The 144179-nt window shown below is 41.5% G+C and overlaps 1 protein-coding gene across 1 annotated transcript; it reads left to right on the forward strand.

Moving 5' to 3' along the window:
• The first annotated feature begins 24843 nt into the window (after positions 1–24843).
• LOC120027908 (V-set and transmembrane domain-containing protein 2A-like) lies at positions 24844–91056 on the forward strand. The gene is made up of 6 exons (XM_038973002.1): positions 24844–24919; positions 27684–27847; positions 44312–44317; positions 48858–48908; positions 49214–49544; positions 91010–91056. The coding sequence occupies exons 1-6, from the start codon at positions 24844–24846 to the stop codon at positions 91054–91056; spliced, it is 675 nt and encodes a 224-aa protein (XP_038828930.1).
• Positions 91057–144179: the final 53123 nt, after the last annotated feature.

Consider the following 144179-nt stretch of genomic DNA (forward strand, 5'->3'; position numbering starts at 1 on the left):
CATGGGTGTTGAGCTGTGTGCCAGTCGTTCACACCTCTCACAAATACAAGTAGTGATGAAGTAAATCTCTCCTCCACTTTGAGCCAGGAGAGATTGACTTGCATATTATTAATGTTAGTTCTCTGTGTACATCCAAGGGCCAGCCGTGTTGCCTTGTTCTGAGCCAATTGCAATTTTCCTAAGTCCCTTTTTGTGACACCTGACCACACGACTGAACATTAGTCTAGTTGCGACAAAACTAGTTGGACCTGCCTTGTTGATTGTGCTATTAAGAATGGACAGCAGTGCTTTATTATAGACAGACTTCTCCCCATTTTAGCTACTGTTGAATCAACATATTTTGACCATGACAGTTTACAATCCAGGGTTACTCCAAGAAGTTTAGTCCCCTCAACTTGCTCAATTTACACATTATTATTATAAGATTTAGCAGGGTTTAGTGAATGATTTCTGGTCCAAAATTCAATGCTTTTATTGCATGCCACCCATTCTGAAATTAACTGCAAGTCTTTGTTAAGTGTATCAGTCATTTCAGTCACTGTAGTAGCTGACGTGTATAGTGTTGAGTCATCCGCATACATACACACACTGGCTTTACTCAAAGCCAGTAGCATGTCGTTAGTAAAGATTGAAAAAAGTAAGGGGCGTAGACAGGTGCCCTGGGGAATTCCTGATTCTACCTGGATTATGTTGGAGTCTTCCATTAAAGAACACACTCTGTGTTCTGTTAGACAAGTAACTCTTTATCCACAATGTAGCAGGAGGTGTAAAGCCATAATACATATGTTTTTCCAGCGTCAGACTATGATCGATAATGTCAAAGGTCGCACTGAAGTCTAACAAAACAGACCCCACAATATTTTTATCATCAATTTCTCTCAGCCAATCATCAGTCATTTGTGTAAGTGCTGTGCATGTTGAATGTCCTTCCCTATAAGGATACAGAAAGTCTGTAAAATAGTATTGTATCTGGTCAAACACATTTTTTCCCAAAAGTTTACTAGGGGTTGGTAACACATACTGATCGGCTATAACTTATGCTTTCCTCCAGGCCTGAGGGAACACACTTTCTAGTAGGCTTAAATGGAAAATATGGCAAATAGGAGTGGCAATATCGTTCGCTATCATCCTCAGTAATTTTCCATCCAAGTTGTCAGACCCTGGGTGGCTTGTCATTGTTGATAGACAACAATACTTTTTTTCACCTCTTCCACACTTACTTTAAGGAATAAAAAAATGACAATGCTTATCTTTCATACTTTGGTCAGATATACTTGGATATGTAGTTTCAGCATTTGATGCTGGCATAACATGCCTAAATTTGCTAATCTTGCCAATGAAAAAAGTAATTAAAGTAGTTGGCAATATCAGTGGATCTTGGGGGTTATGAGAGTTTTTTCCCCCAAAATTACATTTTAGGTGCTCCACAGCTTTTTACTATCTTTCTTTTTGTCATTTAACTTGGTTTCATAGTGTAGTTTCTTCTTCTTTTTTATTCAGTTCAGTCACATGATTTATCAATTTGCAGTACCGTTTGCCAATTGGTTGTACAGCCAGACCTATTTGCCATCTCTTTTGTCCCATCCCTTTCAACCATACAATTCCTCATCAATCCACAGGGATCGAACAGTTTTTACAGTTATTTTCTTAATGGGTGCATGCTTATTAGTAACTGGGATAAGCAAATTCATAAATGTGTCAAGTGCAGCGTCTGGTTGCTCCTCATTACACACCACAGATTAACAAATATTCTTTACATCAACAACATAGGAATCACTACAAATTGTATTGTATTACCTCTTGTACTCTATATTAGGTACAGCCTTTGGAACTTTGGTTTTCCTAGATATGGCTACTATATTGTGATCACTACATCCAATGGATATTGATACTGCTTTCAAACAAATTTCTGAAGCATTATTAAAGATATAAACACCCTCATAGATATCATCCTAACCAACTTGTCCTCTAAATACACCTCTGCTGTTTTCAACCAAGATCTCAGCGATTACTACCTTATTGCCTGCATCCGTAATGGGTCAGCGGTCAAACGACCTCCACTCATCACTGTCAAACGCTCCTTGAAACACTTCAGCGAGCAGGCCTTTCTAATCGACCTGGCCGGGGTATCCTGGAATGACATTGACCGCATCCCGTCAGTAGATGATGCCTGGTTATTTTTAAAACATGCCTTCCTCACCATCTTAAATAAGCATGCCCCATTCAAGAAATGTAGAACCAGGAACAGATATAGTCCTTGGTTCTCTCCAGACCTGACTGCCCTTAACCAACACAAAAACATCCTATGGCGTTCTGCATTAGCATCGAACAGCCCCTGTGATATGCAACTTTTCAGGGAAGCAAGAAACCAATATACACAGGCAGTTAGAAAAGCCAAGGCTAGCTTTTGCAAGCAGAAATTTGCTTCCTGCAACACAAACTCAAAAAAGTTCTGGGACACTGTAAAGTCCATGGAGAATGAGAACACCTCCTCCCAGCTGCCCACTGCGCTGAGGACAGGGAACACTGTCACCACCGATAAATCCACTATAATTGAGAATCTCAATAAGCATTTTTCTACGGCTGACCATGCTTTCCACCTGGCTACCCCTACCCCGGTCAACAGCACTGCACCCCCCACAGCAATTCGCCCAAGCCTTCCCCATTTCTCCTTCTCCCAAATCCAGTCAGCTGATGTTCTGAAAGAGCTGCAAAATCTGGACCCCTACAAATCAGCCGGGCTAGACAATCTGGACCCTTTCTTTCTAAAATTATCTACCGAAATTGTTGCAACCCCTATTACTACCTGTTCAACCTGTCTTTCGTATCGTCTGAGATTCCCAAAGATTGAAAAGCAGCTGCGGTCATCCCCCTCTTCAAAGGGGGGGACACTCTTGACCCAAACTGCTATATATATCTATCCTACCCTGCCTTTCTAAGGTCTTCGAAAGCCAAGTCAACAAACAGATTACCGACCATTTTGAATCCCAACATACCTTCTCCGCTATGCAATCTGGTTTCAGAGCTGGTCATGGGTGCACCTCAGCCACTCTCAAGGTCCTAAACGATACCCTAACCGCCATCGATAAGAAACAATACTGTGCAGCCGTATTCATTGACCTGGCCAAGGCTTTCGACTCTGTCAATCACCACATCCTCATCGGCAGACTCGATAGCCTTGGTTTCTCAAATGACTACCTCGCCTGGTTCACCAACTACTTCTCTGATAGAGTTCAGCGTGTCAAATCGGAGGGCCTGTTGTCCGGGCCGCTTGCAGTCTCTATGGGGGTGCCACAGGGTTCAATTCTTGGACCGACTCTCTTCTCTGTATACATCAATGATATCCCTCTTGCTGCTGGTAGGTCTCTGATCCACCTCTACGCAGACGACACCATTCTGTATACTTGTGGCCCTTCTTTGGACACTGTTAACAACCCTCCAGACGAGCTTCAATGCCATACAACTCTCCTTCCGTGGCCTCCAACTGCTCTTAAATACAAGTAAAACTAAATGCATGCTCTTCAACCGATCGCTGCCTGCACCTGCCCGCTCGTCCAACATCACTACTCTGGACGGTTCTGACTTGTGTGTGGACAACTACAATATGTGGACAACTACAAATACCTAGGTGTCTGGTTAGACTGTAAACTCTCCTTCCAGACTTACATCAAACATCTCCAATCCAAAGTTAAATCTAGAATTGGCTTCCTATTTCGCAACAAAGCATCCTTCACTCATGCTGCCAAACATACCCTTGTAAAACTGACCGTCCTACTGATCCTCGACTTCGGCGATGTCATTTACAAAATATCCTCCAATACCCTACTCAATAAATTGAATGCAGTCTATCACAGTGCCATCCGTTTTGTCACCAAAGCCCCATATACTACCCACCACTGCGACCTGTACGCTCTTGTTGGCTGGCCCTCGCTTCATACTCGTCGCCAAACCCACTGACTCCAGGTCATCTACAAGACCTGCTAGGTAAAGTCCCCCCTTATCTCAGCTCGCTGGTCAACATAGCAGCACCCACCTGTAGCACGCGCTCCAGCAGGTATATCTCTCTGGTCACCCCAAAACCAATTCTTCCTTTGGCCGCCTCTCCTTCCAGTTCTCTGCTGCCAATGACTGGAATGAACTACAAAAATCTCTGAAACTGGAAACACTTATCTCCCTCACTAGCTTTAAGCACCAGCTGTCAGAGCAGCTCACAGATTACTGCACCTGTACATAGCCCATCTATAATTTAGCCCAAACAACTACCTCTCCCCTTATTGTATTTATTTATTTATTTATTATGCTCCTTTGCACCCCATTATTTATTTTTCTACTTTGCACATTCTTCCAGTGCAAATCTACCATTCCAGTGTTTTACTTGCTATATTGTATTTACTTCGCCACCATGGCCTTTTTTTGCCTTTACCTCCCTTATCTCACCTCATTTGCTCACATTGTATATAGACTTATTTTTCTACTGTATTATTGACTGTATGTTTGTTTTACTCCATGTGTAACTCTGTGTTGTTGTATGTGTCGAACTGCTTTGCTTTATCTTGGCCAGGTCGCAATTGTAAATGAGAACTTGTTCTCAACTTGCCTACCTGGTTAAATAAAGGTGAAATAAAATAAAAATATATAAATAAATATGATCAATACATATTGATGATTTCATTACCGTGCTGTTTGTAACTACCCTGGTAGGTTTATTGATAACCTAAACCAGGTTGCAGGCACTAGTTACAGTTTGAAGCTTTCTCTTGAGTGGACAGCCTGATGAAAGCCAGTCAATATTTACATCTCCCAGAATATATACTTCTCTGTTGATATCAAAAACATGATCAAGCATTTCACACATATTATCCAGATACTGACTGTTAGCGCTTGGTGGTCTATAGCAGCTTCCCACCAGAATGGGCTTTAGGTGAGGCAGATGAACCTGTAGCCATATTACTTCAACAGTATTTGACATGAGATCCTCTCTAAGCTTTACAGGAATGTGGTTCTGAATATAAACAGCCACACCTCCACTTTTTGCATTTCTATCTTTTCTGTAGATTTTATAACCATGTATTGCTACCACTGTATCGTCAAATGTATTATCTAAGTGAGTTTCAGAAGTCGTTAGAATTTGAATGTCATCTGTTACTAGCAAATTATTGATTTCATGAACCTTGTTTCTTAAGCTACTTATGATAAAGTGGGCTAGTTTTACCACTTTTCTGGGATGCTTGATTATTTTTCTTGCCTTACTGGGAAGCTTAGCAGAGGTAAACATGTCTATTAGTGCAGGGTGAGCTGCACACAGTGGACTTCCCACTGTGGACTTCCCACACCACCTCAGTACTAACAGTATAACTCTGGTTCCTAGGCATATGATTACTGCATACAGTAGCTGTAGGATCAACAGAGGCATTTCGGGCAGTAAGATGGACAGTCAAAAGTACCAGCAAAAGTTTGAACACAGCTACTCATTCAAGGGTTTTTCCTTAGTTGTACTATTTTCTACATTGTCGAATAATAGTGAAGACATCAAAACTATGAAATAACACAGGTGTAATCATCTAGTAACCAAAAAAGTGTTAAACAAATCTAAATATATTTTTGATTCTTCAAATTAGCCTCCCTTTGCCTTAATGACAGCTTTGCACACTCTTGGCATTCTCTCAACCAACTTCATGAGCCTGTCACCTGGAATGCATTTCAATTAAAATGTGTGTCTTGTTAAATGTTCATTTGTGGAATTGCTTTCCTTCTTAATTAATGAGTTTGAACCAATCAGTTCTGTTGTCACAAGGTAGGGGTGGTATACAGAAGATAGCTCTATTTGGTAAAAGACCAAGTCCTGATTATGGCAAGAACAGCTCAGATAAGCAAAGAGAAACGACAGTCCATCATTACTTTAAGACATGAAGGTCAGTGCAGTCGACCACAACTCTTTTTTGAATACTACATGATTCCATATGTGTTATTTCATAGTTTTGATGTCTTCCCTATTATTCTACAATGTGGAAAAACGTTAAAAAAAAAGAAAAACTCCATAATGAGTAGGTGTGTCCAAACTTTTGACTGGTGCTGCACATTAGGTTATTTACAATATAATCAGTTCAATATCAAATTATTAGTGTGTATGTAAACGTACTGCGTTAGCAAGCTAACTTTGTTAATAACCCAAAACAACTACTGCTTTTCTGGTTTATTAGAATATCTAACCATAAGTAGATATGTGTTGTTGGATCAATTAGACCATACAGTAGAAACTGTATGTGTTGTTGGATCAATTAGACCATACAGTAGATGTGTGTTGTTGGATCAATTAGACCATACAGTAGATATGTGTTGTTGGATCAATTAGACCATACAGTAGATATGTGTTGTTGGATCAATTAGACCATACAGTAGATATGTGTTGTTGGATCAATTAGACCATACAGTAGATATGTGTTGTTGGATCAATTAGACCATACAGTAGATATGTGTTGTTGGATCAATTCCCATTCCAATTGTATCTTTCAAAAAAAAAATAACATTCTTACTTGCTGTACCCCTCTGGTCTAGCCTTTTGACTTGAAGACCAGGTTCTAGCCAGTGGATATAAAACTATATATTATTAAACACATCTGCTATGTGGTCCAGGAGGAAACATTTCCTCTTGGCCTGCACTTGTATTGATATATTTTATCAGTGATATATCAATGACATTCTCCAGAGTGAAACACAAATGTTCCATTACATAACTGTAACTCAGCTCTGTCGGTGGTGTCAGCCCTTTGTGTGTGTGTGTGTGTGTGTGTGTGTGTGTGTGTGTGTGTGTGTGTGTGTGTGTGTGTGTGTGTGTGTGTGTGTGTGTGTGTGTGTGTGTGTGTGTGTGTGTGTGTGTGTGTGTGTGCCTGTGTGTGTGTGTGTACCTGTGTGTGTGTGCCTGCGTGTGTGTGATGTGTCAATACAAGCCAATTCCAAGTATACAAAGGGGTGCAGAGATGTACGTTAATGGGGATACTTTACCAAATATGGTTTAGAATGAAGACGTCGCAAGGAAGCCTTCTTCCTGAGCAAGGCAGTTAACCCACTGTTCCCTGCGCGATGAAGACGCGGATGTCGATTAAGGCAGCACCCTGCACCTCTCTGATTCAGAGGGGTTGGGATAAATGCGGAAGACTAGTGGTTAGAGGGTTGGGCCGGTAAGCGAAAGGTTGCTGGATCGAATCCCCGAGGTGACAAGGTAAAAATCTGTCGTTCTGTCCCTGAACAATGCTGTTAACTCACTGTTCCCCGGTAGGCCATCATTGTAAATAAGAACTTGTTCTTAACTGATTTGCCCAGTTAAATAAAGGTTCAATAAATAAAAAAATTATAATAATAATTCAGTTGAAGGCATTCAGTTGTACAACTGACTAGGTATCCCCCTTTCCCTTTCCATATACAAATCTATTATCACAGTTCCAGTCTGTGGAAAGGGTGGTTGCTAAGCTCCCTCCAATCCCTCCTGCCTAGCAACCAGCCAGACGACTGCTTCAGACCTCAAACAAAGTTGTTTTTCTTTTCTAAGCTCCTCAGATGTCGATTTGGGCTCAGAACGCTCATAAAATCACCCAAAATATACTCCAATTACCGTGTGAGGGGAAAATCTGCAACATTCTGCCAAATCCTGTGCCTCTCCCATAGACACCAATGCAATAGCAGCTGGATCTGGTCTACTTTGTTCTTCCCCTCCCTCTCAACCCTGCCTGCCCTGCCCAAACCAGAAAAAAAAACAAGCCTATGAGATGTCTAACTTTCTATACCGTGTCTGATTTTACCTTGACACGTCCGGGTTTATCCTTTTAACTCAGCAAAAAGCACATTGAATTGTGGTAATGAATTGCATCGTGCTGAGAGCAACATATAATTCAGTTGTAATTGGTCAAGAGAGCATTTTAATTGATGCCTTTGGTCCATGTGCTCTAAATGACGTTTCACAGTCCGTCCAAACGTAAATTGTGTCTACTAAAAATAAACGCCCTTCACGTCTAATAAAAAACAGCCTCAAATTCTGACACTCTTTATGATTCTATTAAATGTAAAAATGCTTGATGGCTATACCTTTTTCAGAGGCTAAAGCCATTAATTATTCAAGGTTCACCTTGCGGTACTAAAGCAATGTGGTCGCATAATAGAACTGCAACTGTTACCGCAGTAAAATTGGGAAATTATTATTTGGGCCAATTGAAATAGGACTGAATTATACCTGTCTGTAAATTAGATGTAAATACTGGACCACGGGAAGAGTAGAAAAATTATGTTTTATTTCCCACGAGTGTAGCCACATTGTAGCAATAATGAATTGTAGAGTCGGACCTGTGTTACTGGGCTTGGTTTGTTGATGTCTGCCAAATAACAAACCAAAGTAATAGATGATTTCATACCGTTCAAATCAAATCAAATCAAAATTCATTTGTCACATGCGCCGAATACAACAAGTGTAGACCTTACCGTGAAATGCTTACTTGGTTAAGGGCTTGTAAGTAAGCATTTCACGGGTCAAGTCTACACTTGTATTCGGCCCATGTGACAAATAAAGTTTGATTTGATTTGAATGGTAGATTGATGGTAGATTGGTTTGGTGCGTGAAATTTGAAAGTGTAAGTAGGCTTTTGTGAGACAGATTCCAGGTATAACTAGCTAATTATATAAACTACACAGACTAATTGACAATGGAAGATGGTTTACTTTTAGACCAAGTTACAATATAAGGATTCAAAACTAAATTACGTAAATTATACTATTGTCAATGTGTGTTGTTTCTGGCCCCAAAATAATAGATTGTAAGTTATTGACAATTTGTTACTAAGTTACTGTTAATTGGGCAGTGCAGTACTCTCCCATTGCAGATCTGAATAAATGTTCATCTTTTCCTACTGATGTGGACTTTAAAGTATACTCCTATGCTTATTTAAACAATTCCTTTAAGAGCAAAGCCAAGTTTTTGAAATGCCCACTTTCGTCCCCCATGTGCATATTATTGTGTTACCTTGCCAGGCATTTTGCTTTAAGATGTGCCAGCATTCAAACACCAAGTAAAGCCTCAATCGGCAATGTTGAAGCTGTGACAAATGCTTGGGCTTTACGCCTGTCTCACCAGGGGTAATTATCAGCACCCGATAAACAATCATGTCCAAATAGGCTGCAGATCTGGAGCCCGCGACATTGATTATCGATCTGTAAACATATTAGGATTATTCACGGATATTAAATAAAGGTTAAATAAATAAAAAATAATATATATAATCTATAATAGCTATGAAAAACTTGAACTATTAATCTCGGCTTACACTGCATCATAATACTGACAGAACCTGTGTCATTACAGTAATGATTGCTGATTGACTCTTATGATGCAAATCTTTTTTCATATGGTGTCCATATTAGCACAGTCACTACAGTTACAATACAAGACACTTTAAGAGAGAAGAACTTGCTGTTCAACAGCATCACTGTAGTCCGTATGTACAGTATTGGGATTCAGTAGCATGGCGGTCGATTCAGTTGTGTAAGCTGATGGATAGCGTGCGATAATCCCACCTATTGTGGACCCTCTAATTAGTTTCCCCATCTCTACAGAGATAACACTGTTTGCAAATAAAACACTATGTGCTTCCATAGCAGCTCTGTCCTTACAGCAAACTGGGTTTATGGCGCTAATGAAATGGCCATTCTCAGGATCACAAGGTCAGTGGCCCTTCTCGTTCACGCAAAGAATCACGGGTCATGGCCTCTCTCCATAGCCGCCTCCCCAGTCACAAAACAAGCAATACTAAATTAGCTTAATTTAAGCTGAGACATATGATGTAATTATGTCTTATCAGGCATTCTATTTTCCAAAAAGTAATATTAATTAAATTTTAAGCACACATCCAGTGCCTAGGGTTTTCATAATTGCATTTATCTGGGTGCAAATCTATTTTCTCCTCCAGACACAACATAGTGGGCTAATCCCCACCGTAAAACAGGTAATTACCATTAATTAGCCATTTGTGCAATAATTTCAATTTATACATTATTTACTGCGTCACCCGAGCCACACGTGAGGAAAACAACACATTAATGCTTCCCTTAACTTTACGGCAGCCATTTATTCATCACAACATATTTTAATGTAACCTGGGGATGCTCTGTCATAGAATAAACCAAAGAAATGTATTTACAGGTTTTTGCATTATGAAGCATTTACATGACACTACAACATTATATGGCGGCCATGTTAGCACCTCATTAACATTACATGGGGAATGTAAAAAAAATGCTATGCAATTGAATGTCTGGAATAGATGCTGTAAAGAGGTCAATGGAACTTGACCAAAACAATGGAATTGCCATGGAAACGCATGGGGGAAAAGAGCCACGGGGGAAAGATCCCGAGTCTCGTTAATGCCCCCCCCCCCCCCCCCCCCCCCCCAGCAAAATGAGCCTATATTTAGATGTGCATTTCACACTATGTTGAGGTAAAAAGTACAGTTAAAAAGGAATTTGACTACCACCACCGATGTACTGTATTGTATGTTGCTAGCTATGCTAACCAGCTTATACGAATGGGCGTTGGCATTTAGCAGGGACAACTTTACATGTTGTGAAGAGAAAACAACCAAATATATAATATATCTCCAAATCAGACTTTAGTAACCATATTGTGGGCCTGTTACAATACACCAATCACGTCGTATTTGACAAACATCCACTTTGTTAGATCAGATTTGTTGAATGTGCACCGTCTGCGTCCCATAGACTCCTTTAGCGCGTATTTTAGATCAATTTTCAGAATTCTAAAAGTTGTCCCAACTCTATAATTGAATTGTTCCCGGAATATACAATTACACCTCTTCATGGATGATACAAAAGATCCAACGATCCTGTTTAAACTCTCCTGTGTTGTGAATGACGTGCATGCATTGTGTTTCACAGGTTCCATTGTTACCACTGTGGTGGTGGTAGTTAAACCTTCACATTGTACACAACGCAGAGAGACAAAGATCAACAGGGTCTGGTAAAAAAAAAAAAAGGGGAGAGAAGTTTGTTTCTCTCTAATCATGTCTTAAATAGCAAACTACAGTGGAACACTATCTGTAGTCTTAAACAGTGGCTGAACTCATCGCGTTTTTCTGCTGCTCATTATGAAAAACAAGATTTGAGTCCTGGGTGTGTTATGGCAATTATTGTTGTTTGTCCCTCTTGAGGCACGGTAGCAACAACATAGCCACTTCCTCAAAATAATCCATATTAATATAAGATAAATCAAGCAATTTGTAATTCATTTTTAGATTTTTACCAAGGTTTTTGTTGCGCAATTTTATGTTTGGTGCAGTATTTCTTTAGTTAAAAAATTTGCATGAAAACCAAGTCAGTGCACTGTAGACAGTATCAAGTCAGCTGCTGCTGGCTGTGCTCAGAACTGATTTATGAGAACATGTCTACACATTCATAATCAGCAAGCTGTCAAACTATCATAAATAAAGCACAAGCTGCTACACAATGTTTATCAGTGCCCAAAATCACTAGCTAGCAAGCTAAGTTCCATCTCTGTGTTTTGTCAATGGATCTAGCTAGTACTAGTGCTTCTACTAGTGCTTCTACACCTGCATTGCTTGCTGTTTGGGGTTTTAGGCTGGGTTTCTGTACAGCACTTTGAGATATCAGCTGATGTAAGAAGGGTTATATAAATACATTTGATTTGATTTGATTAGTACTAGTAGCTAGCAGGCACATTGAGCGGGCAGACCACATTAGAAAAATCTTCTTATTAAGTCACTGGTGCTTCATTGCTGTTTAGTTTGGACAACTGTCAAACTATTTATTACCTGAGTGTGCATCTGTCTGGCAGTGTTTCATAGAGAATCATTTCACTAAACAGGTCACAGCAGGAATGGGTTTTGAATTTTTGAATATTGACAAGTGGCAGTTGGGATGCAAGTGCGTATCATCTCAATATTAATTTTTGCCCAAAAACAGTGTTCATACTCTAGTGATCACTATCAAATAGAAACACATCAACAAGTCCCATAAAGGGCTTAGGTGCCAAGTGTTCTTTCCACATTGGTGACGTATTATTGTCTTATTTTTAACAAGTCTGAGTTGGAGGCGATGCATAATGTGCAGGTCTGTCCCCCTGTCTGGAGGTTCTGCTGCTTTGATTGGATAGAGCACAATCAGTGCAGCTATTTCTCCCTGCATGACAGTTATGTTAGTGGACAAGTGGGCATTATTGTAATCCAAATCCAACCCTCAGTGTAAATCGTGACGACCTCAGTTACATAAATCATAAAGATTCATTCCAATAAATGCCAATCTGCTTTTGCCCAGGTGATGGCGCCATGCCATCCACCGGATGCCAGTAGCAAGTTGGCACCTCTTCCTCTCTTGACTCATTGTAATTTCACAGGGTTCCGTAATGAAGAGTTTCTATCCAAATAAAATGATGTATTTCCTCCTGCCGTTTCTCTTGACACAAACCCCTAGACATACAACCATCTCAGCTCTGCAGATTTTGCTGTGAAGAGACAGAATCATTAGATCATTTATTCTGGTATTTCTGGTAACAGGTTCAGGAGTGGCTGAAAAATCACAACATTCACCTAAAACTAACCCTACAAATAGCACTGTTGGGAGCTTTGGAAAGCCATAGTCAATCAGTTAACAGTATAATAATACTCTTCGTAAAAAATGGCATCTTTAATTTACAATCTGTGGGTACTATGAGATTAGAACAGTTCGGAATTTATGCGAGACGTCACAGCACAGTCGAAAGATATATATGGCAAATTGAAATCTAGAGAGGGTTGATCTACGGAGATAGCTGGGATTGGCTGAGAGTAGCTGAGGGGTGGGGTTTAAACCTCATGATCTGTAATAGTTAGGACCAAAAAACACCATATATCACGTATACCGTACATGTCTGAGGAAATCAAACTATACAGAAGTATCATGTGTGTCAAACGCATGAAATATGTGTCCAAACTGCTGCAAGAAACAACAATGTAACACAAAGTCGATGTTGTCCTTCGAAGAGGCTGGATGGGCCAGTAAAAAGAAAGAAATAAACACCTAGACATTGATTTACAGAGATAAACAGATCTCCCATCTTTAATGAAAGTTGTCCCTTAGGGAAAAAGGAAAATAAGATCAAGTCTACCAACATGCTATTTCAGTATGACACACCACGTCTGACCAGCCCATTTACTGGTGAATAGAGGTGGTCTTTGTGTGCAGACACAGTGCTCAGGGCACACTCTGTTATCCTTGATCATGATGGTGACACAGCAAACCCTTTGTCATAGACTCCCACAAACATGATCAGTGTTGATGGTGCTCAATTACCAACATTACCAGTATCTATGGTGCTCAATCACCAACATTACCAGTATCTATGGTGCTCAATCACCAACATTACCAGTATCTATGGTGCTCAATCACCGACATTATCAATGTTGATGGTGCTCAGTCACCAACATTACCAGTATCTATGGTGCTCAGTCACCAACATTACCAGTATCTATGGTGCTCAATCACCAACATTACCAGTATCTATGGTGCTCAATCACCGACATTACCAGTATCTATGGTGCTCAATCACCAACATTACCAGTATCTATGGTGCTCAATCACCAACATTATCAATGTTGATGGTGCTCAGTCACCAACATTACCAGTATCTATGGTGCTCAATCACCAACATTACCAGTATCTATGGTGCTCAATCACCGACATTACCAGTATCTATGGTGCTCAGTCACCAACATTACCAGTATCTATGGTGCTCAATCACCAACATTATCAATGTTGATGGTGCTCAGTCACCAACATTACCAGTATCTATGGTGCTCAGTCACCAACATTACCAGTATATATGGTGTCCAGTCACCACTATTACCAGTATCTATGGTGCTCAGTCACCAACATTACCAGTATCTATGGTGCTCAGTCACCAACATTACTAGTGTCTATGGTGCTCAGTCACCAACATTACCAGTATCTATGGTGTCCAGTCACCAATATTACCAGTATCTATGGTGCTCAGTCACCAACATTACCAGTATCTATGGTGCTCAGTCACCAACATTACTAGTGTCTATGGTGCTCAGTCACCAACATTACCAGTATCTATGGTGCTCAGTAACCAACATTACCAGTCTCTATGGTGTTCAGTCACCAACATTACCAGTCTCTATGGTGCTCAATCACCAACATTACCAGTATCTATGGTGCTCAGTCACCAACATTACCAGTATCTATGGTGCTCAGTCACCAACATTACCAGTATCTATGGTGTCCAGTCACCAATATTACCAGTTTCTATGGTGCTCAGTCACCAACATTACCAGTATCTATGGTGCTCAGTCACCAACATTACTAGTGTCTATGGTGCTCAGTCACCAACATTACCAGTATCTATGGTGTCCAGTCACCAATATTACCAGTATCTATGGTGCTCAGTCACCAACATTACCAGTATCTATGGTGCTTAGTCAACAACATTACCAGTCTCTATGGTGCTTAGTCACCAACATTACCAGTATCTATGGTGCTCAGTCACAAACATTACCAGTATCTATGGTGCTCAATCACCAACACTACCAGTATCTATGGTGCTCAGTCACCAACATTACTAGTGTCTATGGTGCTCAGTCACCAACATTACCAGTATATATGGTGCTCAGTCACCAACATTACCAGTATCTATGTTGCTCAGTCAACAACATTACCCGTATCTATGGTGCTCAGTCACCAACATTACTAGTCTCTATGGTGCTCAGTCACCAACATTACCAGTATCTATGGTGCTCAGTCACCAACATTACCAGTGTCTATGGTGCTCAATCACCAACATTACCAGTATCTATGGTGCTCAGTCACCAACAGTCCCAGTATCTATGGTGCTCAGTCACCAACATTACCAGTATCTATGGTGCTCAGTCACCAACCTTACCAGTATCTAAGGTGCTCAGTCACCAACATTACCAGTATCTATGGTGCGCAGTCACCAACATTACCAGTCTCTATGGTGCTCAGTCACCAACATTACCAGTATCTATGGTGTTCAGTCACCAACATTACCAGTATCTATGGTGCTCAATCACCAACATTATCAGTATTTATGGTGCTCAGTCACAAACATTACCAGTATCTATGGTGTTCAGTCACCAACATTACCAGTATCTATGGTGCTCAGTCACCAACATTACCAGTATTTATGATGCTCAGTCACCAACATTACCAGCCTCTTTGGTGCTCAGTCACCAACATTACCAGTATCTATGGTGCTCAGTCACCAACATTACCAGTATCTATGGTGCTCAGTCACCAACATTACCAGTATCTAAGGTGCTCAGTCACCAACATTACCAGTATCTATGGTGCGCAGTCACCAACATTACCAGTATCTATGGTGCTCAGTCACCAACATTACCAGTATCTATGGTGTTCAGTCACCAACATTACCAGTATCTATGGTGTTCAGTCACCAACATTACCAGTATCTATGGTGCTCAGTCACCAACATTACCAGTATTTATGATGCTCAGTCACCAACATTACCAGCCTCTTTGGTGCTCAGTCACCAACATTACCAGTATCTATGGTGCTCAGTCACCAACATTACCAGTATCTATGGTGCTCAGTCACCAACATTACCAGCCTCTTTGGTGCTCAGTCACCAACATTACCAGTATCTATGGTGCGAAGTCACCAACATTACCAGTCTCTATGGTGCTCAGTCACCAACATTACCAGTGTCTATGGTGCTCAATCACCAACATTACCAGTATCTATGGTGTTCAGTCACCAACATTACCAGTATCTATGGTGCTCAATCACCAACATTATCAGTATTTATGGTGCTCAGTCACCAACATTACCAGTATTTATGGTGTTCAGTCACCAACATTACCAGTATCTATGGTGCTCAGTCACCAACATGACCAGTATTTATGATGCTCAGTCACCAACATTACCAGCCTCTTTGGTGCTCAGTCACCAACATTACCAGTATCTATGGTGCTCAGTCACCAACATTACCAGTATCTATGGTGCTCAGTCACCAACATTACCAGTATCTAAGGTGCTCAGTCAACAACATTACCAGTATCTATGGTGCGCAGTCACCAACATTACCAGTCTCTATGGTGCTCAGTCACCAACATTACCAGTATCTATGGTGGTCAGTCACCAACATTACCAGTATCTATGGTGTTCAGTCACCAACATTACCAGTATCTATGGTGCTCAGTCACCAACATTACCAGTATTTATGATGCTCAGTCACCAACATTACCAGCCTCTTTGGTGCTCAGTCACCAACATTACCAGTATCTATGGTGCTCAGTCACCAACATTACCAGTATCTATGGTGCTCAGTCACCAACATTACCAGTCTCTATGGTGCTCAGTCACCAACATTACCAGTATCTATGGTGTTCAGTCACCAACATTACCAGTATCTATGGTGCTCAATCACCAACATTATCAGTATTTATGGTGCTCAGTCACAAACATTACCAGTATCTATGGTGTTCAGTCACCAACATTACCAGTATCTATGGTGCTCAGTCACCAACATTACCAGTATTTATGATGCTCAGTCACCAACTTTACCAGCCTCTATGGTGCTCAGTCACCAACATTACCAGTCTCTATGGTGCTCAATCACCAACATTATTAGTATTTATGGTGTTCAGTCACCAACATTACCAGTATCTATGGTGCTCAGTCACCAACATTACCAGTATTTATGATGCTCAGTCACCAACATTACCAGCCTCTATGGTGCTCAGTCACCAACATTACCAGTATCTATGGTGCTCAGTCACCAACATTACCAGTATCTATGGTGCTCAATCGCCAACATTACCAGTATCTATGGTGCTCAGTCACCAACATTACCAGTGTATATGGTGCTCAATCACCAACATTACCAGTATCTATGGTGTTCAGTCACCAACATTAGCAGTATCTATGGTGCTCAGTCACCAACATTACCAGTATCTATGGTGTTCAGTCACTCACTGAGTCTGACTATGTACAGACTCAGTGAGCATAGCCTTGCTATTGAGAAAAGCAGCTTTAGGCATACCTGGCTCTCAAGAGAAGACAGGCTATGTGCACACTGCCCACAAAATGAGGTGGAAACTGAGCTGCACTTCTTAACCTCCTGCCCAATGTATGACCATATTAGACACATATTTCCCTCAGATTACACAGATCCACAAAGAATTCGAAAACAAACCCAATTTTAATAAACTCCCATATCTACTGGGTAAAATTCCACAGTGAGCCATCACAGCAGCAAGATTTGTGACCTGTTGCCACAAGGAAAGGGCAACCAGTGAAGAACAAACACCATTGTAAATACAACCCATATTTATGCTTATTTATTTTCCCTTGTGTACTTTAACCATTTGTACATTGTTACAAAACTGTATATATGCATAATATAGGAGTAGGGAGAAAGTATTATTGTCGTTGAGCGTGCATTTATGAACGTGGCTGGATGTGAATGTCATTAATTATTGCAAACATCATCGCCCTGGAAAAGTGTTTAATTTTCAGATGCACTCTGCTTCACTCAAAGTGGCCCGTGCAGCATGCTCCGGTTGAGAAAATGGATACTGGCAAGAAACCAACGGTGGACAAGTCCCTTTAAGTAACGTTCGCTGCCCCGCACTGACTATTGCTTAGATAGTGCTGATCATCAACAACAGCAACAGTATGGTACATAACTGGATTTAGCCTGTTTTTATGTAACTTCGATTCTATATTGTTAAGGCATAACAGCCGGAGTAAAGCTTGAACCACTGACCTTGTGGTTACAAGGAAAGCACTTCTCTGGCGGGTTCCCTCTCAATCACTACAATCACTACATGGTGGCAGCAATATGATAATCTCTCAGGCATCAGGGCCTGAGATACAGGCAGTTAGATTTGGGTATGTCATTTTAGGCAAAAATTGAAAAAAAGGGTGCTATCCCTAGAAGTTTATAATGGCATAGGAATTAGCCTTTTGTGATTGACCTGTACTTGTCACGAATCCCGCTTCCTGAGTCTGGGTTTGCCTGTGTGTCTGTCCTGGAGTGTGTTTCAGGTGTCCTGGAACGCATCCTGTCTGGTTGCCGGGCGAATTAGCTCATTGGGAGATTGATTTCACCCGCACCTGTTTCCCGTCAGTAATCTGCACACCTGTCCTGATCATCATCTCTACCCTTCAAAAGCTCTGACCTGACTTCCATTCCCTGCCGGATCGTTAGCCATGAACAGTATGTTGTGCCTGAGTACCAGACTCCAGTTGGATAGAATTTGTTTTGTTGTTTTCATTTACGTATTGCTTGCCTTGAACTTACCTCCGTTTGTTTTGTCTTCAGTTACTCACCTGGATCATTCACTCCATTCCCGCCTGGTTGACAGAGGATTCTGCTACTACATTGGATTCACCTATTTCCTCTCATCTACTCACCACCGCTGCCCGCTACGCCATCTGGATATATCTACCTTTTCACATTTCACTGTAAATAAATACTCACCTTCTTCCTACGCTCCTTGTCCTGGTCTGCTTCTGGGTTCGATCTTGAAAGATCGTGACAGAACGATCCGGCCAGTAATGAACCCAGCGGACCTGGACTCCGTTTGCCATGCCATTACCCTGCAGGAGAAGAAATTGGGACAACACAATACGGCGCTACAGGAGATAGCGAGTTCGATCCAGAATTTATCTGCTAGCTTGACACAAGTCCAGGATCAGCTCAGTTTGCAGGTGATTCATTCACCACCGGTTTCACCCATCTCACCTGCCGTGTCTGAAGCGGTTCCATTTCGTGAACCCAAGGTACCGACGCCTGATAAATATGAAGGGGATTTGGGAAAATGCCGTTCGTTTCTTATGCAGTGTGGGTTAGTGTTTGATCTACAGCCCCATTCTTACGCCACTGACAAGGCTAGGATAGCCTTTGTTATTGAACTGTTGCGTGGAAGAGCTCTGGAATGGGCTTCAGCCGTTTGGGAACGACAGGGAACCTGCACGGCTTCATATCAGGAGTTCACGGGAGAGATGAGGAAGCTTTTTGATCATCCAGTCCGAGGTAAGGACGCAGCTAAACGTTTGTTCTCTCTTCGCCAAGGAGATCGCAGTGTGGCAGATTTTATGATTGAGTTCAGGACATTGGCTGTGGAGAGTGGTTGGAATGAGGAGTCACTACAAGCGGTTTTTTACAAGGGGTTGTCAGATGAACTTAAGGATGAGCTGATTTCTTATCCAGAGCCTAGTGACTTAGACAGCTTGGTCGCTTTATCTATTCGGGTTGATAATAGAGTCCGAGAGAGAAGGAGGGAGAAGCAGTGGGGTCTATCCAATCAATCTGTAACTCGGTTACCATTCGGTTCAGGAGGTGAACCAGGACGTATTGATCGTTATTCTCCACACGGGATTAGTGGAGGAGTCTTGCCACCAGATTCTGAACCAATGCAAGTGGGGCGACACGGGCTAACTAAGGAGGAGCGCCAACGTAGACGTGAGACCAATAGCTCTTTCTACTGTGGTAGATCGGGACATTACAACTCCGCTTGTCCACAGCGCCCGTTAAACTGCCCGGCTCGCTAAATTTGGGAGGAATTTTAGCGAGCCAGTTTCAATCTCTCAAGGATCTTGTCAGACCCCGTTTTCCTGCGACCCTTATGAATAAGGATCAGAGTTTTGACCTGAACGCTTTTATCGATTCAGGTGCCGATGGCAACTTTATGGATGCCGACTTGGTGGAACAGCTGGGGCTTTCCAAGGAGCAATTGCCGGAAGCCATTGAAGCAACCACTCTGAACGGCAGTAGTCTGGCACGGATCACTATGAGGACTGAACCGGTTAAGATGTTGGTGTCGGGAAATCATTCAGAGTTTATCTCTTTCTTCATTTTGTCCTCGCCCCATGTTCCTCTGGTTCTTGGTTACCCCTGGCTGAAGGAACACAATCCCTCGTTTGATTGGGTGACAGGGAAGGTAACTAGTTGGAGCATTGAGTGTCATGCTAACTGCCTTAGGACTGCCTGTTCTCCTGCTGTTTCCAGTCAGGTCAGTGACTCTGCTCCTCCTGATTTGTCCCTGGTTCCAGAAACATATCACGAGTTGGGTGAGGTATTCAGTAAACAGAAGGCTCTGTCTCTTCCTCCCCACCGACCTTATGATTGTGCGATTAATCTGTTTCCTGGATCTGCCTTTCCCAAGGGACGGTTATACAGTATCTCTCGACCGGAACGTGAGGCCTTGGAGACCTACATCAAGGAGTCTCTAGCTACAGGTCTCATTCGGCCATCGTCATCACCTTTGGGAGCAGGATTTTTTTTTGTGAGCAAGAAGGATGGTTCTCTTCGACCGTGTATTGATTATCGGGGTTTGAATGAGATTACGGTTAAGAACAAGTATCCCCTGCCCTTGATGAGCTCGGCTTTCGATTCCTTACAGGGTGCTACGGTTTTTACGAAGCTTGGTTTACGTAATGCTTATCATTTGGTTCGGATCAAGGAGGGGGACGAGTGGTTGACTGGGTTCAATACTCCGATGGGACATTTTGAGTACCAGGTGATGCCGTTTGGACTGACCAACGCTCCGGCGGTGTTCCAAAGTATGGTGAATGACGTTTTGAGAGATATGATTGGTATTTTTGTGTTCGTTTACCTGGATGATATCCTCATCTTCTCAAAGGAGCTTTCTAGCCACGTTCTGCATGTCAAGCAGGTCCTGCAGCGGTTATTGGAGAACCGTCTGTTCGTGAAGGCGGAGAAGTGTGATTTTCACGCCCATACAACGTCCTTCCTCGGGTACATCATATCCAGGGGAGAGATCAAGATGGACCAAGAGAAGGTTCGGGCGGTTCGGGATTGGGTCCAGCCCGGTACAAGATTGCAGCTCCAGAGATTCCTGGGGTTTGCGAATTTTTATCGGAGGTTTATCCGTGACTACAGCCGGGTGGCTGCACCTTTAACTGCCCTGACGTCTTGCACCAGAAAGTTCTGTTGGACTCCTGAGGCAGACCGAGCATTTCTGGACTTGAAGAGCCGATTCACCAACGCCCCGATTCTCTCTCAACCTGACACTTCCCGTCAGTTCGTTGTGGAAGTGGATGCTTCTGATGTGGGTGTGGGCGCCATCCTGTCCCAGCGTAGCTCCACTGACGGTAAACTCCATCCCTGCGCTTTCTACTCTGGTCGTCTTTCTCCAGCTGAAAGAAACTACGATGTGGGTAACCGGGAGCTTCTCGCTGTGAAGCTTGCCTTGGAGGAGTGGCGGCACTGGTTGGAGGGAGCGGAGCAACCGTTTGTGGTCTGGACTGACCACAAGAATCTGGCTTACGTACAATCGGCTAAACGTCTCAACGCCCGTCAGGCTAGGTGGGCCTTGTTTTTTGGACGTTTCAATTTTTCCCTGACGTTCCGACCTGGGTCTAAGAACGGGAAGGCGGACGCCCTGTCCCGGATGTTCTCTAAGACGGAGGAGAGTGGGGTCAAGACTGAGACGATTCTTCCCCAGAATGTTGTCGTGGGAGCCGTTACATGGAGGATAGAGGAGGATGTGATGGCGGCCCTTCGGACGCAGCCCGGCCCCGGTAACGGTCCACCCGGTCGGTTGTTCGTACCCGAGTCGGTCCGTTCTGCTGTCCTTCAGTGGTCCCACGCCAGCAAGATAGCTTGTCACCCTGGCGTTGCTCGGACTATGGCACTACTGCGCAGACGTTTTTGGTGGCCTGCCATGGGAGAAGATACCCGGAGGTTTGTTGCCGCATGTCCTGTTTGTGCCCAGAACAAGAGTACCAATCGGCCCAGCTCTGGGCTTCTTCACCCCCTACCTATTCCTCGGCGACCTTGGTCGCATCTGGCCCTGGATTTTGTCACGGGATTGCCCCCTTCTGTTGGGAACACGGTCATTCTGACCATTGTGGACAGATTCAGCAAGTTTGCTCATTTTGTTCCTCTCTCCAAGCTTCCATCGGCTACGGAGACGTCCGAGATCCTGGTCAGGGAGGTTTTCAGGGTTCACGGATTGCCCAGTGACATTGTGTCTGACCGTGGTCCTCAGTTTACCTCTGCTGTCTGGAAATCCTTCTGTTTGGCCATTGGAGCTACAGTCAGTCTCACTTCTGGATTTCACCCACAATCTAATGGTCAAGCGGAGAGAGCCAACCAGAAGATGGAGTCCACGCTGCGTTGTCTTGTCTCCTCTGATCCCACCTCTTGGTCATCTCAATTACCCTGGGTTGAGTATGCCCATAATACCCTTCCTTCATCTGCCACTGGGATGTCCCCCTTCCAATGCCTTTACGGATACCAACCTCCTTTGTTTCCTTCTCAGGAGAGGGATCTCTCGGTTCCCTCTGTCCAGACCCATATTCGTCGTTGCCACCGGACCTGGCATCGGGCCAGGAAGGCTCTCCTTAGAGTTTCTGACCGGTATCAGATACAGGCGAACCGTCGCCGTATTCCTGCCCCAGCTTATACGGTTGGAGATAAGGTTTGGTTGGCTACACGGGATCTTCCTCTACGGACGGAGTCAAGGAAGTTGTCACCTAAGTTCATTGGTCCGTTTGTAGTGGAGAGAATCATAAATCCTGTGGTGGTTCGACTCAAGTTGCCTGCAACACTTAGTGCATCCCACTTTTCATGTCTCCTGTCTCAAGCCGGTTTACCTCAGTCCTCTGTTGCCTCCTCGTCCTCCTCCTCCTCGGATGATCGGAGGTGGTCCTGTCTACACGGTGCGCCGCATCATGGACTCCAGACGGCGGGGTCGAGGGTACCAGTTTCTAGTGGACTGGGAAGGATATGGTCCAGAGGAGAGGAGTTGGATTCCTCGGCGACAGATTCTGGATGACGACCTGATTCGTGACTTCTACCGCCTCCATCCTGGCGCTCCAGGTAGTCCGCCCGGTGGCGTTCGTCGGAGGGGGGGTACTGTCACGAATCCCGCTTCCTGAGTCTGGGTTTGCCTGTGTGTCTGTCCTGGAGTGTGTTTCAGGTGTCCTGGAACGCATCCTGTCTGGTTGCCGGGCGAATTAGCTCATTGGGAGATTGATTTCACCCGCACCTGTTTCCCGTCAGTAATCTGCACACCTGTCCTGATCATCATCTCTACCCTTCAAAAGCTCTGACCTGACTTCCATTCCCTGCCGGATCGTTAGCCATGAACAGTATGTTGTGCCTGAGTACCAGACTCCAGTTGGATAGAATTTGTTGTTGTTTTCATTTACGTATTGCTTGCCTTGAACTTACCTCCGTTTGTTTTGTCTTCAGTTACTCACCTGGATCATTCACTCCATTCCCGCCTGGTTGACAGAGGATTCTGCTACTACATTGGATTCACCTATTTCCTCTCATCTACTCACCACCGCTGCCCGCTACGCCATCTGGATATATCTACCTTTTCACATTTCACTGTAAATAAATACTCACCTTCTTCCTACGCTCCTTGTCCTGGTCTGCTTCTGGGTTCGATCTTGAAAGATCGTGACAGTACTTGCAGGGTCTCTGGTTCAAACCCTGTCTCAGCTGTCTCCCCCCTCAATGGCTACAATATTGTTTTATAGCCTCTGTACCAGTGGGTCTGATCTGTGCCTGTTTCAGAGGTCTGACTGCATAGCTATTAATAAACATGAGCAGGGCCTGCTCCAAACGTAAGCGACATAAACGATCGCTTAGGGCCCCCAGCCACTTATAAAAAAGAGTCTGGGTCGAGTTAGAATAGGTGCAAGTCCAACATATGTTGTGCATCAGCAGTTTTTTTTCTTATTATGTCAGTCATTGACAGTCACTCAATTAGCTCACGTCACCTAACATTTTTTTTTAGATTGGTGAGTTAGTCTAGCCAGCTATCTAAACTTGTAGTAATCATGGCTGAATACTGACCGAGCACACAGGGCAAGTGCCTACCCATTGATGTTGTTAGTCACTCTCACTCAGAAATCATTAACATGATATGTCATGGCAACATTTGTAGATTTTCAGGAAATTAGCTTTAAAACTGCAAAAAAAAATGTATCTGCACCTCATGGTAAAATGGGTAGAATTCCAGGAAATTAGCTGTATAATGTACTTTTATTTCTCTGCCTTCATCAGAGGGGGCCACTAAAAATGTTTTGCCTGCAGGGGGGGGGGCCCAACCAAATCTCGCTTAGGGCCCTCAAAAGGCTAGAGCCGACCCTCAATGAGATGGACACACCTACATTCCATATGTAAATTCTTCATGCCACATACCACTTGAGAATCACATACCATTTTGATGTGGTTTTGAGTGACAACCCACCCAGTCTCTTAAATGATTTGGCATGTTTTGGTTGTGGAGAAAAGTGAGGAGCTATTTTGCTCTCCTCACACAAATCTCTCACACAAATCTTGTCATGAATGCTAAAATTATTACTAGCTTTCAAAATCGTTTGTAGGCTACTCCCGCTGCTATGCTTGATAATGACTTTACTATATTACATATTTTTAAGTCTAGACTAGTGGAATTTGAAATAATGTGGAAAACGGGCTTTGAAAAAGTGTAGAGGTGTGTACACCAAGCACACAATAGGGGAACTGCACACTGACGTTGCATGAACAGCCACGTACTGTACCGAGAGCAGAGAACAGAGGCTATTATTTTTACAACACCTTGTGCAGAGCGCGCAGTCACCAGTCTCGCTCTCTCTCTCTGCAAAGCTGACAACTTCAGGAGCCTTGCTATTGTTCCAGCATGTTACATATTCGCCATTCTGTGTCCAAGCATATCGGCCTGGCAACAGTTTAATTTGCTGAGCAGTTTTGGAAGATCGTTTTTTTTCTCTCGGCTGATGTGACATTATCCATCTGTAATGATGTGGACCTCTCAGGACTTTATTGGATTCGTTGTATTGTCTAGTTTATGTATACAATTTGGATTCTGCTTTGAAGGTAAGCTGAGACATATCGCCCTTCAACACTTCCATCAATTCTAATCTCTCTGGGCTTCGTCTGGGTTAAAAACAATATACATCGCATTTGAATTCATGTTAAAAGTGCGTATAACTTCAAGACGCAGATATTAAATAATGAATATATTACGATAGACGTAACAAATGCAACATACTTCTGGGCTGTAAAATAAATGCAGAAAAAGTACCTAGTTTTGATCCAATGTTGTCCAAATGAACAAAACGCAACTGTTGATTGCTTAAAATGACACCTGGATATAATTTAGTAGTTTATAATATTATTATAATTAGTAGAACGTAGATGTTGGACTATCAGGCACAGATTAATATCGTTGTAAGAATAACTTTGAAGAGACACTGAGCGCGACATGCATTTAAAGTAACGGATATGCAGAAACAGTGTTGGAATGGCGTAGAGCGGGCGGTAGTTATTTTTCAGCACCATGGACGGTTACCCTGTTGACATATCAGTGAGAGTTTGCATCTATCCTTCGTGGTTTCTCTCTACCTTTGGATGCCTTGGTATTTCCACTGCCTCCCTAGCCTGTATCCCTTGAAAATGATCAGAAAATGTTTTTTTTGTTTTTTTTAAGCGCAGTGAGTGTTGCGGGGGGAAAACTGTAGGCTACATTGAACGACAGTTATTGTGATGCTTAGAGTGTTTTCATGGATTAAACCAGTGTAACATGTTCCACATTTAAATATATATTCAGATAGGCTATGCACTCTAGGCTATACTATGCTGGTCTTATTTGAATTACACTATGCACATTCATTTGAATTGTAGTTATTGAAGAGTGAATCTGGCAAATGTGTTGAGGTTAAATCACGTTTATCTCATAGGTCCGTTCTTTGAGAAGGGGCTGATATATGTTATAAGGCATTATGTTATGATCAAGGTATGATACCCATCGCAGTGACAGTTCTAGACACATAGGAAGCCCCTTCATTTAAAATGATATATTTCACTAATTCGATTAACCTACACTTCCCTTACAAAATCGCATTTACATATGTGAAATAACTGTTTGCACGTGTTGAGCTTAAATTTCACGTGAAACCATACTTTCACATGTATTAAATTAAACCACCTTTTTCACATTTGAGGGGAAAAAAACGTTTTCACCTCATGTGAATTACAGTTGCATATGTGAAATTTGCAGTTCCACAGATGTTAAAAAGGTTCACATGAAAATCGGATATGCAGTTTCACATGTGAAAAACTTTCTCATGTGAAAATGTCACTTTCACATGTTCAATTGCAATTTCACATGTGAAAATCAATCACATTTCAAAGTAACATTTCCAGTTTCACATGTAAGGAAACATTCACGTGAAAATCTTAACTTTCACATGTGAAATTGTGGTGGTGAAATATAGTGTTATTCCTCTCACACGTTGTTGCATGTTGCAGTAGCAATGTTTGAACATATGGAATTGCAAATTCTGTAATGCCATTCTGTAAAAAGGTCACTTAGCCTACCTAAGTATAATAATTCAAGTGCATTGAAAAATACAATTTCTTACAGTATTTCTGAGCCATCCATCTCAGAGTTTTACTGCTGCAGGTGCATGCCTCATATGCTGGTCAGTGACCAGTGAAAAGAAGCCCCGTGAAAAGAAGCCCAATGAAAAGAAGCCCAGTGAAAAGAAGCCCAGTGAAAAGAAGCCCAGTGAAAAGAAGCCCAGTGAAAAGAAGCCCAGTGAAAAGAAGCCCAATGAAAAGAAGCCCCGTGAAAAGAAGCCCAGTGAAAAGAACAGAGAAGCTAGAGTTCCGTATCTCCTTATTCATCCTGTTTAACATGTTAGAATTAGTGTTCTCAGAGTTAATCAGTTAACTCCAGTTAATACACTGAAAACATCCTAAATACATGATCTATACAGCTATACTGCTGCAACAATGCCATATCAGAACAAGTTGACTTTGAGGTTAAAGTGTGTTTGTCAATTTATCTGATTTGGCTAACTGTTACTTTGAACAAAATCAAGACGTCAATGTTCTCGTAATGCTTTTGTATAAAAACAATGTGTAAATTGCAGCTCAATTTGAGCAAATTATGAAATTGCGATAAATCGTGATTAATCACAGGAGGAAATCCTGCCATGAATTGGACAGCATTTTTAAAATTGTTTGACAGCCCTGGTTGACATTAAAATGTGAAAATTCACATGTGAAAGTGTAGCGGACATGAGTTGCTCACGGTCATGTGATGATGTAGCCCTGCATGCAACGTCAAAGTTTGTGTTTGGTCTAATGGTCAAGACGTCAGATTTTCCAGTGGGAGACCTGGCTTCTAATCCTGCCAGTTACAAAAGCACGCATGTGAAACATAATATGAGAAATGTTGGGAAACCACGTGTCTTAGTCGTGAAAAAATCCATATGAAACTTCACCTGTCCAAAAACCATACGTGTCTGTTTTTCCCCATTTGATTTGTTCACATGTGAAACATGTATGTGAAACGTCACACCTACGAAAACCACGTGTCTAACTCTGTGAAAATATATATATTTCCTTTTTGAAATCTTTCAAGTGTTTCTTCACACAGGTTTTTCACGTGTTCTCTTGATCGGATTTTCTTTCATGTTTATTTGTTGTTGTTGTTGTTGTAAGGGTTTATTTACTCAACTACCATGTGTTGAAAGAAGTACCTTACACTATGACAGGTTTGTTATATGTAGGCTGTAGTTGTGGAGAGATGGACAGACAGCGATTATACTGATTGTTTTTCTCTATCTTTCAGGAAAGTTTACGGATATCCCCTCCAATCTAACGGTAAAAGAAGGTCAAAACATTGAAATGGCGTGCGCCTTCCAGAGTGGAACCACGTCAGTTTACTTAGAGATTCAATGGTGGTTTATAAGAGCACCAGAAGAACCCAGCAGCGAGGAGGATGATGAGGAAGAGGTATGCACTTCACTTGTTCTAAATAAAAGGGGGGAGAAGCAAAGGATTTTTTTTCCCGAGGGACTTTCTATAAAATACGACATGTCTTGGCCCTGCACATTGCAATCATGACTGCGTAGTGATGCAGTTTTAGTATAATCCCATTCCGCACAGAAACCTCAGTGAATTCTCGCATGATTGGATTATCATTACCAAGAGCATAGCCTTTTAAAATCCCTAGATGATCCTGTAAAACTTACTGTAATAAACGTTGATAACAGATTGCCACAACATGCAGTGGTAAAATAATACTGGTCTGTTTAATCTCAGCCTGTCTTTACCAAGTTGATTTAACCCAGGGCTAATTTAAGTGACTTGCATATGTAGTCTGAGGTGTGTAGTGCCATTCTGCCAGAGTTAAGAGAACTGATAGTCATTTATCATTGTAGGACCCTCAGAGGCCATGCAGGAAAAAACTTTGCTGACACATTCTTGCAAATTGGCTCGTTAAAGCCTGAACAGTGTACCGAGACCCTCCTCGACTGGCATTTGTAATGTATTTCTACACTGGAGAGCTACTTATGACAGATTTTCCTTGCAAATAATGATCAGTTACTTTGCGTTTGTGTATTATTTTGCTCCCTCTATTGAAATGGCTGGTACATTTTAGGGGAGTTTGTCAGTTTGTCATCACAGACATCAAACAAGGAAATGTTTCCTTTGTTAAATGCTCGTCTTCCTCGCAGTGAAACCACAATGCAGAGAGCGAGAGGCTGTTCTTGGATATCCACATGGCTTTAAAACAGTTATTCCTTGTCCATTGTTGTCACCCATCATGCTGGCGTTGCCAAGGCTTTGATCCGTTTGATCTATCACTCTTAGATGTCGGCTGAAGGAGCTATTGATGCTCACCACGCCATTGCTGCTCATATGATCTAGTTCTTTTCATGGTATTTGTTTGAAATGACAAGCAGTGGTTTTGTCCTGAGAGGAAAGGGTTTCGACAAAAAAACAAGCCAAGGAGTCGTGAGGAGGACTATAAAAAGATGCTACGGAAAAAAGTAGAGCTGAGAAAAAGAGTGAAATAGGATTCAAAGTGAAACAGACATGCACAGGGTGCTGCAGGGTCCAGTCCATGACAACAACACAATAACTGAATCCTGCTTTAAAGGGCGGGCACGTCCACTATATCACAGTGGCATCACAGTGTTCGTTCTGTAGCTGTCTGTGAGATATAGTCCCAGTGACACTATCACGTGTAGTGGTTGACTTGTTGGAAGCTCTTTGCTTTGTTTGACTGGGCTAAAATGGTGGTCTATCCCTCTACTCATGCTGAAGAGAGGATTCATCTCTCCTCAAGGCTGGATCTGTCGCTATCTGTTTAATCCACACGTCCGCAGAATAAATCTTTACAATCCTCTTCGCTAGTAATTCTATTTGGTGTGGGATTAAGGGTTGATATAAGCAAAGGAAAATGTGATTTCTCTCTCAAGGTAACAGTTGTGTCTTCCTGGGTCATTGAAAAAGCCTAAACCCATTGATTGCAATTGTGTGCCACGGCCTCTGTCAACGAGATAAGTTGCTTTTCTGTTTTCCTCTCTGTTAAAGACAAAGTGTGAAAGTCACAGACATACAGAACGTGTCCTCAGTGAGACCTGTCAACTTGTCAGGCGTGGATCAAGGAATGAAAGCACTTATTTCTTGTTTCAGCAGGAAACATACAATCCATAGCTGTACTCCAGCCTCTTGCACCTGAAGTTACTATCTCCTTCACCGGCCATCGCTCCTACTGCCCCATAAGCCTTGTACCCTGTCTGGCCCTCTGTCCTACTGCCCCATAAGCCTTGTACCCTGTCTGGCCCTCTGTCCTACTGCCGCATAAGCCTTGTACCCTGTCTGCCCTCTGTCCTACTGCCCCATGAACCTTGTACCCTGTCTGGCCCTCTGTCCTAAATACACAAATTATTTGGGCACCTGCTTGTCGAACATCTCATTCCAAAATCATGGGCATTAGTATGGGGTTGGTCCCCCCTTTGGTGCTTTATTAGCCTCCACACTGCTGTAGAAACTTGCTACCATTCAGCCACAAGAGCATTAGTGAGGAGAGATTGTCATTGTATGCTGAAGCGTTACGATTTCCTTTCACTGGAACTAAGGGGCCCGAACCATGAAAAGTGCCCGAGACCATTATTCCTTCTCCGCCAAACTTGATGCATTCGGGTAAGTAGCGTTCTCCAAACCCAGATTTGTCCGTCGGACTGCCAGATGGTGAAGCGCGATTCATCACTCCAAAGAACGCATTTTCACTGCTCCAGAGTCCAATGGTCGGCGAGTTTTACACTACTCCAGCCGATGCTTGGCATTGCGCATGGTGATCTTTGGCTTGTGTGCTGCTGTTTGGCCATGGAAACCCATTTCATGAAGTTCCCGACGAACAGTTCTTGTGTGGACGTTGCTTCCAGAGGCAGTTTGGAACTCGGTAGTGTGTTGCAACCGAGGACCGATGATTTTTATGAGAAATTCGCTTCAACACTCCATTTCTGTGAGCTTGTGTGGCCTACCACTTAGCGGCTGAGCCGTTGTTGCTCCTAGACATTTCCATTTCACAATAACAGCACTTACAGTTGACTGGGACAGCATTAGCAGGGCAGACATTTTACGAACTGAATTGTTGGAAAGGTGGCATCCTATGATGGTGCCACAATGAATGTCACTGAGCATTTCATTAAGGTCATTCTACTGCCAATGTGTGTCTATGGAGATTACATGGCTGTGTGCTTGATTTTATACACCTGTCAGCAAAAGTTGTGGCTGAAATAGCTGAATCCACTAGTTTGAAGGGTTGTCCACGTAGTGTGATAACATGCATAGCCAATACAATGCACAGCCTCCCATCGACTCCGGTCTCATTTTGAGACAGACACACAGCTCTAATGGATAGAATGTTTCCAGGATCACATGACCAAGGTGTCAGTGGTGGGGAACTTGTAGTATAATAAAGTAATCATTTGGTGAGTTTTTATATTTGTCCTATTTGAAAATGTGCTTCTTTCCATATCCCAACTCCCACTGAGAATGGGGTCATGGCCAGACGTTATCAGTTGCGACTGTGAAGCAATTAGGAGGAAGTGCTTTGCTTTAAGGGCACATCGACAGATTTTTCACTTTGTCGGCTCGGCGATTCAAACTAGCAGCTTTCGGGTTACTGGCCCAATGACCGCTAGGCTTCCTGCCTGGCCATAGTGCATGTAGGTTATGTCCTGCTTTCTATCCGCTTGTCTTTTCCCCTGCTACTTCAACATAATGTCCTGTATTCCACCCGCTTGTCTTTTCCCCTGCTACTTCAACCTAATGTCCTGTATTCCATCAGCTTGTCTTTTCCCCTGCTACTTCAACATAATGTCCTGTATTCCATCCACTTGTCTTTTCCCCTGCTACTTCAACATAATGTCCTGTATTCCATCCGCTTCTCTTTTCCCTGCTACTTCAACCTAATGTCCTGTATTCCATCAGCTTGTCTTTTCCCCTGCTACTTCAACCTAATGTCCTGTATTCCATCCGCTTGTCTTTTCCCCTGCTACTTCAACATAATGTCCTGTATTCCATCCACTTGTCTTTTCCCCTGCTACTTCAACATAATGTCCTGTATTCCATCCGCTTGTCTTTTCCCCTGCTACTTCAACATAATGTCCTGTATTCCATCCGCTTGTCTTTTCCCCTGCTACTTCAACCTAATGTCCTGTATTCCATCAGCTTGTCTTTTCCCCTGCTACTTCAACCTAATGTCCTGTATTCCATCAGCTTGTCTTTTCCCCTGCTACTTCAACATAATGTCCTGTATTCCATCCACTTGTCTTTTCCCCTGCTACTTCAACATAATGTCCTGTATTCCATCCGCTTCTCTTTTCCCTGCTACTTCAACATAATGTCCTGTATTCCATCCGCTTCTCTTTTCCCTGCTACTTCAACATAATGTCCTGTATTCCATCAGCTTGTCTTTTCCCCTGCTACTTCAACCTAATGTCCTGTATTCCATCAGCTTGTCTTTTCCCCTGCTACTTCAACATAATGTCCTGTATTCCATCAGCTTGTCTTTTCCCCTGCTACTTCAACATAATGTCCTGTATTCCACCCGCTTGTCTTTTCCCCTGCTACTTCAACATAATGTCCTGTATTCCATCAGCTTGTCTTTTCCCCTGCTACTTCAACATAATGTCCTGTATTCCATCAGCTTGTCTTTTCCCCTGCTACTTCAACCTAATGTCCTGTATTCCACCCGCTTGTCTTTTCCCCTGCTACTTCAACCTAATGGAGAGCCCGTATTACAGTGTGTCAATAACATTACTGATTTCTCATTTGGAATGACTCAATTATTGGGCCATGAGTGACTTTGGTAGGAGTCAATTAATTTGAAGGGAAGCTTGATAAAGAGATGGGTGAGAGAACATGGAGAAGTTATGGAGCGATAAGTTTGCAAGGGCTCCTGGGAAATAACAAGAGCCACACGCTGTGGGATGGTTCTTGCTAAGTATTATCATTATTGGACCAATCAGTCAATGATGGGGGGGGGGGGGGGGGGGGATTGCAGGTAATCATTGTAAAATGTCTTCCAAAAGATTAATGGAAACAGAGGCTTTCAACACAGAGTTCCATTAGATACTTATCCTCATGGCTGGTGTGGTCCCAATTGGTGTTGCGAAGCTAACGGATACTTTAAAAATACTTTGCTACAACTATTGTACTGTAATCATTTCCTCTCAGTAGTTTTTTTGTCAACATGACACAATTTCATCTTTCACTCAGGGCCCCTCGGGCGGGCCTTGTGAGCCACTGGGGGGATCACAGTAACTAACTAGTGTGTCAGACAGTCCAAGAGTGTGAGGATGTCTTCTGTGTAAACCTGCCATGTGTTAGGCCAGATTAATTAGACCACCTAGAGGTGCCATTGGGCAAGTTAGAGGATATAACAGCCATCTTGTTTTCAACATCCATTCAGAGAATTCCCTGCAGAAACTCAGTGCTCATATCAATGGGTATGCTTATTGAGTGCTATATCCATTGGTTGCATGGCTCTGAGCAGTGTCCAAGGGGCTTTGGTCCAAAGACGCCAAACAGAGGTGATTTGTAGGAAGAAATATAACTAAGACAGGCTTGTAGAGCAGCATAGAGAGGGATGTCTCTGGCTTTACGGACATATTTGGTCAGAAATGAGAAAGAAAATTCTACAAGCACGAGGCAGCTCCGACTAAACATGAGCTCGAGAGAGAGAAGGCGTTGTCTGGCATGCACAGCCAGCATCCTCCAATTCAATCTACTGGATCAAAACACAGTCTCACTTTTTGGAAGAGATTGGGCACAGTCAGAGAATGACTAGCAATTGATCCACCAACTCAACAGGAGACGAAAGGAAGGGGGAAACATTGGCTGCAGGTGTATTCATGTGTGTATGCTGTGTGTGTGTTTGTGTGTGTGTACACTCATACGTGACTAACTGATGTTGTTGAGCCGTTGGATCTGACATGACAAGTGACAAAAAGTTGCAAGCATCACTACAACACATATTGTTCAAGGGACAACACAAACACCTTATCCTTTTGAGTTCCAGAGATGATTTAATCCGACAAAGACAAGAACCCCTGCAGTTATGTGACATTTTGCTCGTGACCCCCTTATGGCCATTTTGAAACATCAGCAACACACGATGTTTCTCAATCATATCCAGATTCTCTACAATGATAGAAAGCACAGGCAGGAAAGGGCTTATATGTATCGCATAGGGACAGGAAATTAAACACAGATTTAGATGATTGGCTGCCCAGGATGCTGGGTTCCAGGGAGGATTACAGGGAGAAGGCAAAGATGGAGGTTAAAAGTTGTATAGGCTCCAGAACTGCAGTGTGACAGAATCACAAAGAGAATCGATGCGCGAGTAGATGTGTGTGTTTTTTTGGTCCACTGCATAGATCAATATTAAAGCAAGTATCCTTCTGATATGACATGCTTTTTCAAATGGCTAGTTCTGTACATTCATATGGCTTTGAGATGTCAGTCATAAGTCTGCTTCGAAAGGACATCTTGATATACACTGAGTGTACAAAACACTAAGGCGGCATGGACTCTACAAGGTGTCGAAAGCGTTCCACAGGGATGCTGACCCATGTTGACTTCAACGCTTCCCACAGTTGTGTCAAGTTGACTGGATGTCCTTTGGTGTGGTGGACCATTCTTGACACATACGGGAAACTGAGTGTGAAAACCCAGCAGCGTTGCAGTTCTTGACACAAACCAGGTGTGCCTGGCACCTACTACCATACCCTGTTCAATAGCACTTAAATCTTGCCCATACATTCTCTGAATGGTACACATACACAATCCATGTCTCAATTGTCTGAAGGTTAAAAAAATACTTCTTTAACCTGTCTCCTCCCCCTTCATCTACACTGATTGAAGTGGATTTAACAAGTGACATCAATAAGGGATCATAGTTTTTACCTGGATTCACCTGGGCATTCTGTCATGGAAAGAGCAGGTGTTCCTAAGTGCCCTTCTGCTGGTCTTTATTGTAACTTTTAATAATATTTATTCTTATTATTGTACTGATGATATGATATGTAGGTTGTAGGCCTTAATACATTGAACCAAGTAACTTATGCAATCAACACACACCAAACTAAGTTAGAAAATAACAATATTGCTGGAGTAATATATTAAAAGTCTGGTTGGAACACTTCTAAATTATGAATTATGTAGATTACACACTGAGCAGTGGCCTATAACAACCAGCGGTCTCCTCACTTGAGGAAAGTGTTGTAGGCACCTGACCTAAATGTATTTGTTACCTCGTGCCGAGTGGAAAATCTAAAGGGATTAGTCCAATTTTACGAAGAACATTTTATTGTAATGACATTATTGGGGGAAGTTATTAATCATGAGGCCTTTCTGCAGTAGGAGATCGTAGGCGTAAGTACCCCTTTGAGGGCTGTTCTAAGATCACTTTGTCTTTTTAGATTATAATGAGTCCTATAACATTCACAAGGGGGACCTGATCCTAGATCAGCCCTCCTACTCTGAGATGCTTCAGGAATACGGCCCAGCAGTTCTCCCCCTACCGAGAGATTGTAGTGATATCTCCACTTCAAGGTGTGACCCACTGTGGTCCAGTGGTATCAGGCTGGCTGCTACACAACTGTAATGAGATAAATGAAGAGCCCATTGTGGAGTTTTCAAGATGAATCTCGTGGACGTCTGACAGAAGCGTCAAATAGGTGAGTGTCTGCATATGAAAGTGGTTGATTAGATTAAACGTGACCAATCCCCTTGATGTGTGAGATGACATTGACCTTGCCACTGTGCCAGCCTCCCTCTGCAACACTCCCAGACCTATCTCTCTATATATATATATCCCGCTCTCTCTCTCACTCTGTCTCTCTCAGTCTTACCCCCCTATCAGTTTCAAATGAACCTGGAGGAAGGGAAGGAGCAGAGAGAGAGAGAGAGAGAGAGAGAGACAGAGAGAGAGACAGAGAGAGAGAGAGAGACAGAGAGAGAGAGAGCTCCTGTATTCTGAGATAATGCAGCTGTCATACGGTTTTGATTCAGGGCATTGGTTCATCCTTTAATTGCTTAGTGGATATTGGTTTGGGGGATATCACAGTAATGTATGGTCTAGCGGAACAGTATGGCACTGATCACACTGTGATATGTAATCATATATTGTCGCTGCCAATAATCCTCGTATCAGTTGTGCCCTCAATTGTTAAGGTCAGATCTCATCAAACGCCCATTTCCTGACTTCCTTGGTATACTTTGTTAATGCGTATGACTCACACCTGTACTGACTTAACTCTAATGGACAGGGTGCAGGGCACAAGCTGAACATAACAGCTATCAGCGGCTGGACCATTGTGTCCTTTGTGATGAACAGGAAACGTCCAAGAGAATAAATACTTAGCTGAGCTTGGACTGGAGGGTTACACAGGTCAACACTCAATTCACATCCCCTCTGACAGTCCCTCCACCTTGACACACTCACACCAGACTGTACTGTGTTGCTACGCACCTGTATCCACGCTGCCAACCAGGTTACCATGGTAAATGTAGTCAGAAATCGCCTAGATGAAACAGCAGTTAGCTGTTTAGAGCTTCCTGCTTAACAGTTGGACTCATATTGAGTGCAATTTTCCCATGGTGCCTTTGGAGATGAGCGAGCAACAAGAGTTTGGAATTAAGCGCCTAATTAGGACTCCCAGGGAAAATGTATTTACTGACGGATTATGACCGAGACACCAATTTTTGATATCAAGCATTTCAAGGGTACGCGGCCTCGTTTTGTGACACACATTTTAAGTCTGACAGAGAAAAAGGCAAAGGACGTATTCAGCAGAAAAAGTTTCTCAGTGATGGAACGTAACAGGGGTGGATAAAGTACCCAATGTCATACTTGAGTAAAAGTAAAGATACCGTAATAGAAAATTACTCAAGTATAAAGTCAACCAGTAAAATACTACTTGAGTAAAACTCTAAAAGTATTTGGTTTTAATTATACTTAATGAAAAATTCCACCACATCTTTTGGTGTTTGTTTCATTCGTCCATTATTGACAATCAAGATTTCAAGATATGTAACTTACATTTTTTTTTTTATCATCTGTTTATGATGCATTTTGCATCATATGACGTAAAATGCATCATAGGGGAGGATTTCTGTATTTTGAAAGTTACATATCTTGAAAAGTTGATTGCTGACAAGCAAAACATTTTGGGACTGCGTCAACAATAGACACATTTTTCTTTAATTATTAAAAGTAAATGTAATTGCTAAAATATACTTGAGTATCAAAAGTAATAGTATTAATAATTTAATATTCCTTATATTAATCAAACCAGTGGGCACGATTGTTCTTGTTTTTTAGTTTTTTTACAGATAGCCAGGGGCACACTCCAACACACAGACATCATTTACAAACGAAGCATTTGTGTTTAGTGAGTCCACCAGATCAGAGGCAGAGGGATGACCAGGGATGTTATCTGTTTAGTGAGTCCACCAGATCAGAGGCAGAGGGATGACCAGGGATGTTCTCTGTTTAGTGAGTCCTCCAGATCAGAGGCAGAGGGATGACCAGGGATGTTCTCTGTTTAGTGAGTCCTCCAGATCAGAGGCAGAGGGATGACCAGGGATGTTCTCTGTTTAGTGAGTCCACCAGATCAGAGGCAGAGGGATGACCAGGGATGTTCTCTGTTTAGTGAGTCCACCAGATCAGAGGCAGAGGGATGACCAGGGATGTTATCTGTTTAGTGAGTCCACCAGATCAGAGGCAGAGGGATGACCAGAGATGTTCTCTGTTTAGTGAGTCCACCAGATCAGAGGCAGTAGGGATGACCAGGGATGTTATCTGTTTAGTGAGTCCTCCAGATTAGAGCCAGTAGGGATGACCAGGGATGTTATCTGTTTAGTGAGTCCACCAGATCAGAGGCAGTAGGGATGACCAGGGATGTTCTCTGTTTCGTGAGTCCTCCAGATCAGAGGCAGTAGGGATGACCAGTGATGTTCTCTGTTTCGTGAGTCCTCCAGATCAGAGGCAGTAGGGAGGACCAGGGATGTTCTGTTGATAAGTGTGTGAATTGGACCATTTTCCTGTCCTGCTAAGCATTCAAAATGTTACAAGTACTTTGGGTGTCAGGGAAAATGTATGAGTAAAACTTATATTATTTTCTTTAGGAATGTAGTGAAGTAAAATTAAACATTTTCTAAAATATAAATATTAAACTAAAGTACAGATACTCCAAAAAACGACTTAATGTAGTACTTTAAATTATTTTTGACACTGGCCATCCGGGCTAGTAGACTACAATTTCTACTAGCCCGGGTCTGCTACACGAAAATGTAAAAGGCATCTCGGGCTAGTTTGGCACATTTTCTAGTAACTCTGTCTGAAAATGACTATCCTTGGGCTAGTGCAGTGGTATTCAAAGTCGGGGTCACGACCCCTTGTGGGGTCACAGAGTAACTGTAAAATATTGGGAACAAACAACGAAGAGTAATGATTTTGGTATTGGATAATATACAAACGTTTTTGAGAAAGATAATTAGAAAAATAAAATTTTATTCATTAAGTGTATTTATTGGTTTCTTTTATTTTTCATAAAAGATGAAAATGCAATGAATTGAAGGTTATTTGTTTGATATAAAAATCGAACTTTACCGATTTTTAACATCAAATCAAATGTTATTGGTCACACACACATTTTTTAGCAGATGTTAAATGCTTGTGTTCCTAGCTCCAACAGTGCAGTAGTATATAACAATTCACAACAATACACACAAATCTAAAAGTATAACAATGGAATTGCGAAATATATAAATATTAGGACGAGTAATGTCAGAGTGGCATTGACTAAAATACAGTAGAATAGAATACAGTATATACATATGAGATGAGTAAAGCATTATGTAAACATTATTAAAACGACTAGTGTTCCATTATTAAAGTGGCCAGTGATTCCATGTCTATGTATATGGGGCAGCAGCCTCTAAGGTGCATGGTTGAGTAACCGGGTGGTAGCCAGCTAGTGATGGCTATTTAACAGTCTGATGGCCTTGAGATAGAAGCTGTTTTTCAGTCTCTCGGTCCCAGCTTTGATGTACCTGTACTGACCTCACCTTCTGGATGATTTGATTTGATAGCGGGGTGAACAGGCAGTGGCTCGGGTGCTCAAACACTCCAATCAGCTGGTCTGCGCATGCTCTGAGGATGCAGCTTGGGATGCAGTCTGGGCCGGCAGCCTTGCGAGGGTTAACACTCTTAAATGTCTTACTCACGTCGGCCATGTGCTAGCCTAATTTCCACCCCTGCTGCTTCGTCACTTAAATTTTCTCTGCCTTGGAAAGTTGTGGGGTTTTTGTTTGCTCAACAGACATACATCAAGACCATACTGTATCTGTTCACAATGACACAGTTGGGGTTTTCTTAGCTGTCTGAAATACAGGGTCAATGTCAGAGCAATATAAATATCTACTTTGAAGAAGAAATCTTGGGTTTCCTTGCTCTCAGGTGGGAGAAGAGAGAAACCACTTTCGGTGACTGAAACAAGTAATTTCAGGCTGTCTATCATAGAGCAGACCAGCTATCTATATATTTGAGGGCTAGAGCTATCAATCATCCATGCACCCCTGCTGCTCTTACTGACAATATGTTGCCTCAACACCATTACGTTGAGAGATATGGTGACAGGTTATGGCATGTTGTTGTGTAATGGATTTTTACACATTCTAAACTCAGCAAAAAAAGAAATGTCCTCTCACCGTCAACTGTGTTTATTTTCAGGAAAATTATTCATATTTCTATGAACATAACAAGATTCAACAACTGAGACAAAAACTGAACAAGTTCCACAGACATGTGACTAACAGAAATGGAATAATTCGATCCTGAACAAAGGGTTGGGTCAAAATCATAAAGTAACAGTCAGTATCTGGTTTGGCCACCAGCTGCATTAAGTACTGCAGTGCATCTCCTCCTCATGGACTGCACCAGATTTACCAGTTCTTGCTGTGAGATGTTACCCCACTCTTCCACCAAGGCACCTGCAAGTTCTCGGACATTTCTGGGGGGAATGGGCCTAGCCCTCACCCTCCAATCCAACAGGTCACAGACGTCCTCAATGGGATTGAGATCCGCGCTCTTCGCTGGTCATGGCAGAACACTGACATTCCTGTCTTGCAGGAAATCACGCACAGAACGAGCAGTTTGGCTGGTGGAATTGTCATGCTGGAGGGTCATGGCAGGATGAGCCTGCAGGAAGGGTACCACATGAGGGAGGAGGATGTCTTCCCTGTAACGCACAGTTGAGATGAGTTGAGATTGCCTGCAATGACAACAAGCTCAGTCCGATGATGCTGTTACACACCACCCCAGACCATGATGGACCCTCCACCTCCAAATCGATCCCGCTCCAGAGTGCAGGCCTCGGTGTAACGCTCATTCCTTCGACCATAAACGTGAATCCGACCATCAACCCTGGTGAGACAAAACCACAACTCGTCAGTGAAGAGCAATTTTTGCCAGTCCTGTCTGGTCCAGCGACGGTGGGTTTGTGCCCATAGGCGACGTTGTTGCCAGTGATGTCTGGTGAGGACCTGCCTTACAACAGGCCTACAAGCCCTCAGTCCAGCCTCTCTCAGCCTATTGCGGACAGTCTGAGCATTGATGGAGGGATTATGTGTTCCTGGTGTAACTCGGGCAGTTGTTGTTGCCATCCTGTATCCTGGATTTGATGTTTGGATGTCCGATCCTGTGCAGGTGTTGTTACACGTGGTCTGCCACTATGAGGACGATCAGCTGTCCGTCCTTTCTCCCTGTAGCGCTGTCTTAGGCGTCTCACAGTACGGACATTGCAATTTATTGCCGTGGCCACATTTGCAGTCCTCATGCCTCCTTGCAGCATGCCTAAGGCACGTTTACGCAGATGAGCAGGGACCCTGGGCATCTTTCTTTTGGTGTTTTTCAGAGTCAGTAGAAAGGCCTCTTTAGTGTCCTAAGTTTTCATAACTGTGACCTTAATTGCCTACCATCTGTAAGCTGTTAGTGTCTTAACGACCATTCCACAGGTGCATGTTCATTCATTGTTTATGGTTCATTGAACAAGCATGGGAAACAGTGTTTAAACCCTGTACAATTAAGATCTGTGAAGTTATTTGGATTTTTACAAATTATCTTTGAAAGACAGGGTCCTGAAAAAGTTTAGAGTTTATATGTGGATATGCCCCACTCATTTACATGAAACAAAACAGTGGAAGTGACAGGATACAGCATGTGTTATTGGTATCGTTGAGGGAAATGGGTGTATTTGTTTCCAGCTGGAATCTCTTCACTTTGATTCCATTCAATATGATTCTATCAATCCCCTTCAAGGGGAGTTTGTAATCAAAATGATTAGTATCAGTCCAGGAAATATACTTTAGTAATTAGTGTACTTTTATTATATTGGATTGCTTGTTTGTCAACATTGGTAAGGCTCTGTTATTATTGGATGTTTGAGGAAACAACCTTTTTATTACTGGTATGTGATGACCATGTATTCACTGAGTGTACAAAACAATAGGAACACCTGCACCGCTTTGAGTGTGTAAAGAACTGTAATGCTGCTGGGATTCTCTCTCTCTCTCTCAACTTTCCATTGCCTAAAAGGGGTCTGTTGCATTGAGAATCAAATGAATCCTAAAAAAATGAATCAAAAAAAAATAATGATATTATGTTATCACAAGATCTGTCATCCGCCAATGATTTTGACTTAAATACCTCAAGATGTTTTTAGTGGTTGATTGATGTGCTAATTTACTTCCATCAAATTGGATAATAGCATAACGTGACTCTTATTAGACTGTGCATATTAAAGTTAGCTTCATAATTGCAGTGATTATTCAACATGAATGTGAATAATGTATTGTTTTGTTCTATAAACACTAAGTGTGTTTCCATGCGTAGCCACTTCTTGCCCAGAGACATTAACAACATCAGTGAAGAGATCTATAGTATATAGAAAAGGTAGGAAAAGTTTTCTTTCAACATCTCTCCATGGAAATATGGAGGTGTTCTGTAAGTTATTTTGTAAGTTGTTTGGTCTTCCTGATATTAGTTCCTTGAACTATCTTTATGTTTTGCTTACTTTCATTTCCTGTCTTTTACTCCACAGTGAGTCATAACACACAGCCTCTGCCGATTCTGAAAGGCCAATGCTTTTCTACAACATGCATTTTTTCCCAAGACATTTTAATTCTTCTGGCCGCACACAATATGACAACAGCCACTTCAAGTGCAGGGCGCGAAATTCAAAATATATTTTTTAGAAATATTTAACTTTCACACATTAACAAGTCCAATACAGCAAATGAAAGGTACACATCTTGTGAATCCAGCCAACATGTCCGATTTTTAAAATGTTTTACAGCGAAAACAGCACGTATATTTATGTTAGCTCACCACCAAATACAAAAAAGGACAGACATTTTTCACAGCACAGGTAGCATGCACAAAGCCAACCTAACTAACCAAGAACCAACCAAACTAATCAACAAACAACTTCATCAGATGACAGTCTTATAACATGTTATTCAATAAATCTATGTTTTGTTCGAAAAATGTGCATATTTCAGGTATAAATCATAGTTTACATTGCAGCTACAATCAGAAATTGCACCGAAAGCAGACAGAATAATTACAGACACCAACGCCAAATACCTAAATACTCATCATAAAACATTTCTGAAAAATACATAGTGTACAGCAAATGAAAGACAGGCATCTTGTGATTCCAGACAATATTTCCGATTTATTAAGTGTTTTACAGCGAAAACACAATATAGCGTTATATTAGCTTACCACAATAGCCAAAAACACAAGCCATTTCCCAGCAGTAAAAGTTAGCGATCGTAACAAACCAGTAAAAGATATATAATTTTTGACTAACCTTGATATTCTTCATCAGATGACAGTCCTATAACATCAGGTTATACATACACTTATGTTCTGTTCGAAAATGTGCATATTTAGAGCTGAAATCAATGGTTATACATTGTGCTAACTTAGCTACTTTTTCCCACAACGTCCGGATTTTTTTCTGACACTTTTTCTGACACACATATTCTGACCAAATAGCTATTCATAAACATAACTAAAAAATACATGTTGTATAGGAAATGATAGATCCACTAGTTCTTAATGCAATCGCAGTGTTAGAATTCTAAAAATAACTTCATTTCGACATACAGCTTCGGTATAGCTAGAGAGTACCCAAAAGCTGGGCGCCAACGACTAGTTCACATGTACGACAGATATATGAAATAGCATCATAAAATGTTTCCTACTTTTGCTGATCTTTCATCAGAATGTTGGACAAGGGGTCCTTTGTCAAGAACAATCGTTGTTTGGATTTAGAACGGCCTCTTTCCCTCTCGATTTAGCAAGCGCACTAGCCAAGTGGCACGAATCTCTCCATGTCAACAAACGGAAGAGAACGGAACACGGCAAAACTCCCGAAAAAATTTCAATAATCTGATTAAACTATATTGAAAAAACATACTTTACGATGATATGGTCACATGTATCAAATAAAATCAAAGCCGGAGATATTAGTCGTCCGTAACGACAGCTTATCAGAAGGCAAATCCAGGTCCCATGACGCGCTCTCCAGAAAACAGGAAACTGGTGACACGTCATAGAAAGAGCAATTATACGAGCCCAGATCAAGTTACACAGTTCATTTCTTCTCTCACTCCTTGTCGACATCTAGTGGAAGACGTATGAAATGCATCTAAACGAATGAATCTCAAGGACTTTAATAGGCAGCCCCTAGAAGAGAGCATCGATTTCAGATTTTCCACTTCCTGTCAGGAAGTTTGCTGCAAAAGGAGTTCTGTTTTACTCACAGATATAATTCAAATGGTTTTAGAAACTAGAGAGTGTTTTCTATCCAATAGTAATAATAATATGCATATTGTACGAGCAAGAATTGAGTACGAGGCCGTTTGAAATGGGCACCTTTTATCCGGCTACTCAATACTGCCCCTGCAGCCCAAACAGGTTCATTTTAACAGAGATGGCATTGATGGCAGAGGATGTTGTTGCGGCGTCCTTGGAACTGTTGTGTCTCACCAACACCTTGTGTCTCAGAATATCTCTGATGAACAAGAAGAGGAGAAGAGAGGAAGGACGTCACACTTAATCTATTGATTCAGCGCAAGAATGCAAAAACAAAAACAGAGAGACGGAAAGGGATTTGAAATATTTAATTTACCGTGAACCAGTTTCACGTTGAAAATAGGACGTGCTTGTGCATCAGATGTGATTGTCAAACCCCCTTCATTAACCTTGATTAATTCATGTATTCCCATGGTACTTTGTCATTCAATTCTCATAATGATTCTACTGTATTCAACATGCTTCAGTTGTTTACCACAGCACTTCAACATTTTTCATAATAGCCTACTTTACATTGACATTTCATATCGTCTGCCTCTGTCTCAGTCTCCTCATGTGTAACATGCCAGCTCTTCCTTTCCTCTGTGTCAGAGAGGGATATGACTGCCAGCCTGAAAATAAAACTGCCCAATCAATTGACTTTCAATATTCTCCAGTAAACATTTGTTTACGTTAACCTACAGCTATCTCTTTTTTGAGACATTGTGTCACATTCTCTGTTCATACGTTGACATGTTCCTTGTCAGTAGTTTGTTGTGTGTTGTGTGTTGAGTGTGTGTGGGGGGGATCAATATGGCACTAACAAGAGGATAACTCAACATCTGTGGGGATCATCAAAGATGGGAGAAATTCTTCTGTACCTCCACTTGTATGGGAACTGATTGGACGTCTATATGATGACATTGCTGATTGGACTGCGTGGTTTGATGATATACTTGAAAAACCACCATGGTCTCATGCTTCACTTATATAGTCGCCAAGGTGGTGGGTAGCTAGAGGAGACTAGGGAGCCACAAGTGGCTTTGAAGCCATTTTTAGAAGCTCTTTAAACGGAATCTTGTCTCCTGTTTCCACACTGGGAACGTCTGAAGGGCTGAGTAGGAGTTTCCTCCTCTTGTTTAAAAAAAAGTCACATTTACTTGTGTGCCCTCTAAACAGCCCTGAAATGCTCAGATTATTACTTTACACTATTTATCTCAAAGTCACTAATTTAACAAGTCCTGTGCAGTGATATTTGATTTAACCAGGCAAGTCAGATAAGAACAAATTCTTATTTACAATGACAGCCTACCGGGGAACAGTGGGTTAATTGCCTTGTTCAGGGGAGGAACAACATATTTTTTACCTTGCCAGCTCGGGGATTCGATTCAGCAACCTTTCGGTTACTGGCCCAACGCTCTAACCACTAGGCTACCTGCCACCTCTACACTCTAACCACTAGGCTACCTGCCACCTCTACATTCTAACCACTAGGCTACCTGCCACCTCCACACTCTAACCACTAGGCTACCTGCCACCTCTACACTCTAACCACTAGGCTACCTGCCGCCCCTACACTCTAACCACTAGGCTACCTGCCGCCCCTACACTCTAACCACTAGGCTACCTGCCGCCCCTACACTCTAACCACTAGGCTACCTGCCACCTCTACACTCTAACCACTAGACTACCTGCCGCCCCTACACTCTAACCACTAGGCTACCTGCCACCTCTACACTCTAACCACTAGGCTACCTGCCGCCCCTACACTCTAACCACTAGGCTACCTGCCACCTCTACACTCTAACCACTAGGCTACCTGCCACCTCCACACTCTAACCACTAGGCTACCTGCCACCTCTACACTCTAACCACTAGGCTGCCTGCCACCTCTACACTCTAACCACTAGGCTACCTGCCACCTCTACACTCTAACCACTAGGCTACCTGCCACCTCTACACTCTAACCACTAGGCTACCTGCCACCTCTACACTCTAACCACTAGGCTACCTGCCACCTCTACACTCTAACCACTAGGCTACCTGCCGCCCCTTGAGTTCTTCTCAAATGGAAAGAGTTGATAACTTATACAGATTTAATGCAAACAGTACACCAAAAATGTATGAAATGCGATCACGTACAGCAGTATTTTCCAAAACTAATTTTAAATTGTAAAAAATTCTGTCAGTTAAAACCAATGTACACTTGGAGGGCTGTTTTTTCGACTGAAGCCGAGTCCTACACTCTCTCTCATATTGGGAGATGCTGCAGTTCATCTATTGTACATGTAATTACCATCGCAGCATCTGACACTTGACCAATGGCAGTGGAGCCTTTCCAGCTTTTTCCATTTGAGAAGAACTCAAGAACATGATTGCAGTGGCCATAATTAACATTAACAACAGATCTCGCGCCATAACGTCTTGAGCGCCCACTCAAGAGTCAGTGAGCTTTGTAATTAGCGAGCACTTACAAGGCTGCATGGCATTTTATGTACTCCAGCTTAACACACTCAAACGTTATTATTGGGTACTTGATGGAATGACGAAGGCCTTGTTAAAGGGGCAGAGATTTTGTAGAGAAAGTTCACTTGCAGTTCCCAAAACAAATGTAAAACTGGCCCACGTCCATATTAAGACAGCCTCAGACAATGCATCAAGATCAACTGTTGTCTTTCCAAGTGGGTGGTTTTTGGATGTGATTTGGATTCCAAGTCGTTCCTCACCAACTTGAAGAAGACGTACTACCGTGCACAGGGCTTCTACTTTTCAAATCAAATCCAATCTAAATTAATCTGTCACGTGCACAGGATAAAGCAGCTGTAAATGCTATAGTAAAATGCTTACTGGCCTTTAAGTCATGTGTTACCAAATGGCTGCTATTATTAAACCCTAACCGGTTGACTTTAAGTCAAGTGTTACCGAGAGTGAATCTACATCCACGTTGACTGTTGTTCATCTGGTTGTTGGCTTGGGCAGCCTTTAGTAATGGAAGTGTATTGTATTGTTCCTCACTTCTCCAGACAATGAGAGGGGAAGAACGTGTTGAGCTCAAGAGCCTTAGCCCATCTCTTGAAGGATGAGAGTGAGTCTTGTTGTTACAGCTGATCTTATGATTTGATTGGTTTTTAAATCAAGGCTGCTTATTGATTGCCTCTAATTAATGAAATGTAACACAGGGGGCCTATAGACAATAACCTAAGAATTATAACAGCCTCTAGTTCATTATAATGAAATATGTCAGACGATCGTAATAAAGGGTGGAAGTGCAGTACAGTTAGGTCTATATCTCAATGTAAATGATTCCATTCTTCTCTTTTGACATTCATTTGGTTGCAGGGACCTGGGCGGCCCCTTGCTTTATGCACAGTAATTGCGGGACACATTTTACAAGAAGTCAATTTCAGTTCGCATGAAGAATGGCAGTGTGTGACGGCGGTGGAAGGTTTTTTGTAATAAAGAGACAAGAGATTGAAACTGAGAGTGTGTGGAGCTCAGAGGCAGCCAGGCGGAGACAAAATGAAATATAAATGAGAAAATAATGTAGCTTTTGTTTCTTAGTGTCACTGCAAACTTTTTGCATCACAGTCAAAAGACGTTAATTCACTCTAAAGAACACTTGTAAATTAAAAAGAACACATTTGTAGACAAAAGGGTATCATTATTGATGAAAACAGGCATTCTAAGACTAGGAGTCTATTTCCCATTTGAGGAAACAAGCTGTTCTGTTACGCTCGAGTTACGGATAGGCTAACGCTTGTGTACATTTTAATAGATTTCTCTCATCATGAAATCAACACATTTCCGTGACAGTTAAATGTCTTATGACACAACGCCAGTCTGCAAGTGGCCTATAAATGTCTATTACGCTTCATGATAAATCCCTGGATTCTGAATGAATATCGAAAAATACATTATGTCACAATTAAGTTAATTGCATTTGTACAAGGCTAAATGACTAATGGAGTTCCACAATGAAATGCCAAACATTTTTTTATGGTTCGCAAAGCCACTGTAAATTGACTAGACCCAATTGGAATAAAGTACCCTATAAAACTGTGATCCAGGACTGAACTAGAGAGAGAGGCTCGAATCTCTTTCTGCTGGACCTAGTCTTTGGTCATTGATTGTTAGATGACCGTTAGACTAGTTCACATTCTACAGTACGTCCACTCTACAAAAATGTTCTGAATGTAGAGGGAAAACCAGGAAGACAGATGTGAGTGGATGTATATCTTTTAGAAGATTATCCATCCCAGGTGACTTATATGGACCCTACATGGAGTCTATAGTTTATTAATCAAGGGACAGTTTGTAAAGAAAATACAGGTGACTTTGGTCAAATCTATGTCGAAGCCCCACCAATTCTCTTGACATCATCGTTCGCAAATTGTCTATTGTTAATAGTTTTGATCACAGTTGACAGAAAGTATTCTATTGTAAGTAGTGGCTTCTCGAAAGTCATTATATACTTGACAGAAAACTCGCTAGTTCCGATTTTCTTATGTAGCTTCTGTACCTTTTCAACCTCGTGGAGCTGACATATTTCAACCCCTGAAAGTGTTTCTTTCATGGACTGGTTTGAAAGAGGCTCTGCTGCTCTGCTCAAGCCTGTCATCAACACACTTTCCCAGAAATAAGTCCATTTGGCCTTCGATGAAGATTAAATAAATTATACCCTCTAAAATCAATGCCCAGACCATGATGTAGGCTTTGGGCTGAGTGTTTGCTATGGTGCCAGAATACAGCCACCAGAGCCAGAATACAGCCACCAGAGCCAGAATACAGCCACCAGAGCCAGAATGTGGGCATGTTCAACCTGAAGCTGTGTCCCTTTTTTTGATGTCTCTGTGTTCTCACTTCATTTGAGAGTCTCCTATTGGAAGGTTTGTTGTGGTTATAAAGACACCAGACAGTCCAGTATGTCTCATCAGCATGTAGAGAAAACATTTAGCTTTTCTTAGATGATGATAATGTAGAGTTATTTGCCAGTTCAATGTCATTTCTGAGTAAAAATTTGTTGCAGTCAGTTGTCAATTTGTCAAAGAGTATAAACATTCTGTTTCATACTGTTTCTTTTGACTGAATATCGAAGTAGCTGTATTTCATTGATTCTTTTCATAAAGCTTTTCATAAAGCTTTTCATAAAGCTAAAATGAAGGAAAACCTTCATCTCCCCCCATTCTGTACATTTAGAACGGAGGGGGAAAGGGTTTCCTTCATTTTAGCTGATCTTTTGTGGTGATATTGGTATGTTTTTGCTGCTTCCATGTGTGATTAACTACTTATCGATGTAGCTATCAAACATTTATAGTCATTCATGGACGACGACGATGCTGCATTTACACCCAAACTATACTTTTGAGTGCACCGTACTAAAGGAATGCCAGAGGCTTTCTGACTAGTTATATTTGAGTGTCTGCGAAGACTAAACTGGTATAAAATATATCTCCTCGAACATTTGTTAGAGTGGCACACTCTTAGAGACCAATAATCCATTGCTGTCCACTTTTCGAATGTCTTTTCAGCTTCGTTCCTGATTTTTTAGGTGTATTTTTGTTTTCTCTGTTTTCTTAGATGGAAGTGATACCAGAGCCGGATCCAGACAATGAAGGGACTAAAATAAGTGTAAGTTACTGCATGTACAGAATGTGTATGGTGTCCATATTAAGACATCAAATTAAATTAAATGTATTTACATAAGCAGATAAGATAAACAGAAACCCAGACTAAAACCCCAAACAGCAAGCACTGCAGATGTAGAATATGGACACCATGTGTATGTGACTCCATAAGTATGGACACATAAAACCATCACTATGTGTTACTGTTGTGTCATTACATGGTTCTCTGTACTGCACCACTAGTCATGTGGCTTTGTCATGTAGGTTGCTCCTGCATTGTTCGTTGAACATCTCTATATCTCCCTACAGACGGTGAAGGTACAGGGAAACGACATCTCCCACAAACTGCAGATCTCCCGGGTGGGAAAGAGTGACGAGGGCTTGTACGAGTGCAGAGTCACCAACGCCAACTACGGAGAGCTGCTGGAGTACAAGGTCCAGGCCTACCTGAAGGTGAACAGCACCCGGCCCCGCATCAGGCTGGCCAAGAAGACATCCCCCTTGTCCCACCTGACAGCTGATAAGAAGCCACGCAAGACAGGCGCCACAGCAGCACAAGACAGCATGAGCCCCGACCTGAGGGTTCGCTCTACCTCCAGCTCTCAGACATCATCAGCCAAGACAATCAAACAGAGTTCAGGTGAGACAATCAAACAGAGTTCAGGTGAGACAATCAAACAGAGTTCAGGTGAGATAATCAAACAGAGTTCAGGTGAGATAATCAAACAGAGTTCAGGTGAGATAATCAAACAGAGTTCAGGTGAGATAATCAAACAGAGTTCAGGTGAGATAATCAAACAGAGTTCAGGTGAGATAATCAAACAGAGTTCAGGTGAGATAATCAAACAGAGTTCAGGTGAGATAATCAAACAGAGTTCAGGTGAGACAATCAAACAGAGTTCAGGTGAGAGAATAAAACAGAGTTCAGGTGAGACAATCAAACAGAGTTCAGGTGAGATAATCAAACAGAGTTCAGGTGAGACAATCAAACAGAGTTCAGGTGAGATAATCAAACAGAGTTCAGGTAACGCCCCCAGAGACTCGTCGGGTTCCGCTACGTCGGGTTCCGATATTGGCTGTTTCATGTTTCATGGAATTTCAAGGGACTTGATCATTAGCCAATCTTTTTTTTTTATCCTTTTTTTTCTGTCTGTTTGTCTACCTGTCCATCAGCTTGTCTTCTTGTCTGTATGCCTTTCAGTCCAGGCTGCGAAGATTTTACACATTGCCCGACCTGTAAACCATGGCAATTGTTAGCCGAGTAGGAATTCAGTGCATGGTGTTGTCTGCGTTTACATGCCTGGGCAGAGAAGGCTAATGTGTCAGGTCTAGTTACCTCACAGTTTGCATACATTTGTTTTGGCATTGTTGGTTTTTCAAAGCTCTTGGATCACTTAATTAAAATACAAAGAATGTCCCAGAAGTGAGATGTACCAAAAGGCCTTCACAACTTTGTTTAAACTATGTGGCAAGTCGCCAACCCGTTGTGGGAAAAGAACAATGCTGAACAAAAATATAAATGCAACATGCAACAATTTCAAATATTTTCCAGAGATACAGTTCATAGAAAGAAATCAGTCAATTGAAATAAATTCATTAGGCCCTAATTTATGTATTTCAAATGACTGGGCAGGGGCGCAGCCATGGGTGGGCCTGGGAGGGCATAGACCCATCCACTAAGGAGATAGGTCCACCCACTGGGGAGCTAGGCCCAGCCAATCAGAGTGGGGTTTTCCTCACAAAAGGGCTTTATTACAGACAGACATACTGGATGTGGAGGTCCTGGGCTGGCGTGGTTACACGTGGACCGTGCTTGTGAGGCCAGTAAGATGTTCTGTCAAATTCTCTAAAATGACATAGGAGGCGGCTTGTGGAAAATAAATGAACATTCAATTCTTTGGCAACCGCTCTGGTGGATATTCCTGCAGTCAGCATTCCAATTGCACTCTCCCTCAACTTGAGACGTTTGTGGCATTGTGTGACAAATCTGCACATTTTATAGTGGAGTTTTATTGTCCCCAGCACAAGGAGAAATGCTCACTAATAGGGATGTAAACACATTTCAGAGAAACAAGCTTTTTGTGCACATGGACAATTTCTGGGATCTTATATTTCAGCTCATTAAAAATGGGACCAGCATGCGTTCATATATTTGTTCAGTATACTTTCATAAGATTGAATACCCCTGTGTCCTATCCAACATGGCTGAGCGTTGAACTATACTGAGAACTGGGAACATTTGTGAAATGGGTGAATGACACCTAGATGCAGTGCCATCTGGTATCACCAAATCCCAGTAGGGATTTACTAGACAAATCAGACTGTTATTGCATTTTTTTTCAGTAGGCCACATCCACAGCTAGCGCCATCATGTAGGCAGATAGATGGCGCAAGGCCAGCTCTCTCCTGATCTCAGTTAACCCAGAATATTAATCTCTGGGAATTTGAACAGTTTTGCGATTAACTTCAAGGTCTATACTTTTTAAGAAATTGAGATTTTCTATCGGTTTGCGAACTCTCCACCCTCGCAAAAGGAAACTCTCAGCCAAAGCCCCCCCCCCCCCCCAAAAAAAAGACAGTTAAAACACTACCTCCTCCCAATCCCGATACGTCCACATAATCAGTGACGAAAACCCAAAGACCGGAGCTAATGCTGCTCCTTGTCTCACGCATCCTATTCAGTCCCGTTCAGATTCTTCGGTCTACATGCAGAATCTGCCCATGGGAGATTAGCTCTCTCCCTATGGTAGCAGCATAAGGCCAGGGTGATGCACTCTCCCTCAGGGTGACGCACTCTCCCTCAGTGGGGAGGTCACTCTGCCCTGCATTCCATTAGACAAAATATTGATTAAACTAGAGACTGAGTTAGACTGTAATGATTGCTAGTGGACCAGGTGACTTTACTTTGTGCAACTTAAAGCCATTTGAGTCCTGTTAGAGTAAAATGAACAGTCCTTGGGTGTAGTATTTTACTCGTGCTCACTCCTGTTTTAGCCTTATTTATTAAATCAAGAGTTTGGTTGTGACAATTCATGTTTTTTTTAAGCTTTTCCTGTGATGCACTTTCTATTGTTTATCTAAGAATGACATTTAGGCTGTATTCCGTGGCGTGAGTATGTTTTCAGGTGGGGCTAGCGTGGTGTGAGATATTCACTGCACATCATCAGTGCAGTCTCCATCGGCAGTGCAGCGTAGCCCACCCTCCCAGGCTGTGAACTGATTAATGATTCTCCATGCGGAGGATGTTTTGGCCTAGCTCCTCTGTGGCACTCCTGTCCACTTGATCACCCCGGGCCAAATTAAATCTGGCAGGGAAGAACAGCGGGTCACAGGCCTCCGTCTTTTTCCTCCTCCTGATATTGAGCCGAACCAAAATGTCCCCTGACAATTCTCCTCTTAGAACATTGCTGTGCTTGGTCTGACAGACAAATCCAGTAAATGTCATCATGATTTAGGGAATATTTCATTTTCCATTTCCTGAATGCTGCCTTGTTTCGGGAGGATTACATTCTTGCTCTTTTCCCTCCCGGACACTTTTTCAGTCTCGGCAGGTACAAGAACAAGTTCATCTTGTTTCTTTTTATGCTTTTTGGACCTTGGATCCAGTTTTAGTTTGTGTGTTCCAGGGTGATTTAACAGAATAAAAACTTAATATACACTAGAGCATGTACCATTGCCATTCAGAATATCTTCCCATCTCTCCCTTCTGTACTATAAGTTCTGCATCATTATCCTTAGTACAGAAATGCCTCGATGCCTTTTTTTCTGTGCTCTTGCTCTTACTCTTATCAATTCAAGGACAATGTCCCCGAGATACAAATGAACCAAATTTGCATAAGACTGCCAGGCTATTCAATATCACACAGTTGTCAGACAGTGTGGGTTGGTCAAAATGCAGTGGAAGCTGACTTCAGAACAGACAGCAGCTTGACAAGTTCAGCAAATGGTAGCTGTCCATGTAAATCCTTTCACAAGACCGTTTGTACTTTCTGTACTTTAGGGTAAAGATGCTATCCTAATTTTTTTGTTGTTGTGGGTGTTTGGTGTAGTGAGTGTTCATTTGAATATATTTAAATGAATTGACTCACATTTGGAAGCTAGTGGACTTATCCAGCCTTCATATTTAATTTCAGAAGCAGATCATTCTATATGTGCATAATGTATATAATGTTTCAGACTAGTGCCGTAATAGCTTTTGCATACATTTCTCCTCAGCAGTTCATAATTGTTAACGATAACAACTGCGGACATATTTTGTGTGAAATTAATGCATATTCTATATAACAACGGATGAATACCCACATCACACCCAATGTACAGCTTTATAAGAACAAAATACATACATTACAACAATAAGTGTTTTTGTCAGTGATAAAAAAATGAATGCAAGATAAGTGCTGTATATGTGTTGACCATATTTCTTCTTTCACAGGCACGAGGATAGCTACAAGCTTTGGACTTGCCATCCTGATTCTTGCCTGTGGCTTCGTGAGGGATACCTTGCTATAGTTTCAAGGACTGACTTTTTCCTCCGCGTATCACTCCCTCTTCTCGAAGCGAAGGAGAAAATGGCCTGTTATTACCACCAAGCGGACGACACAGTTGGCCCTAATTTTCCACTACTCTGCACCCAATGCATTCTTATTACCCGTTGTACCACGAGAGGCACCTTCTCAAAGGCCAGCGGCGGGATTACCTGTTGTGCCGACGTTTCTTCAATGCACCCAACAATCGAAACAAAATGGAAACTGACATTGGCTCCTTGGAATATCTTTCACAGACCTTTATTTTGAGGTTCCTGCAGTGAATCTATTGTGTCATTGCTTAAAGTAAAAAAAAAAAAAAATCTATATTTGAGTATATATAATATCAGTATATATAATTGTTTTATTTCAAACACCTGGAACTGTGTATAGCTTACATTCGCTATGTTTTCACTATTATGTAACTACGTCGCGCAAGGCTATTCATAGTCCTCTTAGAACAAAAGAGCTAGTCAAATACAACAACATGATGTAGAGGCCTAGTCGGATTGCTAAATGAAGGCAACTCGACAATGAATTATTTTATCTTCCGTATTGTGTGTAACTTGCAAATACAGTTCTTGAACGTTGTTATTACAGATCACGTCTCATTAATGCTCACCTTCTTTACTTTTTTACAATGGTATTTCTTCTGTTTACAATTATACTTATTTTCCGTCCCTTTCTCATTTCCTATATTATGATTCATGAACATGTCAATGTCCATTATGTGACCATGCCAGCAGACTATTCATTTAGATTGGCCTGCACTAATATTGTACAAAGCCATTCATAGTCATGCTTCACGTACAGTACAGCTCTCCTATTTAAATGTTCTACCATCACTGGGAAAAAAAGGACTGAGTATCAAGGTACTGCTGTAGCCTATTGTTCAGGGACACTATCTTTATGTAAAGAATCTTACATTAGCCAAGAAGACATCTTATACCGTTTTGATGGTGCAATGATTCCCCCAATGATACCTAGAAGATAGGTTTCTTATCTGTAACACAAACGTAAGGACGAGGAAAGACTCTATAGGTCTTGTGATTAAAGGAAACGGTTTTAAAATTGCTCTCGCTCTTATCCCTTCACAATGTTCGATTGACACAACGCTTTGACAATCTGACCTCTTGATTCAGAACCCGTTAGCAGACGTCATGGATTTTACCGTTATTTTAACTGTTAATAGAAGTAGGAGCTTTCTAAGTATCTCTGCATTGTTCCATAAACATTCACCACTTTGAATAATTACCATTAACTAAATGGATGCATCGATGTTATGTCGCATTATTGTTACGTAAAGTGACCACTGGACATATTCCCCCATAAATACAGATTACGGATCTTAATTTGAGCCAGTTTGCTACAGCAGGAAACTAATCCTTCAGCAGCAGGAAATTTGATTTATTATATGGTTTATAGTTAATGGACATTTTCAAAGTGTAAAATATAAATCTTTTTAAAACCTCAAATACACTACAAGTAGTAAGTTCCCCTGCTACAGGGTGATCACATTAAAGATCATACATCTGTACTGTTTGAATGGGTGGAATTGTTCATTGATGCAGTAACAGTGCTTCAGATCTGCCATTCAGTTGAGTTGAAGAGGGAAGCCAAAGACTGAAGAGAGTCTCCATTGTAAAAATGTATCATGCAACCAAAGACATTGGCTATATGTCCATAGAATATGGCGTTCACCAACATCGATCTCTTTGCTCATACTGTAGCCTAGTGCTCTCACATATTGTTCCAATTTATTTCCAATCTGGGCTTACCCAGATTCACAACGCAACATCTGTCCATTTCTTCAAATCCTGTTTAAAATAATATCATTTTGGACTTACTGGGATGGAATAATTCAAGGTATTGGAAGTACCTACACATTTTAGGGGCCACAAAGAAGCACCATTTTGCTGAAAGTCTCAATAGGCTTTTTCCACAGTTAACATAGTCCAGTCTGCTGTACAGATCAGTGAGAGGATCTAAACTAGGGTTTCCGAAACTGGGTGCACATTTTGATTTTTGTCCCTAGCACTACACAGCTGATTTGAACTGGGGGGAGGGACACGTGCACCCCTTGGGGTCCCGAGGAACGCGTTTGGGAAAGGCTGATCTAAACCTGTTGATTCAGCAATTGGAGTTAGCTGACAGAGCATACCGCAGGATCCACCTAGAGACATATCCTGATCAGCAACTATTGTCAGGGTACAAGATGTGTAGGCAAAATATTTAATCTGCACTGTTCCAGTGGTGCCCAGGATGACAAAACTCAGTCTAGCAAGGCTGTGTCATGCCACTCAACCTCAAATCAATACTAGGCTAAATTTCATTGAGTAAAGTAACATCATAACTATTTAAATGAATCCTAAATGTTCAGTTTTGAAAAAGAAGAGTTGACATCTGCTAATAGAATGTTTATACCGTACAAGTTCTCTAGCCAGGGACTGGTGAAATGGATAGCATATTTGTGTGCACAGTTAAAGTGATGCTCCAGAGCTTTTGTATAATTTCAGAAAGTCGTTTTTGAAAGTAGTGTTCACAAGCCAAAACGGGTCGCCGAAAACAGTGCACAGTTGTGTACTATGTCATCCATTTTGTATGATGTTACGTTGTGCAAAAATATTTAATTTTGTTTTGCAATTCAGATGATATGTTATGAATTTGTAAGTGCTTAAGGTCCCGAACTGCATCTTTAAATGAATGCCTTCAGTTTGTCAAATCCCTGTATAAAATAAAAATAAAAAAAAATCTGTAAAACTTGTAAATTAAATAATCAGCATGTAACCTTTTTTAATCAAAATGTCTAAAAGCAGAGACAAGTGATGTTCTGTATTTGTAACAATGTTGTCATTTATTCATTTGCTAACAACAGGAAATGGAATTACGCAATTCTTAAAAAAGAATTTTTAAACTTTTTTTAAACTATTGACAGTTTGATTCACCATCAGTTACAGGGGACCTCTTCCAATGGCAACTTACCTGTTGCACGGCCTACAGTACTTCAACTCACTGGAATTTGTCAACAAGAAATGGAACCATTTCAGAGTATCATGGGTCAAGCAAAGTGAATATATATAATTTGAAGGATTGACAACAGTTATTTAATCAATTATAAGGTAATTGTAAAGTCGGACAATTGTGGTGGCTTACAAGCAACAAAGTCTCAGCCATCAAACAAGATATTGGCAACCCCACATGAAGGAATTACGCTGAGACTCAGATTTTTTACTTTAAAATATTTGCCAAACAAAATCCAATTGATATCAAAGTTTAAGAATCCACAATGACTACTTTTAACAATTTACATTGAAAACTTGACCTTAATACATTTACTTGAAGAACAGTGCTGATGCAAAGTATGGTAACTGAATGACGGTTTGTTCGGTTGGTGCCGTCATTCTGTAACCAAACTTTGCATCTGCACTGTTCTTCAAGTAAATGTGTTTTTGTCAAATTTCTGTGTAAATTGTTCAAAGAAGTCATTGTGCACAGAGTTGTTTTTATTTTAATAGGCAAGTCAGTTAAGAACAAATTCTAATTTTCAATGACGGCCTACCCCGGTCAAACCCTCCCCTAATTGTGCACCGCCCTATGGCACTCCCGAACACGGCCGGTTGTGATACAGCCCGGGATCGAACCAGGGTCTGTAGTGACGATTCTAGCACCGCTGCGCCACGCTGGAGCCCACTTTGGGAGTTGTATGGTGTGTTAAACTTTGAAATCAATTGGATTTTGTTTGGCATACATTTTTTAAGTAAAAAAAAAATCTCAGTGTCATTCCGTTACCGGGGAATTATCTGTACAATGCAATGACATTTGAGTAGCACCATCAGTTTCTGTTCTTTTTTTCTGATCTATTGTTTCAGCTCCACATAGATGTATTGTCTCCTTATCATGATTCATCTCCATGCAGTCTTGTCTGTTTGTTGAGCCGTCGAAAATGTTATGAACTGTAATTTTATTTTGATTTGGTAGTGTGTGTGAAGCTTCTGTACTGGAACGTTGACACAGTTTGTATTGTAATGATGATATCAGAATACTATTTAAATAAATCATTTTCACAGACTGGATTCAAACACTGCTTCCTTTGATGAGTCCATTTGTTAAGTCTGTAATATACTGTGACTTGATATGTCCTAATATAGACACCATACTTACAAAACTAGCATGGAGATTAACTTTCTTTCTGCCATTGTTTTGATATAACATATCTATCTGTAGTTGCTGTTTGCAAGTTTGCGTTCACTTTTCTATTGTAGGAAGGTAATTGAGTTAATAGTTTGTGTTCACCCCTGTATCGTAGGAAGGTAATTGAGTTAATCGTTTGTGTTCACCCCTGTATCGTAGGAAGGTAATTGAGTTAATCGTTTGTGTTCACCCCTGTATCGTAGGAAGGTAATTGAGTTAAAATAATAGTTATCAGAGATACTGTATGAGGGGGTGATCAAGCATAGATTCCTGGTTGCAGCTAATGACACCGCTTGACACTTTGACATGCAAATATGACGAGCCGCTATCTGAATTCTGGATAACTAAGCCGGGTTTACATTTTGAAAACTCATGTCAGGTTGTTATCAAATACTAATATCCAATTCCGTTTCTGACACTCTGAGGGATCAGGCATTAAAAACATGATAAAGAGCCTGTTTATTATGTATTTAGTTAGAAAATAAAGATCCTATATGTTACTTGGTGTTAAAGTTTTACTTAAATTTGAATTTGACAACGGTGGATGTATGGCACCTAGCCAGAGAAGACACAGGTATTTGTGTGATTTGTTGTTGATTGCATAACTGGGCAAGCAGAGATGCAGTGTAACAACTTGGTATTACTGGAGGGCTGTAACCGTACGTGTTGATTTGAAGTCGGTCTCCGCCTCAGTACACTGTTTGTCGTAGGAAACGGCTCTAATCACAACTTCACTGCCGGAAAAATTTGCTTGTCACATTTCATCCAATCATTATTTTGAGTGGCGAGATAAAAAAAAACTCTTTTAAATTCAAATTTGAAATGTACAACTATGGATCTAATCAGGTTTGTTTAATCAGAAGATTCGGAATGGGAAAAGAAGGACATTTAGGAAGCACAGGTGGGAACGCCAGATGAGCAACATTGTAAAATGATGCCTGGATTGTGTTTGTTAATTTGGTCAGCACCAAGTCTGTTATTTATGTGGAAATGAGCGCAACCCAGCCTCCAGCACGTTGGTTCAGGCTTGCTACATCTCCATAGGGATATATGGCTGGGGATATTATTATATGAATAAATCATAGGCAGCACATTCCCAATCCAGCCACTGGATTCCAAAGTTTATTAATCTGATAACAAATATGCTATATTACAGAGACGTGATCATTCCACATGTATTGCAGAAGCCCAATGTTTCTGTCTGTCTGTTCCATATTAGGGTGATATGGGAACGGAATTTCATATCTTCTCCTACTGAAAGAAGATACTCAGGGTCCAAAACCTATCTTGAGGTGTGCCTGTAAATCAAATTTTTACATTTCCAATTGACAACAATAAATGGATGCATGTGGAACTTGCGTGCTATACAGTATGCATGCTTTTCATTGGTCAGGATTTCGACCATTTAGTGTCCTCAATGCATTCATGTTTCTTTGCATCAATTCCTTCGATTTCATGTGAAGGAGGCTAAGCAATGACACTGAAACAAGTAAGTTAGTGCTAGGTCAGTGGAGGTCGGTGCCGTTTAAGATGAGGGACGACGATTCTTTATTTATGAGCATGGCCTTATTTCTATAACAGCATGTTGGATAACTGTCATTCATATTCCAATCACCCAGCTCAGTGTAACATCAATAGGTTTAGGCTACAACATGATATTCAACTTTCAAATTTTCCCTATAACCATCAGGAGGTTGCTACAACCTAGCCTACGAATAAACATTTACAATGTAGGTCCACAGGTCGAGAGACATTAGAGTAATCAAGGTGACAGACTTTGACACATTCAATATCGCCTTGCACAATATCGCCTGCATTTAGCTGATCCAGGGTGTAATCATTAGTCCACCCGTTGCAAACAAGAGTTTCTATTGGACAAATTAAAGTCTGTTTATCCCCGCTCGTCTCCGCTCACCTTTTCCCTACGCTTGTGGACTTCAGTGCACAACATATCAGCTGTCATGTGACCAGGCAAAAACACATTTCCAAGTCAAACCTTCGTATCATAACCGCTAACCGCTACACACAGCCTACATCATTGTCACCATATTAGCTAACGTCAAGTCAACATAGTTCTAGTAGCTAACGCGTTAGTTAACACGCTACAATCATGCAGTACAGTGTACAGTTAGCAAGTATTTAGCAGTTACACTGGCGGGCCCTAATGGCAATAAATTAATAAAACGTTTACCTTGACTTGGAAGACTTCCAGTTTTGGATAGCCATAGCCAGCTAGGTAACATAGCATCGCTTTGTTTGAGCCGGGTGTTTGAGTGAGCTAAACTAGCTAGCTGCATTTGCTACCTAAGTAAGTGAAATTGAAAAATACACCAAATATAGCTAGCTCTTGCTGTCTCTCTCTCTCTCTCTCACCCTTGCTTCTCCTTCATTTTTGAAGAAATGAATTGGTTCAAATCTGTTCAACTATTGTCTTTCTCTCTCTTTGAGTCAACTACTCACTACATTTTATGGACTGCAGTGCTAGCTAGCTTTAGCTTATGTTCTCAACACTAGATTCATTCTCGGATCCTTTGATTGGATGGACAACATGTCAGTTCATGCTGCAAGAGCTCTGATAGGTTGGAGGACGTCCTCTGGAAGTTGTCATAATTACTGTGTAAGTCTATGAAACGGGGTAAGAACCATGAACCTTCTAGGTTTTGTATTGAACTCAATGTACACAGAGGAGGACGGAAGCTAGCTGTCCTCCGGCTACACCATGGCGCTACCCTACAGAGTGCTGTTGAGGCTACTGTGACCTTCATTGCAAAACAATGTGTTTTAATAAATGATTTGCTGACATGACATAGTTTTATATAGTTTTATCTAAAAGTGTAGTTTTATCTAAAAAGGAAAACAAATTTAACGTTCCACAATAACTTTTTTTCTGAAATTGAATGAGGAGGATGGTCCTCCCTTTCCTTCTCTAATGTTAGCTAGTTCAAAGCGGCGTCCAATAACAACCCCCCCTGTGGCATGTTGAGAATATCAAGACGTGCATGCAACCCTCCTGCCCTGCCTTTTGGCCCCATGACTTGGGGTCATGCAAGAAAAAGCCATTTATTAATGGCTTGTTAGAAGCTGTTGGAAGAAATGCTAAAAAGACAATGCAATGCAATTCAAGGACATTGCACTCTCCCAAATCTCTGTTCCTATCAATCTTTTTCACATGCACAGGCATGTGCACACATGCACAGAGAGAGAGAGGGACTTACATTATTTATTAGTTCTCATTAAACAATCAATTGATACTGGCATTGATGTACAGCTCTTTAATGGCACTTGCAGAAATTCTTTACTTTAATGTACTATGGTTCTTTTACCTTGTTTGATTATTTTATTCTCTAAGAGTCTCGGCAGGAGGGGGGGGGTGTTCAAATGAATCAGTCCATACTAAGCAACCCTTGGGATTTAAGAACCCTCAGGCTTTTCAGGGAAAGCGTCTTGTTATATCTGGCTCTCTGGCTTTTCAGGGAAAATGTATTGTCATCTCTACCACAAGGACAGTGAAAGAAAATACTTAAAGCACTACAAATCATGGAACATATGGCAACCATGTAAACTTCCTTCTGTAAATAATGGGGGTTAGATAAACGATTAAGGACATCACACTAACTAATACGGTGTCAGATGCAAGAGGTAGGTGGATAGGGAATTATATTGCTGTGAGTGAGTGGGTGTAAATTACTAAATGGAGCCAATAATATAGAGTGTTTAACAGTGGATATGTAGGCCTGCTTTGTTCAAATATGGAATGAGGGGTAATTGTTCAACTGCTTCCAGATAATTGTAAATAAACACATTAGTTGCAATTCTTTTTGTAATGAACCAATAGCAGCAGCAAAACCATCATACATTTCAAAACATTTCTGAAATGTTTTTGGGAGGGGATTAGCACATTACAGCAAAATGTCTTGTTTGCCTGATGCAGAGAAAGGAACTATTGCCCAGTGAAACCAGAGGCATGTATTATGGAATTACCTCTAAGCACGACTGCATTCAAATGATCCCTGGCTGCCATGGGGACATAGTCAAGGAAGAATCAAGCACACAGACCAGAGGACGTGAGAGTGACAGGCTCCCGTCAAATTAGTTCAAGTTGTTTTAGGGCATCTTTGTCCCTGGAATGAATCAGTGGCATGAATTCAGAATGGTAAAACATGTAACCCTGACAGCACATACTGTACAATGACTTTGAAGTCAAAGTTGGGCTACAGGGCTCTGAAAAAGGTTACTTAGAATCTAGATAAGACTGCAACTTTTCAATGTGATTTCGTGAGATGAAATAATAAACATAGCTTTTTTCATTCCTTTTAGTCTGGTCGTCATTATAAACGGAATCTATATTTGCATCGATGTTTAGCGATAAATCTGGTAAAATATGTGAAATCCATTGAATGCCAATTAAAGGATACAGTATATGGTCAATGTTGCAAGTGGATTCGTTTTGATCCTGACGTACTGCCTAGTGTACTTCATTATAAATGGAATACAATGAGACTACACAATGCCTAGACATAACTAAGAGTTCACTTCCTGGTTACGAAGCAAATTAATTCATGTCAAAGCTTCTTCTTTTTCAGTCGCACATATGGCCTAGTCTTCTCTTTTGATCATTCATTTATTTTAAAGATATGATTGCTAAGGACTTTTCATTGTATTCTGCTCAATCTTCCCAGCCTTGCATTGTAGTTATATGGCATGTGCCAAGACGGGGCACAGCCCAAGTAATAAGAGCTGATAGAGAGTAATATATTGTTGGCGGTTCATTCACATTCCTCTGCAGGGCTGAGTTATAACATGTATTATGAAGCCATTTAGTCAGGCCTCCTCTAGTTAGCTTTTAGGATGAGTCCGGATATAATATACAGCACATGAAGCCATCAACTGCAGAAAATGAACAATGTGCAAATCACTCAAATGAAATGACTAACCTCTGAGCGTAATTATGAAATGACAGTTATTGACATTGGCACAGTCATTATGCAACGATTATGTAATGATTGTATGTTTATTAAAACCCAATAGCTAATTTTATTAACCTATTATTTCATATACATTTGCTCGAAAATACTACAAATTACCCTGTGTGTTTGATTTTATAAATGCAAATCAAATTGATAAATTGTATCTCATGAATAATAATGCAAATCAAATTGATAAATTGTATCTAATGAATAATTATGCAAATCATTTAAAAAATCTACAAATTAACCCCCCCCCCCAAAAAAAGCATTTGTATACCACCATATATTCATAAATTAATGACTGCTTAAGGTAATAAACCTCCAAACTCTCTAAATCTTCTAAAATGCTGTAGCCTACAGTAACATTGCTCTCTTATCAAGAGGCTTCACCCTCTCCTACAGTAATAGAATTATCCTAAGATATGGTAGGACATTAAAGTTGGGTTCCCTGCTGTTTCTCCACATTGGCAGTGTCCAACAGAGACAAGACTGTGTGACCTACATTTTTTTTTACTCATACTCTGGCTTCAGGGATATTGTCTAATTAACATTTTAATTAAACACAAAATATTGTTAACCCTAGGCCATTCTCAGAACCTCATCTCAGACAGACTCATTACAGCAGTGTTAGCTCCTCTCAGTTGGCCTAAAAAGAGTTGCATTAAATAGGTCTACTACAACCAGAGTCCAATTCACTGCAGCCAAAGCAATCGTTTTGTTGCTCACCGAGGGTAGGGAAGTGGGTAAGGAATGATCTCCTAGTTGGGTATAGCATGTCAACACTACCTAGGTCTATTCATGGAGGTTATTGCTTGCTGGAAGTCTGGAGACGGACCTGTGCTTATCCATCGGCAGGTCAACAGCAGCTCAGAGTGACCAAACAGACTACAGTAATAGTCAAAAGTTTGGACACACCTACTCATTCAAGGAATTTTATTTTTATTTTTACTTAACTTTTTTCTACATTGTAGAATAATTGTGAAGACATCAACACTATGAAATTACACATATGGAATCATGTAGTAACCAAAAAAGTGTTAAACAAATCCCAAAATATTTTGGATTTTAGATTCTTCAAAGTAGCCACCCTTCGCCCTGATGATAGCTTTGCTCTTGGCATTTTCTCAACCACTAAACGCAAACCAGATAGGACGGAGTATCGCTGCAGAATGTTGTGGTAGGCATGCAGGTTAAGTGTGCCTTGAATTCTACATAAATGACTGACAGTGTCACCAGCAAAGCACGCCCACACCATCACACATCCTCCTCCATGCTTCACGGTGGGAACCACACATGCGGTGATCATCCGTTCACCTCTGCGTCTCATAAAGACACGGCAGTAGAACAAAAAATCTAAAATTTGGTCTCATCAAACCAAAGCACATATTTCCACTGGTATAATGTCCATTGCTCATGTTTCCTGGCCCAAGAAATTATCTTCTTATTATTGGTGTCCTTTAGTAGTGATTTCTTTGCAGCAATTCGACCATGAATGCCTGATTCACACAGTCTCCTCTGAACAGTTGATGTTGAGATGTGTCTGTTACTTGAACTCTGTGAATAATTTATTTGGGCTGCAATCTGAGGTGCAGTTAACTCTAATGAACTTATCCTATGCAGCAGAGGTCACTCTGGGTCTTCCTTTCCTGTGGCGGTCCTCATGAGAGCCAGTTTCATCATAGCACTTGAAGATTTTTGATACAGCAGTTGTAGAAATTTTCAAAGTCTTAGAAAATGTTCCATATTATTATTAACTGACCTTCATGTCTTAAAGCGATGATGGACTGTCGTTTCTCTTTGCTTATTTGAGCTGTTCTTGCCATAATATGGACTTGGTCTTTTACCAAATAGGACTATCTTCTGTATACCACCCCTACCTTGTCACAACAGAACTGATTGGCTCAAACGCATTAAGAAGGAAAAATTCCATTAACTAACAAGGCACACCTGTTAATTAAAATGCATTTCAGGTGAATACCTCAGGAAGCTGTTTGAGAGAATGCCAAGAGTGTGTAAAACTGTCAGCAAGGCAAAGGGTGGCTACTTTGAAGAATCTCAAATATAAAATATATTGTTTAACACTTTTTTGCTTACTACATAATTCCATATGTGTTATTTTATAGTTAAAATGTCTTCACTATTATTCTACAATGTAGAAAATAGCAAAAATAAATAAAAACCCTGGAATGAGTAGGTGTGTCCAAACTTTTGACTGGTACTGTAAATCCAATTTATATTTGACATTTTTGTCATTTAGCAGACGCTTTTATCCAGAGCAATTAGGGTTAAGTGCCTTGCTCAAGGGCACATCGACAGATTTTTTTCACCTAGTCGGTTCAGGGATTCAAACCAGCAACCTTTCGGTTACTGGCCCAAACACTCTTAGCCGCTAGGCTACCTGCCGCACAAATCCAATGTCAAGTCCCCCGAATACAAACATGTGTAGACCGTACAGTGAAATGCTTACTTACGAGCCCCTAACCAACAATGTAAATAGTCTGGGTAGTCATTTGATTAGGTGTTCAGGAGTCTTATGGTTTGGTGGTAGAAACTGTTTAGAAGCCTCTTGGACCTAGAATTACGAGGCCTTTCCTAACAAATCAGAGTTAAAAAGTCTGAAAAAATGTGCTAAATAAAAAAAGGAAATAGTAACATTATAAAATAACTAAAAGAAAAGTATTATATAGAAGGAGCATCAGCAACGATTCAATGTGCAGGGGTACAAGGTAGTTCTGCATTAGCATCGAGGCCTTTCTAATCGACCTGGCCGGGGTATCATGGAATGACATTGACCTCATCCCGTCAGTAGATGATGCCTGGCTATTCTTTAAAAGTGCCTTCCTCACCATCTTAAATAAGCATGCCCCATTCAAAAAATGTAGAACTAGGAATAGATATAGTCCTTGGTTCACTCCAGACCTGTCTGCCCTTGAACAGCACAAAAACATTGAACAGCCCCCGTGATATGCAACTTTTCAGGGAAGTTAGAAACCAATATACACAGGCAGTTAGAAAAGCCAAGGCTAGCTTTTTCAAGCAGAAATTTGCTTCCTGCAACACAAACTCAAAAAAGTTCTGGCACACTGTAAAGTCCATGGAGAATAAGAACACCTCCTCCCAGCTGCCAACTGCACTGAGGATAGGAAACTCTGTCACCACCGATAAATCCACTATAATTGAGAATTTCAATAAGCATTTTTCTACGGCTGGCCATGCTTTCCACCTGGCTACCCCTACCCCGGTCAACAGCACTGCACCCCCCACAGTAACTCGCCCAAGCGTTCCCCATTTCTCCTTCTCCCAAATCCAGTCAGCTGATGTTCTGAAAGAGCTGCAAAATCTGGACCCCTACAAATCAGCCGGGCTAGACAATCTGGACCCTTTCTTTCTAAAATTATCTGCCAAAATTGTTGCAACCCCTATTACTAGCCTGTTCAACCTCTCTTTCGTGTCGTCTGAGATTAACCAAAGATTGGAAAGCAGCTGCGGTCATCCCCCTCTTCAAAGGGGGGACACTCTTGACCCAAACTGCTACAGACCTATATCTATCCTACCCTGCCTTTCTAAGGTCTTCAAAAGCCAAGTCAACAAACAGATTACCGACCATTTTGAATCCCACCGCACCTTCTCCGCTATGCAATCTGGTTTCAGAGCTGGTCATGGGTGCACCTCAGCCACGCTCAAGGTCCTAAACGATATCTTAACCGCCATCGATAAGAAACAATACTGTGCAGCCGTATTCATTGATCAGGCCAAGGCTTTCGACTCTGTCAATCACCACATCCTCATCGGCATACTCGATGGCCTTGGTTTCTCAAATGATTGCCTCGCCTGGTTCACCAACTACTTCTCTGATAGAGTTCAGTGTGTCAAACCGGAGGGCCTGTTGTCCGGGCTTCTGGCAGTCTCTATGGGGATGCCACAGGGTTCAATTCTTGGGCCGACTCTCTTCTCTGTATACATCAATGATGTCGCTCTTGCTGCTGGTGAGTCTCTGATCCACCTCTACGCAGACGACAGCATTCTGTATACTTCTGGCCCTTCTTTGGACATTGTGTTAAACTTCTTAGGGCTGCAATCCCATTAACGGGATCGATATGACAATAGCCAGTGAAAGTGCAGGGCGCCAAATTCAAACAACAGAAATCTCATAATTAAAATTCCTCAAGCATACAAGTATTTCACACCATTTTAAAGATACACTTCTTGTTAATCCCACCACAGTTAGGTCACCGCCAAATCACAGAAAAACACAGCCATTTTTCCAGCCAAAGACAGGAGTCACAAAAAGCAGAAATAGAGATAAAATGAATCACTAACCTTTGATGATCTTCATCAGATGACACTCATAGGACTTCATGTTACACAATACATATATGTTTTGTTCGATAAAGTTCATATTTATATCCAAAAACCTCAGTTTACATTGGTGCCATGTTCAGAAATGCCTCCCAAATATCCGGCGAAATTGCAGAGAGCCACATCAAATAACAGAAATACTCATCATAAATTTTTATGAAAGATACATGTTTTACATAGAAATAAAGATAAGCTTGTTCTTAATGCAACCGCTGTGTCAGATTTCAAAAAAAGCTTTACGGAAATAGCAAAAACCATGCAATAATCTGAGACGGCGCTCAGAGCCCATTCAAGCCATACAGGTACCCGCCATATTGTGCAGTCAACAGAAGTCAGAAATAACATTATAAATATTCACTTACCTTTGATGATCTTCATCAGAATGCACACCCACAAATCCCAGTTCCACAATAAATGTTTGATTTGTTCGGTAATGTCCATCATTTATGTCCAAATAGCTACTTTTGTTAGCGCGTTTGGTAAACAAATCCAAAGTCACGAAGCGCGTTCACTAAAAACAGACAAAATGTCAAAATGTTCCGTAGCAATCAGTAGAAACATGTCAAACGATGTGTTGCATCAATCTTTAGGATGTTTTTAACATAAATCTTCAATAATGTTCCAACCGGAGAATTCCTTTGTCTTCAGAAATGCGATAGAACAGAGCTCGCTCTCACATGAACGCGCATGGTCAGCGCATGTTACTCAATCCCCACTCCTTCGGCCCCACTTCACAGTAGAAGCATCAGACAAAGTTCTAAAGACTGTTGACATCTAGTGGAAGCCGTAGGAAGTGCAAAATTACCCATATCCCACTGTGTATTCGATAGGCGATGAGTTGAAAACCTACAAACCTCAGATTTCCCACTTCCTGGTTGGATTTTTTTCTCAGGTTTTTGCCCTGCCATATGAGTTCTGTTATACTCACAGACATCATTCAAACAGTTTTAGAAACTCCAGAGTGTTTTCTATCCAAATATACTAATAACATGCATATATTAGCAACTGGGACTGAGGAGCAGGCAGTTTACTCTGGGCACCTTTTCATCCAAGCTACTCAATACTGCCTCTGCAGCCATAAGAAGTTAACAACCCTCAAGGCGAGCGTCAATGCCATACATCTCTCCTTCCGTGGCCTCCAACTGCTCTTAAATACAAGTAAAACTAAATGCATGCTCTTCAACCGATCGCTGCCTGCACCTGCCCGCCCGTCCAGCATCACTACTCTGGACGGTTCTGACTTAGAACATGTGGACAACTACAAATACCTAGGTGTCTGGTTAGACTGTAAACTCTCCTTCCAGACTCACATCAAACATCTCAATTCCAAACTTAAATCTAGAATCGGCTTCCTATTTCGCAACAAAGCATCCTTCACTCATGCTTCCAAACATATCCTCGTAAAACTGACCATCCTACCGATCCTCGACTTCAGCGATGTCATTTACAAAATAGCCTCCAATACCCTACTCAATAAATTGGATGCAGTCTATCACAGTGCCATCCGTTTTGTCACCAAAGCCCCATACACTACCCGCCACTGCGACCTGTACGCTCTCGTTGGCTGGCCCTCGCTTCATACTCATCGCCAAACCTACTGGCTCCAGGTCATCTACAAGACCCTGCTAGGTAAAGTCCCCCCTTATCTCAGCTCGCTGGTCACCATAGCAGCACCCACCTGTACCACGCGCTCCAGCAGGTATATCTCTCTGGTCACCCCTAAAGCCAAATCCTCCTCTGGCCGCCTCTCCTTCCGGTTCTCTGCTGCAAATGATTGGAACGAACTACAAAAATCTCTGAAACTTATCTCCCTCACTAGCTTTAAGCACCAGCCGTCAGAGCAGCTCACAGATTACTGCACCTGTACATAGCCCATCTATAATTTAGCCCAAACAACTACCTCTTCCCCTACTGTATTTATTTATTTATTTTGCTCCTTTGAACCGCATTATTTATATTTCTATTTTGCACATTCTTCCACTGCAAATTAATCATTCCAGTGTTTTACTTGCTATATTGTATTTACTTCGCCACCATGGCCTTTTTTGCCTTTACCTCCCTTATCTCACCTCATTTGCTCACATTGTATATAGACTTATTTTTCTACTGTATTATTATGCCTACCTGGTTAAATAAAGGTGAAATAAAATAAAAAGTTGAGGTAATATTTGCATGCATGTAGGTGTCACGTGTGTTCCCTCTCCGCCCTCTAGGTCACCAGGCTGCTCGTTATGGCGCTCACCTTTCAACATCGTTACGCGCACCTGCGCGTCATCAGACTCAATCACCTCCTATATTACCTGCCCTATATATGTCACTCCATTTGGTTCCTTCCCCAGGTGTTATTGTTTCTGTTCCAGTGTCATGTCTGTGCGTTGGTCGTGTTCTCTTGTTTTGTATGTTGTTCCCTTTATTTATCACAACACTCACTCCCTGAACTTGCTTCCCGACTCTCAGTGCACATCAATACAGTAGGGGTACACATCAATACAGTAGGGGTACACATCATTACAGTAGGGGTACACATCATTACAGTAGGGCTACACATCATTACAGTAGGGGTACACATCATTACAGTAGGGGTACACATCATTACAGTAGGGGTACACATCATTACAGGAGGGGTACACATCATTACAGTAGGGGTACACATCATTACAGTAGGGGTACACATCATTACAGTAGGGGTACACATCATTACAGTAGGGGTACACATCATTACAGTAGGGGTACACATCATTACAGGAGGGGTACACATCATTACAGGAGGGGTACACATCATTACAGTAGGGGTACACATCATTACAGTAGGGCTACACATCATTACAGTAGGGGTACACATCATTACAGTAGGGGTACACATCATTACAGTAGGGCTACACATCATTACAGTAGGGGTACACATCATTACAGTAGGGGTACACATCATTACAGTAGGGGTACACATCATTACAGTAGGGGTACACATCATTACAGGAGGGGTACACATCATTACAGTAGGGGTACACATCATTACAGTAGGGGTACACATCATTACAGTAGGGGTACACATCATTACAGTAGGGGTACACATCATTACAGTAGGGGTACACATCATTACAGGAGGGGTACACATCATTACAGGAGGGGTACACATCATTACAGTAGGGGTACACATCATTACAGTAGGGCTACACATCATTACAGTAGGGGTACACATCATTACAGTAGGGGTACACATCATTACAGTAGGGCTACACATCATTACAGTAGGGGTACACATCATTACAGTAGGGGTACACATCATTACAGTAGGGGTACACATCATTACAGTAGGGCTACACATCATTACAGTAGGGGTACACATCATTACAGGAGGGGTACACATCATTACAGTAGGGCTACACATCATTACAGTAGGGGTACACATCATTACAGTAGGGGTACACATCATTACAGTAGGGGTACACATCATTACAGTAGGGGTACACATCATTACAGTAGGGGTACACATCATTACAGTAGGGCTACACATCATTACAGTAGGGGTACACATCATTACAGTAGGGGTACACATCATTACAGTAGGGGTACACATCATTACAGTAGGGCTACACATCATTACAGTAGGGGTACACATCATTACAGTAGGGGTACACATCATTACAGTAGGGGTACACATCATTACAGTAGGGGTACACATCATTACAGTAGGGGTACACATCATTACAGTAGGGGTACACATCATTACAGTAGGGGTACACATCATTACAGTAGGGGTACACATCATTACAGTAGGGGTACACATCATTACAGGAGGGGTACACATCATTACAGTAGGGGTACACATCATTACAGTAGGGGTACACATCATTACAGGAGGGGTACACATCATTACAGTAGGGGTACACATCATTACAGTAGGGGTACACATCATTACAGGAGGGGTACACATCATTACAGGAGGGGTACACATCATTACAGTAGGGGTACACATCATTACAGGAGGGGTACACATCATTACAGGAGGGGTACACATCATTACAGTAGGGGTACACATCATTACAGTAGGGGTACACATCATTACAGTAGGGGTACACATCATTACAGGAGGGGTACACATCATTACAGTAGGGGTACACATCATTACAGTAGGGGTACACATTACAGTAGGGGTACACATTATTACAGTAGGGGTAGACTATTTACTATTTACTATTTACGTTGACCCCCCATTTAGTTCTTACACTGCTGCTACTCGCTGTTTATTATCTCTGCATAGTCACTTTACCCCTACATTGACTCGGTAGCGGTACCCCCTGTATATAGCCTCGTTATTGTTATTTTATTTTGTTACTTTTTATAATTTTTTTGTTTAGTTTATTTTTTTTATTTTTTTTTTAGCTCTTTCTTGAATTGCATTATTGGTTAAGGACTTTTAATAAGTAAGCATTTCACGGTAAGGTGGACACCAAGGGAACGCGGCGCATGTGACATATAAAGTTTGATTTGATTTGACAACCAGAATACCGTATTACCTATTAGATAACCAGAATACTGTATTACCTATTAGATAACCAGAATACTGTATTACCTATTAGATAACCAGTATACTGTATTGCCTATTAGATAACCAGTATACTGTATTACCTATTAGATAACCTGAATACTGTACTAATTTCCAGATAACCAGTATACTATATTACCTATCAGATAACCAGAATACTGTATTACCTATTAGATAACCAGTATACTGTATTACCTATTAGATAACCAGTATACTGTATTACCTATTAGATAACCAGTATACTGTATTACCTATTAGATAACCTGAATACCAGGTTATCGTTTCATGTAAGTTCGTAAGTTTAGGTCTGTTTAGTTCGTTTTGTTATTTTGTATTTCTAAAGTGTTATTTCGTGTTTCATCGTTTTTGTTTAATAAATCATTATGAATTCACACCCCGCTGCACTTTGGTCCAATCCTTGCTACTCCTCTTCGGATGAAGAGAAGGAGGAAGCCCGTTACAATCTGTAAAAGTTTGTGAGGGTTTTAGGTGGCAAGTTGTTGCGCCTTTGATAAAATAATTAATAAGTTAATTAAGATAATGATTAAATAATTATACCCTGAAACTTAACCATTAGGGATTATAGGTTATGTAGCATGTATAAGGAATAATTTAAATATTAAACATAAGTCCAACTAGGTTGGACTGGGGAAGAGAGGAATGTGTGTGTGTGCCTCAAGAAAACACAGAGAACAATTAAACTGTGTTTGAAACGACCCGGCTAGAACTCTGAGAAATGTATGATAGGACAGGGAGTACCCCGCAAGGTTTCCCTAATCTCGGGGGAATGGAACTGTCGGCTGGGTAGTGATATACAGTGGTGAAAACTCTGGAGAAGAAGATAACTCACCTAATGTTCGTGTGCATGTGTAAGTAAGTAAGGAGCATGGTATAAAATGGATGTCTTTGTATATGAACTGGAGAGTGCTCTCGTGAATAAACGTTGATTTGACTATTGTAAGCTGGGAATTCTGTCTGTTTCATTTAAATCAGAAACTTACAAACTCTGGGTTGCAGACCGAGTAGATTAATTTAAGTTTATGAACATTGATATCAAAATTCTCATATCAGCCTTCTTCACCACACTGTCTGTGTGGGTGGACCATTTCAGTTTGTCAGTGATGTGTACGCCGAGGAACTTGAAGCTTTCCACCTTCTCCACTTCTCCCGTCGATGTGGATAGGGGGGTGCTCCCTCTGCAGTTTCCTGAAGTCCACGATCAGCTCCTTTGTTTTGTTGACGTTGAGTGAGAGGTTATTTTCCTGGCACCACACTCCCAGAGCCCTCACCTCCTCCCTGTAGGCCGTCTCGTCGTTGTTGGTAATCAGGCCTACTAATGTTGTGTCGTCTGCAAACTTGATGATTGAGTTGGAGGTGTGTGTGGCCACGCAGTCATGGGTGAACAGGGCGTACAGGAGGGGGCTGAGCACGCACCCTTGTGGGGCTCCTGTGTTGAGGATCAGTGCAGTGGAGGTGTTGTTTCCTATCTTCACCACCTGCGGGTGGCCCGTCAGGAAGTCCAGGACCCAGTTGCACAGGGCCGGGTTTAGACCCAGGGCCCCGAGCTTAATGATGAGCTTGGAGGGTACTATGGTGTTGAATGCTGAGCTGTAGTCAATGAACAGCGTTCTTACATAGGTATTCCTCTTGTCCAGATGGGATGGGGTAGTGTGCAGTGCAATGGCGATAGCATCATCTGTGGCTCTATTGGGGCGGTAAGCAAATTAAAGTGGGTCTACTACCTATCAGATAAGCAGAATACTGTATTACCTGCCAGATAACCAGTATGTTTTTTTTCCTACCAGATAACCAGTATACTGTATTACCTGCCAGATAACCAGTATACTATATTACCTATCAGATAAGTAGAATACTATTTTACCTACCAGATAACCAGTATACTATATTACCTACCAGATAACCAGTATACTATATTACCTACCAGATAAGTAGAATACTATTTTACCTACCAGATAACCAGAATACTGTATTACCTACCAGATAAGTAGAATACTGTATTACCTACCAGATTACCAGAATACTGTACTACCTACCAGATTGCCAGAATACTGTATTACCTACCAGATAACCAGAATACTGTATTACCTACCAGATAACCAGAATACTGTATTACCTACCAGCTTACCAGAATACTGTATTACCTACCAGATAAGTAGAATACTGTATTACCTACCAGATAACCAGTATACTATATTACCTACCAGATTACCAGAATACTGTATTACCTACCAGATAACCAGTATATTGTATTACCTGCCAGATAACCAGTATACTATATTACCTACCAGATAACCAGTATACTATATTACCTATCAGATAACCAGTATACTATATTACCTATCAGATAACCAGTATACTATATTACCTACCAGATAAGTAGAATACTGTATTACCTACCAGATAAGTAGAATACTGTATTACCTACCAGATTACCAGAATACTGTATTACCTTCCAGATAACCAGTATACTATATTACCTACCAGATTACCAGAATACTGTATTACCTACCAGATTACCAGAATACCGTATTACCTTCCAGATTACCAGAATACTGTATTACCTTCCAGATAACCAGTATACTATATTACCTACCAGATAACCAGTATACTGTATTACCTTCCAGATTACCAGCATACTGTACTACCTACCAGATTACCAGCATACTGTATTACCTACCAGATTACCAGAATACTATATTACCTACCAGATAACCAGTATACTATATTACCTACCAGATAACCAGTATGTTGTTTTACCTACCAGATAACCAGTATACTGTATTACCTACCAGATACCCCGTATACTGTATTACCTTCCAGATTACCAGCATATTGTATTACCTACCAGATAAGTAGAATACTGTATTACCTACCAGATTACCAGAATACTGTATTACCTACCAGATTACCAGAATACTGTATTACCTTCCAGATAACCAGTATACTGCATTACCTTTCAGATAACCAGTATACTGTATTACCTACCAGATAACCAGAATATTGTATTACCTACCAGATAAGTAGAATACTGTATTACCTACCAGATAACCAGTATACTGTATTACCTTCCAGATTACCAGTATACTGTATTACCTACCAGATTACCAGCATACTGTACTACCTACCAGATTACCAGAATAGTGTATTACCTACCAGATTACCAGAATACTGTATTACCTGGTCCACAAAATATTGACAGCAATCAAGAGGACTTTAGAGGTTGTCTACTTCGTCATTCCATGAAAGTGCCAATATTTTTCTAGAAATTGTGCACCAATCTTGAATTGTAATATTAAATTAAGTGACCTTTAATATAGACCACATTAAGAATTCAATTAAATCGATTTTTGATATGAATTAAGAATTACTCACGTGTCCCTCCGTGCACCATCCGTGATTCTAGGAAGACATTAACCCAACTTTTTCACCATCATTGTAAAGCCCTAGCTATGTTTGTTTCTTTGACAAAGTCATTTCTGAAGATGATTATTTATGTTATGTTAGCTATTAATTTACATTTGTCTCATTTTAAGGTCAACCCTGTTACACAAACTGTACTCTTGATTTAATATGGTGAAACTATTACTTTTTACATATTTTTGTGGTGGAAAATTGAGCTGTTTGAACATAACACGTCAACCCTGTTACCCATAGATAGACAGGCAAAACATTTTTTTACCACTACATTTTTTTATGTGAAGCTTGCATTCAATTGCCCCTCCTTGTTGTATACAACAAGCTTCCATTCCCCCTGTCACAACGGGATTTATGGTTGATTTAAGATGAAATCATCAAACCTGTTACTGTCAACACCGCAACTTTATTTGGCGCTTAACAGGCACTTACTACAATATTTTTAGGGGCATTTTTATTTTTTTATAAACTTGAACATGTGCTCTTTATTACAGAATGTTACAATATATTTTTTTTATCAAGCTACACTTCTCAAAAAACACAGAATTGATGGAATGACCCTACAGATGCAAGATCTTAATTTGAGACATTTGCTACAGGGAAATTACTTTTGAATAATTATGTGGATTAAAATGAATGGACATTTTTGTAGGGGTTGATACATTTTAAGGGAAATTCAGGTCGGAAATTTCAAAGTGTAATTTAAAAACTTCAGATGCCTTTTTAAACCTCAAATGCACTTATCCTGCAACACTTATTCATGTATTGTTGACACTCACTCGGAAGGGGATTGGCAGAGGCATAAGGTTACTGAGAGTTTCATTGCTAGTTATCAAGTCTGGACACTGCTATAGCAAATTGAATTCCAAACTGTTTATTTGTCATTTAGCAGACGCACTTATCCAGAGAAAAAAGGGTTCAGTGCCTTGCTCAACGGCACATCAACAGGTTTTTCTCCTAGTCGGCTCAGGGATTCAAACCAGCAACCTTTCAGTTGCTGGACCGATCCCTCTTAACCGCTAGGCTACCTGCCGCGCTATATGCACAGATGTCAGATCTTCATTTGATCACTGTGTTGTTGCAAGAAATGTCTTAATATTAGCAATATCCACTCCCCCCCCCCCCCCCCCCAATTTCAGACTAGATTTACCCTCACTAACAATGCACCAACCCCTAAATCCACACAACAATTCACATGTCCTGTTGCTGCAGGATTATTTTCCTGCTGTGAGAAACAGGTCAAATGAAGATTCTACACCTGTAGTATTCACAACGACATCTGGGAATTGGAAATTATCCTATCGAGATGGGTCCTCCATTTAAATTAATGCTATTGGTGCAATTATTTGTTTAGGTCCATGGCAGAGAAATCTATAGAGGAAATACGTAGTCACAATTGAAAGTCAGTGGTATTGATTTTGAATCTGAAGTACAGTGCTTTACGTCCGACAGGCTCATCAACATTCACAACTGGCCAGTGAGGAATGGCGATGGAGTTCATCTGAGCACAACATTTGTTTTGCCAGCAACCAACTATACAAAAAAAGGAACGTGTTGTTTGTAGTTGTTGGGCTAAGGAAAGGTTTCTCAATATCCACAGCAATGATTCAGAATACATGTTGCTACTCAATGATATTTTGCAAGTCGCTGGGCCTAGCAGTGTTGTTTGTTTTTATTTTGCATTCAAGACTTGTTTTTTGGAATTTCATGTGTATAGACACACAGTTTACAAGAACAAATACGTTGCTGGTGATTCAAATGTCACAGTAGAACAGTGTAAATGTAGGATTCAAAAGAAACTTGCCAGTCGTTTGTCTGAGGGAGATTTAGAGGGACTGACATTTTTTTCGTCTTTTATTGTTCTTTTTTTCAATGCGGTCCGGACCGGCCTTTCAACATCCACGGACAATGATTTTGGTCCGGTCCATCCCAACTCTGAACCAATCATAGATGTCTATATTTGGTTCAGATTTGGTCCGAACCATCCTTGATTTCAACGTCCGGTCCGGAGTGGCCTAAATTTGGCACAAACATAGACGTCTATATTTGGTTCGAATATGTTCCAGTCCGGATCGGCCTTGATTTGTCCCAAACACTATCCATGGTTACAACCGGTGATAGGTAGCCTCAAGGTTAGAGCATTGGGTCAGTAATCTAAAAGTTGTTAGTTTGAGTACTAGAGCCAACAATATGAATATTCTGTAGCTGTGCCCTTGAGCAAGGCACTTAACCCTAATAGCTCCAGGGGTGCTGTACAATGGTGACCTTCGCTGTGACCCCATTACTTGGGCGAGAAAACCGTGACGTTGGCCAGATTTATACGCTTTTGTTTTCAGGATTTGTTTACTCTTCCAGGCTATCCATACAATATTCTTCTTCGACTACCACTGGAGGTGTTCAGGAAGATCTGATCACAATCAGATTCCAATGAGTCTTTTGATTTTCTACACCTGTCGACAAATGTGGGCACAATCAGGACATGTTAGAACTAGTTATAAAAGGAGCTATAGACGTCTGTCTATTTTTTTGTTCGAATTTGGTCCGGTCTGGACTGGCCTTAATTTCAATCTCCACAGACGTCCAGTCCGGACCTGTCCTATATTTGTCCCAAACATAGACATCTATAATTGGTTCAATCATAGAAATAAATGTTTAACAAGTTTGGACAGCACAGTACAGTTTAGTAGATCACAGCAGAGGACAATACATTACAGGGCTCCCGAGTGGCGCAACGGTCAAAGGCACTGCATCTCAGTGCTTGAGGCGTCACTACAGACACCCTGATTCGATTCCAGGCTGTATCACATCCGGCCATGATTGGGAGTCCCATAGGGCGGCGCACAATTGGCCCAGCGTCATCGGGTTTGGCCGGGGAAGGTCGTCATTGTAAATAATAAATTGTTCTTCACTGACTTGCTTCGTTAAATAAAGGTTAAATAAAATAAATAAAACAGTAGATTACAGTACAGTAAAGAACAGTTGAGTAGATTACAGTACAGTAGAATACAGTACAGTAAAATGTATTGTACCCTACTTTATATGTTAGTTCCTCCAGAAGTACTGTAAGATCATGGTCTGCATCAGAAACCCAGTGGCTACTGGCACTGTGGTCAGATGCCACAGTCAGATTGAAATTAGATCATGCGTATAGAAATAAAGATATTTATGAAGAGATATCGTCCCGAATGAGAGAAAAAGGGTTTCTCCTGTTCCCACGATACAATGCCAGTGCATACTTTTAGATTGACGGTTTATTCCTTTATAAAGCCATAGTATTTATTCCTTTATAGCCATAGTATTTATTCCTATAGAGCAATAGCATTTATTCCTATAGAGCCATGGTATTAATTCCTTTACATAATCATAGTATTTATTCCTATATAGAGCCATAGTATTTATTCCTTTATAGCCATAGTATTTATTCCTTTATAGCCATAGTATGTATTCCTATATAGAGCCATAGTATTTATTCCTTTATAGCCATAGTATTTATTCCTATATAGAGCCATATTATTTATTCCTTTATAGAGCAATAGTATTTATTCCTATAGAGCCATAGTATTTATTCCTTTAAATAGCCATAGTATTTATTCCTATAGAGCCATAGTATGTATTCCTTTATAGAGCCATAGTATATATTCCTATAGAGCCATAGTGTGTATTCTTCTATAGAGCCATAGTATTTATATCTGTATAGCCATAGTATTTATTCCTATAGAGCAATAGCATTTATTCCTATAGCGCCATAGTATTTATTCCTATAGAGCCATAGTATGTATTCCTTTATAGAGCCATAGTATCTATTCCTATAGAGCCATAGTGTGTATTCTTCTATAGAGCCATAGTATTTATATCTGTATGGCCATAGTATTTATTCCTATAGAGCAATAGCATTTATTCCTATAGAGCCATGGTATTAATTCCTTTACATAATCATAGTATTTATTCCTTTATAGAGTCATTGTATTAATTCCTTTATAGCCATAGTATTTATTCCTTTATAGAGCCATAGTGTGTATTCTTCTATAGAGCCATAGTATTTATATCTTTACATAATCATATTATTTGTTCCTTTATAGAGCAATGGTATTTGCTTTATTCCTTTATAGAGCCATAGTATTTATTCCTATAGAGCCATAGTATTTATTCCTTTATAGCCATAGTATTTATTCCTTTATAGAGCCATAGTGTGTATTCTTCTATAGAGCCATAGTATTTATATCTTTACATAATCATAGTATGTATTCCTTTATAGAGCCATAGTATTTATTCCTATAGAGCCATAGTATGTATTAATTTATAGAGCCACAGTATTTATTCCTTTATAGAGCCATGGTATTTATTCTTCTATAGAGCCATAGTATTTATATCTTTACATAATCATAGTATGTATTCCTTTATAGAGCCATAGTATTTATATCTTTACATAATCATAGTATGTATTCCTTTATAGAGCAATGGTATTTATATCTTTACATAATCATAGTATGTATTCCTTTATAGAGCCATAGTGTGTATTCTTCTATAGAGCCATAGTATTTATATCTTTACATAATCATAGTATGTATTCCTTTATAGAGCCATATAATTTATTCCTGTAGAGCCATAGTATTTATTCCTTTATAGCCATAGTATGTATTCCTTTATAGAGCCATAGTGTGTATTCTTCTATAGAGCCATAGTATTTATATCTTTACATAATCATCGTATGTATTCCTTTATAGAGCCATAGTATTTATTCCTTTATAGAGCCATAGTGTGTATTCTTCTATAGAGCCATAGTATTTATATCTTTACATAATCATAGTATGTATTCCTTTATAGAGCCATAGTATTTATATCTTTACATAATCATAGTATGTATTCCTTTATAGAGCCATAGTATTTATTCCTTTATAGAGCCATAGTGTGTATTCTTCTATAGAGCCATAGTATTTATATCTTTACATAATCATAGTATGTATTCCTTTATAGAGCCATAGTATTTATTCCTTTATAGAGCCATAGTGTGTATTCTTCTATAGAGCCATAGTATTTATATCTTTACATAATCATCGTATGTATTCCTTTATAGAGCCATAGTATTTATATCTTTACATAATCATAGTATGTATTCCTTTATAGAGCAATGGTATTTGCTTTATATGCGTGTTTGTTTGTACTTTTTATTGATTGTGTATTGAACACAAGGGGAGACAGAGAGCTGGTTTCAAGCGCAGGTGTTTATTGCAAAGGACCACAGGAGGAAGCAGGAAGCTGGGTCCAGGGGCAGGCAGAAGGCCATACACAGGGGGTCCAAAAAGGGCAACAGTACAGGCAGGGAAAAGGCTAGTAACATAGTCTGGGAGATCAGGCAATAGGTAGGTAACAGACAATCCGATAGGCTGAAGTACAGGCAGGGAATATGCAAAAGGCTTCGTTAGTGAGGCAGGAAAAAACTGTCATACAAGGGAGAAGTAAATCATGGGAAAACCAGCGCTCCAAAAGGCATGTGTCACAAAACAAACAATACCTCACAGTGATGTGGGTGCAAAGAGCTGAACTAAATAGTGTGTGATAATGACATACAGGTGATTAGAATTCAGGTGATTGGGATCTGGAGAGTGAGCTGTGTTCAGGGGATCTATGTGTTTGAGACTGTGAGCTGGAAAGTGGGCTGGAAAGTGAGCTGCGTTCAGGGGATATATGTGTTTGAGGGTATGAGTTGGAAGCAGATGTTACAGATTGCCGTTTTTACCCATTTTCATAAATTGAACACGCGTCTTGCTATAGGTTATCATAGAGGTTCTTTGAAATACAAACTTTTGGTATGCTAATTCTTCTTAAGACCTGCCTAAACACAACCAATGCTCTGAGGCCTACAAAGCTGTTTTACTGTTTTTAAAACAGGAGGATATATGAAATATTGTTTATTTGTCCGGCTGTGGACAGGTTGAGGACATCGGGACAGTAACCTATTAGGACCGGTCTTAAATCAGATAAAGTAGAGTACAATACATTATACTGTACTATATTGTACTGTACTCTACTGAATAAAATTATACTGTCCTGTATTGTACCATACAGTACTGTAGTCTACTGTACTCTACTGTCCTGTATTGTACCATACAGTACTGTAGTCTACTGTACTCTACTGTCCTGTATTGTACCATACAGTACTGTAGTCTACTGTACTCTACTGTCCTGTATTGTACCATACAGTACTGTAGTCTACTGTACTCTACTGTCCTGTATTGTACCATACAGTACTGTAGTCTACTGTGCTCTACTGTCCTGTATTGTACCATACAGTACTGTAGTCTACTGTACTCTACTGTCCTGTATTGTACCATACAGTACTGTAGTCTACTGTACTCTACTGTCCTGTATTGTACCATACAGTACTGTAGTCTACTGTAGTCTACTGTGCTGAATTGTGCCGTTCAAACTTGTGACGTCGATGATTCATTCAGATTTGGTCTTGTCCGAACTAGAGGTCTTCCCAGATATACCCTAGCGTGATTACCCAAGATCCCAGCCGGTATCAGAACAGGTTGGATCCACAATTCCGTGGTTGACCCTCGGATCCAGGGTCGGATCACACTTGGTGGCCACAGACCTCGGATCTGTCTGAAAATATGTGAAATACAGACCAGTTCCTAAATTATATTTTAAGAAGAAAATGTCCTGATGAAAATAAATATTTCCCATTTGGTACGGGTGGCAGTTGGTTCAGTCCATAGCATTAATCTCTCTCCTCCACTTGTCTGCCTCTCTCTCTGTCTTACTTGATCTCTTGCTATAGTAAACTTACTACATTGTTTCAACTGGGCCCTCACTGTTTCCCGTCCCAGTGAGCTCGAAACAGACAATTGTATTTGCACAAGGGAGAAATATTTGGATAAATCTATTTCCACTGGAGATTTGGGATCAGCAATACGTTGATATTTCACACCAAGAAGAGTTAAGCCTATCGAGAACGAGGGTGTTGGAAAGATTGTCAGGAACTATTGTCATTCGCAGTGGATGTAAAACACGCTGTTCTGAAAAAAACTTTGAGAAGCTCTGTAGCTCATTAGTGGTGGTGAGTTAATTAAGACAATCAGAAATACTATCAGACATTACCAAACAGAACATTTTACAGGCCGGGTACATCTATGTGTGCTCAAGCAAAATATATATAGAAATAAACATTAACAAACAATTCACACAACGAAATAATGATTGAGCACAAATTAGCAGGAGACAGAGAGTGCATTCTGGACGAGACGTGCCTATAGTGCCCATTTCCTTCTTCATGTGTCGACTTTTTAAAATAGAGATGTCATATGAAAATACTAATCTGTAGTGTAGACCACAAATCAATTCAGATAGGCCTACAACAGAAAATGCATGTGAAACATTAAAAGTTCACTGACTGCCAGACAGGTCAAAACAATTTTGCTGGCTTGTGCAAGACCCACAATATATATATATATCTTTTTTTTTTAAATGACCGGGCCCTGTCAGTGTCGGTAGGGAATTTCACGGATCCAATTTGTTTCAGATATCAATTATAGGATCTGAGAAGACCTGTAGTCAGGACCCTACCAAATTGGTACTTGTTTGCTCATTAGAATAATACCCAGCATGCTGTGCAAGTGTTTGTTTTTTTACATATACTTTTTGGTGATTCAGCAAAAACTCTTATCTAGATCGACTTAAAAAAAATATATATTAAATATCTGAAACATACAATATACTTGCAGTGAAGCCACTCAACAACTACACCATACCAGTCATCCAACAGACTCCCATTCAGAGCGACACACAAAAGCATCCAGGGTCAATGCCCTGCTCAAGGGCATGTTGACAGATCTCCCACCAGGTCAAAAAACGTGAACCTGAACCCTCCAAGATCCCCCCACAGTTCCCCAATAGCTGTCCCTAAACCATTCAAGCCCCTCCCACAGTCCCCCCCCAAGAAGAAAAATAAAAAGTAATAATACAATCCATTCCCCATTCCATTACCCAAGAACCCCGCCAAAGCACCACCAACAAATAAGATTAGGAACTAAACAGAAAAAATTAAAAGTCAGAAGAAAACAGCAAACAACAATGCAAAAAAAACAACAACAAAAAACAAAGGACATCAAGGACAACTAAAATCATAACAGCAATGCCAACTGTATATGTTTATGTGCATGTCTGCCACTATTACATGTACGTGTGTGTTCTTGTATGTGTTTATTTGAATGAGAGTGTGTGTATATGCATGTGTACAAACACCTGTACGGCATCAGCCTCAGGCAAACCGGCATTAGCTGTAAAAACACTGCCCCTCAGTGTCATTCAAACATACTTTTTATTATGTTTTATTTTAACTTTATTTTTTATTTTTTATCTTTGACCATCATTCTATCTCCCGCATAGCAACTCCACTCCATTTGTCTCCAATTCCACATCCCAACCCTCAGCCCACCTGTCTCTATTGGCCACCCTCTTCAGATTTCTACGTAACATATATCTGTCAACTTTGCTGTGATGTTTAAAGTACAATTTCAATCAAAAACAGAGATGCTTGTTCTAGGTCCCAAGAAACAAAGAGATCTTCGGTTGAATCTGACAATTAATCTTGATGGTTGTACAGTCGTCTCAAATAAAACTGTGAATCACCTCGGTGTTACTCTGGACCCTGATCTCTCTTTTGACGAACATATCAAGACTGTTTCAAGGACAGCTTTTTTCCATCTACGTAACATTGCAAAAATCTGAAACTTTCTGTCCAAAAAATATGCAGAAAAATGTATCCATGCTTTTGTCACTTCTAGGTTAGACTACTGCAATGCTTTACTTTCTGGCTACCCGGATAAAGCACTAAATCAACTTCAGTTAGTGCTAAACACGGCTGCTAGAATCTTGACTAGAACCCCAAAAATTTGATCATATTACTCCAGTGCTAGCCTCTCTACACTGGCTTCCGGTTAAGGCAAGGGCTGATTTCAAGGTTTTACTACAAACCTACAAAGCATTACATGGGCTTTCTCCTACCTATCTTTCCGATTTGGTCCTGCCGTACATACCTACACGTACACTACGGTCACAAGACGCAGGCCTCCTAACTGTCCCTAGAATGTCTAAGCAAACAGCTGGAGGCTTTCTCACATAGAGCTCTATTTTTATGGAATGGTCTGCCTACCCATGTGAGAGACGCAGACTCGGTCTCAACCTTTAAGTCTTTATTGAAGACTCATCTCTTCAGTAGGTCCTATAATTGAGTGTAGTCTGGCCCAGGACTGTGAAGGTGAACGGAAAGGCATTGGAGCAACGAACCGCCCTTGCTGTCTCTGTCTGGCCGGTTCCCCTCTCTCCACTGGGATTCTCTGCCTCTAACCCTATTACAGGGGCTGAGTCACTGGCTTACTGGCGCTCTTCCATGCCGTCCCTAGGAGGGGTTACTTGAGTGGGTTGAGTCACTGACGTGATCTTCCTGTCTGGGTTGGCGCCCCCCCTTGGGTTGTGCCGTGGCGGAGATCTGTGTGGGCTATACTCGGCCTTGTCTCAGGATGGTAAGTTGGTGTTTGAAGATATCCCTCTAGTGGTGTGGGGGCTGTGCTTTGGCAAAGTGGGTGGGGTCATATCCTGCCTGTTTGGCCCTGTCCGGGGGTATCGTCAGATGGGGCCACAGTGTCTCCCGACCCCTCCTGTCTCAGCCGCCAGTATTTATGCTGCAGTAGTTTATGTGTCGGGGGGCTAGAGTCAGTCTGTTATATCTGGAGTATTTCTCCTGTCTTATCCAGTGTCCTGTGTGAATTTAAGTATGCTCTCTCTAATTCTTTCTCTCTTTCTCCCTTCCTCTCTTTCTTTCTTTCTTTCTTTCTCTCGGAGGACCTGAGCTCTAGGACCATGCCTCAGGACTACCTGGCCTGATGACTCCTTGCTATCCCCAATCCACGTAGCTGTGCTGCGCTCCAGTTTCAACTGGTCTTCCTGCGGCTATGGAACCCTGACCTGTTCACCGGACGTGCTACCTGTCCCAGACCTGCTTTTTTCAACTCTCTAGAGACAGCAGGAGCGGTAGAGATACTCTCAATGATCGGCTATGAAAAGCCAACTGACATTTACTCCTGACGTGCTGACCTGTTGCACCCTCGATAACCACTGTGATTATTATTATTTGACCCTGCTGGTCATCTATGAACATTTGAACAGCTTGGCCATGTTCTGTTATAATCTCCACCCGGCACAGCAAGAAGAGGACTGGCCACCCCTCATAGCCTGGTTTCTTCCTAGGTTCTGGCCTTTCTAGTGAGTTTTTCCTAGCCACCGTGCTTCTATACCTGCATTGCTTGCTGTTTGGGGTTTTAGGCTGGGTTTCTGTACAGCACTTTGAGATATCAACTGATGTAAGAAGGGCTTTATAAATAAATGTGATTTGAATCTATCTAGTCGAATAGAATTGTCACGATCATTATAATGAGTGGACCAAGATGCAGCGTGGTATGTTTCCATCCTCTTTATTAGGTAGTGAAACTCAAAGAAAACAATAAAGCGCAAAACGAAACGTGAAGCTCATGTAGTGCTCGCAGGCATTGACATAGACAAGATCCCACAAAGCACAATGGGGAAATGTAACGTCCTGACCAGAGTTCTTATGTGTTTTGCTTGTTTAGTGTTGGTCAGGACGTGAGCTGGGTGGGAATTCTATGTTGTGTGTCTAGTTTGTCTGTTTAAGTGTCCAGCCTAATATGGTTCTCAATCAGAGGCAGCTGTCAATCGTTGTCCCTGATTGAGAATCAAATATAGGAGGCTTGTTTTGTGTTGGGATTTTGTGGGTGATTGTTTCCTGTGTCAGTGTTTGTGCCACACGGGACTGTATGGTATGTTCTTTTGTTATTTTGTATAGTGTATTGTTTTCATGTTCATTGAATCATGGAAAATTACCACGCTGCACATTGGTCCTCTGATCCTTCTCGCCTCTCCTCGTCTGAGGAGGAGGACGACTTAGACTGCCGTTACAGAATCACCCACCAAACTCGGACCAAGCAGCGTGGAAACGGGCAGCAGCGACAGCAGCAACGGTACAAGGAGGAATGGACATGGGAGGAAATCCTAGACGGAGAAGGACCCTGGGCAGAGCCAGAGGAGTGTCGCCGCCCCAAAGCGGAGCTGGAGGCAGCGAAAGCGGAGAGGCGGCATTATGAGGCGCTAGCAAGGCAGAGCGGCTGGAAGCCCGAGAGGCTCACCCAAAAATTTCTTGGGGGGAAGGGGGCTAAAGGGGAGTGTGGCGAAGTCAGGTAGGAGACCTGCGCCAACTTCCCGGGCTTACCGTGGAGAGCGAGAGTACGGGCAGACACCGTGTTGTGCGGAAGAGCGCACGGAGTCTCCTGTACGTGTGCTTAGCCCGGGGCGGGTTATTCCACCTCCCCGCACTTGCCGGGCTAGAGTGAGCATTGAGCCAAGTGCCATGAAGCCGGCTCAACATATCTGGCCTCCAGTACGTCTCCTCGGGCCGGTGTACATGGCACCAGCCTTACAAATGGTGTCCCCGGTTCGCCAGCATAGCCCAGTGCGGGCTATTCTACCTCGCCGCACTGGCAGGGCTACAGGGACCATTCAACCAGGTAAGGTTGGGCAGGCTCGGTGCTCACGAGCTCGTGTACTCCTTCACGGTCCGGTATATCCGGCGCCACCTTCCCGCCCCAGCCCAGTACCACCAGTGCCTCGCGCCGTCTGAGCCATCCGTCTGCCCAGTGCCATCTGAGCCGCCCGTCTGTCCCGAGCCATTAGAGCCGTCCGTCAGTCAGGAGCCGCTAGAGTCGTCCGTCAGTCAGGAGCTGCCAGAGCCGCCAGCCAGTCAGGAGCTGCCAGAGCCGCCTTCCAGTCATGAGCCGCCCTCCAGTCATGAGCTGCCCTCCAGTCATGAGCTGCCTTCCAGTCATGAGCTGCCCTCCAGTCATGAGCTGTCCTCCAGTCATGAGCTGCCCTCCAGTCATGAGCTGCCCTCCAGTCATGAGCTGCCCTTCAGTCATGAGCTGCCCTTCAGTCATGAGCTGCCACTCGGTCATGAGCTGCCACTCGGTCATGAGCTGCCACTCGGTCATGAGCTGCCACTCGGTCCGGAGCTGCCACTCGGTCCGGAGCTGCCACTCGGTCCGGAGCTGCCATTTGGTCCGGAGCTGCCATTCTGTCCGGAGCTGCCATTCAGTCCGGAGCTGCCACTCAGTCATGAGCTGCCACTCAGTCCGGAGCTGCCATTCAGTCCGGAGCTGCCATTCAGTCCGGAGCTGCCATTCAGTCCGGAGCTGCCATTCAGTCCGGAGCGACCATTAGTCCGGAGCGACCATTCTGTCCCGAGTTGCCCCTCTGTCCTGAGCTACCTCTCTGTTTTGAGCTACCTCTCTGTCTTGAGCTACCTCTCTGTCCTGAGCTACCTCTCTGTCCTGAGCTGTCTCCTCTATCTAGGGGGGACCTTTGTGAAGGTTCCTAGACCAGGGTCGGGGGCGAGGGTCGCCACTCAAAGGACGCTAAGGAGGGGGACAAAGACAATGGTGGAGTGGTGTCCTCGTCCTGCGCCGGAGCCGCCACCGCGGACAGATGCCCACCCAGACCCTCCTCTTGAGTTTTAGGGGTGCGTTCGGAGTCCGCACCTCAGGAGGGGGGTACTGTAACGTCCTGACCAGAGTTCTTATGTGTTTTGCTTGTTTAGTGTTGGTCAGGACGTGAGCTGGGTGGGAATTCTATGTTGTGTGTCTAGTTTGTCTGTTTCTGTGTCCAGCCTAATATGGTTCTCAATCAGAGGCAGCTGTCAATCGTTGTCCCTGATTGAGAATCATATATAGGAGGCTTGTTTTGTGTTGGGATTTTGTGGGTGATTGTTTCCTGTGTCAGTGTTTGTGCCACACGGGACTGTACGGTATGTTCTTTTGTTATTTTGTATAGTGTATTGTTTTCATGTTCATTAAATCATGGAAAATTACCACGCTGCACATTGGTCCTCTGATCCTTCTCGCCTCTCCTCGTCTGAGGAGGAGGACGACTTAGACTGCCGTTACAGGAAATGGCTGCCTAAATATGATCCCCAATCAGAGACAACGATAAACAGCTGCCTCTGATTGGGAAGCATACCAGGCCAACATAGATATATAATCACCTAGATGACCCACCCTAGTCACACCCCGACCTAACCAACATAGAGAATAAAAAGCTCTCTATGGTCAGGGCGTGACAAGAATCCACAAATTGCGAGCCGAAGATCAATACTTTTACTAAGAGTATTAGTATATTAGTAATTGACTGACCCAGTCTCTCCAGATCTCCTAACAGTACTATTTCTAGGGTCAATTTTAGATCAATGCTATGCATTTTCAGCCAGTCCTGAACCTGAGACCAGAAAAAGGCTACCTGAGGCTAATACCAAAATAAATGGTCTATTGATTCTGTATCCTCACAACAAAATCTGCAGAGCTTCGATGATTTCTTGCCCCAAATTTTCAACATTTTGTTGGTGGCAAGAATTCTATATAATACACTGCTCAAAAAAATAAAGGGAACACTTAAACAACACAATGTAACTCCAAGTCAATCACACTTCTGTGAAATCAAACTGTCCACTTAGGAAGCAACACTGATTGTCAATAAATTTCACATGCTGTTGTGCAAATGGAATAGACAAAAAGGTGGAAATTATAGGCAATTATCAAGACACCTCCAATAAAGGAGTGATTCTGCAGGTGGTGACCACAGACCACTTCTCAGTTCCTATGCTTCCTGGCTGATGTTTTGGTCACTTTTGAATGCTGGCGGTGCTCTCACTCTAGTGGTAGCATGAGACGGAGTCTACAACCCACACAAGTGGCTCAGGTAGTGCAGCTCATCCAGGATGGCACATCAATGCGAGCTGTGGCAAGAAGGTTTGCTGTGTCTGTCAGCGTAGTGTCCAGAGCATGAGGCGCTACCCGGAGACAGGCCAGTACATCAGGAGACGTGGAGGAGGCCGTAGGAGGGAAACAACCCAGCAGCAGGACCGCTACCTCCGCCTTTGAGCAGGAGGAGCACTGCCAGAGCCCTGCAAAATGACCTCCAGCAGGCCACAAATGTGATTTATACCTCACATATGCACATTTTTCGAACAAAACATAGATTTATTGTATAACATGTTATAAGACTGTCATCTGATGAAGTTGTTTCTTGGTTAGTTAGGTTGGTTCTTGGTTAGTTAGGTTGGCTTTGTGCATGCTACCTGTGCTGTGAAAAATGTCTGTCCTTTTTTGTATTTGGTGGTGAGCTAACATAAATATATGTGGTGTTTTCGCTGTAAAACATTTTAAAAATCGGACATGTTGACTGGATTCACAAGATGTGTATCTTTCATTTGCTGTATTGGACTTGTTAATGTGTGAAAGTTAAATATTTCAAAAAAATATATTTTGAATTTCGCGCTCTGCCTTTTCAGTGGAATGTGGGAGGAGTTCCGCTAGCGGAACGCTGGAGCCAGACAGGTTAAAAAATATGGTTGTGATAAAATGTTTACCTCATTGAGAATGTTTCTGCAGTTGAAGTTTGTCCATAGAATCAATGACACAAAAATACTTATTTTCAATGTCTGTAAAAGACATCTTTTCAACTTTCATTCAGAACCGAAAATTAACCTGATTTAAACTTTGAAAAATACGTATTTTCATCATCCGTAAAATACGCATTTTCAACGTCCTGATTTTACCTTTCATTCAGAACCAAAAAATGTACCTAATTTCAAAGTCTCTTTTAAATGTATTTACAACATCATTTTGCTTACTGGGATATATCACTCCTTCAAAACACTGTCAGACAAAACTGCTTTCAGTTTAGCCATGTTTTCAATCAACTTTAATTTATACCACATTCTAATCTACCTGCAGCTCAGGTGCTTGATGATACATGAGAGCAGTCTAAGTTGATTGACCTCTGCTTTGCCCAATAGATAAAGCTGTCAGTAAAAGGAAAAATAACTTGGCAGCCATTTTGTCTGAAGATGTTCTTGAAAACTGACAACGTATAAGGTGTAGGACAGAGCAATGACAGCCTTTTGACCTAGCACGTAAAACAGAGGAAGTCCTAAAATGGACACAGTGTATTTGACCCATCATAGGTCTTATTCTGCATTGATCCAATGCTCCAACACGACAAACATTTTATGACATCTGCACAACTCAGAGCAGAGCAGAGCACAACTTTCCTAATGAACATGTGTACTGGGAAGAAGGGAAAGTTGAGCATATGTATTATTCTGCATTTAATGAAGAACAAGAATGCTTGGCTAATTAGACAGAACTAGAGCGAACTTGTTATGTGCTGATGCTGTTTGAGGAAGTTGAGGAAGCACTGCATGGTAGAATAGCAAAACAGCTGAGGAAACAAGGGAAAAGACTCTACAGTATGTAGCTAGATTGTTTTCCACCTCTTTAAATCGAATCAGGATATGCAGGAGAGGGAGAGTGCAGAAATATACAACTTTGATCAGGAGAGGCTCAGACAGGTGTTTAGCCAGGTAATTAGGTGGTATATGCATTTCAGTTTTCTCACATTTAATGATGTGATGACTCACTCTGCTACAGTACATGCCACAGTACAGCACAACACCCACATTACCTGACCAGTACCTAATCAATGTACCTAATCACAAACTACATAAACATATTCCTATAGCATACTGATGTTAACGAGCATTACTGAAATCAATAAATATCTAATAAACAAATATCTCCACCTGCGAAACTACCATTTTGTTCCTTGTCTTTTTAATTTTAACTGTTCTATTAAGAGATGTGTGGCCACCGGCAACCTCTAGTCACCTTGGTGATGACAAACACTCCTACTGCCATGACATCATCCCAGTGATAAAGTAGGGGAGGGGAGATTAATAATAACATTAGGCTCAATGAGCTGTTTAAACAAGTCTACAAGATAATGCGTTAGCTAAGACAAAATAAAGACACAAAGTAAAACACAGTTTGAACTAACATTTAGACTGAAAGTGTTGCCATTTTCAATGACGGTAATTATACAGAGAACAAACCGCTGTGCCACAGATGAGCTATTTGTTTTAATTCTCTACTTATTTCTCCCTACTGCTGTGTCTCTTTAGACATGTGTCGTGTGTACAATCACACCCCTGAGGACTCCAGCCACTAAAAGAGGGCTCTTTCAATAATAAGCAGGCCCTCTTCTGACCCACAAATAGAGCTCGCTGCCCACTCAAACCGTACAAATGTTATAATCTGGCCACAAAGATATGTTTACAAAAATAATGTCAACATATATAAAGTCCATCATTCCCAAGGCACAGATTTGTTATGTCTTGTGTTCTGCAAATGCAGCTCAAATCTGGGCAATGTGTCAGCCTAATAATTACCCCAGGGCATTGATCTTGAGTGGGCACATGTTTGGGTATGTTGTATGGCTACAGTACTTCTTAGTAAGTAAGTGTTCTTACGGCCTTTCCTCTCTGGACAGGAATAGTTCCCTATAAGAATAAATCACTCATGTACAAAGAGGTACAAAGAAACCCCAGGGACTAGGGTGGTTGGATAAGGCCTCAATCTGCAACCGTGGGTTCTCTAGGGGGCAATGATAATCCATCCACTGCCCAGGACTCTGTCTACGGGAGAAAACAGGCAGAATGCAGAGCACTTACAGCCAAGTGGAGAGTTTACATTACATTACCATGACAACGTACTGGTATAGAAGGATAGGAATCACCCCACTATGTGCAGTTGGACAGAAACGGTACAATCAGATAGAGATCACTAATAAAATGATTTCTGTGTTGTTGGTTACATATTCAGTGGTTATTTTTTTCTTGAAGTCTGAATGCTTACAAAGTAATGAGATGGAAGCAATTCTCTGAATTATGATTCAAAGAATACACTGATGGACTAGTTAATTCATTTATTTGAATAACGTCAATCTAATCCCAATCTTGATTCAGAGAATCAATCTAATCCCAATAGGGTCTATGATTCAGAGAATCAATCTAATCCCAATAGGGTCTATAATTCAGAGAATCAATCTAATCCCAATAGGGTCTATGATTCAAAGAATCAATCTAATCCCAATAGGGTCTATGATACAAAGAATCAATCTAATCCCAATAGGGTCTATGATTCAGAGAATCAATCTAATCCCAATAGGGTCTATGATTCAAATAATCAATCTAATCCCAATAGGGTCTATGATTCAGAGAATCAATCTAATCCCAATAGGGTCTATGATTCAGAGAATCAATCTAATCCCAATAGGGTCTATGATTCAAAGAATCAATCTAATCCCAATAGGGTCTATGATTCAAAGAATCAATCTAATCCCAATAGGGTCTATGATTCAAAGAATCAATCTAATCCCAATAGGGTCTATGATTCAAAGAATCAATAAATCCCAATAGGGTCTATGATTCAAAGAATCAATCTAATCCCAATAGGGTCTATGATTCAAAGAATCAATCTAATCCCAATAGGGTCTATGATTCAAAGAATCAATCTAATCCCAATAGGGTCTATGATTCAAATAATCAATCTAATCCCAATAGGGTCTATGATTCAAATAATCAATCTAATCCCAATAGGGTCTATGCAGACAATGCACTACAATAAAGAAGGAACATTTTCTGTCCGTATATTTGTGTTGTTCTGCACCTCGATTCAAAACAATACTCTCCTAATTCAATAGTGTAAGAAAAGGAATAATTTAATGACCTGAAAATATTGCGCATTGTTTGTGTTGTTTCTGGGGCGATTATAATCCAAATAAAGGAGTAATGTCCCTATTGTGATCAGATCAATCCAGACCCAATTTCGATGCCAGTTGCATATGTTAATCATAAAGATTTTCTTAAAGATTTTCTTAAAGATTTTCTCATTTAGAATGTACTTTTTGTTCAGAGCCCAGCACTTCAAGCCAAGCCTCCTCCATGTCATCTATCTCGCTCACTCTCTCTCGGTCTCTCCCTGTCTCTCCCTAACCCTCATAATGTCAGTCACATCTCAGCCCTACACTTGTCTGTCTATGAGGAATGTAAAAAAGTAGCTTACCCGGTCCATAGAAAGCTGCTCTATCTGCACCGATTGGTGGATAGGAAGCTTCTCTGTCTGTACCGATTGGTGGATAGAAAGCTTCTCAGTCTGCACAGATTGGTGGATAGGAAGCTTCTCTGTCTGCACCGATTGGTGGATAGGAAGCTTTGTCTCCACCGATTGGTGGATAGAAAGCTGCTCTATCTGCACCGATTGGTGGATAGGAAGCTTCTCTGTCTGCACCGATTGGTGAATAGGAAGCTTCTCTGTCATTTAATGAGCTAGAATTCTCCAGATTAAGTGCTCTCTAGAGAAAGTGTCCCAAAATGGCTTCTTGACAGAGACAAAAATATTTTTGGAACACTTAGGTCCTACGAACATTAGGCTTGTTGGCTGGATCAGACTGACACTGGTGATGGGGGAAAACATTGATCCAGTTACATATCACAATATTAGATTTTTTACCCCTAATTGGTAGTTACAGTCTTGTCCCATCGTTGCCACTCCCATACAGACTCTGGAGATGCGAAGGTCGAGAGCTGTGCATCCTCCGAAACACGACCCCGACCAAGCTGCACTGTTTCTTGACACAATGCCCACTTAATCCGGTGTGTTGTGAAATCTGTGAATGTTTTGTAATGTTTTTAAAATTGTATAAACTGCCTTAGTTTTGCCCGGACCCCAGGAAAAGCAGATGCTCCTTTGGCAGCAGCTAATGGGGATCCATAATAAATACAAATACAAATCCGGAAGCACCAACACAGTAGACCTGGCAGACCGTGTATGCGCGCAGCCCACCACAGGAGTCGCTAGAGCATGATGGGACAAGGACATCCCGGCCGGCCAAACCCTCCCCAATTGTTTGCAGCCTCAAAACTCCGGTATTTTTCATCCTGTAGCTTGTTCTGCATCTTCTTTTTAAAAAGTGAGCCAACATGTTTTCAGCACTTGTATTTCTGATCAAATCGAGTGCCCTCTTGTCTCTCTGTAGAAATACATATAGAATCATGAGAATCGCAATACATATCGTATCGGCACTTATGTATTGTGACAATATCTTATCGTGCGGTCCCTGGAAATTTCCAGCCCTACCTGACACCAATAGATTTTGCTTTTGTATGTTTTCAATTATAGCTTATGTATGTATTTTTTGCATAAAGAGGAATCTTTAGGAATGAGATATTGATAACTGTTTTAACTCACGGAACTAGTAATGATGCACTTTCACCACAATAGTCATTAGTGTTTACAGATGTAGCATCTTAATTTGAGCCACAATAGAAATTAACGTTTACAGATGTAGCATCTTAATTTGAGCCACAATAGGCATTAGTGTTTACAGATGTAGGATCTTAATTTGAGCTACAATAGGCATTAGTGTTTACAGATGTAGGATCTTAATTTGAGCCACAATAGGCATTAGTGTTTACAGATGTAGGATCTTAATTTGAGCCAGTGTGCTGCAGTAGGAAAATTTAACCTGCAGCAAAAGGAATTATTATGTGGATTATGTGGACATTTTTTAAACTGAAGCCTCCTGCAACAGGGTGATGAAATGAAGATCCTTCATATTAATGACGATGTTCAAATCAGTGTTTCTCCAAAAGCAGAAACTTGTGTAATTGGTATTCATGCAACACAAACTATCACCGTCAGAGTTATCAAACTCAGTCAGGATGCTTGACGTAAAATATTGCCAGGCATCACATTATAAAGCATATACTCTTGGAAAAAAAAGGGTTCTTTGCCTGTCCCTGTAGAATAACTCTTTTGGGTTCCATGTGGAATGGTTTCGACATGAATCCCAAAAGGCTTCTACCTGCAACCAAAACGGGTTCATCAAAGGGTTCTCCTATGGGGACAGACTACAGAACCCTTTTAGGTTCTAGGTAGCACCTTTTTCTTCTTCTAAGAGCATAGGGCTCAGCAAGAGCATGAGATATGTTCCTCTTATAGTGAAAAGCAACGTATTTCAGTGGAGCGAAGAGAGGTAAGACACCCGCTTGTATGTCAGAAGCAGCTACTGTAATTACAGTCGGATGTGGAACCTCATTACCCATCTATTCAGCGTAGATGTTTCTTCAATTTCCCTTTGAACAATGAAACGTCTCATGTTTTAAAATAATCCAACGGGATAACACCGTTAGCTGACTGGGATCCAACTGGGTTATATAAAACAATTAGCATATCTACCAGCTCTATCTGTAGCTGCCGGATGCAGTTTTCCCTCATTTCATTTGAAATCAAAGGTTAATTTAATGTTAAGGTTAATTGACCAATTAGGGTGCAGCACTCTTTCTGACCTTCTCTGACTGATTGGTATCAGACACATTGATCCTGAGAGCACTGCGGTGCTGGTAGAGCTTTAAGACACTGATTACATGACGGGATTACAACAGCAAACCCCAAGGCGCACAATTTGTGATAAAAACAGAAAAACATTGTTGTGATACAAACTAACAAGAGAAAAATGAATACATTTTCCTTTACAATGGTGTTAGACCTGACCCCGCTTGCAGAAACTGCAGAAGGAAATTACATTGACCACGATAGACAGTGCATGTCTCCATTTGCCCTATTGTTCGATGAAAATGTTTTAGCAAGTTAACTTCATGATTGTGACCAATTAATTGATATGAATCTTTTACAAGTTATTAGAACTGTTTATCAGCCTTATAATATATATTAGTTAATTAGAGAGACTCAAGCGATTTTCTGGTACGTTTGTATACTCAGCCAGCAGTTCCGAAAGTATCGCTCATGAGCCAAAAGTGGTCCCTGTAAATTGTGTTCTACGTTACTTATGTGCAGATATGTGCACCACGTCATTGCTCTCTCTCTCGCTCTGCTGTGGGTGACTCTTGCTAGCTGTCACTCAAATGGCAAGGGGCTGAAACTCGAACTGTAATTGCTAGCGGGCTGGCCCACACGGGGGGGAAAGTTTTGGGAAAATGGCAAAGCACAGCTTCCAGAAAAACTGTCGCTTTCAAACTAGGGATTCCGTGGCTAATTGAGGCAAGACAGTAAATCTGCTCATAGATTATGCACATATGAACCACACATTGACACATCCAGCCCAAAGCATCCAGCCCAATACTTACTAATCCCCAAAGTTCCGGAGCATGTCTTTAATGGGGCCTATGTGAATGACCTTTAAACATTGTGGTTGAATTATTTTGACATTGATAGTTTTGAATAATGAAAAATAAAATAGATGATATAAAAACAAAAGGCTGTATCAAACCAAAACACACTGCAGGCTTCTCAGAGCAGAACCACAATGCTTTAGGATGATCGTTTCTGAAAAGACGAACCCACAGCACAGTGCTGCTAGGTGAGATGACTGGACCATTACTGTCACGACTTCGACCGAGGCAGGCTCTCCTTCCCGTTCGGGTGGCGTTCGGCGGTCGTCGTCACCGGCCTATTAGCTGCCACTGATCCTTTTCTCCCCCTCCCTATGTGTTTATTGGGCGCACCTGTTTTGTATGAGGGTTAATTAGTTGGGCTTATTTAATCAGCCGGCATACACGTTTCTTTGTGCGGGATTGTTTGTATGTAAGTTGGTGTTGGTTTTGTGCTTCATGTTTCTGGACATTATTCATTCCCCACGTGTCTGGGGTAGTTTATTAGTGTACACCCAGTGTGTTAGTAGGGTGGCCTAGTTTGTCCGTGTTCATTAACTTTTTATGGCTGCAGGGGCAGTATTGAGTAGCTCTGTTTAAGGTGCCCATTTCAAACGGCCTCGTACTCAATTCTTGCTCGTACAATATGCATATTATTGTTATTATTGGATAGAAAACACTCTCTAGTTTCTATAGCCGTTTGAATTATGTCTCTGAGTGGAACAGAACTCATTCTACAGCACTTTTCCTGATATGGTGTGAGATTTCAGAAATCTTGGCCCCTGCTCCCAGGTCAGTTCATAAGTCCCTGTGAAGGCTATGATGCTACAAACACTGCCTACGCCTTCCTCTAGATGTCAGTAAGAGGTGACAATTTGAATGGAGTCGATTGCGCAATCAGGGCCTGTATAAAACGCCAAAGACCGGATGTACCGTTCTTTTCCTGCTGCGCCTGACGCACGATGTACGTTGGACCTGCTCTCTTTCCAAGCTTGGGTTTAGCCAGTAATATTTCGCCGGTCATGTTTTTACTCGTTATAGGTGTTAAAGACATCATAAGGTAGTTAATTTAAACCGTTTTATAGCAATTTATATCCGTTTAGTGCGATTTTGAGGCAATTCTTGGTGATGCACTTTGAAGCGCCGGGCACGTTTCCAGTACCGGTCGAACGTTAGTGGGCATTTCGATGGACAATAGGACATCTTTCGACCAAAAGAAGATTAGACCCAAGAAAGGATACATTGCCCAAGATTCTGATGGAAGATCACCTCATAGTAAGAAATATTTAAGATGATAAATCGTTGTTCTGTCGGAAAATTTTAAACGCATATTCCTCCATTTTCTTTGGTATAGCTTCGCTTGGCGAACCCTGTATTGCACAGTAAGGATAATTTTAGAAATGTAATTCAGCGATTGCATTAAGAACTAATTTGTCTTTCGATAGCTGTCCAACTTATATTTTTTTAGTCAAGTTTATGAATAGTTAATCATGAGACAAGATCACTGTCAAATATGGCGCCCGACATTTTCAGGCTAGTTTTGCTAGTTTTGTCATTGTATAACCACGGTTTTTTGTGGCTAAATATGCACATTTTCGAACAAACTCTATATGTATGTTGTAATATGATGTTACAGGAGTGTCATCGGAAGAATTCTGAGAAGGTTAGTGAAAAAATTAATATATTTTGGCGATGATTACGTTATCGCTCTCTTTGGCTAGAATCAATGCTCTGGTAACGTTTGCACATGTGGTATGCTAATATAACGATTTATTGTGTTTTCGCTGTAAAACACTTAGAACATCTGAAATATTGTCTGAATTCACAAGATCTGTGTCTTTCCATTGCTGTGAGCTGTGTATTTTTAAGAAATGTTTTATGATTAGTAATTAGGTAATACACGTTGCTCTGTGTATTTATTCTAGTCGAGTTGTGATGGTGGGTGCAATTGTAAACTATGATTTATACCTGAAATATGCAAATTTTTCTAACAAAACCTATCCTATACAATAAATATGTTATCAGACTGTCATCTGATGAGGTGTTTTCTTGGTTAGTGGCTATCAATATCTTTATTTGGCCGAATTGGTGATAGCTACTGGTGGGGAGAAAAAATGGTGGACAAAGAAAAATGGTGTCTTTTGCTAACGTGGTTAGCTAATAGATTTACATATTTTGTCTTCCCTGTAAAACATTTAAAAAATCTGAAATGGTGGCTTTATTCACAAGATCTGTATCTTTCATTTGGTGTCTTGGACTTGTGATTTAATGATATTTAGATGCTACTATTTAATTGTGACGCTATGCTAGCGATGCTAATCAGTGTGGGGGGGGTGGGGGATGTTGTCATAGGTGTACCGACCTCGGGCTTGCAGCCATAAGAGGTTTTAAAGAGCATTTGTTTTGCAATTGCTGCTCCTGCGCTTTTTCCTTCACACTCCGACACCCAGGCTTTACAATTACAGACAGAAAGTCTGTGACCGTCATTTCAGTCAGTTCCCCGGCATCAAGTAGCGTAAGAAAGAGAAATGAGAGTGACAGGAGGAGACAGGTAATTGCTGCTCAGAGGACAGAATGAGGGCACTTGTGCGTGGAGAGACATTCAGATGCTCCTCGGTATTTCAGTTCTGATCATTTTCTTCAAGCAGCCGATAGGGGGGAGATTATATAACATCACCCTGACCTCATCCACACCTTTTTCAAACTTGGTTGCGTAACAGCGCCATTGTGTAACCCATGAAAGGAATTGCCAATCTGAATGTGAATAATTTGAGGCCCATTCCTTCAGAAACAATTGACGGCGCAACTGCTGTAGCCACTCTTGATCAAGCTAGGTAGCGTGTAGCGAGTCTGTCAACAGCACACCCTGTAGTAGACGTAGGCTGGGTTTGGCAGGATATCTGAGGGTTGAAATAACACCATGTGGCTCTTGTTTTCTACACATTTCTCTGTCTAGGAGGCTCGTAATACTGATGTCATGTGTTGGAAAATAGACCTGAGAAGAATGGAGACCGTGCATCACTTAGCATCATAATGGGAGTTGAATGCCACTTTGCATATCCCTGAAGTATTGTGTATGGTGGTTGAGTAATTTTGCCATCTGTTAACAGCATTGACACGATAATTTGTCATTGGAAACAGCAGGACCAAAATGGACATGTTTATTGGTGATCCATTCACACAATGTAAATATCATTGGACTCAACATGATATATCTTCAACTCTTTACACCAGTATTGACAACAACACTAGTGTACACTATGTTAATATAATGTAGCTATTTAGATTGGGAAGGAGTTCATTGTAGAGAACTGGTTTGATTAATGAGTTTGGAAGGGGTGAGTTTGAGTTTTCCTACCAGACACGGTTCTTGAAATTGCAGTTGGAGAAGCCTGAAGGATCAATATTTGTTCTTTTCAAAACAATACAGCAGAGAAAGGTCATGGAAATTTACTCCAATATTGGATGTGTGAGATCAAAATTACTGCGGCAGAAAAAAACTATACAATCCGTCTCAATGGGTATTTGGAATTCAACTCACCGCCGAAATTGTCTACTTAAGTGATAATGCCAGAGAAGCCGGTGTTTGCAGGATATATTGGCACGGGTGTTGTTAGGCCCGAGACAAAATCGAGGGCAGGCAAACTTGCCGATATATCCTCCAAACACCGGCTTCGAGGGCATTATCACTTAAATACAACGGGTTACCAACATATTCAAATAATGATTGAAATATTTGCATTCAAAACTTTGTTTGGATTAATTTATTCATACTGTTTCATGCTTCCACGAGATATAGTCCTGACACAATTATACTGTAGGTTTGCTACCGAAGCCGGCTGGTCATTGTAAAATGTATTTCTGTCACATCGCGGATGTCTGGTGATCGACAAACCCAAGCAAATAGAAATCGGCTGTGATGAAAGCGAGGAATATCTGATAGGAAGGTGTCACGCCCTGACCTTAGAGATCCTTATTTTTTCTCTATGTTTGGTTAGGTCAGGGTGTGACCCGGGTGGGAGAATCTATGTTTTCTATTTCTTTGTGTTTTTGGCTAAGTTTGGTTCCCAATCAGATGCAGCTGTCTATCGTTGTCTCTGTTTGGGGATCATATATAGGTTGTCATTTTCCGTTTGGGTTTTGTGGGGAGTTATTTTCTGTTTAGCTGTTTTGTTGCCTGACAGAACTGTTCGCTTTCGTTTTCTACTTTGTTATTTTGTTGTGGTGTTCAGTTTTATTAAAAATCATGAACGCCTACCACGCTGCACCTTGGTCTCCTTCTTCAACCCACGACAGTCGTCGAAGGTTAGGGTTAAATAGAAATCGGTTGTGATGAAAGCGAGGAATATCTGATCGGAAGGTTAGGGTTAAATAGAAATCGGTTGTGATGAAAGCGAGGAATATCTGATCGGAAGGTTAGGGTTAAATAGAAATCGGTTGTGATGAAAGCGAGGAATATCTGATAGGAAGGTTAGGGCTAAATAGAAATCGGTTGTGATGAAAGCGAGGAATATCTGATAGGAAGGTTAGGGTTAAATAGAAATCGGTTGTGATGAAAGCGAGGAATTCTCTGCGGAGGTTAAGCCTTTCATACATTGAAGCCTTATGTTAGGAATCAAAAGGACAACGTAACAGTACAGTAGGTTAAGTAATTAAATATGAACTGAAATCCAATTTATATTCAGTCAATAAAAAACAAGTGCCATTTGAGAATTATTAATTGAAACCGTAATATCAACTGGTCCACAAATGCTATTAGGCCACCGAAACATATCTTACGTTATGAGCGGCGGGGTCACAGCGGCGCTTTGCACTGACAAAATATGTGATTGCGAGATTGCTGCTGCTTGTCCCTCTCAGAGAACGTTTCTTTGTGCTTGATAAGCATGGGATTTCTCATGGAGCGACGCTGCGTTTTGGTCCGATCCTTGCTCCTCTTCAGACGAGGAGGAAGACGAGTGTTACAGCTAGTTGTGCTGCGAGATCAGAGCTGAATGTTCTATAGGTATTCTACAGTTTGAATAGCTGTATAATGGCTGAGCCTTGTTTTTATAATAATTTTGCAGACAATACTATTATTTCCTGTGCCCTTATCACAGTCAAGCCACATCTATTTTATAGTAAAAAAAAAACATGATGTAATATAATAATATTATTATAACTGGAACAGTTATTCATTATCAAAGCGTGATCATTTGAAACGGGGCTCAATTTAGGGGGGTTTTGAAAGAAAAAACCATCAGGGTTACAAAGCAAAATCTGTCTTCTTTTTGATATAAAGACGTTTGATTTAGTTTATTCTGCCTGGTCTTTCGAATTGTCTACATGGTTGAACAATTCCACATTGAATACTGCATGATGGTGAATTACGGTCATAACATCTGTTTGGCGAGCTGGCCTAGGCTTAATGATTCTGATGAAAATACTCTCTTCATCTTTAACAAACTAAGGTTTTCGCATATTTTCAGGGTGGAACTTGTCTATATTTAAAGGGGTTATAGATTATGCAAGGGGTAGGATCTGGCCCGCAGGTGGTTTGAGTAAAAAACAAATAAACCCAACATACGATGCATAGATAGAGGGCTATTTATTTATTGTTTCCACAGCGAGGAAATATAAAACATTTTCAGTGCGGCCCTCCGGCCCTCTTTGAAGACAGTAACACGGCCCCGGGGCAAAATTTATTTGGCAACCCTGGCCTAGGCTAACCAATTCTAAATGGCACTAGCAGTTTGCAAAGTAGCCTAAGTGGAAAATAGACAGGATGCAATTATTCCAAAACTTCAGCTCGTGGTTGGAACACATATTTCCCTACTTCAATCCATTTTGAATTTGCTGGGAAAAAAACATTGTTATTTGGCAAGGCTTGAAGCTTGTGTATCCCATCAGTTGGATACGTTTTTGTAGGCCTAATGGGGGCCTGGGTGCACACTCGGAATGCATGTGTGTAGAGGGAGCGGTCTGAACGCAATTGAGTGAGTGAGACAGAGAGGGAGAAAGGGAATTTAGGGAGAAGAACTGTGTGATGCTTGGCTTGGTTTCTTTTTTTGTTGTGCCCCGCAAATTCACATGTACACATGGAACACTAGAATCAAAGCAAATTCACATGTACACATGGAACACTAGAATCAAAGCAAATTCACATGTACACATGGAACACTAGAATCAAAGCAAATTCACATGTACACATGGAACACTAGAATCAAAGCAAATTCACATGTACACATGGAACACTAGAATCAAAGCAAATTCACATGTACACATGGAACACTAGAATCAAAGCAAATTCACATGTACACATGGAACACTAGAATCAAAGCAAATTCACATGTACACATGGAACACTAGAATCAAAGCAAATTCACATGTACACATGTAACACTAGAATCAAAGCAAATTCACATTGTATATTTTTTATGGACACAATTTCACTTGCCTGTTCGAGCAGCCACAAAGCACATTCCACCAAATACTTTTACAGTATTAGATTTTATTTTATTTTATCTGGTTAAATATTGAGTTTTAATGTCCATTCGAGTACTCGATTATGCATGCTCATCCCTACTGCGAAGTGGGCTTTTTATATATTTTTTAAAAGCAGCATCACCAGCGGCATGGGCATTAGGGGCAGCGCCCCACTTGTGATTGATCCCAAAAAATAAGTAATTGTACTTAAAAAAATATATATATTGTGTAATTCATGGATTGTTTTAGATGCTCATAAAAGTTTTCAGTTACTCACTACTCTGCCCCTCAGTGACTGCTAGCTCAGCCTCAGTAACTGCTAGCTCCGCCTCCGCCTTCGCCCAATCCTCGGGCGCTCAAATCTGTGTCCATTCACTCAGAACTTCTGGGTCTGCTCTAGTCCCCTCCTACCAATGAGTCTCTCGCGCCAGAATGTTTACTTACTTCCACACACGAGACTAGATCTAATCTATCAGGTACAGATGGCACTAAAGCAAAAAGCTAATTGTAATGAACTTATAAATTAAAAATAATATAACAGTAATAATATAAGTATGGCCAATTATATTGTTTACCGCTGACGTTGTTCATCAGGTACTACTGTGGGTGACAGGGCGACATGTTGTGTGGACTAAAACAGCATAAAATCGGTTGTATCACAAAGCATTAAATTAATTAGCCAGGTACAATAATTCATTTTTTGGGTCAAATTAACCAGTTAGCTATCTACCTTTGATAAGCAGATAGCTAGCTGTAGCTTGCTAGCCAGTTAAGTCCCATGCCAAATTCAAGCGATTTATAAACTAATATCAGACTAACTCAGAAATGTGAAGTTATTTCAGAATAAAGTTAACTGGCTGACCCATTATGCTTTGTGAAATTATGTTAGTTAGCTAGACCCAGTTAGATCATTTTTGTTTCATTTATTGTATCAGCTTGTTGCATTCTCTTTTGCAATCGTGTTCTTTAGTGAGCTGCTTGTTCCAAATGTATAATCTAATTTGTTCAAAACAGTGGCAGCATGTGCAGCTGTGGTCATCCGGTTTTAGACATGCAAAAGTGATATAGGTGTATTTATGCGGTTGTTCAAATGCACAGATCGCTTTATATACATTGAGAATATGTACATTTAAGAACACTGCTCTTTCTATCACATAGACTGAACAGGTGAATCCAGGTGAAAGCTATGATCCCTTATTGATGTCACTTGTTCAATCCGCCTCAATCAGTGTAGATGAAGGGGGGAGACAGGTGAAAGGAGGATTTTTAAGCCTAGAGATAATTGAGACATGGATTGTGGATGTGTGCCATCAGAGGGTGAATGGGGAAGACAAAATATTGAAGTGCCTTTGAACGGGGTAATGGTAGTAGGTGCAAGGCACACTGGTTTGAGTGTGATGAGAACTGCAACACCGCTGGGTTTTTCACGCTCACCAGTTTCCCATCCATATCAAGATTGGTCCAACACCCAAAGGACATCCAGCCAACTTCACACAACTGTGGGAAACATTGGAGTCAACATGGGCCAGCATCCCTGCGGAACGCCCCGGATATTCAGCCAATCAGCGGCCCCCGCTGAGCACCACTCTCAAGCAAGGCCCCTCCAAAATACCAAGTAAAGCTTGTCATAAAACTGACCATACTGTACTAAGTGAACTACAGAGGACCATGTTCTACTAACTGAACTACAGAGGACCATGTTCTAATAATTGAACTACAGAGGACCATGTTCTACTAACTGAACTACAGAGGACCATGTCATACTAACTGAACTACAGGGGACCATGTCCTACTAACTGAACTACAGAAGACCATGTCCTACTAACTGAACTACAGAGGACCATGTTCTACTAACTGAACTACAGAGGACCATGTTCTACTAACTGAACTACAGAGGACCATGTCCGACTAACTGAACTACAGAGGACCATGTCCTACTAACTGAACTACAGAGGACCATGTCCTACTAACTGAACTACAGAGGACCATGTTCTACTAACTACAGAGGACCATGTTCTACTAACTACAGAGGACCATGTTCTACTAACTGAACTACAGAGGACCATGTTCTACTAACTGAACTACAGAGGACCATGTTCTACTAACTGAACTACAGAGGACCATGTTCTACTAACTGAACTACAGAGGACCATGTCCTACTGACTGAACTACAGAGGACCATATTCTACTAACTGAACTACAGAGGACCATGTTCTACTAACTGAACTACAGAGGACCATGCTCTACTGACTGAACTACAGAGGACCATGTTCTACTAACTGAACTACAGAGGACCATGTTCTACTAACTGAACTACAGAGGACCATGTTCTACTAACTGAACTACAGAGGACCATGCTCTACTGACTGAACTACAGAGGACCATGTTCTACTAACTGAACTACAGAGGACCATGCTCTACTGACTGAACTACAGAGGACCATGTTCTACTAACTGAACTACAGAGGACCATGTTCTACTAACTGAACTACAGAGGACCATGTCCTACTAACTGAACTACAGAGGACCATGTTCTACTAACTGAACTACAGAGGACCATGTTCTACTAACTGAACTACAGAGGACCATGTTCTACTAACTGAACTACAGAGGACCATGTTCTACTAACTGAACTACAGAGGACCATGTTCTACTAGCTGAACTACAGAGGACCATGCCCTACTAACTGAACTACAGAGGACCATGTTCTACTAACTACAGAGGACCATGTTCTACTCAGTGACACCCTGAATGTCAAAGAAGAGTCAAATGAGTTGGCAAATTAAATGAATAATCTCAAAGGTGGATTTAATTGCAATATGTCGTAACAATGTGCTAGATTAAATCAATATATAGGATAAAAAGTTTTATCCACTTTTGCACTTCTGTGAAGGAAAATATTTAATTCATGAGTGGGCTGATATTCAAAGACGTTGAGAGTCTGGCTATCTTTAAATCAATCATTTCCATGTAACGCCTTTGAAAGCTTGAGTTAATTATTTGAAATGCATTAAACATCAAAGTTTAGCATTCTCAAAGAGATGAATTGACATTTTTGATTAGTTTGTGTTAACAAAGTTCTAATCACTGTGCTCTCTGTGGGTTTGTCAAGAAAATGTTACACCACGCTAGGCATGCGTTTTGTATTTTTATCAAAGGAAAGAGTGGGAATGCACATTAAGTGTACAACACGTTAAGAACACCTGCTCTTTCCATGACATAGACTGACTGGGTGAATCCAGGTTAAAGCTATGATCCCTTATTGATGTCACCTGTTCAATCCACTTTAATCAGTGTAGATGAAGGGGGAAGAGACAGGTTAAAGAAGGATTTTTATGCCATGAGACAATTGAGAGAATTGTGTGCGTGTGCTATTCAGAGGGTGAATGAGCAAGACAAAATATTTAAGTGCCTTTGAACGGGGTATGGTAGTAGGTGACAGACGGACCGATTTGTATCAAGAACTGCAACACTGCTGGGTTTTTTACGCGCAACAGTTTGACATGTGTATCAAGATTGGTCCACCACCCAAAGGACATCTAGCCAACTTGATACAACTGTGGGAAGCATTTGAGTCAACTGTGGGGGCCACAAAAAAACAGAATTTATAATGAGGTGCCGCAGTGTACCCACATCCATATTCAGAATAAATTGGTAGGATAACTGGTCCCCTTGAGTACCAATACCAATGCCAGCAAGTCAGACCAGCTACAATCAGTAAGAAGGTTAGAGACATAACAAATCAAATTGCCCTTGACAACAGCGACAGAGTAGTTAGGAGTCACTCAGAGTGCAACACGGGGAAGGGAATCTCCAGTGCACTCTTCCAATGGTTAACACACATGCCACTAATAAATAGAACCCTCCATTCAGGAGGAAAGTTATTAGAAGTCATGAACCATGATCACACCATGTACAACTGGTCCAGTACTTAAAGAAGTCTTCCGTCGTGAGGTTAGCTCCTCCGCCGATAAAATAGCTATGAAAGACTTGTTCATACCTATCGCCACTACAATATTGGAAAACACAGTGACTCGTAGTAAAACCACTACAGACTCCCTCGACACCAATTCTGACTGACCTCCAAGGCATTGACCTGAAAATTACCTGATTACGTCAGACTCATTTTGAACAAGTCTGCCTGGATACTTGGTTTTCTTCCCTTGACAGGCGCGCTTGTGTAAGCATAAGCGCACATGCACAACGGAACATCCAATTAGGATTTATGCTAGGATCACTTAAGGGTCCAAGCAAAATGCCAGCCTTAGTAAAGTTGAACATTTACTTTGAGGCCTTTGACTCTACAGCTACAGTACTCACCAGTTTTCTTCCCAGAGGTCCATAGGTCATCCACTGCCCAAAACTAGTGCCTTACAGCTGTAGACTTATCATATAGCTATCAACTTAGGATAGTGCCTAAGCAACACAGCAAGTAGGAAAACCCTAGACATGACATTAGAGACAATGCCATGATAGTCCTTTTGCCAGGACATTGGACTTACATAGAATACAGTCCAATTAGATGATTTTGGTGTGAGAACTATATTTTGTATATCTTTTGTTTATGCTTTCATTCCTTTTCGGTTCAGTTCCTTTGTCACTTAGGAAGCGATAGAGCCATAAACAAATGAGTGAGCGTTCATGTGCAAAGGATTAGCATTTAAATTAATATAATTATCAACTGTGAAGTGATTCCTTTTGTCTTTCCCGCTCTCTCTCAGTCCACACCCACTTCCCCTTGTCCACCAAGCCGTCATATCGGCTTAGCCCACTAGGGAACATTTATGCATTTCTGTGATTATTTAGTTAGTTAGTAAATCACTAAGCCAATTTGTGTATGGATGATTCGTAGTAAAGGCTGGGTTTGTGCAGATAACCAACAATTTACAATGTTTGGAATGAGACTGACGTAAGGTAAATAATAAATCATTAATAAGAAGACTAATTGTTCAGATATTAACATATCTGAAGAGTTATATTAGGACAATTATAACTTTGTAATCTGAAGATTTTCCTTGGTGCCCCGACTTCCTAGTTAATTACATTTACATGATTAGTTTAATCACGTAATAATAATTACAGAGAATTGATTTGATAAAATAACAGTCTTCACTTTTAATGATGCCAAAGACACGACAGGGGTGGTGTTGCTGTCTATATTCAGAACCACATTCCTGTAAAGCTTAGAGAGGATCTCATGTTAAAAACTGAGGAAGTAATATGGCTACAGGTTCATCTGCCTCACCTAAAGCCCATTCTTGTGGGAAGCTGCTATAGACCACCAAGTGCTAACAGTCAGTATCTGTATAATATATATGAAATGCTTGATAATGTTTGTGATATCAAGAGAGAAGTATATTTTCTGCGTGATTTAAATATTGACTGGCTTTCATCAAGCTGCCCACTAAAGAAAAAGCTTCAAACTGTAACCAGTGCCTGCAACCTGGTTCAGGTTATCAGTCAACCTACCAGGGTAGTTACAAACAGCACAGGAATGAAATCATCAACATGTATCGATCACATCTTTACTAATGCTGCAGAAATTTGCTTTAAAGCAGTATCCAAATCCATAGGATGTAGTGATCACGGTATCGTAGCCATACCTAGGAAAACCAAAGCTTCAAAGGCTGGGCCTAATATAGTGTATAAGAGGTCATGCCATAACTTTGAAAAAAAGGCTTACTCGACTCCATCATTCATTGAATCAAAACCCACTGATCATTCATCATAAAACCCCCTGATATTGCCAACTACTTTAATTACTTTTTCATTGGCAAGATACGCAAACTTAGGTATGACATGGTGTGGGGGCTGTGCTTTGGCAAAGTGAGTGGGGTTATATCCGGCCTGATTGGCCCTGTCCGGGGGTATCGTCAGATGGGGCCACGGTGTCTCCTGACCCCTCCTTTCTCAGCCTCCAGTATTTATGCTGCAATAGTTTATATGTCTGGGGTATTTCTCCTGTCTTATCCGGTGTCCTGTGTGAATTTAAGTATGCTCCCTCTAACTCGCTCTCTCTCTGTCTCTCTCTCTTTCTCTCTTCTCTCTGAGGACTTGAGCCCTAGGACCATGCCTCAGGACTACCTGGCCTGACGACTCCTTGCTGTCCCCAGTCCACCTGCTGTCCTCAGTCCACCACAGTCCACCTACTGCTGCTCCAGTTTCAACTGTTCTGTCCGTGGCTACGGAACCCTGACCTGTTCACCAGACGTGCTACCTGCTGTTTTTGACTCTCTCTCTCTCTACCGCACCTGCTGTCTCTAACTCCGAATGATTGGCTATGAAAAGCCAACTGACATTTACTCTTCAGGTGCTGACCTGTTGCACCCTCTACAACCCCTGTGTTTATTATTATTTGACCCTGCAGGTCATCTATGAACGTTTGAACATCTTGGCCATGTACTGTTATAATCTCCAGCCAGAACAGGACTGGTCACCACTCAGAGTCTGGTTCCTCTCTAGGTTTCTTCCTAGGTTCCTGCCTTTCTAGGGAGTTTTTCCTAGCCACCGTGCTTCTACATCTGCATTGCTTGCTGTTTGGGGTTTTAGGCTGGGTTTCTGTACAGCACTTTGTGACAACGGCTGATGTAAAAAGGGCTTTATAATTACATTTGATTGATTGAAATTGGATTTACATGCCAGCAACAAACACTGATACTACACATCCAAGTATATCTGACCAAATTATGAAAGACAAGAATTGTACTTTTGAATTCTGCTTGACACATTTATGAAATTGCTTATTCCAGTTACTAATAAGCACACACCCATTAAGAAAATGAGTGTAAAAACTGTTGAATATCCTTGGATTGATGAGGAATTGAAAAAGTCTATGGTTGAGAGGGATGAGGCAAAAGGCATGGCAAATACATTTGGCAGCCCAACTGACTGGCAAACGTACAGCAAATTAAGAAATCATGTAACTAAACTAAAAAAAAGAAGAAAAAAAGAACTATACTATGAAACAAAAATAAATGATATAAAGAATGATAGTAAAAAGCTTAGGAGCACCTAAATTACATTTTTGTAAAAAAGGCTAACTCGGCTCCATCATTCATTGTTTCAGATGGCTCATTCATCACAAAACCACAAAATCACAAAAAATATTGCCAACTACTTTAATTACTTTTTAATTGGCAAGATAAGCAAACTTAGGTATGACATGCCAGCAACAAACGCTGACACTACACATCCAAGTATATCTGACCAAATTATGAAAGACAAGAATTGTACTTTTGAATTTCATAAAGTCAGCGTGGAAGAGGAGAAAAAATTATTGTTGTCTATCAACAATGACATGCCACCGGGGTCTGACAATCTGGATGGGAAATTACTGAAGATAATAGTGGACAATATTGCCACTCTTATTTGCCACATCTTCAATTTAAGCCTACTGTCAAGAATCCCACTTCCTGAGTTTGTTTTTGCCTGTGTTCTGTCCTGGAGTGTTTTTCCGGTGTCCTGGAACGCACCCTGTCTGGTTGCCGGACGACGTAGCTAGTTGGGAGATCTCTGATTACCCGCACCTGTATCCCATCAGCTATCTGCACACCTGGTCCTGATCATCATCCCTCCACTTCATAAGCTCTGACCTGACATCCATTCCCTGCCGGATCGTTAGCCATGAACAGTATGTTATGCCAGCGTATCAGCCTCCAGTTTGATAGAGTTTGTTTTGTTGTTTTGTACGTCTTGCTTGCCTTGAACTCACCTCTGTTTTTTCTGTCTACAGTCATTCACCCGGAACACTCACCCCATCCATGCCTGGTCGTCGGTGGCTTCTGTTACTCCCTTGGATCTGCCTATTCACTCCCATCAACTCACCTCCGCTGCCCGCTCCACCACCTGGATCTTTCTACCTTTACGGTTAAACTTGTAAATAAATACTCACCTTCGTCCTACTCTCCTTGTCCTGGTCTGCTTCTGGGTTCTACTTTAGAAAGTCGTGACACCTACTAATAGGTGTGCGCCCTCTGGCCTGGAGGTGGTGTGGTCAGGTGCCACAAAGAAGGACTTAGGAAAATTGCAGGTGTCTCAGAACAGGGCAGCACGGCAGGCCCTTAAAAGTACACGGAGAGCTAACATTAATGACATGCATGTCAATCTCTCATGGCTCCTGATTGACTTCATCACTGCTTGTTTTTGTAAGCTGTCTGTTTAAAATACTTGCACACAGCTCAGACACCCATGCATACCCCACAAGACATGCCACCAGAAGTGTCTTCACAGTCCCCAAGTACAGAACGGATTATGGGAGGTGCACAGTACTATATAGAGCCAGTACTACATGGAGCTCTATTCCACATCAGATAACTGATGCAAGCAGTAGAATCAGATAAAAACATGTAAAAATACACCTTATAGAACAATGGGGACTGTGAAGAGACACACACAAAGTTACTGACACACACATACGCATGCATTGTAATATTGTTGTATGGTGGTATTAAACATTTTGTATTGTAGATATGTGGTAGTGTAATAATGTTATATGATGTACTTGTTACGGCTGTTCTCCTCCTCTTCATCCGAAGAGGAGGAGCAGGGATTGAACCAAAATGCAGCGTTGGAATATGACATACTGATTTATTAAACAAGACGAAAAAACACGAAAACACTTTAACAAACTACAAAACAACAAACGACGTAGACGCACCTGAACATAAGAACTTACATATAACGAAGAACGCATGAAACAGGAACAGACTACATAAACCGAACAAACGAACAAACAAACCGAAAACAGTCCCGTGTGGCGCAACGTACATAGACACAGGAGACAACCACCCTCAAACAAACAGTGTGAAAACACCTACCTTAATATGGCTCTCAATCAGAGGAAATGAAAACCACCTGCCTCTAATTGAGAGCCATATCAGGTCACCCTTAACATAGAAACACACAACATAGACTACCCACCCAAACTCACGCCCTGACCGTCAAACACATACAAAATAACAGAAAACCGGTCAGGAACGTGACATAACCCCCCCCCTCAAGGTGCGTACTCCGAACGCACCACCAAAAGTCTAGGGGAGGGTCTGGGTGGGCGTCTGACCACGGTGGTGGCTCAGGCTCAGGGCGAGGTCCCCACCCCACCATAGTCAATCCCAGCTTACGTCTCCCCCTCAGAATGACCACCCTCTTACTCCACCCACCTAATTTAAGGGGCAACACCAAGATAAAGGACAGCTCCGGGACAAGGTAGCTCAGGACAGAGAGGTAGCTCAGGACAGAGGGATAGCTCAGGATAGAGAGGTAGCTCAGGATAGAGAGGTAGCTCAGGATAGAGGGGCAACTCCGGACTGAAGGGCAGCTCCGGACAGAGAGACAGCTCTGGACTGAGGGGCAGTTCTGGATAAATAACAGCTCCGGCCTGAGGAGCTGCTCATGGCTGGCCGACGACTCTGGACGCTCATGGCTGGCCGACGGCTCTGGACGCTCATGGCTGGCCGACGGCTCTGGACGCTCATGGCTGGCCGACGGCTCTGGACGCTCATGGCTGGCCGACGGCTCTGGACGCTCATGGCTGGCTGACGGCTCTGGACGCTCATGGCTGGCTGACGGCTCTGGACGCTCATGGCTGGCTGACGGCTCTGGACGCTCATGGCTGGCTGACGGCTCTGGACGCTCATGGCTGGCTGACGGCTCTGGACGCTCATGGCTGGCTGACGGCTCTGGCAGATCCTGTCTGGTTGGCGGCTCTGGCAGATCCTGACTGACAAATGGCTCTAGCGGCTCCTGACTGACTAACGGCTCTGACGGCTCGGGACAGACGGGCGGCTCTAATGGCACTGGGCAGACGGATGGCTCAGATGGCACTGGGCAGACGGATGGCTCAGATGGCGCTGGGGAGACGGATGGCTCAGATGGCGCTGGGGAGACGGATGGCTCAGATGGCGCTGGGGAGACGGATGGCTCAGATGGCGCTGGGGAGACGGATGGCTCAGATGGCGCTGGGGAGACGGATGGCTCAGATGGCGCTGGGGAGACGGATGGCTCTGGCCGGATGAGGCGCACTGTAGGCCTGGTGCGTGGTGCCGGAACTGGAGGCACCGGGCTAAGGACACGCACCTTCAGGCTAGTGCGGGGAGCAGGGACAGGGCACACTGACCTCTCGAAGCGCACTATAGGCCTGGTGCGTGGTACCGGCACTGGTGGTACCGGGCTAAGGGCACGCACCTCAGGGCGAGTGCGGGGAGAAGGAACAGTGCGTACAGGGCTCTGGAGACGCACAGGTGGCTTAGTGCGTGGTGCCGGAACTGGAGGCACTGGGCTGGAGACACGCACCATAGGGAGAGTGCGTGGAGGAGGAACAGGGCTCTGAAAACGCACTGGAAGCCTGGTGCGTGGTGTAGGCACTGGTGGTACTAGGCTGGGGCGGGAAGGTGGCGCTGGAAATACCGGACCGTGTAGGCGTACTGGCTCCCTTGAGCACTGAGCCTGCCCAACCTTACCTGGTTGTATGCTCCCCGTCGCCTGACCAGTGCGGGGAGGTGGAATAACCCGCACCGGGCTATGTAGGCAAACCGGGGACACCATGCGTAAGGCTGGTGCCATGTAAGCCGGCCCAAGAAGACGTACTGGTGGCCAGATATGTAGAGCCGGCTTCATGGCACTTGGCTCAATGCTCAATCTAGCCCTACCAGTGCGGGGAGGTGGAATAACCCGCACCGGGCTATGCACACGTACAGGAGACACCGTGCGCTCTACTGCGTAACACGGTGTCTGCCCGTACTCCCGCTCTCCACGGTTAGCCTGGGAAGTGGGCGCAGGTCTCCTACCTGCCCTAGACCCACTACCTCTTAGCCCCCCCCCCCAAGAAATTTTTGGGGTTTCTTCTCGGCCTTCCTTGCTAGCCGCGTACCTTCATATCTGCGTTTTTGAGCTTGATTCTCCGGCTTCCAGCCACGTCTCTTTGCTGCCTCCTCATACCACCGCTCCTGGGCTCTCGCTGCTTCCATCTCCTCACGAGCGCGGCGATATTCCCCAATATGAGCCCAGTGTCCTTTTCCCTCCAATATTTCATCCCATGTCCAGGATTCCTGTGTAGCAGGCCACTGCTCGAATTCACGCCGCTTGGTTCTGGTGTGGTGGGTGGTTCTGTTACGGCTGTTCTCCTCCTCTTCATCCGAAGAGGAGGAGCAGGGATTGAACCAAAATGCAGCGTTGGAATATGACATACTGATTTATTAAACAAGACGAAAAAACACGAAAACACTTTAACAAACTACAAAACAACAAACGACGTAGACGCACCTGAACATAAGAACTTACATATAACGAAGAACGCATGAAACAGGAACAGACTACATAAACCGAACAAACGAACAAACAAACCGAAAACAGTCCCGTGTGGCGCAACGTACATAGACACAGACACAGGAGACAACCACCCACAAACAAACAGTGTGAAAACACCTACCTTAATATGGCTCTCAATCAGAGGAAATGAAAACCACCTGCTTCTAATTGAGAGCCATATCAGGTCACCCTTAACAAACATAGAAACACACAACATAGACTACCCACCCAAACTCATGCCCTGACCGTCAAACACATACAAAATAACAGAAAACCGGTCAGGAACGTGACAGTACTGTTCTATATTTTGTTTTTATATGTAATGTAAGTGCTTTAATATGTTTGGACCCCAGGAAGAGTAGCTGCTGCCTTGGCAACAGCTAATGGGAATCCCTAACAAATACAAATACAAATTAAATGTGGCTTTGATTTCAGCCCATGTAAATTTATGTGTCAATGTGAGGGTATTGCTTCCGGCTAAAGATGTGTGTTATGGCTGTAACTCTTTGGGCATGACTCCCTGTCTTGATTGAGTTCAACTATGACATTGTGAGTATGTCATCTCTGTTGAGATTTTACATAACTTATTTTAACTATGATGATACATGATGCGACAGTCACAACAACAACCACTGGTCGACAACAAATATGATGACTCACGTAACAGTCATACATCACGAAACTTTAAAGAAAAACTCAACCAACATTCCAATTGTTATCTTCAGTACACTCTTAGAAAAAAAGGAGCTACCTAGAACGTAAAAGGGTTCTTCAGCTGTACCCATAGGAGAACCCGTAGAATAACCCTTTCTGTTCCAGGTATAACCCTTGTGGTTCCATGTAGAACCCTTTTGGGCTCCATGTAGAACCCTCTCCAAAAGGGTTCTCCATTGAACTAAAAAAAGATTATCCTTTGGGGACAGCCGAAGAACCCTTTATGAACCCTTTATGAACCCTGTATGAACCCTTTTTTTCTAAAAAGTGTATATGATACAGCAGGTTATTATGGTTCCTATTACTCCTGGCTCTTATGAAACCAAATTATAGCAGCCATTCACTGTTACGAGAGCTGACATGGGATGGAACGAAAGTTAGAAACGTGTCATTCTTTACATAAGCAGTGAGGCTGGGTGAAGTATTTCCCCCCTATCTGTAGCAACAAGCAACAAGTTATCCATCCCTGCTTCCCCCCTCTCCCTTCTATTCTATTGATTTTTCTGTAAACCAGTTGATTTAGTGATCGTTTGAAGGATTTCCCCGTCTATAAGTTATCTCCTTCAAGTGTTGAGCTTAGCATTTCAACCACAAATGCTTCTACCTGGCTAGTATTATTATATCAATCAAGGTTAAAAAAAAACATGGCTGTTGATTAATGATCCCTCGTACACTCCACTGGCTTCCAGTCAAAGCTCACCTCCACTTCAAGACCCTGCTGCTTGCCAACGGCGTAGCAAGGGGAACCACCTTCAGGCTATGCTCAAACCTTACACCCCAACCTAATCACTATGTTCTGCCACCTCTCTTGGCCCTCGCACACTCCACTGGCTTCCAGTCGAAGCTCCACTTCAGGACCCTGCTGCTTTCCTACGGAGCAGCAAGGGGAACTACCTTCAGGCTATGCTCAAACCTTACATCCCAACATAAACACTATGTTCTGCCACCCCTCTTGGCCTTTCCACCCCTATGGGAGGTCAGCTCCCGCTCAGCCCAGTCAAAGATATTCTCTGTCCTCCCACCCCGTTGGTGGAACCAGCTTCCCCCTGACGCTAGGACAGCAGAGTCCCTGCCAATCTTCCAAAAATGACAGAAAACCCACCTCTTCACAAAATATCTTGACTGATCCCACAGTGCCCACACCCCCCAACCACTTCTAACCCCCTGACCACCCCTTATCTCCCCAAAATATAAAACACCCCTGCTTTTCTTGAACTAAGCCTCACATTTGTATTTTCTTATTAGCACTGACAGCTACTTTATTGAGAAACATTATACTTACTATGACTGTAATATGTGTTTGTCCCACCTATCTACCTTAAGATGACTGCAATAACTGTAAGTCGCTCTGAATAAGAGTGTCTACTAAATTGCTAACATGTAAAAGAGGTGCAGTAGCAGTCATTTAAAAAAATCTAGAATGTAGTTCACCTGTATAAAATGTATGCCAAAATATCTTCAAGCAGAGCAGATTTAATGATGAGTACTTTTTATGTACATTGCTAGCCGGCTACCACCCGGTTACTCAACCCTGCACCTTAGAGGCTGTTGCATATATATACATAGACATGGAATCACTGGTCACTTTAATAATGTTACTCAACCCTGCACCTTAGAGGCTGCTGCCCCATATACATAGACATGGAATCACTGGCCACTTTAATAATGGAACACTAGTCACTTTAATAATGTTTACATAATGCTTTACTCATCTCATATGTATATACTGTATTCTATTCTACTGTATTTTAGTCAATGCCACTCTGACATTACTCGTCTTCATATTTATATATTTCTTAATTCCATTCTTTTACTTTTAGATGTGTGTGTATTGTTGTGAATTGTTATATACCACTGCACTGTTGGAGCTAGGAACACAAGCATTTCGCTACACCCACAATAACATCTACTACAAATGTGTATGTGACCAATAAAATTGTATTTTATTAGATTTCATTAACAACTTTTGTTTTATTCATTTAACGATTAATATATTATTTAATTAACTTTACAGCCCATAGAAATAGTGGACTAGGTTGCAAGTGCAAGTGATGCCTAGTTTGGATTCCAGTGCTACTTCATCCTTGGGTAACTCTAATGATTAAAAACAAATCTTCCTCTATTAGAATTCTTCATGAACTATGTGTAAGCTGAGCTCCTTAGACATGTGTATTATGGATGCCGTCAGAACCGTCTGTATGGTCTGATTGTCTCCTCTGTAGACTCCAACATCGGAATCTCTTGACAGGCTATTCATCTTTTATCTTTCGGTTTTAATATCTCCCGTTTACAACTTATGTAATGTGAGGTTGAATTACACAGCAAGTTGGGATATTTTCTGAACTTTTTTTATTCACTTTCATCTGATTATTTTGGGTTTGTTGCTACAGATAGGGGGGAATTACTTCACCCAGCCTCACTGCTTATGTAAAGCATGACACATTTCTAACTTTCGTTCCATCCCATGTCAGCTCTCGTAACAGTGAAAGGCTGGTATAATTTGGTTTCATAAGAGCCAGGAGTCATAGGAACCATAATAATCTACTGTGCATTCAGTAATATATACTGTAGATAACAATTGGATCGTGGTGGATATTTTATTTTTTTACAATGGCATGATGTATGACTGTTATGTGAGTGTCATGCACAAAGTAGATGTCCTAACCAAACTTGCCATTCACAAGAAATTTGTGGAGTGGTTGAAAAATGAGTTTTAATGACTCCAACCAGTGTATGTAAACTTCCGACTGTATCATCAAAGTTCAAATAAGTTATGTAAAATCTCAGTTGAACTCAATCAATACAGGGACATAGAGGAAGGCCCAATGGCTTAAAGCAATAACACATACATTTAGCTGGAAGCAATACCTTCACACTGACTCATAACTATACGTGGGCTGAACTCAAAGACATATTTCATTAATACCAACATCCTCTAGTGAATGTTTTATGAACGTCAACACTGCTAGGAGATACTAAGAGGCAGCAGGTACAGCACAAGTTAATGTTAAAACTGGGGAGAAGCTGTAAAAAGAGTTGGCCACTACCTGGTTACGAACCGCCTGTCCTTTAGGAGCGACTTATGACCTGACTTGAATCCTGGGCACGATAAACAGCTTGCGATGCTTCGCCTGTAATATCATAATTTGTCTTGCGGGTCGCGCCGGCACTTATTAAGTAAGACAATTGTACCTGGAGAGGACCCAGAGGGTTGTCATGTATTTGAATAATGACAGAAAACATGCTTGCTGTGACCAAACTATCACCAGGGAGGTCTTGCCACTTCAGAGAAATTAATACTTGACCCAGTGCTGCATAACTAAATGGTGAATAATGGTTTGGAGCTTGTTTTGGATAGGTGGCAAATGGTACAGTGCTTTCAGAAAGTATTCAGACCCCTTGATGTTTTCAACGTTTTGTTACTTTACAGCCATATCCTAAAATTGATTAAATAGATTTTTCCCCTCATCAATCTTCACACAATACCCCATAATGACAACGCAAAAACAGGTTTTTAGACATTTTTGCAAAAGAAAAGAAAAAAAGCTGAAATATCACATTTACATAATTATTCAGACCCTTTACTCAGAACTTGTTGAAGCACCTTTGGCAGCCATTACAGTCTCAAGTCTTCTTGTGTATAACGCTACAAGCTTGGCACACCTGTATTCGGGGAGTTTCTCCCATTCTTCTCTGCAGATCCTCTCAAGTTCTGTCAGGTTGGATGGGGAGTGTCAGTGCACAGCTATTTTCAGGTCTCTCCAGAGATGTTCGATCGGGTTCAAATCCAGGCTCTGGCTGGGCAACTCAAGAAAATTCAGAGACTTTTCCCAAAGCCACTCCTTCGTTGCCTTGTCTGTGTGCTTAGGGTTGTTGTCCTGTTGGAAGTTGAACCTTCGCCCAAGTCTGAGGTCTTGAGTGCTCTGGAGCAGGTTTTCATCAAAATTCTCTCTGTACATTGCTTCGTTCATCTTTCCCTCGATCCTGACTAGTCTCCCAGTCCCTGCCCCTGAAAAACATTCCCACAGCATGATGCTGCCACCACCGTGCTTTACCTTAGGGATGGTGACAGGTTTCCTCCAGACATGACGCCTGGCATTCAGGCCAAAGAGTTCAATCTTGGTTTCATCAGACCAGAGAATATTGTTTTCATGGTCTGACAGTCTTTAAGTGGCTTTTGGCAAACTCCAAGCGGGCTGTCATGTGCCTTTTACTGAGGAGTAGCTTTGGTCTGGACACTCTGATTTGGTGTGCTGCAGAGATGGTTGTCCTTCTGGAAGGTTCTCCCATCTCCGCAGAGGAACTCTGGAGCTCTGTCAGAGTGACCATCGGGTTCTTGGTCACCTCCTTGACCAAGGCCCTTCTCCCCCGATTGCTCAGTTTGGCCAGGCGGCCAGCTCTAGGAAGAGTCTTGGTGGTTTCAAACTTCTTCTTCTTTAATAATGATGGAGGCCACTGTGTTCTTGGGGAAGTTCAATGCTGCAGAAATGTTTTGGTATCCTTCCTCAGATCTGTGCCTCGACACAATCCTGGATTGGTTTTTATTCTGACATGCACTGTCAACTGTGGGACCTTATATAATGATGTCCAATCAATTGAATTTACCAGAGGTGGACTCCAATCAAGTTGTAGAAACATCTCAAGGATGATCAATAGAAACAGGACGCACCTGAGCTCAATTTCGGGTCTCATAGCAAAGGGTCTGAATACTTTTGTAAATAAGGTATTTCTGTTTTAAATGTTAAATATAATTGCAAACATTTCTAAAAACCTGTTTGCACTTTGTCATTATGGCATATTGTGTGTAGATTGATGATACATTTTTTTGTGTTAATCCATTTTAGAATAAGGCTGTAACGTAACAAAATTAGCAAAAATTCTAGGGGTCTGAATACTTTCCGAATGCACTGTAAATAAAAGATTTGGGCGTTTGATGGGAAAAATCAATGGACACCTTTGGGGGCTGCAATGAATTAAAAGCTTGCCATCCTAATACACGTGGCATGAAAACTCTCTTCGGGAGGCTCTCATTGGCCTGTCCTTAAATCTAATCAGCCAATCAGATTTTCTGAATTCTCTGTGTTCTTTCAGAAAGATTGGTCCCACTTTACAGTAAGTGTCCCTAATACCTACCGTACTGTGTGTATTTGCATGGCAATTACTTAGGTACAGTAAGTACACATTGTTACATATTACTTACAATTGTTAAACATGAAAGGTCAACGCGTTTTAACATAAACTGCAAATCATTCGGAGAGTGTTTTCTATTTGATTAGCTCGCAAGCGCTTTTAAATGTAATTGTAGTTGTCGTCAACATTAAAAGAACAATGAGTATGTATTAAATCCCAGAGAGGATTATTAATTATAAATTATTATTGTTATTAATTATTAATAATTAATTAATAACTCAAAGTTTTATCAAACCAGATTAGTCATGCGAGCATGGTCAATATGAAGTATAAAAAAAAACATTTTACGAGCTTTTCTTTTGTCTCTACGAACTATCATTTCAAATGAATTGCAGTGTAGCCTGTATGCTTTTAAGCAATGGACCAGCTCTGATCCGAGCTGTTTTACATAATGTATGTATCACTCTATGGATTTAAAACAATTTACAATTTATCCAGGCTAATGACATATTCGTCTTCTGCAGGCAAAGACTGTGTAGTCCATCCAACCAAATTAGTTTTCCATTTTTTCAAAGACATCTCCAGAGCACTTTCTGCTCTCTCTATTGTGTCTTGTACTAATGAGCTTGGAATAGCCGTTATTATGAGCATTGCGATTGAATGTGTTAATTCATTGCATTCTCTTGTACCGACGAAAGCTCAGTCAACAGGGTATACACAGTTTTGGATATGTTTTAGTGGAAAAAGAAAGTGTCTAAAGCAACATAACAGAGATAGCCAATGCCTAATGTTGTCCCATCGGAAGACTGAGTTTCAGGTTTATCATTTCAGCTACTGAGAGATGTCGCCTAAAAGATCTACTGTACTGTGCTATATCAGTGTTGTACTATTGTTGAGCTCTTCTATTGTACTGGCTATATCAGTGTTGTACTATTGTTGAGCTCTTCTATTGTACTGGCTATATCAGTGTTGTGCTATTGTTGAGCTCTTCTATTGTACTGGCTATATCAGTGTTGTACTATTGTTGAGCTCTTCTATTGTACTGGCTATATCAGTGTTGTACTATTGTTGAGCTCTTCTATTGTACTTGCTATATCAGTGTTGTACTATTGTTGAGCTCTTCTATTGTACTGGCTGTAATAGTGGTGTACTATTGTTGAACTCTTCTATTGTACTGGCTGTAACAGTGGTGTACTGTTGTTGAACTCTTCTATTGTACTGGCTGTAATAGTGGTGTACTGTTGTTGAACTCTTCTATTGTACTGGCTGTAATAGTGGTGTACTGTTGTTGACCTCTTATAAATGTACTGGCTGTAATAGTGGTGTACTGTTGTTGACCTCTTATAATGTACTGGCTGTAACAGTGGTGTACTGTTGTTGACCTCTTATAATGTACTGGCTGTAACAGTGGTGTACTGCTGTTGACCTCTTCTATTGTACTGGCTGTAACAGTGGTGTACTGCTGTTGACCTCTTCTATTGTACTGGCTGTAATAGTGGTGTACTGCTGTTGACCTCTTATAATGTACTGGCTGTAACAGTGGTGTACTGCTGTTGACCTCTTCTATTGTACTGGCTGTAATAGTGGTGTACTGTTGTTGACCTCTTCTATTGTACTGGCTGTAACAGTTTCGGCACCAAAACATTTATCTTACCAACCATTGTTGATTCTAAATAAGATATTGTCACGTATACTCCCTCTCCGGCCGCTAGGTCATCAGGCTGCTGATTATCCCAAACACCTGTCACCATCGTCTCACGCACCTGCGCCTCATGACACTCACCTGGACTCCATCACCTCCTTGATTACCTTCCCTGTATCTGTCACTCTCCTTGGTTCTTTCCTCAGGTGTTATTGACTCTGTTTTCATGTCGGTGCGTTTGTTCGTGTTTCGTGTTTATTGTTGATTTTATTTATTAAAACACTCACTCTTTGAACTTGCTTCCCGACTCTCAGCGCACTCGTTACAGATACTCTGTCTGTCTATCGTCTGTTATTCCGTATGATTTGATTTGTGACAAACCTATTATTTACGCTCTGACCGAAATTTACCAACCGATGTCTTTCCTCTGTGTCTGTATCAGCCGCTCATAGCTCTAAATATCTTCAACATCCGTCCACTTGTTTGTGTGCTCAGTGTTACACAGCCCAACTGAGAGGGTCAGGCAGAGGATTTGTGCTTAATGTAAATGGAGATGTGTGTGCTCGCTTCCCCGCTGTGATTGTTTTGAAAGCAAGCTCTGATTTCAGTGCGAAACTGCCACCACAAAGAAATCGCCCCTCAAATAGGCTTGTCTCATTGTAGCCTGATTAAAATATTCACGGAGAAGTAGAACATCACGTCGCCTTGCACTGCGTTTTGTCTCGTATGGTATGTACTGTTATATAGGTCTGATTTTCACATTAATCAGAGTAGACCTATAGCCCAAGATGGTGACCAGATTTAGTGACCAACATTGACCAGTCAATGTCAGTTGCCTATGAAAAGCCAACCAACATTGACTCTTGAGGTGTTGACCTGCTGCCCCGTCAATAACCACTGTGGATATTATTATTGACCCTGAGGTGTGGACTTGCTGCACCGTCAATAACCACTGTGGATATAATTTGACCCTGAGGTGTGGACTTGCTACACTGTCAATAACCACTGTGGATATTATTATTGACCCTGAGGTGTGGACTTGCAGCACCGTCAATAACCACTGTGGATATTATTATTGACCGTGAGGTGTTGACCTGCTGCCCCGTCAATAACCACTGTGGATATTATTATTGACCCTGAGGTGTGGACTTGCAGCACCGTCAATAACCACTGTGGATATTATTATTGACCCTGAGGTGTGGACTTGCTGCTCCGTCAATAACCACTGTGGATATTATTATTGACCCTGAGGTGTGGACTTGCAGCACCGTCAATAACCACTGTGGATATAATTATTGACCGTGAGGTGTTGACCTGCTGCCCCGTCAATAACCACTGTGGATATTATTATTGACCGTGAGGTGTTGACCTGCTGCCCCGTCAATAACCACTGTGGATATTATTATTGACCCTGAGGTGTGGACTTGCAGCACCGTCAATAACCACTGTGGATATAATTATTGACCGTGAGGTGTTGACTTGCTGCCCCGTCAATAACCACTGTGGATATTATTATTGACCGTGAGGTGTTGACTTGCAGCACCGTCAATAACCACTGTGGATATTATTATTGACCCTGAGGTGTGGACTTGCAGCACCGTCAATAACCACTGTGGATATTATTATTGACCGTGAGGTGTGGACTTGCTGCCCCGTCAATAACCACTGTGGATATTATTATTGACCGTGAGGTGTTGACTTGCTGCTCCGTCAATAACCACTGTGGATATTATTATTGACCCCGAGGTGTGGACTTGCAGCACCGTCAATAACCACTGTGGATATTATTATTGACCCTGAGGTGTGGACTTGCAGCACCGTCAATAACCACTGTGGATATAATTATTGACCGTGAGGTGTTGACCTGCTGCCCCGTCAATAACCACTGTGGATATTATTATTGACCCTGAGGTGTGGACTTGCTGCACCGTCAATAACCACTGTGGATATTATTATTGACCCTGAGGTGTGGACTTGCTGCTCCGTCAATAACCACTGTGGATATTATTATTGACCCTGAGGTGTGGACTTGCTACACTGTCAATAACCACTGTGGATATTATTATTGACCCTGAGGTGTGGACTTGCTACACTGTCAATAACCACTGTGGATATTATTATTGACCCTGAAGTGTGGACTTGCTGCTCCGTCAATAACCACTGTGGATATTATTATTGACCCTGAGGTGTGGACTTGCTACACCGTCAATAACCACTGTGGATATTATTATTGACCCTGAGGTGTGGACTTGCTACACTGTCAATAACCACTGTGGATATAATTTGACCCTGCTGGTTATCTACAGCTTTGCAAAGCCCCCTGACCCCACGAGCTGAACACTGTAGTGTTTAACTGTGAATGGAAACACTAGGATTTAGAACGCCAGCTAACTGTAAGTGTACATCGCCATATTGGCATTGTTGCATCACTGGCAGGAGAGTACATTTTGGAACTCCCAAAAATGGCTGAATTTACAGAGTATGTCATGCCCTGACCTTAGTTTTCTATGTTTTATGTATTATTTTGGTCAGGTCAGGGTGTGACGAGGGTGGGTATGCTTGTTTGTCCTGTCTAGGGTTTTTTGTATATCTAGGTTCCCAATCAGAGACAGCTGTTTATCGTTGTCACTGATTGGGGATCCTATTTAGGTTGCCATTTTTCCATTTAGGTTTTGTGGGTTATTGTCTATGTATAGTTGCCTGTCAGCAATCGTATATTATTAGCTTCACGTTCATTTTGTTTCTTTGTTAGTTTGTTTAGTGTTCATTTGTCTTATATTAAAGAGAATGTATACATATCACGCTGCGCCTTGGTCTCATCGTTACGACGACCGTGACAGAGTAGCTCTGAGTCTGAGAATGAGTTTATCACAGAGAATGAAATACATGTTAGTTAGGGAACCAATAAACCTACACTGTAGTGTTAAAATGTGAGCTTGCAAGAGCAGGTGGCTTTGTGAGGCTAGGTCATCTATCAACATTTGAACATCTTAAAGATCAATCTGGCCTTAATGGCCATGTACTTTTATAATCTACTTCCCAGCACAGTCAGAAGAGGACTGTCCACCCCTCGGAGTCTGGTTCCTCTCTAGGTTTCTTCCTAGGTTCCTGCATTTCCAGGGAGTTTTTCCAAGCCACCGTGCTTCTACATCTGCATTGCTTGATCTTTGGGGTTTCAGGCTGGGTTTCTGTATAAGCATTTTGTGACAACTGTTGATGTGAAAATGGCTTCATAAAATACATTTGATTGATTGATTATAAAAGATGAACGGTCACGAAGTGTCATGTCCTTAACATGCCAGTGGGACATAACTAATGAATTAAACATATTGACTGTGTCTGATACATTATACTAAAATACATGGCACCAAGCTTCATAGAATCTGAACTGTATTGGAGATACTGTGGGACAATTATTTGTAGTCTTATACGCTCGATATAGTAATGTTTCACGAGACCAACAGCCACTACCAGGAACAATATAGAGCCCAACTTCCCAGATTTGCTTTAATTGAAAGAAGACAACAATTATTTAGTCCACAGATTCAATTAGACCCAGTGAGTCTAGCAGAGTTTAATCCACTGTTGTAAGCCAGTGTCTGAGATTGGCTTCCCCATTATGAGAGATATAATCAGGACAGGCATGAGTAGGCATAGTCAGTCATGAATCAAACATTAGACTGCACAATAAACCAGTATGAAATCTGAATCAATTAGGGGCTAGATTAGTAAACCAAAGCACAGAGGGGTGGTATTAAGTATACATTACCTTTGTGTTTCTCTATTATTGAGAATCGTATTCCAAATTAAGTCAATTCTGAAGTGATGAGGTGGACAAGATTAATCAGATATGTCTAAACACAGATATGAGTAAACATTCACTGAAATATATATCGTTTGGATAAAAGAAATGCAAAAACAGTCTTCGATACAAAAATCGAAACAGCCTTCGATTACATTTTTTTGCCCCCCACACAATTGTTTGCTTGACATGTTTATTTTAAGTAGCTATTCTATTAAGATGCATAGTACCATGACCAGTTAAAGTTGTAATTGAGCATTTGTGAAAGATAAGGTCATTTTGAGCTTCAAGTGTGCCAAAATAATTTTCACTTGCTTCAATTAATTCTTAAATGTCATTTGGGAAAGAGAGAAGGGAAAAGTAATGTTAAACTATCGGGACTTGAACTTTAAATGCCACCACACACCTTCCATACCTCCCTGTCCTATTTTTGTTCCCCCAAAATACCTACCAATTTAACAAGATAACAGTAATACGCTAAGAGCAGTATTATAGCATTAAGCCCATTGGACACGGAAAGGTTGCATTTGATTAAGGGAAGGGAGGGGGGACTTGAATAGGAATAAGACTCTCTCCTTCGTGCTGGGTGGCAAGATGTCTCAATCCCAATCGTAACATCAACTGTTGACTTGTGTTTCCTGCTCTTCAATGTAAGTTTACTATAGGTTGTTCTTATTGATGATCTAGTACATTTTTCTTAGATTCCTACATAAAGAGATGGTGCTCTATTCATGGGGAAACAAGTTCCTTGCATTTGTATAGTGTCCATTTTAGGAGATTCTCAGCCTCATACCTCACCCACCCTTGAGTCAACCTTCAATAAACTTTCAGGATTGACTGAAGGAGCGGTGAGGTATGAGGCTAAGGATGTCCTAAAATGGACACCGTGCATCCTACTTGGGTCTCTGAGTTATTTTGTGGGGGATTTACTCCTAACTCCCCAGTCTGGAGAACATCCATAATTATTAATAAATATCTAGGGAATCCTCTGTGTTCTACTCTGTTCTGTTCTCTGTTCAACTCTAGTACCATGCCTCAAAGTACCTTGGTCTATGTCAGATTACCAAGGGAAAAAAGAGAAAACTTCAACAAAAACTCCCTGCTTACTGACCGGATAACTCTAACTTGTGTGTACGTCTATTCCCAAACATACAGTATTTCTTATTTTCCTATTAACGCTAAGAAGAAAAACTTCCATCACACATTTCCATAAGTTAACGAACATTTTCATGCGAGACTACTAATAATGAGATAGAACATTGTGTCCATGTGATAGAGATGTAGTTGATTAATTTGCATAACGGTCATGTGATATAGATGTAGTTTATTAATTATCATAATGGTCATGTGATAGAGATGTAGTGTATTAATTATCATAATGGTCATGTGATAGAGATGTAGTGTATTAATTAACATAATGGTCATGTGATAGAGATGTAGTGTATTAATTATCATAATGGTCATGTGATAGAGATGTAGTGTATTAATTATCATAATGGTCATGTGATATAGATGTAGTGTATTAATTAACATAATGGTCATGTGATAGAGATGTAGTGTATTAATTATCATAATGGTCATGTGATAGAGATGTAGTTTATTAATTAACATAATGGTCATGTGATAGAGATGTAGTGTATTAATTAACATAATGGTCATGTGATAGAGATGTAGTGTATTAATTATCATAATGGTCATGTGATAGAGATGTAGTGTATTAATTAACATAATGGTCATGTGATAGAGATGTAGTGTATTAATTAACATAATGGTCATGTGATAGAGATGTAGTTTATTAATTAACATAATGGTCATGTGATAGAGATGTAGTGTATTAATTAACATAATGGTCATGTGATAGAGATGTAGTGTATTAATTAACATAATGGTCATGTGATAGAGATGTAGTGTATTAATTAACATAATGGTCATGTGATAGAGATGTAGTGTATTAATTAACATAATGGTCATGTGATAGAGATGTAGTTTATTAATTATCATAATGGTCATGTGATAGAGATGTAGTGTATTAATTAACATAATGGTCATGTGATAGAGATGTAGTGTATTAATTAACATAATGGTCATGTGATAGAGATGTAGTGTATTAATTATCATAATGGTCATGTGATAGAGATGTAGTGTATTAAATATCATAATGGTCATGTGATAGAGATGTAGTTTATTCCTTAGATGAATTAGCTGCATGCTGTTGTTCTGCTACATCATAGTCCTTTATTTGCCGTGACGTCTCTGCTTACCTTGAACATTGAATGCACCATTGGCAAAGCAGCACTGCCTATTGTTTTAATGCCTAGCCACAGAGGAGACAAATCCAGATGACACAACAGGACTCCCTGACCCCCATCTGTAAATTCAGTATGTCACATGCTAAAATCCATTACTGATGCTGATTGCTACAGCCCAATGAGACAAAATATGTAGTGTGCATTCACACAATGTCAGACGGCTGGTCAGGCCAAAGGCCTTGCCCCCAGGCCTTGCCCCCAGGCCTTGCCCCCAGGGGGGAACTGAGAAAGTTCAATGCATCCTTCCACTGCTTCCACATCTCCTGATAAAGGATATTCCACGGTAACGGTATTTATAACATCTCCTGATAAAGGATATTCCACGGTAACGGTATTTATAACATCTCCTGATAAAGGATATTCCACGGTAACGGTATTTATAACATCTCCTGATAAAGGATATTCCACGCTAACGGCATGTTTGAATTATCGTGACACGAAAACGCCTTGTTCTCTTAATGGTGCAAATCAATGCTTTTGAAATCGTTCTGTTTCTTCCTGCTTTTATTTGTGGCCTGAATTCAAAACCAACTATTGGTCATTAGACAAATAAATGCACTCATGGGAGAATAAGCATTGGCTAATACAAGCTCCAGGCTCTTTAAATAAATTCTAGCTGGTATATGATAATGACTTCCAATGGGAATATAAGACTGTGCTAGTCCACTGGAGCCGGTTAACTGAAACGACCCGGGGTTCGAATAGTATAACTCATGAAATATCAAATGAAGCACGGATTTAAATTATTGTTTTTCTCTTATATTGGCCACGTCCAATTAATGTAATTCCTTTTTCTGAAATGTCTAGAAAAAAAAAGTCGCCATAATGATTTTATACACTGAAATGGTTTCCTATGCTGGTACCTACAGTATAATATTTTGCCTGAAGGCATTGTTGCTAATCTCCCTGCAATAACAAGTCTCCTTATTAATCATAGGACATTATAGAATGTTTCACTGTTTTGGACATAATTGTATTTATTTGTGTTTACCCACAAGGTGCCATCTGTTTATCATACTCCACCATACAATTTCATTAATTAGTGACACAGTTGATATTACAAACACAATATTAGGAGATTGGGGCCGCGTAGAGAGAGAATGCCTCGGCCTGATTGCAGTGCAGATGGTTATGAAGTTAAGGCAGATGGCGTGTCAGATTGATTAAGCTCAGGTCTGCCAGTTGATAAATACACAACAAGGATTGAGATCCCCATTACAGATGACTTGAAATGACGGAGATGTGTCAACTCGCCGGGTTAATCCTCTTGCCCATTCAAGCTGTTCCGGATGGCTTGCACCCAGCCATGTGTGGTGGCCCATAGGTTCTAGACAGGCTGATTACACTGTAAATAAGAGGCAGCATTCTGACGATGTGGGCACTGTCCATTTTCCCTTATCTCTTTATTTCAGGAAGGCTACTCTCGCTTTCATCTTTTCATTCCGATGACATTTCGGGTGGCGTCGAAAGCTGCTTACCTGCTTGTTAAGGTACTGAGGGAAATATCAAGGAACTGTTTATGACATCTGTCACACCCTGATCTAGTTTCATTTGTCTTTGTGCTTGTCTCCACCCCCCTCCAGATGTCATCCATCTTCCCCATTATCCCCAATGTATTTATACCTGTGTTCTCTGTTTGTCTGCTGCCAGTTCGTTTTGTTCGTCAAGCCTACCAGCGTTTTTCCCCTTGATCTTGTCTTTTTCTAGTTCCTGTTATCTAGTTTTGTCACGTTCCTGACCTGTTTTCTGTTAGTTTTTGTATGTGTTAGTTGGTCAGGACGTGAGTTTGGGTGGGCAGTCTATGTTTTCTGTTTCTATGTTGGTTTAAAGGGTGACCTGATATGGCTCTCAATTAGAGTCAGGTGGTTTTCATTTCCTCTGATTGAGAGTCATATTAAGGTAGGTGTTTTCACACTGTTTGTGGTGGGTGGTTGTCTCCTGTGTCAGTGTCTGTATGTTACGCCACACGGGACTGTTTTCGGTTTTGTTTGTTTGTTCGTTTTATGTAGTCAGTTTTCCTGTTATTGCGTTCTTCGTGTTTCATGTAAGTTCGTCGTCCAGGTCTGTCTACATTGTTTATTTGTTTTGTTTATTATTCAAGTGTAGTTCGTTTTTTCGTCTTGTTTAAATAAATCATGTCATCACACAACGCTGCATTTTGGTTCAATCCCTGCTCCTCCTCTTCGGATGAAGAGTCGTCTTTACTGTCGTTTTGCCTGCCCCCTGTTCTAGTAATACACTTTTGATACTTCGACACTGTCTGCATCTGGGTCTTCTCATTAAATGTGATACCATCAGCTGTCATGCACTCGTCTGAATATATCACAACATTCTACAATCACATGATTGTGTGTCTATCTCCTTAATGGCCATTAAAAATGCGAGAAGAATTTTCAAGAAGTATCCCTGAATCAAGAAGTATGTAATACATTGTTATGCAGATGCATTGAGGGATCCTGCAGCAATCAATGTTTTTGATACCATGGACAATTCATACACAAGAAAACAATCGTCAAACAACTTACTTTAGCAACTCAATACATTCAAAATGACTAGTTTTTACCTGATAGTTATCGGCACCAAATGTCATCACTCTGTAAAAGCGTATTTGACTGCTTGACACTTGCTTTATTTAAGTTGTTTTCTGAAGATCCATCATGAAGTTTACAGCCTCATTAGTGTGTTGATTGTGAACACTTCCTTCATCTCTTCATTCATCACCTTCTCCCAAGGGCTTTCAATCTCTCTAGCAAGGCTTTGTGCAGCTCTGTAATCAAAGGAATCCCACATATCATGGGACAACACGACACAGTAACGTTGAGGGATCACTAAAAATGTGATGGGTGTGGCGGCATCTGGTTTGATGTCATATTTTGATGTGGTTTGAGGCACATATTTCGTCTTCCAGCATAAATACCTTGCAGTTTAGCATGATAGAACTGAATTAAAATGATAACAGATTTTTTGTAAAAAAGCATGACTTGAAGTTGACATTGTCATTAGAAATTGAAACTGCACATAAACATGTTATATAAGGTGGTTCATAACTTGCAAACAAACTAACTTCTTTACTTGTTTTTAAACATAGCTAATGTTTTTCTGAAATGCTACCAACCTACAGTAAGTGATACTAGTTGGGTGACAGTACAATAGGTAACGTACTGGAGCTACTAGCTACTTCGCTGGGTACTTCCCTGAGGAGAGCAGATGTTTCTTCCACAGACCCTCAAACAGATGAGACAGCTCTCTCTTAGGCGTTACGCCAGGCCCACATAATGGGGTGCCTGCAATCTGTATGTATTAGCAAATTGTAATGACCAAACCCAGGCTTGGCAAACCTTCTGAAAAGCTCTCTCTCTCTCTCTCTCTCTCTCTCTCTCTCTACGCTCCTGGAAACTACAGTGTTGACTCGTGAACCGACTTTCATTCACTGGGCATCTCTCAGCATCTCTCAGCATCTCTCAGCATCTTTAGTGAATTATCCAGTTCTATTTGGTCTCGGATTTGAATTGTAGATTGGGAACAGTCAATAAAATAGTTTTGTGAGGAAATGTCCTCCGTAGAGTCGTGGGGGTTGTGTCAGAGTTTGAAAGCAGATTATCATAAAGAACGAGCATCCTCCCATTGAGCAGGTCAAAGGGACTACAGTACATCACCTAAAAACAATTCCCTGAGAATGGCGCAAATACATAATAGATCCTTGTCAGCAAAAATACACATTGTAACAAGGATATCTAGTGGTTAGAGCGTTGGAACAGTAACCAAAAGTTCACTTGTTCAAATCCCAGAGTTGACAAGTTGAAAAATCTCCCAATGTGCCCTTGATCAAGGCACTTAACCCTAATGGAGCCAGGGTTGTGGTTGATTATAGCAGACCCTGGTTGCGACCTCACTCTACGAAGGTGTATAAGGGAGAGAGGAAAATGCAAAAAAACACATTTCCAACACACGTGTATTAATATACACTTGTACATGTGTGAAATGGGACAAATATAAGCACCCGACAAAAATGATGTGTTTGCGGTACCTGTTGACCACACTCATCAACTATTTGAGAACATCGTTTGCATGGAGGAGGCAATGTCAATGTTCTGAGTATACTGTATGATTCATCTCCGCTTATTATATATTCCCGTCGAAACCCACAGTGCACAGCGAAACATGTAGCTAGAGCCCTGCCACTGTTCTCATGCAGTGAGTCATGCACTAGCATAATGGTCAGCGTCACATACGGCGATATTCTTCTCACCACTTCCTACGACCTAAGTACTATACATGCTGTGTGCTCAAGACTCCCACTCTTCCCTATATTGTATTGTGTGTACAGTGGTGTCGTCTTTAGCAGGTGAAACACGAATTAGGAGTGGTGAATGGCACCGGATGATGGGAAGTTTTCTATTTTACGCAAACCACTTCTTTGGGATTTGATTTAATAATCCTAATAATGAATCCCAACTGGGCATGCTAAGCAAGGATAATCATGGATAATTACTGTAGTACAGTTATACAGTAGAATCATGTGTGGAAAATGACATCATACAGTTCTCCACCAGTAAATGACATCATACAGTACTCCACCAGGAAATGACATCATACTGTACTCCACCAGTAAATGACATCGTACTCCACCAGGAAATGACATCATACAGTACTCCACCAGGAAATTATATCATACAGTTTTCCACCAGGAAATTATATCATACTGTACTACACCAGGTAATTATATCATTACTGTACTCCACCAGGAAATTATATCATACTGTACTCCACCAGAAAATTATATCATACTGTACTCCACCAGGAAATTATATCATACTGTACTCCACCAGGAAATTATATCATACTGTACTCCACCAGGAGATTATATCATTACTGTACTCCACCAGGAAATGATATCATACTGTACTCCACCAGGAAATTATATCATACTGTACTCCACCAGGAAATTATATCATACAGTTTTCCACCAGGAAATTATATCATACTGTACTACACCAGGTAATTATATCATTACTGTACTCCACCAGGAAATTATATCATACTGTACTCCACCAGGAGATTATATCATTACTGTACTCCACCAGGAAATTATATCATACTGTACTCCACCAGGAAATGATATCATACTGTACTCCACCAGGAAATGATATCATACTGTACTCCACCAGGAAATGATATCATACTGTACTCCACCAGGAAATGATATCATACTGTACTCCACCAGGAAATTATATCATACTGTACTCCACCAGGAAATGATATCATACTGTAATCCACCAGGAAATTATATCATACTGTACTCCACCAGGAAATGATATCATACTGTACTCCACCAGGAAATGATATCATACTGTACTCCACCAGGAAATGATATCATACTGTACTCCACCAGGAGATTATATCATACTGTACTCCACCAGGAAATTATATCATACTGTAATCCACCAGGAAATTATATCATACTGTACTCCACCAGGAAATTATATCATACTGTACTCCACCAGGAAATGATATCATACTGTAATCCACCAGGAAATGATATCATACTGTACTCCACCAGGAAATTATATCATACTGTACTCCACCAGGAAATTATATCATTACTGTACTCCACCAGGAAATGATATCATACTGTACTCCACCAGGAAATTATATCATACTGTACTCCACCAGGAAATTATATCATACTGTACTACACCAGGAAATTATATCATTACTGTACTCCACCAGGAAATTATATCATACTGTACTCCACCAGGAAATTATATCATACTGTACTCCACCAGGAAATTATATCATACTGTACTCCACCAGGAAATTATATCATTACTGTACTCCACCAGGAAATGATATCATAGTGTACTCCACCAGGAAATGATATCATACTGTACTCCACCAGGAAATTATATCATACTGTACTCCACCAGGAGATTATATCATTACTGTACTCCACCAGGAAATTATATCATACTGTACTCCACCAGGAAATTATATCATACTGTACTCCACCAGGAAATTATATCATACTGTACTCCACCAGGAAATTATATCATACTGTACTCCACCAGGAAATGATATCATACTGTACTCCACCAGGAAATTATATCATACTGTACTCCACCAGGAAATTATATCATACAGTACTCCACCAGTAAATGACATCATACAGTTTTCCACCAGTAAATGACATCATACAGTTTTCCACCAGGAAATTATATCATACTGTACTCCACCAGGAAAATGACATCGTACTCCACCAGGAAAATGAAAACATATTCAATACTATAGAAATAATTAAAACAATATGATGGGAGTTATGATTTTGTCATGATAGTACTGTAATATTGTTAGGAGTGTTTATGATAATTCTTTCATGAGTGCCAAAAGGATCAAATCATGTTTTAACACTAAATGGAAAATCTAGAAATTAATCATACATGAAGTATCTTACTTGTAATTCAATCATTATCTTGCATTCTATAGGGCCTTATGCACAGCCCCCTTCACATTTAGTTTATAGGCCTGATGTGTTTCCATGGGTATGTCGTGTGTACCATCTCACATGTCATTTCTAGAAGACACATAAAGCTGCAAACATGATTCGTGAATGTAAATAAATTATTCTGTAATTCAATGATGTGATAATTGTGTTCGCATTACACCATACTGGTGTCCTAAAAGGTTTTTGTGTACACTGTAACAATGTGCATATTGGTGAGTCATTTCAACATTTTAGAATAAATGTACGTGCTGAGTAGAACGTGTCATGTTCTCTGAGAAAATAGGATGCATTGCAAAGATAGCACAGCCACTGAATTACAATACCCTGAAAAACACAAAATAAACCCAGCATGCTACAGCTGTTTGCCTGCCATCATTTGAAAATCAGCATTTGGGTAAATCTTTGGATATCCAATATACCACACCTTAGGTGTGTGTGTGTGTGTGTGTGTGTGTGTGTGTGTGTGTGTGTGTGTGTGTGTGTGTGTGTGTGTGTGTGTGTGTGTGTGTGTGTGTGTGTGTGTGTGTGTGTGTGTGTGTGTGTGTGTGTGTGTGTTAAACCGGTATTAATTTGGCCTAGCATGCCAGGTTACAGGCTACTGATTTAAGGGTGATTTTTTTGTGGGGGGCCTTTCAGCACAAGGTTCAGACAGCGATAGCCCACCTGCTTCATTATATAGTGTCTGTGAGGCAAGGTGCTGCACTACTTGTCCTGAAAATTAACATCTGTTCCATTCATTGAACACAGCATACAGTACATGCAAGTATATGCAGGTTTAAAATCTCTTAAGGGTCAGCCCCCTTTCTTTTTTTTTTGTTGCCTAAAATGACATATCCAAATCTAACTGCCTGTAGCTCAGGCCCTGAAGCAAGGATATGCATATTATTGGTACCATTTGAATTGAAACACTTTGAAGTTTTTGGAAATGTGAAAGGAATGTAGGAGAATATAACACAGGAGATCTGGTAAAAGATAATACAAAGAAAAAAAAAAGGTATATTTTTTTGGGACCACCATCTTTGAAATGCGAAGAGAAGGACATAATGTATTATTGCAGCACATGTGCAATTTAGATTTGTGTATGTGCAAGGTTTTAGACTGATCCAATGAACCATTGCATTTCTGTTCAAAATGTTGCATCAAGACTGCCCAAATATGCCAAAAGTGTTTATTAATAACTTTTCATGTTCAAAACTGTGCAATCTCCTCAAACAATAGCATGGTATTATTTCACTGTAATAGCTACTGTAAATTGGACAGTGCAGTTAGATTAACAAGAATGTAAGCTTTCTGCCCATATCAGATATGTCTATGTCCTGGGAAATGTTCTTGTTACTTACAACCTCATGCTAATCGCATTAGCCTACGTTAGCTCAACCGTCCTGCAGGGGAACCACCAATTCTGAAAAATTTTAAAAGGTTAGCCATGCTGGGGCTTCATGTGTTACAGGATGTGTCTGTGTATTGACTTATGTGTCATGGACAGTAACACATACCTTTTAGCAAAGCGTCACTTTCTGTGATCAGGCCTACTACTGTTGTGTCGTCTGCAAATTTGATGATTGAGTTGGAGGCGTGCGTGGCCACGCAGTCATGTTTGAACAGGGAGTACCATAGTTGACTGAACACACATCCTTGTGGGACCCCTGTGTTGAGTATCAGCAAAGTGATGGTGCTTTTTCCTACCTTCACCACCTGGGGGAGGCCCGTCAGGAAGTCCAGGACCCAGTTGCCCAGGGCGGGGTTCAGACCCAGGGCCTCAAGCTTAATGATGAGCTTGGAGGGTACTATGGTGTTGAATGCTGAGCTATAGTCAATGAACAGAGTTCTTACATAGGTATTCCTCTTGTCCAGATGGGATAGTGCAGTGTGCAGAGTGATGGCGATTGCATCGTCTGTGGATCTATTGGGGCGGTAAGAAAATTGAAGTGGGTCTAGGGTGTCAGGTAAGGTAGAGGTGATATGATCCTTGACTAGTCTCTCAAAGGACTTCATGATGACAGAAGTGAGTGCTATGGGGCGATAGTCATTCAGTTCAGTTACCTTTGCTTTCTTGGGTACAGGAACAATGGTGGTTTGAATATGTTCGTAAACACTCCAGCCAGCTGGTCTGCACATTCTCTGAGGACGTAGCTAAGGATGCTGTCTGGGTCAGCATCCTTATGAGGGTTAACACACGTAAATGTCTAAATCACGTTGGTCAAGAAGAAAGAGAGCCCACACTCACCCCTGCGTCGGTGGCACTGTGTTATCCTGAAAGCTGCCAAAGAAAGTGTTTTAGCTTGTCCGGAAGCAAGACGTCAGTGTCCGCGTTGTGGCTGGTTTTCCTTTTTTAGTTCGTGATTGTCTGTAGACCCTGCCACATACGTCTCGTGTCTGAGTCGTTGAATTGCGACTTCACTTTGTCTCTTTACTGACTTTTTGCCTGTTAGATTGCCTTACGGAGAGAATAACTACACTGTCACCTTACCATGGTTAAATGTGATGGTTCGCGCTTTCAGTTTTGTGTGAATGCTGCCATCTAGCCATGGTTTCTGGTTAGGGTAGGTTTTAATAGTCACAGTGGGTGCAACATCTCCTATACACTTCCTGATAAACTCAGTCACCGTATCAGTGTATTCGTTGATATTATTCTCGGAGGCTACCCGGAACATATCCCAGCTCGCGTGATCAAAACAATCGTGAATAGAGTGGATTCCGATGGGTCAGACCAGCGTTGAATAGTCCTGAGCACGGATACTTCCTATTTGAGATTCTGCCTATAGGAAGAGAGGAGCAAAATGGAGTCGTTACCAGATTTGCCAAAGGAGGACGGGGGCGGGCCCTGTAGGCATCCCAGAAGTTGTGTTTTAGCAGTGTGAGTACTACAATCATTGTGTTCATTGAACTTCGGCAGCCTTTATCTTAAAATTGCTCTGTTTAAATCCCCAGCCACAACGGCCTCAGGATATGTGGTTTCCAGTTTGCATAAAGTCCAATGATGTTCTTTGAGGGCTGTTGTGGTATCGGCTTGAAAGGGGATATACACGGCTGTGACTATAACCGAAGAGAATTCAATTGGGAGGTAATAGGGTCTGCCTTTGATTGTAAGGAATTCTAGGTCGGGTGAATAAAAGGACTTGAGTTCCTGTATGTTGTCACAATCACACCATGAGTCGTTAATCATGAAACATACACCCTCGCCCTTCTTCTTCCCAGAGAGATATTTATTCCTGTCTGCGCCATGAACTGAGAACCAAACTGGCTGGATGGACTCAGACAGTATATCCCGACAGAGCCATGTTTCCGTGAAACTTAGTATGTTACAATCCCTGATGTCTCTCTGGAAAAAAAATCCTCGCCCTGAACTCGTCAACTTTATTATCCAGAGACTGAACATTAGCGAGTAATATACTCAGAAGCGGTGGGTGGTGTGCGCACCTCCTAAGTTGGACTAGAAGACCACTCCGAGTATCTGTTAAATTGCCCTGGGCGGTACGAACAAAGGATTCGATTCAGGAAAGTCGTATTCCTGGTCGTAATGCTGGTAGTGCTGGTGAGTTTCCGCCGCTCTGATATCCAATAGTTTTTCCCGGCTGTATCTAATAACACAAAAACAATTCTGGGCTAATAATGTAAGAAATAACATGTAAAAAAAAAAAATAATACTACCAAGTTTCCTAAGAGCTAGAAGCACTCTCTGTCGGCGGCATTTCATAATTTAGAGCTGGAGTTAGAGTTACAATTAGAGTTAAGGGTTAGGTTTATGGTTAAGGTTAAAGGTAAGGTTAGGTTAAGGATTACGGTTAAAGTTAGGTTTAGCGATTAGGGAAAACAGGATTTTAAATGGGAATCTATTTTTTGGTCCCCACAACATGTGTGTGTGTGTATCTCAGTCAACAGATCTAAACCCAATTGAACACTTATGGGAGATTTTGGAGCGGTGCTGAGACAGCATTTTACATCACTATCAACAAAACACCAATTATGGAATTTCTTGTAGAGGAATGGTCTTGCATCCCTCCAATAGAGTTCCAGACACTGGTACGATCTATGCCAAGGTGCATTGAAGCTGTTCTGGGGGCTCGCCTTATTAAGACACTTTATGTTGGGGTTTCCTTTATTTTGGCACTTACCTGTACAGTATGTTGTCTGTGAACATAATTAAACGCATCCTGAACTTTAGGTGACCCGTTTGCACATCTTTATGAAACAGAGCTGTGCCCGTCATTATTCCTTCAGCCAACTGCAGACATTTTATTGAGTCCTGAAGCTTATATTAAGTGGTGAATCAGGTCTTGTAGAATGAGCCATTGATTTAGTCCTGATGTTGGTATTAAGTATCAGGTCTTGTAGAATGAGCCATGGTTTCAAATGGTCTCCTACTGTAGAGTGCTAGCGTAAACTATGGCATGCTACAGATTCTGATACACGCTAAGCATAACACTAAATCTCCAGTGCACCAACCCATTGTGTGAATAAATGCCATTCTATTGTGTCTGGAAAATATAACATCCCAGGGGACCAGATGTCCTCTTCGGCAACGGGAGAGAATTTAGGAGGTGACAGTCACATGGGCGACAAGGTGTCACGCTCCAGTAGATGCATTATTTAATTACATTACTGTCACAACGCAATCAGCTATCTGCCTGCCATAAGCCCTTACCTGGCATGTCAGTTCTTGAATAATGGAGGAATACTGGGCTCTTAACCGGCGACGGAGGCAACGGTGGTGCTGGTAGCGGTGGTGCTGGTGGCAGTGGTGCTGTTGGCGGTGGTGATGGTGGCGGTGGTGATGGTGGTGGTGATGGTGGTGGTGCTGGTGATGGCGATGGTGGTGATGGTCGTGGTGGTGATGGTGGTGGTTGGTGGTGGCGGGGGTGGTGGTGGGGGTGGGGGTGGTGGTGGTGGTGGTGGTGGCGGGGGTGGTGGCGGTGGTGGTGGCGGGGGTGGGGGCGGGGGTGGTGGTGGGGGGGGGGGGTGGTGGTGGGGGGTGGTGGTGGTGATGGTGGTGGTGGTGGTGGTGGGGGGGTGATGGTGGTGGTGGTGGTGGTGATGAGGGTGATGGCGAAGTTGTTGTCCAGATGTAGAAGCTGAGAGACAAAATAGCGTGGTGTGCATATACAGAGTGCCGACAGCTGGAAAGGCTGACTAGGTGTCCATCATTTTTCGACATACAAAGCATAATTATCACCTCACAGCAGAAGGGAACGTGCATAATTATCAACCAAAAACTTAAGTCAGAATCAGAGTCAGAGTCAAGAAAACTATCGTTGGCAATATCTCCCCGCATCCACTATTTAGGAAAAATTTGTGAGACTCAACTTAATAACTATATTAAAAGCCTTTATGATGCATTCTATTTTGTCACAACCATTTGTCATGCCTGTGTTGTGAATTGTGACTCACTGATAAATATTTTTCAAAAAGGAGATTATGATGAAACATTATTAGAAAACAGTCATGGATATTTACCCACAAGGCAACAGACGACATTTAAAGGACCCGAACAGTTATTCTGATTCCCATGTAAAATTGCCTTTTGAGTGCCTATAACACCGATAATATTTTTGTGGGATGCTAAATACTTTTTCTCTCATGACTAACTACCAGGAAGTTTGAAAAGACAGGCTGAGTGGGCGGGGAGCTTATATTTATGAGCTCGCCTTGACTGACAGCTCTTTAAAACGCCTATGCAGTGAGCAGTGTTGCAGAAAATCATGTCAATTCAATTTTGTGATAGCATCTCAAACAACATTGAAACTGCATCAATGATGTACATTTTTTTTTTATACATCTTCCGTTTGGCATGTCTCTTGTGATGAGGTTCACATCAGCACTGACTGATGTGTTGACATGACAACTGCGTCAGAGTTTTGAATGACCCTTCCCCCCCTTTTGTTCCATGCTGGCTGAAGACCTAGCCAGTGACTAGTTAACACCAGACACAGATGAAGACCTAGCTAGTCAGTAACTAGACAACACCAGACACAGATGAAGACCTAGCTAGTCAGTAACTAGCTAACACCAGACACAGATGAAGACCTAGCTAGTCAGTAACTAGCTAACACCAGACACAGATGAAGACCTAGCTAGCCAGTAACTAGCTAACACCAGACACAGATGAAGACCTAGCTAGTCAGTAACTAGCTAACACCAGACACAGATGAAGGCCTAGCTAGTCAGTAACTAGCTAACATCAGACACAGATGAAGACCTAGCTAGTCAGTAACTAGCTAACACCAGACACAGATGAAGACCTAGCTAGTCAGTAACTAGCTAACACCAGACACAGATGAAGACCTAGCTAGTCAGTAACTAGCTAACACCAGACACAGATGAAGACCTAGCTAGCCAGTAACTAGCTAACACCAGACACAGATGAAAGGGAGACATACAGTGAATTCTGAAAGTATTCAGACCCTTTCACTTTTTCCTCATTTAGTTACGTTACAGCCTTATTCTAAAATGGACTAAATTGTTTTTTTTCCATCATCAATCTACACACAAATCAAATCAAATCATTGTATTGGTCATATACAACAAAACATTTTGCAGATGTTATTGCGGGAGTAATGACATGCTTGTGTTCCTAGCTCCAACAGTGCAGTAGTATCTAACAATTCACAACAATACACACAAATCTAAAAGTAAAAGAATGGAATTAGGAAATATATAAATATTAGGACGAGCAATGTCGGAGTGGCGTTGACTAAAATACAGTAGAATTGAATAAAGTATATACATATGAGATGAGTAAACATTAAACATTAAGCATTATGTAAACATTATTAAAGTGGCCAGTGATTCCATGTCTATGTACAGTACCAGTCAAAAGTTTAGACACACCTACTTTTTTTTTTTTTTTTTACTATTTTCTACATTGTAGAATAATAGTGAAGACATCAAAACTGTGAAATAAAACATATGGAATCATGTAGTAACCAAAAAAGTGTTAAACAAATCAAAATATGTTTTAGATTCTTTAAAGTAGCCACCCTTTGCCTTGATGACAGCTTTGCATACTGTTGGCATTCTCTCAACCAGCTTCACCTGGAATGCTTTTCCAACAGTCTTGAAGGCGTTCCTACATATGCTGACCACTTGTTGGCTGCTTTTCCTTCACTCTGCGGTCCAACTCAAACCATCTCAATTGGGTTGAGGTCAGGTGATTGTGAAGGCCAGGTCCTCTGATGCAGGCCAGGTACTCTGAGGTAACTCTGGGTTAACTCTGAGAGCCAGTTTCATCATAGCGCGTGATGTTTCTTTAAACTGCACGTGAAGAAACTCAAAGTTTGATTGACCTTCATGTCTTATTGTAATGATTTGAGCTGTTCTTGCCATAATATGGACTTGGTCTTTTACCAAATAGGGATATCTTCTGTATATCACCCCTACCTTGTCACAACACAACTGATTGGCTCAAACATATTAAGAAGGAATGAAATTCCACAAATTATCTTTTAACAAGGCACACCTGTTAATTGAAATGTATTCCATTTGACTACCTCATGAAGCTGGTTGAGAGAATGTGAAGTGTGTGCAAAGCTGTCATCGAGGCAAAGGGTGGCTACTTTGAACAATCTCAAATATAAAATATACTTTGTAGAACACTTTTTTGGTTACCACATGATTCCATATGTGTTATTTCATAGTTTTTATGTCTTCACTATTATTCTACAATGTAGAAAATAGTAAAAATAAAGAAAAACCATTGAGTGAGTAGGCGTGTCCAAACATTTAACTGGTACTGTATATAGGGCAGCAGCCTCTAAGGTGCAAGGTTGAGTAACCGTGTGGTAGCTGGCTAGTGATGGCTATTTAACAGTCTGATGGCCTTGAGATAGAAGCTGTTTTTCAGTTTCTCGGTCGCAGCTCTGATGCACGTGTACTGACATCGCCTTCTGGATGATAGCGGGGTGAACAGGCCGTGGCTTGGGTGGTTGATGTCCTTGATGATCTTTTTGGACTTCCTGTGACATCGGCTGCTGTAGGTGTTGGTGATTGTGTTGGAGGTGTGCGTGTCCACGCAGTCATGGCTGAACAGGGAATAAAGGAGGGGGCTGAGAACGCACCCTTGTGGGGCACCAGTGTTGAGGATCAGCGAAGTGGAAGTGTTGTTTCCTACCTTCACCACCTGCCCAGTTGGACAGGGCAGGCTTCAGACCTAGGCCCCCGAGCTTTAATGATGAGCTTGGAGGGTACTATGGTGTTGAAGACTGAGCTATAGTCGCTGAACAGCATTCTTACATAGGTATTCCTCTTGTCCAGATGGGATAGGGTGGTGTGCAGTGTACCCCATAATGACAAAGAAACAGGTTAGACTTTTTTAAATAAAAAATATAAAGCAGAAATATCACAGCATAAGTATCTTTGCTTAGATGAGAACTGTAAACGTTTGATGATATTTGCTGACACCATACAGTCAAATTTTGGCACCAGTAGAGTTGCTATCTAGCTATATAAACCATGCCCCTCTGCAAACACACCTTCTTTGATGTTGGTTACAAGGCGGTACTTACAGTATTTAAAATTAGGTAAGAAAATCATGTTACCATTGGCATATTAAAATGAGAGTTAGGGTGATGTCTCCCTGTACCTTTAATAATCCCAACTCCTGAATGCAAGTGTTTGACATGGAGGAGGGGACCAAACTTATGACCAAACTTCATCAATATAGAAGCAACAGTCATTTTTCATACTTTGATCTGGTTTCATCCAATTCTATTGAAAAACATTTTTTTTGGACTTGTTCATGACCTTTAAGAGCACTATACCAAATAAAGAGGTGATGATTACATGAAATGAATGCCTACTCTGAACTGAGTGTGTGGATTAAAGTAAACAGTCAACAATCATTATTACATTTATCATAATCTTTCTCCCCTTTGTCTTCCTCCTACTTATTATTATTATCATCATCATCATCATCACTATACAGTATGGAGTTATTGGCCGTATAGAATGAGAGCACAGTTACCTTTTCAAAGTCGTCATCATCGCCACCATCGTTGCCGCCCATCTTCATCATCATCGTCATCATCACCATATCTATGCCAAACAAAAAAGCCATATGGATGTTTACCCTTTCCTCAGCTTTAACCCCCAGCTTTAACCCCCAGCTTTAAACCCCAGCTTTAAACCCCAGCTGAAAAGACATTATCTCATGTCCATTGTATCACTACTGAAATGGCTGGCTCAGTGGCCTGGGCCTAATCACTAACAGTTCACACATTTTCTATAATAGCTACCTACACCTGATACTGAATCATCCCCATTCTATTCAACTGTGCATCTAGCATCATTTCAGACATTCCAGGAGGTTCCAGTAATAACACCTCTAATTGTGGACCAACCCAAACAGGCAGTCAATCGAAACAGGCAGTCAATCCAAATAGGCAGTCAACCCAAACAGGCAGTCAATCCAAACAGGCAGTCAATCCAAACAGGCAGTCAATCCAAACAGGCAGTCAATCCAAATAGGCAGTCAACCCAAACAGGCAGTCAATCCAAATAGGCAGTCAACCCAAATAGGCAGTCAACCCAAACAGGCAGTCAATCCAAATAGGCAGTCAACCCAAACAGGCAGTCAATCCAAATAGGCAGTCAATCCAAACAGGCAGTCAATCCAAATAGGCAGTCAACCCAAACAGGCAGTCAACCCAAACAGGCAGTCAATCCAAATAGGCAGTCAACCCACATAGGCTCTTCAGTCTGGCCTTTTAGGACAATGCTAGTGATGGAAGGACAGCTCTGTCATAAACGGGTAGGTCGTAATAACACTGACCCACTCTGCCTGCCTGCAAACCAGCGACTCGTCTAGGGCACGACCGTGATGAGCGGGGGGATAATGCAGCAGTTAGCCCCCCCGTTTGCAGTGAAACTGATTACCGTTATGGAAACACCTTGGGAGATTAATTTGGCAGCCTAAACCTGAACAGTATACTTACCTCTTCATATTCAATAATGAAAAGCGTATATAATAGATCCCTCGATGCTAAAGTCAGATAGGATTTGTCCAATCAACAGAGTTCACAATGGGAGTGTATTTTGCATTTCTCGTCTTTTCACAACGAAGACGGGCGGGCAGCTGTGTTGTATTACCTCTACCTGAGTAGGGAATACAGCCTTCTACTGCATTCTCAGTGTTATCTTATGCCTAGCCATGAAGACAGCGCTGAAATGGCCTTGGTTGTCCCTCCTTTCAATTTGATGAATAGGTATTTTCATTTGGATCAGGGGACGGTTGGTATTTCACATTTGAAAGCAGCCACA

This window comes from Salvelinus namaycush, chromosome 33 (genome assembly GCF_016432855.1).
Source record: "Salvelinus namaycush isolate Seneca chromosome 33, SaNama_1.0, whole genome shotgun sequence".
Classification (NCBI taxonomy): domain Eukaryota; kingdom Metazoa; phylum Chordata; class Actinopteri; order Salmoniformes; family Salmonidae; genus Salvelinus; species Salvelinus namaycush.

Bases quoted from the DNA above. Each gene is read 5' to 3' on its own strand.
- LOC120027908 (XM_038973002.1), top strand. From the start codon at position 24,844: ATGTGGACCTCTCAGGACTTTATTGGATTCGTTGTATTGTCTAGTTTA. The intron at 24,920-27,683 runs GTAAGCTGAGAC...TCTATCTTTCAG, and splicing joins ATTTGGATTCTGCTTTGAAG to GAAAGTTTACGGATATCCCC. The intron at 48,909-49,213 runs GTAAGTTACTGC...ATCTCCCTACAG, and splicing joins ATGAAGGGACTAAAATAAGT to ACGGTGAAGGTACAGGGAAA.